General features: G+C 46.2%; 1 long non-coding RNA gene across 1 annotated transcript; it reads right to left on the bottom strand.

Annotated features, from left to right (window-relative positions):
• Positions 1-72,011: 72,011 nt before the first annotated feature.
• Positions 72,012-139,768, bottom strand: LOC132684821 (uncharacterized). The gene is made up of 3 exons (XR_009612809.3): positions 139,240-139,768; positions 136,849-137,177; positions 72,012-72,283 (listed from the first exon to the last, which is right to left on the bottom strand). It is a non-coding gene; the product is annotated as an uncharacterized LOC132684821 (long non-coding RNA).
• Positions 139,769-144,179: the final 4,411 nt, after the last annotated feature.

Here is a 144,179-nt window from a genome sequence, read left to right as displayed (position 1 = left end):
GAGCGACAGGGCCAGTGAGATGTGGCCAGCACTCAGGATGACAAGCCCGGTGATGCCCACAGAATATTCTGCTGCCCCTACACTCAGTGGTCTCAGACACTTTTTTTTTTTAAGTTTATTTATTTTGAGAGAGAGAGAGAGAGAGCAGGGGAGGGGCAGAGAAAGAGAGAGAGAGAGAGAGAATCTCATCCCGGACCCATGAACCGTGAGATCATGACACGAGCTGAAATCAAGAGTCGGACGCTCAACCGCCTGAGCCACCCAGGCGCCCCTGCCACTTGCTTTTCCCCATCCGGTTTTCCTGGTCCCTCTAACCCCATATTTCCGTTTTGCCTGTTGTGAATGTGAATCTCAACCAACAGCCCGGGAAGGAGACAACCAATCCCAGTGACTCAGTGCTCTGTTTTACACGTACTTCCCAGTCAATACGCCCTGTGTTTGGGGGCTACACACGTTTTTGCTATGAATCAGTATTTACCCAGGGATCGTGGATGTGTCGATGGGGTGGCGGTGGGGTCAGCTGCGCTGGGCCTACCCGCCCCTTTTGCTGTAGCATTCCTGTATTTACACCTACACGCCTCCTTCTCTCAAACCACAGCTAAGCAGTGGAACTCAGGACCCAAGCCAGGCCATTCAGCTCCTTCCCTGCCCCTGTCCCACGGCTTTCTTAGCGGGAGGGTGGGGGCGGTTGATTTAGGCTGGTCCACTCAGAATCACCAGAATAGTTTTTCTGGGCATCCGGGGGCAAGGACACTTGCTGTCCTCTGCTGGGGGAGGGGCTGCTGGCAGACAGGGGTGGAGGATGAAGCCCCACAGAGGAAGTGAGGCCAGGAGATGGAACCCTGAATCCAGCTACGATTAAGCCAGATGTGACCCCCTGAACTTTCAGCTTCAAAATAAGCAAATTCTCTTCCGGCTTAAGACATTGGGACCTGGTCTTTCTAACACTCGCATCTTCCAAAAGAGTCCCAACCCGTGGGCTTTGTAACAGCCATTCTCCTTGCCTTTCAGAGGATTTTCTGTCGACCTCAGAGATGACAGATGCTTCCCAATGCTCAGCTTTGCTAGTGGTAGGTGGGGCCATCTGTGCGGTGGCCGGGGGTGGTGGGGCCCTGCTTGTCTCCTTCCCAGCTTCCCTCGACCTTTGCTCCGAGTCTCTGTGCAAGCCAGAAACCTGGGGGCATCCCTGATCCCCCTCCTCTCTTGCCCCTCGAATCCAATCAACCATCCTGTGCGGCTAATTCCACCTCTGGAGAGTTGGCCAACCCATCCACTATTTCTCCTCTTCTCTGCCATCCCCCAAGTCTGAGCTCCCACCGTCTTTTGTGAGGGCCGCTCAAACAGCCTCTAACTCGTCTCCCCGACACCTGCCCTCTAACCCTCTAACGCCTTCTCCACCCAACACGCAAGTGAAGTCGCCACATGCGCAGTCACACTGCTGTGTCCGCCCTCCCCTGCGTAAATCACCTAAATGGTCTGTGTGTGTGTCTCACATACACGGTCTGGCCACACCAGCCCCTATTGGTCTCTGCAGCGGACCAAGCTCACTCCTGCTCCTGGCCTGCATGGGGTTTCCTATAAGGGAAGCTAGAAACAACACAGACGTGGGGCACCTGGCTGGCTCGGTCCGTTAAGCATCCGACTCTTGATTTCGGCTCAGGCCATGACCTCACGGTTTGTAGGATCGAGCCCCACGTCCGGCTCCACACCGACAGTGCCTGCTTGGCATTCTCCCTCTCTCTGCCCACTCACACTTGCTGTCTCTCAAAATCAATAAATAAACTAAAAAAAAAAAAAACCCGCAAATGTATCACCACAGAGTTCTGGGGGTCAGAAGCCCCACACGGGTCTCACAGGGCTAAAGTCCACGTTCGGCAGGACTGTGGCTTTCTGGAGGTTCTGGGAAGAATCTGTTTCCTTGCCCCTCAAACTTCTAGAGGCTACCGGCATTCCTCAGGTTATGGCCCCTCCTCCATCTCCAAACACCGCATCTCCTTGACCTTTCTTCTACTGTCAAACCTTTCTCTGTGGCTGCGAACATTTCTCTGCCTTGAAGGATTATGATTAAATTGAGGTGACCTGGATCTTCAGCCTATTTCCCCCACATCAAGGTCTGTAGCCTAAATCTTCAAAGTTCCTTTTGACATGTTAGGTAAGACAGTCACAGGTTCTGGAAATTAGGGTGTGAACATCTGTGGGGGAGGGGGATCATCATTGTGCAGACCACAGGCCCTTTGCATGTGTTGTGTGCCCAGAATGCTCATCTGTGCACTCTACCCCAGGCCAGTTGCTCCAGGCAAATGTCAAATCCTCTGAGAGACCTCCCTAGAAGGCACCTTAAGTTGGCTAGACCTCTTGGTTACTCTACCAGGCTCCTGTTTCTTTCCCTGGTGGCACTTCCAGCAGTCGATAATCAGATAAATCGGTCTAAATTACGAGTTGCTTGTTTCTTCGTTAGACTACAAGCTCTGTGAGAGCAGGAACTGCGCTGATTTTGCTGGGGAACTGTAGCAGTCTCAGTCATGTGATAGATGCACCATAAACATCTGATGGACGAGCAAATGAATGAATGTGGCCTGAACTTTAAGGTCAGCCCTGTCTCCCTCAGCATCAATCCCGACTCGAGGAGGGATGCATTTAAGGAGCTCCAGCCTGGATTTCTGGGTTCAAGACTCAATCTCCTTTGCAACTTCATCCCTGCCTTGCCCCCACTCCTGACCCACCCGTGCCCCCCGATACGCTGAGCCAAAGCCCTGGCCTGAACCTCCTGCCCCGTCTGCTCCTATTCCCAGGACCCCTGCATTAGGGTCCACTCGACTCCAGCTGGGGCAGGGGGAGGTGCGTTTCCTTCCTAGCACTTCTCAGAATTATTAATTTTACATATTATCGTCTGTCTTCCTCAGTGGGCAGTATGTACCAGGAGGACAGTGTCTGCTTCTCTTTTGTTCCTTCTTGGATCCACAGGACCCCACCCAGTGTCTGGGCCTCTGGCCCAGATAGTCCTTGTGTGCTGGAATGAATGATGCCAGACAATTCCACCCGGTCTGGGTCTCCCAGGACTGCCCACGGATCACCACTCTGCTCCACACCGGAGCTCCCCGGGGCTGACCGCTCTGTTGCCTGACCCCAGACCCTCCAAAGGCTATATCTAGATTTCAGCTTCCCGTTCCCAGCCCGGTCCTTTTGTAGGAATTTTATCCTTAATGCCAATTCCGGGATTAATACCAATCTCAGAAATAGGCACAAGTCCAGAGAGAAGATAGGATTCGTTCAAACGATGTTTCCCGAGCACCTGCTCTGTGCCAGATCTTCTGTTTTGGGAGTTGCTCAAAACTGAGCAACCACAGAAACTCCTCTCGAGAAGCCACCTCACAAAATGGCAAAGAAACAAATAACTACCCTAAGATGACAAGTGCCCCGCTTCCACCACTAGAGCTGCGGGAAGGGGGGTGCAGGGGAAAGAGAAGACGGGGGGTGCTCCAGGTGCCTCCCCACCAGACCATCCTACTAAGGGGGCTCCTCGACAGGCTGCCCTACCCTTGGCTCGGGTGGAGGGGCGGCAGGGATCCCGTGCAAGAAGCGTCAGCAAGATTTCACTTCTAACTGAAACGTAATTGATGTCTGATTCCAGCAAAGCCGAGCCTCAGGCGCAGAGGTTGGAAAGACCCGAGAAACTGGAAGGTCTGTTCTCCAAACAGGCACTCGTGTCTCGAGTGAGGATCCGCTTGGCCACGGAAGGGCCGGATGGAAGAGTGGAAGCAGCAGGGCTGGAGCAGGGACAGAGCTACCCGGCCAGCAGGGAGGATACAGTCCCCCTGGGCCCTACTTCTCAGAGACGCGTCTCAGACGCCAAAATGGCCAGTTGGGAAATTCGCAAAACGGTAGTAAAACAATTTTCCAGTTGGAACGATTGTAGCCCCGACGTTAATTGATAGGCACCAGCCAGGTCATGAAGCTCCGTGATTTGTCAGCGGAGACGGCCGAGATCCTGGGGCGGCCGGAGGACCAGCAGGCAGGTGACACATGGAGGGAGGGTGCCGTCCGTCCCGCTGGTCTTGCTCGCCCCCGGAATCCCAAAAGAAGGCCGCCGGGAAGCCGGTTGTAAGGTTCAGTACGTTTCTCCAACTTGCAAGCTGACATTAGTCCTTTACTCTGGACCTCAGTTGTGGCTGACACAGAGTTTTACTAATGCAAAGTGACCTGCCAAACCATTCTGGCTGTGTTTTGCTGGAAGCCAGAGAGAAGACAAAGAACACTATAAAAAATAACAAGCGAAGCAGAATGCGTTCTCTCCCTGAGGTGACACCAGCTATTTTCCCATGAAAATAAAGACAGCAAGGAATGATTAAGAGAGGGGGGAGAGGAGAATCAGATACCCCTCCGTAAAAACAGGCGGGTTTTCAGTGACTTTTCAGCAGCAAAAGAACACATTGCAGTATTCTGAGGGGCTTCAAAACTCTTGAAAACTGGGGGAGCTTGAAAGTGAGCTGGTATTATTGTTGTTGTTGTTTGTTTGTTTGTTTTTTAACCAGCATTTTGAGATGTTGTGAGAGCCTCAAAATGAGTTTTAAGAACGGCCACTCTGTGCTGTGATGCGAAGGGGGTTCCGTGGGGCTTCTAGCCGAAATCCGGGTAAGTAAAGAGTGGATTAAGGCAGTCATTTTCAGTAGCTAAACCTGAACTACGAAGGCAGGAGTGCTACCAATTACATCTCAACGCAAAACAGTGCCTCCTTAAGCCCGACGCAGGGAAGGCAAACAATTTCATTGTCAACCAGGGTGTTCTCTGGAAAGCCTGGGAACATGCTGGGAGCATTAAAGGGGGAGATATCTCGCATGTGCAATTACTCAACACATCTTTAAAACTGTAAACACTTGTTCACATGTGGAGAAGTTTAGAGCCGCGCGGGCTTGGAAAGCCCACCTGGCAGGCGGGCTCCCTCCATGTCTCTCTAGCTGAGTAACAGTCTCGGCTCCCGCTGTTCCTCCAGGAGCCAAACACTAGTCAGCGGAGAGAGAGATCGTTACGGAGTGGGGGGCAGGAGTTCATGTGCGTGCTATTTTTATCCAGAGGACTCCCTCCCCCGCCCCCCCAACCCCACCCCTGCATCCCGGATTGATCTGCTCCCATAAACCTTGCTTCCATGTCTCCCCGCCCCTTCTCGCTGCATCTGTGTGCGGGCGAGGATGCCACCTGGCTTGGGCTAGCTGCTTTCTCCGTCTTTGATTCGGTAAGTGGCACCGAGGATGCCGACATTTCCAGCTAAACCCGGCAGAGGCACGCTGCCCAGCGTTGGTTTCTGAAACGGCAGACTGTGTGGCCTCAAAGGGAATACCCACCACGCATGGAAAAATAATCTCTCCCCACATGCCACCAAAGAATGTTTAGAACCCAAGGACCCCCAGCCTAGAAAGACAGGAGTGAAACAGAGATAAGGCGAGGCCGGTCCTCCCCGGGTAGCCCCTGGCCCGGCTCACTGGAGAGCCACCCTCTTCTTTATAGGACGAATCACGCGCCAAACGTGGAAAAGACCCATGAGAGCCCCCTGCTCAGCTGGCCGCCCAACGAAAGGGCACCGGCTGTTTCTCCTTGACTGGGGCTGATGTCCCATGTCTCCAGCAAGGAACTGACTGTTTTGTTTTTCTGATTTCATTTGCCACTGTGAAGCTGCCTGGGTGGGGGCAAAGCCTGTTCCCTGCTTTCTCCGATCCACACACACGTATCCCAGGTGCCGGAGGCAAGTTCAAAGGGACGGAGTGCTCTCAGTGCAGAGGGGAATACACGCAGCAGTGGAAAGATGGCCAGCAACGCCTGCGAAACTAACATGTCACTTGAAGCGGAAATTTCACCATCACCAAAATCTGCCAGAGTTTGGATTTGGGGATTGGGAAAGAGGTTTCCAAAATGAGATGGTGTCTAGGGGTTGTTTTGTTTTAAGGGACATAATGTATAGTAAAAATGAAATAATCACCCCCCCCGCCCCGACCCCCGCGCCGAAGTCAGAGTTACTTCTCTCCCAGCAGACCTTTTCCAGGTTCTAGTAATTCCACTGCTAATGGGCAGAGGGAAAGCAGTCGGCGGGGGAACGGCACCACGAGCCCGGAAGTCATTTCATCAGCGCCAGTAAATGAGAGCCAGCCAGGTGCTCTGTGCATTTAGCTGCAACCCAAGCATCTCCGACGTCGGCCAGCAATTAGAGCCTCAGGCAGGGGGCGAGGCGCCCTTGGAGAAGAATCCACCCCAGCTGAGGCCAGAGGTCCAGCTCTTCAGCAAGCCGAGCAAGGCCAGAGTCCCTGAATCCCCGGGAAGGCATCACGCTTGAGGGAGAGGCAAAGATACGATGTATGGAATCATGGGATGAAGTGTCACCTTCTACTGGTTTCCAAGTAATGACAGACGTTATCTGGGTTCTGAAGCCATATCCTCTAGGCTTCCATTCTAGCCGATGCTTTGAGCTAGTCACTGAGATCTTTGCGTCTCCGTTTTTTTTTTTTTTTAATCTGCAAAATGGGGATGATGATGATAAAATGTGCCTGAGGCTCAAGTGAATGAATCCGCAGAATGTGCTCAGGGGAGCAGCACCTGGGAAGCCTCTCTAAAGTCTTGTTTTTTTCCTATATTGTGTATTCTTGGTATCATATAGGTGTCTTGCTGGATTCAAGCAATTCAACCAAGGCCCTGTGGTTGCCCTACGGTCATCCCGCCACCCTGGCGGAATGAGCAGAGTAGCAACAGGGTTGATAATAATAACAGCTTCTACTTACTATCTACCATGTGCTACATTTTGATACAGACGCTCTAGACCAGCGGCACAACCCACACACCAAATCCAGCCTGCCGCCTGCTTTTGTAAATAAAGTTTTTTTTTGTTTTTTTTTTTTTTTTAAATTTTTTTAATGTTTATTTTTGAGACAGAGAGAGACAGAGCATGAACAGGGGAGGGGCAGAGAGAGAGGGAGACACAGAATCCGAAACAGGCTCCAGGCTCTGAGCTGTCAGCACAGAGCCCGACGCGGGGCTCGAACTCACGGACCGTGAGATCATGACCTGAGCCGAAGTCAGGCGCTTAACCGACCAAGCCACCCAGGTGCCCCTGTAAATAAAGTTTTATTGGAACGCAACCGTTTGTTTCCACAGCATCTGTGGTCCCTAGAGACCACACAGATTCCAGAGCCTAAAATAGTACCCTCTGGCCTTCCGATTGGCATCTATTGATTCTCACGATAACCGGCCACGTAGGTTTTGTTTCCTCTTTTCAGGTAAGGAGGTCAGGACTCAGAGAGGGTCAAGAAGATGCCTCGAGTCTCTCCTCCGGGGGCTCGACCCCCGCTGACTCCAACACCCACCCCTTCTGGCCATACTGTGCCGGCTGTAGGAGGAGAGCGCTCTCCCGAGGTTGTGTCTGTCACCACCCACTGAGGCAGCAGACCTGAGGCCGATGCAGCCCGCTCACCTCCAGGGAGGGAACGGCCACCTGCAGAGACAAGTCTTTCAGGGCAGTGGCACTCCGAGTCAGACTCTGCCCCGCCTACGCTCCAGCGGCGTATCCATAGTCCCCACTGTGGCTGCTTGGTGGCAGGCGTGATGGTGGCAGAAGCAGGTGTCCCAAGAGGTCTGTCCCTAGCTCAGCTGCGGAGGGCGTCAGGGCCCTGACGAGGAGCCGGCGTTGAGTTACTCCTCCGAGACTGGTTGGAAATACTCGTTTACCAAATGATGTGGTAATTATCCAGAGATCTGTCAAATTTTTAAATGTGCTCAGAAAGTGGAGGTTATTGCTACCACATGTGGTGGGTGTTAAGAAGCATTTTCCTCGTTGGAAAAACGCCCCAGGTTTTTGTCTTTGAAGTCTTTGAAGATAAGAGGATCATCACAACGTACCCTAGGCTGTCGCCCATTTAAGGAATACCCAGCAGTCATGGGTTACAGGTGCAGCGGGAAGGCTCACAGCGCTGGGCTTGGAAGGGGGGACTTTGCCCTTTGTTAGCTGTCCCTGCATGAGCGGAGCTGCCCTGCTTGGGCTCCCGTCACCCTGGACTCCCGTCCTCCTAGAAACCCTCAGCTTTCTGGTACTGCATTCCTTGTTAGACCCTAAGCATCCTGAGGACACGACCATATCTTACTCCCCACTTTACCCCCAGAGCACATAGTAAGTGCTCAGTAAATATTTCCTAAAAATAAATGAAAGGATCGAATAAATGTAGAGGTACCACTTCCCTTTATAGAGCAGCCTCCTCACCACCACCCCCCCCCCCCCCCCAGGAAGAGCTGCATGTGACAATCGGCTGGACCACCAGCCAATCAAGGAGAAAACTGGGACAGGGGAAGGAGCTTGGCCAGATCCAATGCCCCTCTGTAGGGATCCTCCTGGCGTTTTGAATGAAATCACTCTTCTTACAAACTTGGTGTTCTAGACCCCAGTCAGGCCTGACTCATGCCCTGGGCCCTGTGAGGACTAAACACCACCGGTGGAGAGCCAAGGTTCCAGCCTCTTGTTACAGTGGCCACCCCCATTTCTCCTGAAAGTGTCCTGCAGACTGAGAAAGGCAGTCATCAGTAACCAAGCCATGGGTTGGTTACACCCGTGGTTATAACACAAATGTTACACACATCCTGTGGATTTTACTGATCAAAGTTTTTAGAAAGAGTAACATGGTCCATGACAAGGTGACCAGCTGTCCACAGTCACCCAGTACTTTCCAGGTGTGACCAGCCCAGAAAATCCCTCAGTCCCAGGCAGACCCAGATGGTTGGTCACCCCGGGCACCTGAATCCGAACCTCATGCCTCTTCCCAAAAGCTGATCTCCAGTCCCAGCGTGCACGGACCCTCCGAGTTGTAGATTAGAGGATCAAATCTCAGAGAGGCATGTGCCTCTACCAAGGTCGCCCAGCAAGGGTTTTTCTCTGAGAGCTCTCGCCCACTGGCAGCACAGATACCCAGAGTAAAATACAAATTCAAGATAACCTACGATATCCTTCTGTCTCCTGAAGAGATTCGTGAACTCGTTTAGCCCTGATTCTAGGAGTCGATAGAGCATGGCAGAGGGCAGGGACGGCACAATGAGATGATAGCCAGGAATCCTGTGATCTGCACCCCACGACTTATCAGATCGACGGTGAACCCATAGGTGGGTATGATAAGATGAATCAAATGATATTTCAGGAGTTTTCGTTTCTTGCTTACAAAATAAATGTAGCTTCTTGCTAAATGGCACACTGAGATACTTAAGAAAGCAGGGGAAATTAGCCATGGCAGCGATTTTCATTTAGAAAGTAAGGATAAATGAATATAGGCCCGAGTCCAGGCTCCGGGCGTATCTGCCTATCAAGTTACCTTTAACTCGGCTATTAAAATGCAGCCGGGGGCGCCTGGATGCGGCCACATGAAAAGCATCCTGGGGGCTATCTCACAGTTGGCCGCACACCCCAGAACAAGAAGGGCCTTTCATGCAGGGGTGCGGGTGCCCGGGAGCGCGGCGAGGCTCGGGGCGTCTCAGTGTTCCGAATCAGGGCTTCATATCACAGCCGCTCAGGTGGAAAGGGGGCAGCTGGCCTGTCCCTCCCCTGCTCCCGCCTAAGGTCACAGATGAATAGAGCCCGATTGAGGAGCGGGGCTGGCATCACCAACAGCCCGATGATGTGCAGGGGAGGGTGTCCTGTTCGGAGATAAGGCTGGAGTCAGGGAGGCTACAGGGTTCCCGGGCGGTCAGCTGATAACGACAGACAACACAGCTTTGTCGAGAAGGGCCAGCTTGCCGCTGGGCAAGATGAGGCAGGAAGGACAGCATGGCTCGTGTGGATGCTGGCGGGAACGACACCTCGGACTCCTTCCAGAAGGTTTAACTTCCAAGAATAAAAGGCTGGCTTGGAGTGACGCTCACACACTCGCCTTGTGCCCTCAAGTCATTTTTCGTTCCACACAACCTCAAAAATACAAACCACCATTTGCTGAGTGCCGGGGCCAGGCAGGGGTAGGGCAGTACGCACATTGGTTGGGAGCCCAGGCTCGGCGGGGGGGGGGGACTCCAGCTCCCACACATAGTAGGTGCCCAATTAACAGAAGCTAGTCTTTGCAGATGAATCTGTAAGAGGAATACGCAAATCCGTAGAGTCCGGGAGTGGGGCTAAGCTGGCTCGAAGTGTCAGCACGGGTGACTCGTACGTCTTTGCCTGCAACACTGGACATCCCTGGGGGAGGGAGCCCCACACAGGGAGAACTGCGGACCCTAAATCACGGCCCTGCAGCAAACCGACCTGCTGTGTGATTTCAGCAGGCTGCCTAACTTCCTTGGACGGACTTCCGTTTCCTTGTCTATAAAATAAGAACATTGGAGTTCGTTTCGTATGTTTCTACCAGATCCAGAGGTCTGTGGCTTCTGGGTTGTATACTACTCAGCTGCTTAAAAGCCAAATTGTTCATTTTCAGCTTTGCATAAGTACATAAGACATACCTATATAAATATATTAGAAGTGTATGTCCCTGCATAGAAGACAACATTAATAAAAGGCAGCTTCCCATTTTCTTAATGAGCTATGAAATATGCCTCTATGCATCTCTCGAGAAACTTAACAGAGGACCATGGGGGAGGGGAAGGGGAAAAAAAAAGTTACAGAGAGGGAGTGAGGCAAACCATAAGAGACTCTTAAATACTGAGAGCAGACAGGGTTGATGGGGGTGGAGGAGAGGGGAGAGTGAGTGATGGGCAGGTAACAGGGCACCTGTTGGGATGAGCACTGGGTGTTGTATGGAAACCAATTTGACAATAAATTATATTTAAAAAAATGAGCTATGAAATAAATGCATAATCTATATTATATGTCACAATATATCTTGTAATGTAGTGATCGAGTGAGTATATATTAAAGAGGTAGATGATATACTCAAATGTATACTTTTAATATTTAATTCATAAATGTAGTCACATGTATACATCTAAGATCTCATACAAACAATAGATTATTTTTTAAATAATTTCACTCAAGCTCTCCAGGGGCATCTTTGGCAATGGGCTCTTTGTTATCACCAGAGCCAGGTTTTTGAGTCATGGGACAGACTTCTCCAGAGCGGTCACGGTGACTTTGTCTCAGGTCATTTGAGATATCACCTTCCATGAGTCCCAAGTTATTAGCATGGCCTCAAAGCCCCCACGTGATCAGTTCTACCTGCCTTCATCCCTCACCGTCCTCCCCGCCATCGCCCACCCTACCCCAGTCACATGGCCTCCTTGACACTTCCCTGTCCCTGAGAGCCCGCTCCTCCTACTCCCCGTCCTCTCTTCACCACGTCAGAAGAGTCCCCACGTCATCCGAGTCTCTGCTCAGATGTCACCTCACCAAAGAGAGGAAACCCTATCCATTTCCTCAGTAGCTGCTGTTTGATTGATAAGCAAGCATTGATTCTAACATCACCCCGATGGCACAGCAATTTCTCGAAGGGAGCAGTGCTAGACGCTGCAGCGGAAATCTCAGCCAACTAACACAATAAAAGTCTGTACCTCTAGGATGCGAAGCTGAGTGAGGCGTGGGAAGCTCCCCAGTTATCTCCCCTCCGTGTGGTGACTCCATGATCCCAGCTGCCCCATCTTGGTTTTGCAGCTCGTCATGTCACAGCAGAAGGTGGAAACAGGACTGGAAGTTGCCTGGGTTGCTTCAAAGACCATCCCTGAAGGCAGCTTACGTGACTGCACGCACATTTCTTTGGCCAGAACTCAGTCACTGGGACAGATGCTGGGAAATGTAAGCTTCTGCCGTAACTAGTGAGAGGAGACCCCGGAGCAAATGCAGAGCAGGAGCATTTCTGCCACGAGATCGACATCGGCATTGGAGCCCTGTCTTGGCCCACGGGCTCAGAGCTCTTTGCATCTGTTTCTTCATTTATAACTTGGACCTAACAGTGCCTACCGACACGATTGGTAGAATGTCATAGGTCTGGTAAGTGATCGGTAAATGTTTGCTTCTTAATAAACTCAGGTTAGTCGGGAAAACTGTAGAGGTCTAAATGCTTGGGTTAGATTTCTATGATTCCTAAACATGAAAACATGAAGCAGATTATCCTTGAAACTGTAGAAAAAAATTTTATACCGGTAGGACAGTTGAATAAAATGGCGCCATTAAACATAAGCAACCCACCAACAACTGAATGTCCACGTAATCCGCTTTTCTACTCCATTTGCACACATGGCCCTTCTCCTCTGCCTCCAGCAAGTTACTCCCCTCCTTGTGAGACCAGAAAAATGCTAAGAATAATTTGCATTTTTTTTCTCATTCTAATTAACATCGTTTCCTATTAGCGGAAGACACAAATTAGGCAATATATTATGGACAAAATCTCTTTATGACCCCAAAAGATTTAGAGTAGATAATTAAGAATTGATGAATCACCTATAAAAATTCCCACAGGGATTAACTATACCAGAGAAATACAACAGATAAAACTTAGGAGTCCATCAATTACAAAAAAACTTTTCTATCCCCCCAGGGGGCGGGACAGTAGAAGGTGAAACCATGAAGGAAACTGGAAAGAAACCCACGGACACATGGGGGACACCCCTGGGGAACAGTCTCACATGAGCCAGGGGAGTGTTCCAGAAGACAGCGGTTGGTAGTATCCAAGGACTCACAATTCTCACCCAGGGTAAGGACGGAGAAGAGAAATTTGGCATCTAGAAGCCTATGGCGGCCCTTACCCAGGGCGTCCTCCGTGAAGTGGCGAGGATGACAGGCAAGATACAGCACGTTTCACGCACATGGAGCCTACTTTTTCAGAGCACTTTGTAGTAAAGAGAATGAGACAGTAAGAGCTACACCTTGACAGCACAGCAAGGTCAAGGGAAATTTTTTGTTTGTTTGTTCTGTGTGTTTGCTGTTCGGTTGTTTAATGGAAAGAGAGAAGGAGCTTTGCAGACAGGATGAGAGGAAGAAGCAGGCAGAGGTGTAACAATGAAATCCATAGGGAGGGGAGGGCGGAAGAAGGTATTTGGGTGACCTGGGGAGATTGAATCCAGTCGTGACTGGAGAGGATGGTCCAGGGACAGAGAAAGAGAGGAGGGACGGGGGAACACCTAAATAAGTTTGGAGGTGATAGAGAAGAAAGGGAATAGACTTCATAGCCAATCTTTGCATTTTCTCTAATATTAAGATCAGCTTAATATTAGAGAATTAAGTTAATATTAATATAATTTATAACATAATAAATTATATTATATGTTAATGTTTATTTATTAATTTATTATAATTAATATATTAATATTAATATCAGCTAAGCAAGGGCATGAAGTAGGGAATGAGGACAAGGTATCAAAGGTTGAAAACATCTCTTGCAAATGACAAAGGGATCAAAGACAGTATATACTCTTCTACCATTATATAACAAATTATCATAAACTTAGCAACTTAAAACCATATACAGTTATTGCCTGAAGTTCTGGGGGTTAGGTGTGGAGCATGGCTTATTTGGGTCCTCTGCCCAGGGTCTCACAGGGCTACAGTTGAGGTGCTGCCTGGGCTGTGTTCTCATCTGGAAATCCGACTGGGGAAGAATCTGCTTCCAAGTTCATTCAAGTTGTTGACTCATTTCCTTGCAGCTGTAGGACCGAAGGCCTCACATTTTTGCTGGATGTCTGCTAGAGGCCACCCTCAGGTCCCCAGATTTCCTTCAGACATAGCCTTTCAAAAAAGTCACTTACATCATGTAAGTCACAGTGAGTGACTCACTCCAGTACCCTAAGATAGATCCTTACACAATGGGACACACTCATGGGAGTGACATCCCATCAGTTTTTCTTTCTTTTTTTTTTTTTAATTTTTTTAACGTTTATTAGTTTTTGAGAGACAGAGAGAGATAGAGCATGAATGGGGGAGGAGCAGAGAGAGAGAGGGAGACACAGAACCCGAAGCAGGCTCCAGGCTCCGAGCTGTCAGCACAGAGCCCGACGCGAGGCTGGAACCCACGGACCGCGAGATCACGACCTGAGCCGAAGTCAGATGCTTAACTGACTGAGCCACCCAGGCGCCCCTCCCATCATTTTTTCTATCTTATTGGTAGAATAGGTCACAAATCCTGCCCATGCTCAAGGCACTAACACCAGCAGTAGGATATCCGGGAGTCATCTAGGTGTCTGCCCACCATAGAAGAAGACAAAGATAGCAGATGAGTAGCAAGGCCCAGCTGAACCCAGAACCACATCAACCAGACCTGGAAGTTGCTCTATCCATATTGAGAGAACTTAGGGGCGCCTGGGTGGCTCGGTTCATTGGGCATCTGGCTTCGGCTCAGGTCACCATCTCACAGTTCGTGGGTTCGAGCCTCTCTTCGGGTTCTGTGCTGACAGTGCGGATCCAGGAGCCTGCTTTGGATTCTGTGTTTCCCCCCATTCTGTGTCCCTCCCCTACTTGCACTCTGTCTCTCTCTCTCTGTCTCTCTCTCAAAAATAAATAAAACATTAAAAAAATTTAATAAAAAAAATATTGAGAGATCGTAGCTTAGGAAGAACAGGGCTAGTGGAGTATTTGATCCACCCAGGGCTGGAGATTCGTGTTTGCATGCGGTCAGAGATGTCACTGACCCTGAGTCTCTGCCTGGTGAGAAAGGAAGGGAGATGGGGGAGGGGTCCGCTGCATGGGTAGATGGGGGTGGGGTACAGAGAGTGGGGCTTGCAGAGGTCAAGAGAATGGTTATTGGAAGCCAAGGGCAGTATGAAGCCAATAGGAGCTTGCAAGCAGAGGGTAAGGTGTCCCAAGTTGTATTTACAGAAACGGGGGTGGCAAGGACTTGCCTTTACCCATGGGTTTGAAGTCCAAAGACAGAATTGGGGAAAGTGAGAGCCTCCGGTCTTGGAGGGCTTATCCTTATGGACATTAAGATCTGGTAAGACCATCTATCTTCGAAAACTTTGAGAAGACTACGGGCCAGACATCAAAGACGTAAAACGCATGCATCTCCAGATGCCATCAGAGTGTCCCCGAGGCAGTGTCCTTATGAATTCCACTGAAGTTAAATTGGAGGATTGGTAGCGTTGCTCTGGCCACAATGCCCAGGCTCAGTAAATGGCCCCACCAGACAGTAGCTCACAGATTGGAAGTCCCGGTGCCATCATCTATGGCTCCTCTCTCACACTCTAAAAAGGTCAGTTACGTCTCCAAGAACAATCCTGAATCATCCCACTGCCCTCGGTCTATGCTACCATCGCCTCTCTCCGGAGGAGATTTGAAATTGCCTCCCTACTTCCATTATCTCCCTTAAGACCATTCTCAATTCAGCAGCCGGGTGGTTCCTATGGAATGCAAATCACATCATATCACACGCCTGCTCATAATTCTCCCGGGGCTCATCACCTCATTCAGAGAAGGACCAAGCTCATTTCCACGGACTCTAAGATCTGGCATGGCTGGTCCCCTCCACTTCTGGCACCTCTCTGCCCTGTTGTATATGGGTCTCTTTGCTGTTCTTTCAATGTGTCAAGCCTACTTCAGGGCCTTTGTATTAATCGTGCCATCTGCCTGAACACACTCACCCAGAATAGTCACCTGGGTCACTTCCTTATCCCATTTTGCTAAACTTCTTAAAGAGTCTTCTCTGACCGCTCTTCCAAAGCACCAGCCCCCATGACCTGCCCCTTACTCTGCCGTACCTGTCATCAGAGCTCTCCTTACCAATGCACATTTCATCAAATTATGACTGACTCCTTCATTAGAATGGAAGGATCATGAGGACAGAGAACACACCTGTATTGTTGACCATCATATATCCCTGGCTCCTGGAAAAATCTCTGACAGTGGTGGAGACTCAACCATTATTTGCTGATGGACTGGCTGAATGAACGGAAGGAAGGAACTGTAACCCTTAGTTCGTTCATTCCCCATTTCACAGGGAAGTTAGGAGCGCAGTGACTTTGGGTATCCGGAGTCAGGATGTAGTGTGGAGACGGGAGCCAATCCCCATTGCATTGACGCCTCCAGGGTCAGACAAGACTAGGGGACCCATAGCTTCTCCACTTAATGTCTGCTTGCTAACTTGTTGGTTTGCTTATTTGTTTAGAGGTTTTGCACTACTGTTTTGCAGTGCGGGAAGAAAATGGCAGCAGAGACAGTAATATTTACTTTCTGAAAGAGAAACTTCTCGTCACTTAAAGGATAAAATGTGTGTGTGTGTGTGTGTGTGTGTGTGTGTGTGTGTGTCCTCCAAGTTTTTAAGGACTTGAGTACCAAGTACCCAAGTACCTTCGTGTGCTGACAGAATTACTTCTCCTGCCCAAATTTCTCAACAACCATGAAGGACAACTTGGGTGACTGAGACAATAGTATCCCTACCCTTGACCTTCAGTTTCAAAGCTCAGTCTTCACTGACAGAGGCACGCCTTTAGCCTGTACAACTGTACTCAGTGAAATCACCAGAGCTCTGCCTTTGAGCCCAGCCCAACTGTCTTCGTGGTTGAAAACGATGTCCAGTTGTTGAGTTGGAGGCTGTGGGTGAAGCAGGAGGGCCGAATCAGCAGGCTTGGTCCCGTGTGCATACACCGACCCTGGAGAGGTGACAAACAGACCCCGGGAACAATGGGCTACAGGCACATGATTCTGGAAGCGTATGGATATTTAATTTTGACTTACACTCTTGGTAATGAAAGTGAGGCAGAGAAATGCCAAGAACATACAAAGCACTTACTGTCAATGCATTTGCACTGCCATTGTTTGGGTACTCTTTTAATCAAGCCATAATTGCTGTTGGGAAATTCACACATGGGCACCTCTCTACAATCGCACAAGCTCTAATTATACACACAATCTCAAAAGAGCACCATGTGGTACTGGGAAGAAAAAAAAAACCTTCAAAATTGAAAATTTGCTTCCCCGATGAGGTTTTTCTGCTGCTATGTTACATTATTTCATTAAGAAAGTCCCATGTTGAAATACAAGTGCCACAGAATCTGAGGGCAGCCTCCCATGAATTGTTTGAATCCCCGTTTTCAAACACTTCATGAAATGAGCATTAGCCTCAGCTTGTATGCCTGTGGGGACAGTGAACTTACTCCCAATCAGGAAGTCTCTAATAAACGGAACTCTTCCTCCTGATAAATCCCATCTAAGATCTAAGATCTATCCTTTGGAGCTATACCTTGTAAGTGTAATTTTTCTCCCACTTAACTGGCTTTCAGGTGCTTGAAATGAGATGCCTGGAAGAAAGACTTCAGGCATGGATGCCATATTGAAAATGGGATGTCTTAAAGCAAGTTCCTGGAAAAGCCCCTAATAGGGAGGAAAGTGACACAGTTAAGTTTTGCGGGGGAGACTGGTAAGGAAGTTCAGGACAAGGAAGGAGGGAGGAAGCCAAACAATTGGGAAATTTTGGAGAAAGCTCCACCAAACCCTAAGCCTAAACCTAAGTCAAGCTTCACAGCTGCCCCCATCCTCAGCCAAGACTACTATGCTTCCGTGCTCCCTCCTTGAGAGCCGTTGTCCAGGGACCATCCTGGGGTTGGGGAGAGTTGACGTGAATTTCCAGGCACGTGCCACTCTGAACATATCATCAAAGTGTTCCAGTGTCCTATGGAAAATTCTCCAGAGAAAAGCGACAGGTGCTCACTATCAGAGGCAAAAGCATCTGATATCTAGAGAGGGGTACATAGAAATGGGAAAAAGAGATCTGGGGTGGGGTTTCGGGTGGGGGGGGGGAGTAGTAGCATTATTGGCTACAAAAAACAATACTTGGAAGTCACATAGTAAGACCATGAAAACTCCAGCTGTTTTCTATCACTCAACAATGAGAAAATCTGACAGAAAGGCTCATACCTCCCAGGCAGCCAATGGAAAGGCACCTCTCTAGAAAACTGACCACCCCAACAGAAACACCCAGAAGTGCTGAAGGTTTAGTTTCCCCCCAAAGAAGCTGAATCAACTCACAGTGAGTGAACATATAAATAACACACACACACACACACACACACACACACACACACTCTTAAACATAAACAATCAAGGAGTACCATTAACTTATAGAAAGCCTGTAAGCCAGAGATCAAAGCAAACAAAATTAAAAAAATAAACATGTGGGAAATCAAAGCGATGTTAAAGAAAAAAAAAAGGGGCATTATAATTACTATCCTCAGAAAGTGAACAGAAATTATTTCACCTATGAAATAAGAATCAGAGGTTATAAAAAAGGAGTCGTCATAAAAGAGGAACAATAAAAAAAATCTCAAAGTTAAAAGGCAGTGGGCAGAAATGAAAGGTTCAATAACAATGTTGGAAGATAAAGTTAAGAAAGAAGAAGAAAAGACTGGAGAGGTAGAAAATTAAGAGAAAGAAAAAAATTAAAGCCTAATTCCAGAAGGTCCAACACATTTAAAACCAGCATCGAGAAACTCTCACCTCAGAAACTGTACCTAAGCTCATCTCTGCAGTCACATCTGCCTAGATGCAGACCAGAGACCCCTGGGGAAGGGGCCGAGCTGTCCTTACGACCAGGTACAGGCAAGCATGTGCTAAGCCCTTGTAAATAGCGATCTACAGCTTGTAACTATGAAGTCACCCCTTTCAGGTATCCCCAGAGTTCCCATGACTGCCATGGTACCAGCAGAGCATTTTTTTGTTCTCTTGGTAATTACCTTCTAAATATTTCAATTTAACATTAATGCAAACTTCAGTAGCAAGACAGGGAAAATCTTACCTGAAGAGTTAATGGTCCATGGAAACAACTTTCACCGGCATTTTACATGATTGTATCATAAAGATAATGGGCAGTGATTCATTCAACAAAGAAGGAAAGAGTTCAAAGTTAAAATTCTTTTAGTTCAATTCCCAGCAGCGTGTGTGCGTGTGTGTGTGTGTGTGTCCAGGTGCACATGTTAAAACAGCCCATAGAAATAGGAGACGTGCCTGTGTTGGATGTTACAGTAACAGCTAACACAGGCGAGTGCTCGATTATTCGTGAGGTTGACAGGACAATCTCGAAGTACATGGAATTATCACCCTTGTTTTATACATGAAGAAACGGAGGTTCAGAAAGATTACAGAACTCGTGAAGGACAATGATCTATTTACGTGAGCAAGCTGGGGGTTCGAACCAATATCTCTGTGACCCTCAAACTTGTAGTCTCTGTGTCGTGCTGTCTGTGGGGCAAGGAGGTTCGAATCCTTCCACGTGGCAGGGTTTCAGAAACACCAGTCAGAGCAGAGGCCAGCTGACAAGTCAGGGGCAAAACTACTAGCAGAAAACCCAGCGCCATTGTGTGGATGTCACGAAAACCACTGTCATGAGCAGCACATCCACAAGAGCACAAGACATCTTCGAATGATGAGCCACTCCACAGAGCTCCATTTTCCGTTTTCCTGCTACCAATTCCTCTGAGCGCTCCCTGCCAGAGGATCGATGCCAAGTGTCACGGGCTTAAAAGAAATTTGAGAGAGACTTATAACTGATTTCTTAGAATCCAGTGCGATCTATGGGAAGGGTGGCCATTTGCACATCTTAGTGACCAAATGCCTTGGTCCAGCTCAAGGCCCTTCAGAATGGATACAAGAATTCCCCGGCAGGGCTTAGTGGCGTTATTAGTGATGTGTTTACGGATGCCACCTCCAGTATCTTCTAAAACTGTGATAATGAATTGGGGTTATGTGGGTAATATTATTCAGTCAACTTTCTGCAGACAAAATGCCCCAAGGGTAGGAGTTGGTTGACTTTTCCTATAAAGGACCAGATAGGAAATATTTTAGGCTTTGCAAGCCATCCAGTCTCTGTCAGAACTATTTAACGCTGTCATTATACCATGAGAGCAGGCATAGACGATACCTACATGAAAGAATAGGGCTGTATTCTGATAAAACTTTATGGACATGGAAAATGAACTTCCATGCAATTTTCTTTTCTTTTTTCTTTTTAAGATTTTATCTTGACGTAATCTCTACACCCATCGTGGGGCTTGAACTCACGACCCCGAGATCAAGAGCTGCATACTCTACCGACTGAGCCAGCCAGGCGCCCCAAACCTCCATAGAGTTTTTAATTATTCTTTGTCTTTCCCCATCCATTTAAAAATGTACACACCATTCTTTACCCACAGGCCATACAGAAACAGGCAGCGGGCTGGATTTGGCCCTCAGGCCACCGTTGACCGGCCCCTGCCCTTGATATTCCAGGTTCATGACAGACATAGCCCTCTCTCATTTTTCTTGGATGATAGCATGGTCTTGAGAAGCTTCAAGCCACTTGTAAGCTTTTACCCTCCATGCTTCTCGCTTCTTTGATCAAGTCATAAGGGTAAGGGCAGCCCTACTGCCGTCAAGGACAAGAGCCCATCTGGGGAAACAATGTGGCGGGAGAAAAGAGTATATCCCTTACTTATCATCCCAGCCTGGAGGAGAGGAAGGAGGGAAGAAGGGTGAACACGCAGATGAGGAAATACACAAGTAAAGACAGTCTATGGCGGGTTAGACTGTCTGCCCAATAGAGCGACAGTGAGGCTATCGGGGGGCACGCTTCCATAGCTCTGTTCCCTTTGTACATTTCCGCTGTGCCATTTTCCTGGTGGGGTTTTCCTCCCAGAAATTGTATTACTTTTAATAAAAATCTCTATTCTAGGTACATGCATGAGGTTAATCTCAGAAGATGGCCACAGACATCTGCTCCTGTGTGCACATGCTTCTCCCTCCGTCGAGAGGTAGAGCTTAGATTCCCTCCTTTTGAATTAGGCTGGATCTGTGACTGCTTTGACCAACAGGATGCAGGAGAGGTGACATTCTTGGACTTCCATGCCTAGGCATTAAGAAATCCACTTTCTCTCTTGTACCCCAACTTTGTGATAAGAGGAAGCCCAAGTAGTCTTGTGAAGAGGCTCAATTGGAGAATCAAGATTCCTGCCAATAGCCTTCCCTAAGCTCCCAGGTGACAGCCAGCACCAACTTGCTAGCCATGTAAGTAAGGCATCTTGGAAGCGGATTTTCTAACCCCCGATGAGCTACCCCTGGGCAACTTTTGCTGTAGGAAGCCAAGGGCAGCGGCGTCTGCTAAGCTCTGCCCAAATAGAAAAATCATAACCGGATAAATGATTGGTGTTTTAGTCAACTTGTTATCTCCAAACCTTTCCTTCTTTTTCTTAAACTCATTCCAATTAGATTTCCCCATTTCTCCAATAACTTCTCTTGTCAAGGTTAACTCCACACTGCTAAATCCAATGGTTCCATTCTCAGTCTTCACCTTTCTTGACCCATGAAAAGTATTTGAACCAGTTGATTAGTCTGCCATGGCACATGTTTTCGTTTGGCATCCAGGTACCACGATCTCTTAATTTTCCTCCTTCCCCGTTGTTCCCTCATCTCAACTTCTTTTTCTGGTTCCTCCTTTCTCCCACCCTTTAGTGTTTGTATGAGTCAGGGTTCTCCAGGGGAACAGAACCAACGACAATTGGCTCATGTGCCTACAGGGGCTGAGAAGTTCCATGACCTGCTATATGTGACTATAGGGGCTGAGAAGTTCTATGATCTGCTATCTGCAAGCCAGAGACCCAGGAAAGCTGGTGGAATAACTCGGACTGAGTCCAAAGGCCTGAGAACCCAGGGGGCTGATTGTGCGAGCCCCAGTCTGAGGCCCAAAGAAGAGGAGATCAGATATTCCAGCTCAAGCGTGAGGCAGAAAACAAGAACTGAGTTCCTTCCTCCTCTACCTTTTGTTGTACTCAGGCCCTCAGTGGACTGGATAATACCCATCAACATTGGAAAGGACAATCTACTTTACTGAATCCACCAATTCAAATGTTAATCTCATCCAGAAACACCTGTGCAGACACGCTGAGAAATAATATTGAATCTGGGCACCTGTGGCCTGGTCAAGTTGACATATAACATTAACCATGATGACAACGTCAGAGGGTCCCTGGGCTCAGTCACTAGCCCGCTTTTCTACTCTATCTATAGCTATTCTATCAGTGATCTCATCTAGCCTCATGGTTTGAAACACCATATATTATGACTATTTCCATAATATACTCCCAAGACTCATCTTCCAAACCACGGACTGCATTTTCCCCACTGCCTTCTGAACATCTTCACTTGCGTGTCTGGTAGACAATCTCAAACACGCCACGTCCAAAACTGAATCTTCAATCTCTTTCCCCAACCAGCCCCACGCACAGCTTTTCTCATTTCGGGTGATGGCAATTCCACTTTTCTATTTGCTCAGGCCGGAGGCCTTGACTCGTCCCTTCCTCTCCTATGCCATATCTGATCTGTCATGAAAGCTTATCGACTCAACCTTCAAAAACACATCCAGAACCTGACCACTTCTGACTACCTGCACTGCTGTTGGTCTGGGCCAACACAGACTCTAGAGCATCGCCTTGATGATCGTGATGGCGCCTAAGTGGTCCTTCTACTTCCACTTTTGCTCCCAAGTTCTCATCAAAACAGCCAGAGTTGTCTTTTTTAAGTGTCAGATGATGGTACTCACCCACTCAAACCCTGAACTGGTTTCCTATTTCTGTCAGAGTAAAAGCTAAAATCCTAGTAGTCGTATACAATTGTCCCCTTCCCTTATATCTCTGTCCTCTACCTTCTCTCTCCCCCTTCTCATTCCATCCAGCTACACTATTTGTTTTTTCTCCAATAAGCCAGGCAAACACCCTCCTTAGGGCATCTGAGCTATTTTCTCTCCCTGCCAAGATATCTACCTACCCAACTCCCCTCACCTCTTTCAAATGTTTGTGTAAATATCATTGCCCCACTGAGGGCTGTCCAGACCACCCCATATAAAACTGCATCTTCTTAAAGACTCCGCAGCTCCCTTCCCACTGCTAAACTGGACTCACCGTAAGGGAGGGACCTTTGTGTTATTTACGGATATACCCCATGTATATAGCTGGCATTTTATAGGTTCTTTAAAAAAACATTTGTTAAATGAATGAATGGCAGAAAGATTTAAGAGGAAGCCCAAAGTCAAAGCCACACAGGTGATTAGCAGCAGGGCCTCATACAGCTCGCTGCTCCTTTCAGAGTCCCATTCTCCACATTGTAAATTGTGGACACTGGAATAAGCCTCTTCCCATCCCCCAACACTCCGGCTAAGATTTGACAGGTCTGTTCTCCATGACAGTCATTTCTCTCTCTCTAGAAACAATCCCCAATCTTCACTGAGCGTATACTCCCCATTTGCTCAGACCACGTCGTCTGGAGGGAGTCCACATCCACCTCCGGGGTGGATATATCCAGGCCCAAGCCTGGATACATAGCGAGATACAGCATCACTTCTAATGAAAATACAGGGGTAGTAGCAGGGTTTTCCGTGTCAACACCAAAAGGAGGTTAGGTCTGGAGTTGGCACCTTCAGGGGCGAACCCAAAATAGTGAGAACAACCAGATGGAATGAAGTCAATACCATGGGAGGGGCGGAGCCAAGAAATGGGGGAAACCAAGTCCTCACAGCATCAACTATCCTTGGAATTTAGCTGGCACCTTGAACTTTTCAGGGATGTAAATTAAAAACAAAGCAAAGCAAAACAAAACAAAAACCTCCCTGGATGGCTTAAGCCAGTTTGAATTGGGTTTTCTGTCATTTTCAACCAGAAGAATCCTGAATCCAGAGCTGGGAATGTTCATGAGACTGTCTTTACTGGTAGCTAAGCTAAAACTTGAGACTGCCCCTCCCAACCGATAGACAATATAAGTTAGAGTGTTATTCTCGCCCCACCCTCCACCTCAGCACAAAGACTCGGAGTGTGTTACACAACTGGAACACCGTGTAGTAACCTCTACCCGCCCTCATTCTTTCTTCCATCTCTACGTGGAGATGGAAAAGAAATTAGTCATTAAAAAAAGGATTCTTCAAGACTTTGCTATTTACCCAGTGCACACAGATCATTACACATACAGCAGGCACTCAATAAATACCTGTTGAATGATTGATGAAGAGAAGAACATTGCTTGTACAGACTAATCAGTGATTCCTTTTCTTTTCTTTCATGTTGCCAATAAAACAAACAGCAGACAACAGTGTAAGAAAGGAGATGATTGATTTTATTGAGTTATACATGGTACAGGACGCATCTGTTGGAGTCAGTGCTGGCCCTTCCTGATGCAAGAGGGGCACAGGGAACTTGGAGGTACAGAGATTGAACCAATGAGGGATTGGAAACCACAACACGTTGGCCAGGGGAAGAGAGTTCATAGCAGTGAAAGAAAACTGAAGAGACTCTTACTAGCTAACAGATGTACACAATCCAAGAGTTTAGAGACTATCTGATCTCATAACCTCCTCATTTCACAGAAAGGGAAACTGAGGCTTCCAGAGCGGAGGTGGTGGGGGAAATGCCAAGACTTTCAAAGATTCAAGAATCTTGAAATTCAAAGAATTTCAAGACTTTCAAATGCTAAGACTGCCGCTTTTCCATAGCTATTGTGAAATTAAGAAGTTAATTAATTCATAAGTTTTGGTCAACGTTTTCATGAGCAAATGAGGATAGACCCAAATGGAAAAAAAATCCAAATATATTTTCTATAATAAGAATAGGTATTATTACCTAACATTTTTGTTTCAGTTTTTACACACACACACACACACACACACACACACACACCCCATACCAACCCACATATACACACATACATTTTGTGTACTAGTCAGGATATAAAATGTGTGTCACACTATGAGTCAACTGTGTAAACCACAGCTCTAGGAAGATGACACCAGTGACTGGTCACCCATTGTGTTAAAAGCTCCACAGAAAAGGCCCACCTAGTGCTGAGACATGTTCAGAACAGCAAAGCGCGAACCTAGCCAATCATCAGAACCACCTGGGGAGATTTTTTTGTTTAAAAAACATACAGATCCCTGGGTTCCACTTCTAGAGATTCTTAAGGTCTAGAATGATTTTTTTTTTTTTTTTTTGTATTTTATAAAAGTTTCCCAGGGAGCACTTGCGTTCCTCAGTTGGTTAAGTGTCCGACTCTTGATTTGGGCTCAGGTCATCATCTCAGGGTCATGGGATCAAGCCCCGGGGTGGGCTCGACGCTCAGGGGGGAGCCTGCTTCAGATTCTCTGTCTCCCTCTTTCTTTGCCCCGCCCCCCCAAATAAAAATTTAAAATTTCCCCCAAGAAATTCTCATGCACAGATTAGTTATGGGACCAGATATCCCTTTGAAGGAGACAAACGCGTGAAAAGATGCCCAGCACCATGAGTGATTAGCGAAATGCAAATCAAAACCACAGTGAGATACAGTTCCATATCTACTAGAGTGACTATAATCTAAAAGACAGATAATAACAAGTGCTGGTGAGGATGTGGGAGAATCAGAACCCTCATACACAGTTGGCAAGAGTGCAAAATGGTGCAGCCCCTTTAGAGAACAGTCTGGCAGTTTCTCAAATGGTTAAACAAAAAATTACCACGTGACTCAGCAACGTCAGTTGCAGGTACACACCCAAGGGAAATGAAAACCACACGCCTACACAAAAACTTGTAAATTAATGTTTACACCTGCATTATTCATAATAGCCAAAACGTGGCAACAACTCAAATGTCCATCGAATGATGAACGGAAAAACAGGATGCGGTATGTCCATACAAAAGAATAGTATTCATCCATAAAAAGGAACATCCATAAAAAGGAACCGATACATGGTATAATAAAGATGAACCCTGAAAATAGCAGGCCACGTGAAAGAAGTAATTCACAAGAGGCCACTGTATGATTCCGTTTGTATGACATCTCTTGAACAAGCAAATCTAGAGACAGGAAGCAGGTTAGTGGTTTCTAGGCACCAGAGGCGTTGGAGGAAACGAGAACTGACAGTTTCTTTTGAGGTGATAAAAATGTTTTCAAATGGATCCCAGTGAGAGTTGCATGTATCTGTGAATACACTAAAAACCCCTGAATTGTATACTTTACATGGTATGTGAATTGTATCTCAACAGAGCTATTAAAACAAATGAAAAGGAATTCTCCGGCACAGGGAACAGAAGACCATTCCAAGGGAAACTGTCTCACAAATAACTTCATGGTAACACAGGGCTGTACAGGTATCAGGTGTAGGAACACAGGAAGTGAGTCAGAAAGACAATAGGCAGGTGCAGGGAGGAAGGCTGTGGAAGCCGCTGAGCCCCTCTTACAAAACAGTCAGGTATCTGAATGACACAGTTAGGGTTTCACAGATGCTGTTTGAGATGTGGTTTCCATGCAAGACGATCTGGCGTTTTTGATCCATTTAATACTAGAGTTACTTATGCACGTTTCATATTCTTTCAGAAGGAAAATACTTGAAGTCGGGGAACTTGCTGCCTCCTGAGGACCCCTGTATCTCCAGCGGCACATATTAGGTGCTCGATAAAGACTTGTGGAATGATTGAGCCTCCTGAAGGATGACAACTATGTCTGACTCAGTTAGGTAGCATTCGTGTCACCTAACGTGCTCGGCCATCACCTGCCTCGTCTACGGGATGGATATTGGGCTAACGCTATGCAGATTAAATGAAATAACGCACGTCTAACGTTTTAGCCATCTGCCTGAAATATTTGAAAACACTGAAGATCAAGACACCCTTGTGCTATTATGATCATTGTTGTTGGTACTATTTTTCCTGTGGCATACATTAAGTACTCAGTAAATGTTGATTGGTTCCATAAACACGTGTTAGGTGAAATACAAAAAGAAATCACTGTCAGCGAAGATTATTAGGTTCTGTGCCTACAGAGCAGGAAACCTTCTCTGCGGGTCTCAAATGTCATTAAATAGTGATTTGTCCGCCCTACAAACACGGCCTTGACTTGAATCAGGGGAAAGACAAAGGGACATCCAAGAATCCTGCCTGCACAGAAATTGCACATGGCTTCTACACGCAACACGAGTGAAAATAATTCAGAGTGGCGTCAGGAAGGCCCACAGAACACTTCCCCGGGAACTTTCCCAAGGGAAAACTGGTAGTTCACACGAAATTGCCTTTTTGGTTTCCAGAGCACTGACCAAATGCATTGCTCGCGAACGACTCTGGAATATTTGACTCCCCCGGGGAGTTTTTCTAATCCAGGGAGAAGGCTGGGTCGTGCCCTTTTGTACGCTAGACGCTCCCTTTTGTTTTGATTCCATGCTGGCGAGTAGAGGCTCTGGAAGTCGACATGAGGGTTTGAGGAACCAACCCTTCCCGAATTGCACCTACACGGTTTCTGGATCCAAAGCTTGCACATTTGGAATCAACCCTGGTAATGACAGTGGAAAGTGCCGTGTTGCTTATCAGGCTTCTCCCAGTGCCTGTGAGGCCCCTCCCTCCACCCCTCCCAGGCCATCACACACTCTGTGGAATTGGAATGATAAACACAGAGCTTGAATGACCCAGCCTTGAACTGTGCCTGTGCCTTCTCACAGGTAACTGGTCACAAGTGTGATGTCTGCCTTAATGGAGGCAGCACATTATTTGACATTTATTTGTATTTTCACTGCTGACGGGGGTGAGAGGTAGGATGTGAAGTTTTTTTTGTTTTTTTTTTTTGTTTTGTTTTAGAAACCCAGAATGGTTCCCCTCTGACAATGTAGTGCTGGTTTTTTGAAACAGAAATCTAAGCCATTATAGGAAATACGCTTGTTGGATTCTTGTAGGTGAAATTAGGAACTTGTCAACACACAGGGTTGGCACGTGCTAATTCTGAGAGGCGCTTAAGAGGAGCTTTGGTGGCAATTTTCTCCTGTTTCATACAAACCAACAAAAGGAATCAAAATCAATGTGTAAGCCTGTGTTACCCTTCTTTCTTTAAATAACCGTTTGAGCAAATTTCACACGAGGAACCCAGCAGAACAAGAAGAATGGTTAGCCATCCACCATCACGTGAACCTGAAAACGTCTTGGGGTATTGAGTACAAGAAACTCAGCGTGGCTGAGGACATCCCATAAGAGACCTTCTGCCTCTTTCTGAATGTCCAACTGCAGCCTTCCTTATGTTACAGAAGTACGAGGGATCTTCTGAATTCTGCCTTTGACATTTTCATAAAAGTCACAAACACCTCTGGCCAGCATATTCTAACCCACATTTGTACTAAAGAGAACCCCAGGAATATATGCAAAGACAAAAAGATCCAGGCGTGATGTCAAGGTTCTCTGGGAGTGAGCCCTAGTTCTGCCCCGAAACAAACAAGAGTTGAAGGGTGCTTCTCAATCTCTTTGAGCTTCAAATCCCTCATCATAAAATGAGGCTCTCTTTGTTTTAAATCCCTGTGGCAGGATATCTGTGAGGATGAAGTGAGGGCAGGGAGAGGAGACATGACTTCCAGCAGCGGCATCCAAACCACTGCCCTGGAATTTGCAATATTTTCTTTCGAAGTTTGCAATCTTACTGAATATTTCATGTGTTTTCTGTATTTATTTCATAACTGTAGTAAAATGCAATTATCTTGGCTTAGCACCAACCAACACAAGGAGATTATAATCATGGTCCAAGGTAAGAGTTCCTTCTTCATTTATTGGACCTTCGTAAGTTCTGCATTTAGAGGCTCAGCATTAATGGTGAGAGACCGAACACCTAGATTGTATCTGTCAGAGTCTTTATAGCCTCAGTAGTCCCAACAGAGGACCCTTCACCCAAAGAAAGGCAGAGGGTCAATGGGTGCACGGTGACAGTGTCTTCCATTAGTGTCAAGTGTCCTTCAGGCCACTCCCTGGGGTCTGGACCTCAGTTCAAGATGTCAAGAACTCTTACTGTGTTCCTCCAGGAAGTCAGTTTCAGCAGATTTGGCAAACCCTGGACAATGAACTCTTACTAACTAAGCTCACAAAAGACTGGTCTACAACCAGAAGGCCAATGTGTGAGTTTGTAATGAGAAACCAGCAAACTCTTCGCAGACTGGAATGATCACATTGGCAGGTTAATGCAGTCCCTCCTCAAAATAAGGAAAATCATATTCTAATCAGACGACTATTGAGTCGGGACAGAAGAATACAGGCGTTCTTAATGCATCTTCTTTACAAAAGATATTTTGAGGTAGTCTTCCTCGTTCTTTTTAATCTTTTTTTTTTAATGTTTTATTTATTCTTGAGAGAGAGAGAAAGAGACAGAACATGAACGGGAGAAGGGCAGAGCGAGAGACGGACACAGAATCCGAAGCAGGCTCCAGGCTCTGAGCTGTCAGCACAGAATCCGACATGGGGCTCGAACTCACAATCCGTGAGATCATGACTTGAGCTGAAGTCGAACGCTCAACCGACTGAGCCACCCAGAAGCCCCTTCTTCCTCGTTCTTAATGCTAGGGAACTCCACGGAATGCCGTTGCTCGAACTGTTTGGCTAAGTCTTCTGGACGACGTTGGGTACACAGTGAACATGTCTTTTATCTGTCCCCCAAGTATGTGTTTGGCCTCTACCCCACGCCAGGCACTGCGCCAAGAGTTTTAGTGACATTTCAGGGATGGTATGAGGAAAGGTGTGTTGTTACCACCATGTCACATAAACTGAAGTTTAGGAGCAGACACTTGTCCAAGGACCAGGCTAGCAAGTGGCAAAACCAGGACTCAGACTCAGGCAGTGTGACCCATGTACTCAACTATGAAATTATACCACCCATACTGGACTAAACCACTACAGCCAACCTCTGACCACAGTGACCCCTGAATCCTTGTTGGTCATTTTGGTGTTTCTGAAACTCCCCAGGGTCCCGCCAACTAACCATTTATAAAGTTACTGATTAAAAGGATGCCTTAGCTGCCTGATCTCATTTAAGATATGCTGATTTAATTAACTCTGCTTAATTAAATCTCTCTCTCTCTCCTCGGTGTGCCTTCCTACAAAGAGAATCAGAGCCACAGACCATTGGAGAAGGGACGGACGTTCAAAATCATGTGATCCACATTTACTCTTTTATGGGTACCAAAAATGAAATCTAGAAAGATTAAGTACCTAGCCCAAGGCTTTTCTTAATTTAATCCTCATCGAGAATCTACTAAGTGCCTCCTAGGCACCAGACACAAAACACAAGTCATTGTCGAAGTCAAGACCAGCTTTGACTTCTAATTCCAGCAGCTGTTCTCCACTCTGTGCTGCAGGAGTTCCAAGAAAACGGGCAGTTTTTGTTGTCGTTGTTGCTTTAACCGAGACGTAACCCTTCGCCCCGATAACGCAATGTAAATCACGCCTTGGGTCCAATTGCTTGTCACCCCTTGTCATCAAGTCAGGATCTCTATCCCTCAAGATATCTTGGGCTGTAACTGGATCACTCTTGCCCAATGCTCTCCGCCACATGGACGTCCCAAAGGTCAGACCCTGGTGGATTGAACTGATGCCACGTGCTGGTGAGGCCTAGGAGGATCCTGATGTTACAAATAATCCCTTCATATAATTTTCCTCTGTCAAAATGGCTGCGGAATCGGTTCAGAAAATTTAAAAACAGAGAACAGATATACCATGCCATGACTGCTGGGGGGATCCCAGTTTAAAAGCCGTCTAGACTAAGACGCGGATATGGGCACCAATTTCGAAGCAGGAGGACAGTAGACGGTCCCGCCATTCAGCCCGACTGCATGACGGAGCCGGTGCAGTGGTCCAGCAGACGTCATCAGTGAGCTGAGTCTCAGCTGTGCAGCTCAGCGCCAAGGCCCACATCCACCAGCCTTTGTGCCCTAATTCAGAGTAGGGTGGTGGGTTAGTGACAGAAGAATAAGCTGGAAAAGCTAGGAAGGGACGCCTGGGTGGCTCAGTCAGTTAAGCGTCCAACTCTTGGTTTCAGCTCAGGTCATGATCTCACAGTTCGTGGGTTCGAAAGCCCACATCGGGCTTTGCGCTGACAGCACGGAGCCTGCTTGGGATTCTGTCTCCCTCTCTCTCTTCTCCTCCCCTGCTCATACTCTATCTCTCTCTCTCAAAAATAAATTAAAAAAAAAAAAACATTAAAAAAAAAACAGCTAGGGTAGCCCACTTGCCACGAAAACAAATAAAACCCTTGCTGTCGTACCGGAAGTTGGTTTTCAAGTGTTCCACCACAGAGTGGAATTTTACCTTGTTGGAGAGTCTATCTTGAGCCACCCACTCCCCTGATAAGGTTTCATTAAGATGCGCCCAAAGATACAAAGGAGTCCCGAAGCAGCTTTCAAGGTCAGCGCAAACGCATTGCCAAAATCAAGGAAAAGAAATTCAGGGGCGCCTGGGTGGCTCGGTCGGTTGAGCGCCCCACTTCGGCCCAGGTCATGATTTCAGTTAGTGAGTTCGAGCCCCGTGTCAGGCTCTGTACTGCCAGCACAGAGCCCACTTCAGATCTTCTGGTCCCCTCTCTCTCTGTACCTCCCCGACTCCCGCTCACGCTCTCTCTCTCAAAAACAAATACAACATTAACAAGTTTTTTTAATTAAAATAGTCGAAATGAAATAAAAGTAAAATCCAACCCTACCAGAAGTGAAAAGCATAACTGGCCCATGATCAAAAACGCAACCACCTCTTTCCTCGCTGGCACCTTCCCTTCTCCTGTCCTTCCTGGCCGTGTTGAGGGGCGACGACAGCCTCTTGCTCGTGGCCAAGCCCGTGGCCATTTGGGCACCACACCCCTACATTTCATTTTCCCTTCTTCTCTTCTTCCATAGGCTGGGGAACGCGTGGAAACATGGCGGCTGTTTTGACACAGGAGAGCTCTCCAGAACTATTTGGGGCCTGGGGCACAGACGCTGAGCTCTGCCATCCAGTCGGCGGATCGCTCCCACAACACGGGCCAGGGCAGCTTCAGGACAAGGATGATTGATGTTCGTGGGCAAGTCCAGAGTTGAGCACGCTTGAAAGATTTATTGAGCTCCTCCCCCGTGTCAGAGTCGGTTCCTGGGCTGGCAATCGACAGTCTCTGCCCTCACATCCGAGTGAGGGAGACCAACAGTGAGCAGACAGGTGTCCGAGTTGGAGTCACGACTCAAGGGCTCTACAGTCTCTGTTTTCAGCAAACAAGGGACATTTTAGTATTAAATGGATTTTCATTTTTCTCTATTCAAATTCTCAGAAAATGAGCCATCTTTTTAGGGCAAGTGTTGTTTAGCCACAATGTTGGCCTCCTCACACTGCTGGACGAACCCTAAAGCCAGAGGGCACAAGAGAACACAGAAAACCAAACAACAAGAAAAAAAAAATTGCACCACACGTGACATCAAGTTGAGAGCACCAGGTCTGTCTACATTGCCCGTGACACCTCCCGGTCCCGGCTTTTTGTCTCACAACTGTAGAGTCCTTAGAGTACTAGACTGGTTATCTCCCAACTAGTCGCCCTACCCCTCGCCAACCCATTCTGCCATCTCACTAAGATGTCCCCCTGATCACGCCCCTCCCTTGCTTAAAATTCTTCAGTGGGTCCCCTTTGCTCTTAATCTAAGAACAAGAAGCTTAAACGAGGCCACCAGCAAGGCGGTTTTCCAAGCGTCTAACACCCCAGCCACTTACCAATCAGAACGTAAGCCAGCCAGAACAACCTCTGTGAACACACAACCCGAATTTGCGTATGCTTGCTTTAAAATTATCGCTCTGTACCTCTGTCCACCTACATGTTAAGCATCAGGAAGAGTCTTTCTCATAAAAACACACGCAAACGTAAGTTCTAATATTTTAGGGATCTGGAACGTTGGCTCCTGGACGCCACACGTGAGGACCACCTGTTCGAGCCAGGAACCCAGCCCTTCCCTTGCAAGTGCCTGACATAAAAACTAACTGATGGAGACAAACCGGTGTTGTTCTTCTCCATGTTGCATTACAGCGTGCCTCATACCACATGCTTGGACCTCGAAATTTGATGTAAGCCAAACTGTAGCAAAAGAAACTACATTGCAAACACTGCGAGGGGACCTGGCATCCCTTTTGTCAAGTAGATAAATATTTTGCAGCGAAGTTCGTTCAATACGAATTCAGCAGGTTTTGCAGCTCTTGCGGTGAATTTTCTTAAAACGATCTATCTCCTCTAAAATGAAGCCGACAACCAAGAGACTCAGAAAACAAATCCTGTTTCTCGGTCACTCGTAATCAAATCATTTCATTGTCACTGTAGAAGTGGAGTTGAAAGACTTATCCTCATAAGCCCTCGGAAAGAATTTTTCCATTACAACAGAGAGAGTTGAGGCGGTCTTTGGAAGAAACGTTGCAGACACAGGCAGGCCTGGGAGGCAAGGACGGTGATCCAAAAATCCAAAGGGTGGATGGAGAAAGTCAGGTGTAAACAAATGTGTCCCTGTTCTTCAGACACTGCCCTACTTTCCTGCCTTCTGGCCTTCTCTGTATGCCGTTTCTCTCATCAGAAATGCTCTCCCCAGGGGCCTGGGGGGCTCGGTCGGTTGAGCATCTGACTCTCGATTTCGGCTCAGGTCATGGTCTTGCCATGTGTGGGAACGAGCCCCGCGTGGGGCTCTGTGCTGGCAGCTCGGAGCCTGCTTGGGATTCTCTCGCTCTCTCTGCCCCCACCCCCGGCCCCAGCCCCCACCACTTGCACTCTCTCTCTTTCAAAATAAATAAATAAGCATTTTTTTAAAAAAAGAAACGCTCTCCCCAGACTCATCCCCGTTCCCCCAGACAGCTGAACACCTGCAGGGGCCCCTGTGTGAGCGTGTACATGCACCACTGCCTATGTCCTCCCAACCTTCAAAGCCCAGCTCAAGTACAACCTTTTCTAGGAATCCTCCCTTGAACTGTCCCCCCGGAGACCAGAAATTATGAAAACCAACTCGTCTGAAATCTCAGATCCTTTTCTCTCAGCCACATTTAATTAGAATACAAACTTTGGGGTGCTGTTCTGTCGAACTCCTCGTGCTAAGTGCCGACCGTGTTGAGAGGCCAGACTTCACTTGAGACGTTTCCCACGGCGCCTGGTGCAGTTTTTGAAAAACGATTCATGCTTCCTCAATCTTGGTCCGCTCAATGAATGCAGAGATGCCTCGCCCTCAAATAACCCTCCATCGCCGGTATCAGCCCCGGTGGTTTACTTGGTTTCCCAAACTGTTATTTATTTATTTATTTTTAACGTTTATTTATTTTTGAGACAGAGAGAGAGACAGAGCATGAACGGGGGAGGGTCAGAGAGAGGGAGACACAGAATCCGAAACAGGCTCCAGGTTCTGAGCTGTTAGCACAGAGCCCGACACGGGGCTCGAACTCACGGACCGCGAGATCATGACCCGAGCCGAAGTCGGACGCTTAACCGACTGAGCCACCCAGGCGCCCCCCCAAACTGTTATCTTTAAAATGCAAAACAGGTCACCAGATCACAGGTCAGAATTCATCACAAGTTTCTGAGGTGTCATGACAAAGACACGGACCGTTGCAGACGAGTCCCAACGTTCACTTCTCATTCTTTGGTCATCACGACGCCTTCCTGAGAGAAATTGTGGTTATTATTAATCATAAAATTAATCACAGCTCTCACCCAAATGCAAGTGGCCAGTGGTCCACCTGGGAACTCAAGGATGGCAGCAGACGAGGCAGGTGGGGCTGTAATCCATCTTCCCCCCACTCAGTGAGGCCCCCTCTCCCCCAATGCCATTTGGAGGTTGCTCTTCAAAGCAACCAGACCCTGTGTTCAAACTTCAAAACAACCAGCTTGCAAAAGTCAAAGTTCGAGGCATTTTGCCATGAATAATGCACTTCGACTTATAAGAGAATAGAATCTCCGTGTGAACCTGAATTTTAAAATGAGTTCAACCTCGGGGCACCTGGGTGGCTCAGTCAATTAAGCATCCGACTTCGACTTCGGCTCAGGCTGTGATCTCGGGGCTGGTGAGTTCGAGCCCCGCGTCGGGCTCTGTGCCGACAGCTCGGAGCCTGGAGCCTGCTTCGGATTCTGTGTCTCCCTCTCTCTCTGCTCCTCCCCCGCTCACCTTCTATCTCCCTCTCTCTCTCAAAAATAAATAAAACGTTTAAAAAATTTTTAAATGAGTTCAACCTAAGGAACAGGTAAATCCATTACTATTTTATGCATGCCTCAAAACTCTGATTCTGACAATTATTACAGTCTTATCAATGGCGATTTGTAAATTTAAAAAAAGATAGTACTTCAAAAAAAGAAACAGATGGGAAAGAGAGAGGGGAAGAAGGAAGAGTTCTAATTATCTGGGATAGATCGTTTTGTGGTGGTTGGTTAAAGCTGCCTCTTTTTAGCACTGACATTTCCAAGTCTTTTGTGAAAAGGAAATTTTAAGAATGTGTTGAAACCATTTCCCAGATAGCTTGTGTTTTATTTGGCTCCTTTTTTTTTTTTTTTTTTTTTTTTTTAATTATTGTGATGGCAATAAACTTGAAGTGAACTGAAACAAAGATCCCTGGATGTTTTTTGTTTTACATTTAAAGTTAGCGGTCCATTTGGGAAATTTGAAAGTCCAGATTCATTTTCTGTGTGGACTGCGAATTAGACCTGGAGAAAGGTATTCTGAGATGAGGGAAAGGCCATTTTATCCTTTTCTTATCCTCTACCTTTGATTCAAATTTTTATTACCGAAATTTCAGATGTCTATAAAAGGAGAGAGACTAATTTAATGAACAGGAAGTACCATTGCCAGCTTCAAAAATTATCAATTTACAGCCAGTCTTATTTTATCTATAACCCATATATATCTCTCCTCAAATCACAATTTGTTTTAAAGCAATATATCATATCGATTCATCTATAAATGTTTCACCACATATCTGTAAAAGATAAAGACATTTAAAAACACCTCAATAACTGTACCACATCCAAAAAGAAGTATAGTAATAACTCATCACCACCTAGTTATGTAGTCAATATCCCAGTGTTGATATTTTTTGAATGATCTTAGACATTTTAAAATTATTTGTTTGCAGAAGTATTCTCATTAGGTCCTCGCAATGTGATGGGTTATTAGTCTCTAAAGTCTTTTTAAATCTATTGGTTCCCCCTTATTTCTCTGTTTTATATCCTTGAGATGTTTTGTGGAAGAAACTGGGTCATTTGTCCCATGGAGTCCCCTATGCTCTGCACTTTGATGACTGCGTCCCCATGGAATTCACATGTTCCTCTGTCTGGCCTCTGTACCTCCTGTAGTTGTAGTTGGATCTAGAGTCTCCAGGTTTTATCCTAGTCTCTCGATTCAAGTTCAGATTTTGGCAAGACTCCTTCGTGGATCAGCAGCGTGTTCTTCCATCAGTTGGGTTGTCTCTCTTTTTGTGACACTTGCAGCCATTGAGGGAGGACCACGGCCCAGATCCATTAAGTCATTAAGGTTTTCAAAAGGCCCTCCCTTCTACAGTCTAGGTCCCCAGGAAGGAACATCAGAAGCTGAGGTTCTCTCCTCACTGGCTTAATTCCTTGTTACCCCCCTCCATTATCTGTAACACGTCTATGAAGAGCCATTTCCTCTTACCAACTCTAGTTTCCTGAGGTACTGTTTACATAAAAAGTAATAATAATAATAACAAACAGGATACATGCTTTATTCTCTACCTGCCAGTTTTCAAAATAATGAGTGATTTCCTTGTATTCTCCAAATCCAATGCTCAAGTGATTTTTCTAGCACCATTTTGAACTCATGGATTCAAACGTATTTGATGGGTCTCAATCCTATTAGTTATCATCGCTATTTGATGTTAAAATATTTGCCCTGTGGGAGTTTTTGCAGGTTGGCTCCTGAGTTCTTTTGACATGTCCCTTCTAGTCTTTGATAGCTTCCTTACTCTCAGTCATGACAAGTTGCCCCGGGCTGGCCTTGTTTATTTCCTCCCAAACCAGGAATCAACCACCTTGCCAAGAAGCTTTGGCAGGTAGAGCTTTTTAGCAAAATGAAAATCGGGGTCTAGGTGCGTTCTTTGCTGCTGGTTTGGTCATTGGTTCTAGGTCGTTGGGTTTTGGGTTTTTGTTCGGTTGGTTGGTTGGTTGGCTGGTTGGCTCTAGGTCTTTTGAGTGGACAGAGCTTGAAAAAAAAACTATCTATCTATTTGATTTCATACGCCTAATTCACAATCAAAATCAAAAGATTTTACTTAAATTCCTCAGTCTTACAATTGTATCTACACTCTCGTCAAAATCCCATTTTTCAACGACACCGACATGATTATTCATTTGCTTTATGCCATACCGTGACTGCAACAGTCTCAGAACAATATTAGAAGCACTGACACCAACAACATGATTACTGAAAACGATTTAAGATTTCTTTTTGCAAGTTCTTTTTGCCTTTAGAGTGTATACTCACCAGGGACACACAGTCAGATTACCATATTTAAAATCGCCTGGTGGAGTCCCTCTCTGTTTATGCTGCCGGCGCAATACACACTTAGTTTTATTTTGTTTCATTCTCTTCTCACCTTTTAGAGATTGTTTTTTTTTAAATTCTGTTGTGAAATTCAGTTTCATGATGATGTAAAACATTTGCGTGGTTCCAAAGTCAAATCTATAAAACATATTTAATGAGGCTAGCTTTCGTCTCTGTCCTCTCCGCACTAGACCTCCCCTCTCCCCCAAAGTAATCATTTTTAAATGGTTTATTCTTTGTTTTTTTTTTTTTTAATACAAGGAACCTAAAAATAGTGTGGATATGTGTGTGTGTGAGCATGTGTGTGGAAAGTCTCTATAATCCAAACCTGTTTCTACCATGTTTTGATGTCTGGTTGGGCTTACCCCCCTCATTCTTCCTCTTTTTCAGGATTGTCTTGGCAATTGTGACTTATCTGTTTTTCCTAAGACATTTATCTGGCTTCCAATTGGAAAAGAACCAAATATATAAATATATATAATGTACATATTCATTTTTTTTCCACACTCATTTCTTTTCATGGTGGTGCAGTACTCCCTTAAGTGGATGTCCCACAGTTTATTCAATCGGTTCTCTTTGATGGACGTTTGCTCTTATAAATAGCGCTCCGGGGTTGCCTGGGTGGCCCAGTCAATTAAGTTTCTAACTCTTGGTTTCGGTGCAGGTCATGATCTCCTGGCTCTGTGAGTTCGAGTCCTGCATCGGGCTCTGCGCTGGCAGTGTGGAGCCTGCTTGGGATTCCCCCTCCCTCTGTCTCTCTCTCTCCCCGTCCCCCACTGTGCTGTCTCTGTCTCTCTCAAAATAAATAAACTTAAGAAAAAAACAAAAATAAATAAAATAAATAGTGCTTCAGTGAGCAACCTCGTGCTTATGTCTTTTCATATTTTCGCCAGGATATTCTGGAGATTCCTAGAAACGGAATTGCTGGGGCATACGGTAAAGGCGTGCCTCACTTTGCTGAAGGATGCCAAAGCCTCTGCCATGGGGATGGTACCATTTCACATTCCCACCAGCACCATCTGAGGCTGACTTTGTCCCTACAGCTTTGCCAATAGAGCCTGCTGTCAGCCTCTTGGATTTTGGCATCTAACCGATGAGAAGTGGTATCTGGATGTGGCTTTCAGTTGACATTGATCTTATTTCAAACACAGTTGAGCCTTTTTTCATACAATGAAGAGAGACTTGTACTTCTTTTCCTGTTAATTGTCTGCTTGTCTCTCTAGCCTCTTTCTATAAAATTTGTCCTTGACAGAAGTTGCCAATACTTCCCCTAGTTTGTCACTTGTGTTTTTATCTCACTCATGGAGTCTTTCATTTTGGTTCTTTGATTTTTTTTTTTTTAACACAAAGTCGTTTTGTATTTTTCTTTTAATGTCAATTCAACCAAATTCATCGTGTTTTTTCCCTTATTGTATCTAGACTTGAGTTAATAGTTCAAAAATTTCACTCGTTCCAAAGTTAGGTCGTGATTTGCCAATATTTTTCCTAACAGTTTTATAGCTTCAGTTTTTATATTTAAATATTTTACCTTCTTGGAATTTACCTTGGCATACGGTATGAGGAATGGATCCAATTTTGTTTTTTTCCAATGGCTATCTACTCACCCACCCCAACACCACTCGCAAAACTGGCCATTCCTCCACCGATGTGAAATGCCACCTTTTTCACATACTGTTTCTATACGCCAATGGATCTCTTTCTGGATTTTTCTACCCTGCTCCTTTAGTCTGCCTATTCATGTATCAATGCCAACCTATTTCCATTACAGACGGTTTCTACCATGTTTTGATGTCTGGTGGGGCTTATCTCTCTCACTGCTCTTCTTTTTCAGGGTGACTGTTATTTGTCTATTTTTCCTAATTAACTTGTCTAGTTTCCAGTTGGAACTTTTGACCATCAGCCAGTTTTCTAAACTAACCGACAGGTGTTTGACCTGATCGGCAACATGAGTTGGCTGCTTTGACACAGAGCCCCAAAAAGAGTAGATACTTAATAAATGTGAACAGAAGTGAAATGTCTCTGCTAGAGGTTAGCATACAACCTCAACACACCTAGATGGGGGTTGGGGGGAGTCTATGATGATTTCAATCCCAATTATTTTAGTATAACTCAGAGGAAGACTGGGTTAATAACATTTGAGGAAGGAAGGAAAGGAAGGAAGGAAGGAACGAACGAACGAACGAATGAACGAACAAATGAACATTGGTCCCATCAGTGTACCTCTAACAAAGAGAATTGAGTAGACTTTTGGATGGTGTGAAAGGGAGAGCCTTTCCGGTAGGTGTCCTTTTGAATGTTTTGAATTGGTACCACATGTAAAACTGTGTGTTTACATAATTAATTATTCACCAAATTTCGTATCACCCATTAATCAAAGCCACTGCGTTTCCATTAATTCAAATGGGGGTTTTCTTTCTCATGCACTGTATGCAGATACAAGGCAAGTGTGATGTTTAGTACCTGTGCGAGAGAACCTCTAGGGTATCCTGTGGGCGATGTGGCTTTGGGTGTCAACATTTGGCTTTTGCACTGTTTTCTATTTTTGCAGAACATAACGTCCTAGAGAAAGCAAGGAAAAGAAGGACTCCTTTTTTTAATAAATGATCCAAATGTTGGAAATGGGGAAAAGAAAACATGGCACAAAGGAGCACACTTTCCAAGCTGTTGCTTCTACTGAAAAAGGTCATGTTAACCGACCCAACCCTGATTTAGTATAACCTGCCCTGATTCTACCCACCCGAACTGGCATGCACGTGACCTGTGTCAAAGGAAGCCATGGAAATCTGGGCTCCACGTAAAAAGCCACTGGAAATGAAAAGGCTCAGAAGTTTCCCTTGTCCAGGTGTGTGTCTTACAGATAGATGGACTTCTAGGTTTTACCCTTAACGATCCTCCTGATGAAAAAAAAATGATTCAAAGATCAGCAGACATGTCAAAGTTCCACCAATGGTCTGGGGATGCTTAGAACTCGTTTCTTTAGTGAACACTCAGACCCAGCAAAATGCTTTTGGTGGAGGCCTGGATTTGAATCCTGACTCAATTTACTAGCTGCGTAAACTGGGGGCCCGAGACTCCATCTGGGTAATAACATTAAAAGGAGTAAATAGGGGGTGCCTGGGTGGCTCAGTTGGCTAAGCGCCTGATTCTTGATTTCAGCTCAGGTTGTGATCTCATGGTTTGTGGGTTCAAGCCACACATCGGGCTCTCTACACTGACAGCGGGAGCCTGCTTAGGATTCTCTGTCTCCCTTTCTCTCTGCCCCTCCCCTGCTCATTCTCATTTGCTCCCTCTCTCTCTATCTCAAAATAAATAAACCCTAAAAATTTTTTTAAAAAAAGGAATAAGGAGTATGAGGCATGTTGGGGCGCCTGAGTAGCTCAATTGATTGAACGTCCGGCTTCGGCTCGGGTCATGATCTCACGATTTGTGGGTTCAAACTCCACATCAGGCTCTGTGCTGACAGCTCAGAGCCTAGAGTCTGCTTCGGATTCTGTGCCTCCCTCTCTCTGCCCCTCCGCCACTCACACTGTGTCTCTCTCTGTCTCTCAAAAATGAATGAACGTTAAAAAAAATTTTAAAGAGAGAGTATGAGGATGTAAATACTTAGGGTGGGAGCCAACGTTAACTGTAATTAGTCGAACAACTTTCAGAACTCTGCCAAAAGGGCCCTTTAACACAAGGGAAAATGGGCCCCTATCTCTCCTACGTTAAGCAGCATTTGGTCTCACTTCAAGCTATGAAGAAACTCGTAGGATACCCTCTCCATTTTTCCTCCATGGTTGCAATTGCTAATATTTTCGATTGTGAAGACGTGTGTCTGCCTGAGCGCGAGTGCAGAAAGCCCAGTCCAAGGTGCAATTACGCATCACACGACTGGGTCCCTTTATTCCCGGGGACCGAAAGTTTTTCTTCCCCACACATGGCTCAGTGCCCGGATACCTGCTCAAGGAGCCACACTGGAAGGCTGGCTGACGTTCATGTGCAGAGATGTGACAGGAGGGGTCAGGGGAACGTGCCCTTCATACCACACTCACCCTCCCAGGCCTGGCGTCCCCTACGCTGCGGTGTGCTGAATATTTGCCACCGCTTCTTCTAAAACCACTTCTCAATTACTCGTAACTGAGTTGCAGAGAGATTATTATTCTTCGTTGAAACTTGACTTCTCATCGTGAAAGCAGATTTCCCTCATTGGCGGCGGGGGTGGTGGTGGGGGGGGGAGGGTTGGAATTGCATTAAAATCTGTTGGAAAATTTGGGTTGGAACAAGGCACAAAAATGTTCCTTGCAGTTGCAGACGCCTCCGTTGTCATTCTTTAACAAAATCAGGGCTCACTTTGTAAAAACAAACATGAGCCAGGCATGTTCGCTCTTTTCTTTGGAATGTGTCCGTTGTGCTAAATTAGATTGTGCGAAAACCCTCACCAACAGCCCCAAGGTTGTGCGTGGCCATTGCTGACTCTGCAGCCGAGGAATTAAGGGCTAAATTTGTTCTGCTGAGTGCCCGGGTCTCTGCTTATTCAAAGGGCATTGGGATTCATTTTGGAAAATCCTAGAGATTACACACAGCCATCGCTCTAGAGGTAAGTTAAAGAACTGAGGATACACCCAGGCACATGTCTTAACTCACTGGAAAAAAAACAAAAACCAAAAAACATCTGATGTGTTAGAGGGTGCCCTAGTGATCTGAAATAGGTAAAATGCCTCCGAAGGCAGCACTTTTCCCTAAAAGCTATTTTAACCCACGTGCCTCTATAGCCTCAGAACCGCACAAGAAGTACCACCTGGGGGCGCCTGGGTGGTTCAGTCGGTTGACCATTGGACTCTTGATTTTGGCAAAGGTCATGATCCCTGGGTCGTAGGATTGAGCCCCACGCTGGGCTCCATGTCTGACTCCCCTCTGACCCTGCCCTGCTTGCTCTCTCACCCTCTCTCTCTCTCTAAAAAAAACCAAAACAGTACCCTCTGATGCTCTACCATGGACTGGCATCGTTAACACAGTGAACACCATAATGGCAACTCCCAGAAACACTGGAGGGGTTTGTGTCTTCCACCTGATTGTTGTTGACTCTTACTTTCTCGTTCCATCATGATTCCAAGGGAGAGGAGGAACTTGGATGCTTAACACAGGGAAAGCCTTGAGTTTAAAACCTTTCCTGAACCTACTCAGATGGGGAGGGCTTCTGCTCATGAGCAACTGGGGGCACTTCTCATTCCCACCCCCTCCTGGACACACAGGTTACTGGGAGCCCTGCTCTTTCCATAGCAGCCTGAGCCTGAGCCTGACTCTAGATCTTGGAACCCTTTTCTCTGAGAGGTAAGGAGGGAAGACACACCCAAAGTGTGCGTGATCTATCCGTAGAATGGAGGGATGGATGCTTCTAAGGCTGCCCTATAAAGCCTACACCTCCGTCTCCCTTTACCTGCCTATCCCTGATTCCTTCTATCCCTCTTATTTCCAAAATCCATGGCCATAACCTAATTTTGCCTGATTCCTTAACCTATAAACTTAGAAAATCAGAAGTCCGCAGCTCTAACATTCCTGAATTGTGCCTGATGATGCTTTCGTTTGTTATTGTCGTTGTGTTGGTCTCTGTTCCTCCTATGGCTCCAGTGGGTCATGTCTATACGCCAGTATGGGAAAGGCAGATGTAGATTTCATTGCATTATCACAAAATGCGGTGTAAGGTCACAACTAAGAGATCTGCTATAACTCTCATTCTATTGGTTGGACCATACCGACATCTGAGGACAACGAGCAAGTGTGCGAAGACATATACCCAAGTAAACATATCTCTCTCACACGCACGGAACAGACAGGACGGGCCTGAGGAGAGGGTGGTACAGGTCCTTGGACCGATCCAGTTACCGAAGAGTACAAAACATGGCTAGAGTCAAGCTCTGGTTCCTATTTCATGAGCAAGCTGGCGGCGAGGGGTGGGGGGGCAGGGGAGAAATAATTTTCTATGGCAACACAAGCTAAAACATATTTTTTAGAACAGGGTCTTAAAATTTTTAGAACACTGGGGACCCTTTGAAGAAATCTGGTATATAACAGTGAGAATCATTTTGAAAACCAAAACCCAAACAAACCAACAAACAAACCAAACAAAAAAATGCTCTGAGACAAATGACAAGGAAAGTGTGGAAGGGTCAAGCAGTTGACAGGTCTGCTGATGGCTGTGTGCCTGTATGGACCAGGGAGGGGCCTGAGGAAATTTATCTCATGCTTTCCTTTTCTTTTTTTTTAACGTTTATTTATTTTTGAGAGAGAGAGACAGAATGCAAGCAGGGGAGGGGCAGAGAAAGAGAGGGAGACACCGAATCCGAAGCAGATTGCAGGCTCTGAGCTGTCAGCACAGAGCCCGACGAGGGGCTTGAACTCACGAACCATGAGATCATGACCTGAGCCGAAGTTGGCCGCTCAACCAACTGAGCCACCCGGGACAGTCCCGAGCCTCCGCCCCACTACGGTGATTCTCAGTGACAAGCTCTCCCTACCAGCCCTTGCTGCCTTGCCTGGCCCAAAGCTCCGTCTCAAAAGGTGCCAAACTCGCATGCAAGTAAAACCAAAACCAAATATCTACGCACACTGTCCACAGTGACATGATGCATCAAGATGTTAGGAAACGTTCCTAGAGACACGTTGGTTGTTCACTCCTTGTTCAACTGTTTGGAGACAAAAGCAAAATTAGGCCATCTGTGTATAAAGTGAGTCCCTGTCACCAGCATACAAATGAACCACTTGACTCTGTTTTGTCCGTATTTGTATTTTTCTGACAATTTCACGTTTTGAAATGTATTCATTCACGAGTCCCCGGGGGAAGGCTGAACTGCATAGGATCGAGCTCGTCACGGATGTGGTCACACGGGGCCTCATCTTCACTGGAGATTTGTAAATCTGGTTTGTAGTTTGAGGTCTTGGAACACCATCTCGTTTCATGTCTTTATGTGAACAGGTCTGCCCTAAGCCAAGGACTATTTTGCTCGATTTAAAAGGGGAAAAATAATCTCGAGGAGGGCAAAAAACAAGGGCGGCACATATGATTTGAATTACAGGCAGATAATCACCATTCATGACCAGTCCAAGCTGGAAGCAGAGCTTGAATTTCTCCTCAGAGACGTTTCCCGGCTTAACTTTTAACAAGGGCTACAATTGAGTATGGCCTTTAAGTGAAAAATAAAGAAGTTCAACTTATTTAAGGCCTTTATTGACTTCTCCAGCCTCCTATGAAATTAGCTCTTTTGGAAGAAGATCATTTATGAGTTCCATTGGAAGTGGTAAAAATAGCCCTCCGACTCCCCCCACCCCTCAGCAAATGTTCCAAAGAAAGATTTTTTTTTTTTTTTCAAACAAATTTTCCAAGCGGCATCACGGAGCACTGCTCGGTAATTTGAAGAGCTTAAATCAAAATCTAACAGTTACTCTCTCTAAAGGCTTTCTTTCCCATTGCCCTCCAAGATGACTGGAGAGTCATCTTACCCCATGAGCATTTAGGAATCATTTTGGCACACAGAAAGATACGAAGTGAGGATGTATGCTGTGGCTCAAAATCCTGATGACATATATGCTTCTTCTGGCTATAGTTTCTTTTCAGATGCCCGTTCACCTTTCAGAGACAAAAAGGAATGAAATCCAAAGATCCGTCTCTGACAAATAGCATCAAACAAGGTGTGATGGATCCGTATGGTGTTTGTGTATCTATGGGGTACATAGTTTACGGTCATTTTTCCCAATCCTGGTTGAACAGAATCACTTGGGAACCTTAACCAAAAATCCTGATGCCCGGGCTGCTTCCTGAGCACTCATATCAGAATCACTAGGGATTCCTCTCTTTTACGTTTGTTTTAAATGTTTTTATTTATTTTTGAGAGAGAGAGAGAGACAGAGAGACGGAGCGCAAGCAGGAGAGGCCAGGGAGGGGCAGAGACAGGGGAGACACAGAATCTGAAGCAGGCTCCAGGCTCTGATCTGTCAGCGCAGAGCCCGACGTGGGGCTTGAACCCACAAGCCGTGAGCTCATGACCTGAGCCGAAGTCGGACACTTAACCGACGGAGCTACCTGGGCGCCCTGGGATTCTATTTTAGAGCACAGATTCTGGGCTCTGGAATCAGCAAAACCTGGTTCACCTTTTTCCGCTGACTGGATTTTGGATGAGTTACTTAACCTCTCTGAGTTTAGATTTCCAAATACACACACACACACACGCTTAACATGCACATGCATATACACGTATTTTTATAGCTAACGATGTCTGCTTTATAAGTGGTGAAAATGGAAGAAAATATTTGCACATGACATAGTGCCTGGCTTACCGGCGATCCGTAAATGTGCAATAGCTTAATGTTTTGAAATCTTTAGCAACGTTTTTCTTCAGAATGTCCTTCTCAAACCGTCAGTTTGCCTTTCCCTTCAAAATCTCAGATAACGTGAGGAAGATAAGTGATGGTATGGACAGAGATGAAGGAAGGGAACTTGTGAGTGACAACACAATGCCCCCCAAGAACAGAAGAATAGAAAAGCGTTTCCTGGAGGCCGACAGAGTCCAATTAGGAGGCAAAAATCTGAAGGCCTCAGAATAAAGACCCCGACTGCCCCCTGAGCCATCCCCCAATCTAGTCCTGGGAAGGAATCAATCCCCAGTTAAGTTTGTGGGATCCAGGAGCAGGGGACACCTATGATCTGTTTGCTGGTAATGTCCCCAGAAGGAAAGAAATGACAGCATGAAATTTCTAGGCGGATGGGGACTTAGCCTCACAAGTATTCTATTTCCCAAGTGCTTTTGAAGCCACAAAATGACTCCTATGCAGTATGAAAACAGTGAAGAGAGCCACAGGACATGGGGTGGCCTTGTAAATGGGAAGATAAGTAAAGGAGAGAGAGCCACTGACTGGTGGCCAAGAGCTAGCCCTAATTAGGAAGGACTCGGCAGGTGCCAACGTGGAGAGATGGCGGCCGTAACTGGGCGCGCCCACACATACCCCTTTGACACTATATCAGCCTCCCGTCACTTCCTTAGACAAAACCCAGGGTAAAAAGATGAACCCAGAATAAGAAAAATAACGAAGCTGTATCTCTCACGCCAGATTTTGTGACCGAGCTTCATACCTGCTGTCAACACTAGTTACCGTGGTATTTATTTTCTTAACCAATTTTTAGGGTTCGGTGCCCACATCATGCAACAGGCCCGAGAGGAGGAGGAGACTTTCATAATATTCATGTAAGAGCCCTGGAAAATAAGACTGGAAAGATCAACTTTTGCCACCACACGAGGGCCCCCCGGAGAAATTGAAGTGAGTCAGGTTAGCAGTAGCTGACCCTTTTACGGTCTCTGGGAGAACAAAACTCCGAGACACCATGCTAGACCCGAGCTATAACAAGCTAACACAACAGAATAGTAAACAGACAACAGGTAGTTTGGGTCGCAAAACACCAACCAGGTCTTCTGATTCTTTCCCCTCAATTGATGTATCTGACTCGGGGAAGTAGTTCTAATCCATAACCCAAGGCTCTACGACTGGTCCTGCTCAGGACGTATCTCACCGCCATGTATAAAATAAAGTTAACAACTTTTGAAATACTGCTATCGCAATTGTGCTATTGTATGTTATCCTGGATTACCATGTGGCCCACGATCCTTCGATACTACAAAACTCAGCTGGGCCGTGAGATCTAACAACATTCATTTAAAAAGAGTTATTTGGTAATGTTACATATCAGTTCGTTGTTCAAAACATTTATTGGGATTTAACACTATGATGTAGATAAACAAGTGTTCCCCAGCTGCTAAATCTCACTTCATATATTTTAAACAATCCACTGTGCTGGCGATTTCTGAAATGTGAAAAGACGTCATATCCAATGCACGTTTTTAAATGTTTCTTCTGAAGCTACATCTGCTTCACATCGCTTGTTCAAAGTGTTCCATTTTCCTCCGGGGTTACTTAATGATCATATTAGAATGGGCAAAAGTCAAGGACTACATCCATTTTCTGAAATGCAGGGGCCTTGGTATTGCACTCTTACCTAAGAAAAGAGAGGGAGAGATCTGAAACACTAGCAAAAGTGTCAACCAGCCAATGAAACTGTAAGATTAACAAAGTCAAATTTATACAGTGCAATAAGGTTCTCACATAAAAGAGGGAGGCATGGAGGAATTTTTTTTTTAGGCTATATTATTACCCTTCACGTGACTGGGTCATCCACTGAACTTTGTGCAATTTTTCAAGCTGTTCCGAACTGACTAATCGTGGCATGTAGTGTATAATATGTTGAAATGTGTTGAAACTTTGGGTAACATTCCCAGTTTGATATTTAAAACACTTGGTCAGCTAGAAAACGTTACGGAGCCATTCCGCCGCTCTGTGTGCATCATGCCTTCGCAATTTTCATCTCATTTCAGCCCATGAGTTTGGAAATGCTGTCTCCCTCCCCGCGTTTCAAGCAGGCCTGTGTCTCGCCAGCAAATTTTACAAGCAAGAAAATGAAGGCAAACTATCACGTTTCCGACAGAAACAAAGGGAATGGTGTTGTACCCGACATCCTTGTTGGTCTCCTAGAATTTGTTCTGTGTTTTGGTTAGCAGAACCTACTCTCGATGCCCCAGGAGTCTGGCAACATGATTACTATCATGGGGGGGTGGGTACCTAAGGCTTGTATCTATGGCTCTTTCTGAGAAAAAGGAATGGATTACGTAAGCGGATGCTTGAGATACTTCGTGTTCTTTTGCAATTATACAGCACGTGTGTCCTGAGAAGCCTAGGGCTTCCTAGAAGCAAGAGAATGAAGGTGTTTTCAGCATTTCAGGAGGGAAGGGGGCCACTGGCAAGTGGCCATCTAATTTGACCAATGTAAATAACGTGCTGGCGTAGCTTGTGCTCTAAAAATAGCCCAGAGTAACTGCAGACTGTGGCCAACCTCCCATATACATGGAACGCGGGCAGAATTTCTGGAACCTGAATTTGAAATATGGCAGCTTGAAGAAAGGTTTGAGACCCCCTCAGGCGATCGGTGGGTTTTCATTTGAGGGACCGGCGTGGAAACGTTGCTCTGAAGCAGTGGGTAACATTAGCTAAGAGGCAAAGTGTTGTTCATTGGAGAACAGTAAGAGGTAGTAACTGAAGAGAAATGACTCGCCTGGGGAAGAGGTTCAATAAGCAGTGATTGAGAGAAAGAACTATTTTTTTTTTTAAATATAAGTTCTTCAGAAGCAGTTAATGATCCCCAGGGGGGAAATTGGTGTTTATATATTTTTACCTAAAATGTCATTACCCAGGCTAATGACCCCCTCATCCACCCAGTTTGACTCTTTGTGATTTCTGGTGGCTCCCTTCCACTCCAACGCATCACCGGAGAGCTGTGCCGTACTCCCCCGTGAGGATAATGTTAGTGGCACGGATCCTGAAGGCACCTCATAGAAAGAACTGGCAGTATCTTTGGAATAAATGAGGCCTTGCCAAAGGTTACAATTTTGAGGAGGTCAAAACCCTTTGGTATATATGGTTCCATACGGTCACGTCCTGCTAATTTAGCAGTAAATAAAGCCGTCAGGTGGTGGTGATCTCCTTTTAAGGGTAAATGCTTCCTCTTTCTTTGCTCGAGGCTTGGCACTTCTTGTTAGCAAAGTACAGTCTGTACATAGAGCCTATTTTCCTGCTGATCCAATGACCAGGGTCCGTGGGCTTCAGCCTCCTCCAGTCTGATCTCAGCAACGCTTCCCCAGCCACAAGAACTGGCTAAAAGGACTGGGTATTACAGAAAGTGACAATGGGTGGGAGCATATTTAATTGCATATTTTCAAAATGAGCGTATGTCCTTGAGAAGAGAAACAAGGTGATGCAAAAATTGGGGGAGGACAGAAGCAATACTCTATAGACAACTGTTCTACTAAACATTTTTAAGTAGAGCCCCTTTTAAAGTTAGGTTTTATGGGTGCCTGGGTGACTCGGTTGGTTAAGCGTCCGACTCTTGCTCTCGGCTCAGGTCATGATCTCATGGTTCGTGGGATGGAGCCCCATGTTGAGCTCTACGCTGATAGCATGCCTGCTTGAGTTCTCTCTCCCTCTCTCTGCCTCTCCCCTTTCATTCTCTCTCTCTCTCTCTCTCAATAAATAAATAAACATTTAAAAAAATAAAGTGAAGTCTTAAATGGAACTCCAGTATTTAATACATACCAAAGTAGAATTTCTCTAGTTGACTCTGGACAGCGCGGTGCCCCATACATTCTCCAAACACTTGGTTTTACTGAAGATTTGTTTCCCTGGTGAATAGAGTGGCCTCTGAACTTGCTTTATGGTTGACCCAAGGATGTCTAATCAGCCTTGGTAATAATTAATGCTCACAAATGTTCTACCTCATAAAGTGCTGTAGCATTTAAATGCGTGCACAGTACTTTTAACTTCCCCTCGGAGCAACAGCATTGGAAAGACTCACCATGATTTTTCCCCCTTATATAAACAAAAAGTTTCACACCCAATCATCTCTAGGCAGGGGGAAGAAGAGAATCAATTAGAACCTAAGACGGAAACATCCCCCTTGGAATTCAGCTTCTGACTTTATGTATGAATTGGACCATTCACCAAATATGAAATGCTCACAGCAGAGAGAAGCTTTTCATCTGTTCCAACAGGAGCTGCAAATCCCCAGTGCCAAACATTTTGCTGGTGTCAGTTAAGGCCGACTTCTCAAATTGCCACAGGGAAATCTCACAAATCTCACCATATCTTCAGAAATAGCGTTTAGGGTTTTTTTGTTGTTGTTGTTAGGGAAACAATCAAATAAATCCCTGACAAAATTGCCGCCAGCAGAAAACACACTTGTGGCAATCAAGAGATGCTCCTCACGTGAGATCAGGAGGTACGGTGGAGATCACAGCTTTGACCCCCTCGCGAGTGACCCGAACTAGCCAGAATCTTTCGCGATTAACTAAGGGGTGACTACAGATACTTCCTTTGGGAGCTAAGACCCAGTGTTCCTGGGACATGCTTTGGCCTCTAATTTTGGAAGGCTTTCTATAGAATGATAGAGATGATTCCCTCTCTCTATACTGCAATGCCATAAACACCTTCAGTAAGTTCCCGGTTCAATTCATCACAACTATGGAAACGTCGAGTGCCCATGGAGAGCTGGCCAGGAATCAGGATGGGCCGTGCTTTGTGGCAGCACAGTTTTGCCTTAGATCCATCACCTAGAGGGGGCTGTGCCTGGAAAATGCCCTTCTCGTTGCAGCCCAGGGGTGGAGACGTTGGTTGGTGTATCCCAGTGGGGTTTCACGCTGGGCTGCTTTCCAAATGGCACAGAAAGAAGAAACATGACCTGCAGTTAATCTGACCACGAGATTCCACGCAGAACAGTGCAACCTGTGAATTGGTTTCTCCCTTCAGCAACGAAGTTTCTTTCGCAGATTAGCGGGAGTCAACACTTCTTTAATAGCTTCATGATAGGCATTCTTCGATGGCTGACCAAGTAAGCTTTGCCTCACCACCCCCGCCCCAGGTAAGCTGTGAGGTGGGTGGGTTCATAAAGTCCATCCACATCTTTCTGTCTGGTCCACCGTGACATGTTAAATGTCGACAGAGCCAGAATATAGGTTGCCCAGGTGAGGAGCCGGCATCAGTCCAGAAATCCATCAGCCACGGACGGGAGACCTAGAAATGACTCTAACATACAGGAAGCCCACCGGGCCCGCTACTACGTTTGCATGCATCCCCCAGGATGACGGTAGCGATCTCGTTGGCTAAAGAATTTGAAAACAGGAAAGAGACGGGTGCCTGCCTGGATGGGACACAGATCTGGGAAGCATTTACCACATGGCACTGGACTTATTTACGTATCTGTCCTTCTTCCACGGACAATACAGCCCTAAGAAAAGAGCCACAGTTGCCACATCGAGCACAATTCCTGGCACATGGTACGATTCAGTAAATGTTTGTCCAAAAAGTAATGATTTCTGTTTAGACTAAAGAACCATGGACAACATCACTACTCAAAATTCCTCTCTATCCACCAAATTCAATAACGAAAGGGCTAAGAAAAAAGGGTAGATCTTATTTTTACTAACTACATCTCTCTGGTAAGACAAGGCTACATCAATAGCAACAGGTCTCCTTGGATGCAACTGAGTTTGACCTGGGCCACACTCTGGTTACCGGCATGACCGTGTCAAGGCTTGAAAGGAACATTTTATACTCCACTGGGTTTTGATGGTGGCCTTTGGGGATGGCAACAGGCGTTGTTTTTAAGTTTATTTATTTTGAGAGAGAGAGAAAGAGCAGGAGAGGGGGGCAGAGAGAGAATCCCAAGCAGGCTCCACACTGATGTTTCAGAGAAGCTCGAACTCACCAGCTGTGAGATCATGACCTGAGCCAAAGTCAGGAGTTGGACACTTAACTGACTGAGCCACCCACGTGTCCCCACAATAGGCATTTTTAAGGGCAGCTTCCTCCATTTTCCCTGGGACCATCCATCCGCTGGGTGACAGTCCTTCTAACTGGAGCCCAGACATCAGAAAACATGAAATCATTCGCTTCCCAGAATCTCTGATGGGCCATGCCTGAAAAGCTGTTCCAGACCCCAGAGGCATCAGGGCCACATTCCTTGACTAAGGACTACTCCAGAATGTTAGGACTTGGACAGATAGGTCCCGGCAGTGCTCCTGCTCTGGGCAACTCATCGGCAACAGTTTCCCGCTTGGCTTCCTCCAGGCTGCGCAAAAGACCATTTTGTCTTTGTCAGTTATTTGCCTCCCTCATAGCTCTGCTTTTTCTCAACATGGTTTTGGCTCACAAGCGGCAGAGCCCTCAAATTCATCACATCTCGGTGGTCTGTCCAAAGTGGGTTGGGTTATTTGCTTTGGGGGCAGGGTTGTGGGTTTTTCTGGCATATTGAGAAAGACAAGGCTTTGCCCTCGTGCTCCCCACCACTGCCCATGGCTGACACTGTCCACGGAGAAGAAAACCCCTGGCCATCAGGAGGCCCGTGTGGCACACTGCCCCTGCCCCAAGCTGATAAAGAAAAAGGCTCAGCATGGCTGCCTGGTCCGGGCAAGGGTCGTGGTCTCCCGAAGGAGGCCTGGGTGGCAAGCACAGGCCTGTCACAGGTTCCTTCCCAGGACACTGAGATCAGCCTGGGGGCGCGGAGGGTGAGCCCTGGCAGCCTGGGAGACCAGAGAAATGAGTGATGGTGGTCAGCAGATTGTAAGACCAGCCGTGGAGGAGACGAGGTCCCGCTCAGCATTCCGAAGGCAAGTAGAGAGGAGGGGGCTCCAGGATTTTGCTGGAAGTTCCAGAATCCAGAAGCTTTTAAGGGATGTTCATGGAAATCATTACAGGCTTGAGCATGCCCGGTTTTTCTTTTTTGTTTTCTTTTTTTCTCCCAGTCCAGGTCCTTGAAAGGGAAGGAACACAGGAGTATCTGTGCTGGAGAGGACCTGTGCTCAAGGCCCCCTTGGAGGCACCTGGAGGGGCAGGAGCCGGCCGCCCCAGACAGCCGTGTGTTCCCCACTGCCCCAGTCTTAAAAGTCTTAGGGCTTTTAATAAAAGTGGCAATAAAATAAACTTTTATTCAAAATGCATTGGATCGACTTCAAGCATTGTCCCCCAGACTCCCCACCACATCCCTTGGATCAATACATCAGAGTAATCCAGCTGGATTCATTTAAATATATCAACAGTGGCTTCCTGCAGCCTGTTCCCTGGGTCAAAAGTGATTTTCAAGACGTTTGGGGCAGGTTGTCATTGGAATACCGTTTTACAGGCCCAAATTACTAGCTACTAGAGTCTATGGAAAAGTGTTCCCCTTTAAGTAAACTTTCTTTCTTCCTTTAAAGCCTCGGGGAAAAATAACAATTCAAAAGATTTTTTTTTTTCTAAGCTCTTTTTACACTGACGGTCGGTTTTTATTGCCAAAAACCATTTGCTGTGTATGAAGCACTGCGAAAGGGCCTGGGTGCCTTATCTAGATGCTATCTGGCAGGCTGGTTGCTGCAGGATAAAAACGAGCATTTTCCATTTAACTTCAAGAGTTTGCCTGGCCTATGTTACCGGAGATAAGGGCTGGGGACAATGGAACTCACCACAGTTGGGGAGGTAAAGATAAAGCCCTGCCTGAGCCGCCAGCCCAGATTCTTCCATGAAATACTAAAAGCCCCGTCGTTTGACATACAAAGTTCAAAACTCCTTTTACACATTCCGTATCTGCTATTTTGTTTGAATTTTTCATCATTCAGTGCGTCCTGCCTTATTTCCACCTGAGGCCCCTCACCTGGAACCCCTCGCTTTTCTCTGCTTATCCAGGCTCCTTTCGGCCTTCCAGGCTCTCTCGACGCTCTTAAAATTAAGGGGCCTCTTTGGAAGCTCAGCGCTGGCCTCGACCTGCATGTCGATTTTCCCCTCCGAGGCTCATCTGTATAATGGGCTTGTCATCTCTGACCCTGCAGGGAATTGTGAGGCCAATACTGGCAAGGAACGGCGTGATGCTCTGAAGACTGTAGCACGACGCAAACATGCTCACATCTCCTCGAGCCCGCAGCGCAAACATCTAGATCATTTCTGTAACAATTAGCTCAAGCCTCTACCTCTGCTCATCCCTTTTGCGGGGAAGACATTTGGTATTTCGTTTGTCTCTCTTTTCTTTTTAAACCTTGTTGATTTTCTTTTCTTTTTCTTTTTTAAGTTTATTTATTTTTGAGAGAGAGAGCAGGGGAGGGGCAGAGAGAGAGGGGGACAGAGGATCTGAAGCGGGCTCTGTACTGACAGCAGACAGCCCGATGCGGGGCTCGAACTCGCGAACCGCAAGATCACGACCTGAGCCAAAGTCAAGACGCTTGACCGACTGAGCCACCCAGGCGCCCCCAGTTTCTCTCTGTTGTGAGGGTTCGTGGATAAGGACAGGTTACCAGTGCAGGAAAACAGTCATGAACAAACTGACAAAATGGACCATACGATTAGAAGACGTATCCTCGCACTATCATTTTTATATAAAGCTAAGGTGTGATTAAATTAGAACAGCTCAGATCCGAGCCCTCAATCGCTGATAACTGGTGGAGCAGGGCCGGTTAACAAATGAAGAAAAGGAAAGAAAGTCATCCAGAACGACGACACAAGGAGCAAAGTGGGAGCAGGAGATATAAATAGCCAAAGATGAAGAGGGGCTCAGGAGGAAATAGAAATGGCCTCTTACATTTGTGCCAGAATGACCTTCTTTGTGATCTAGATGACGAAGGTCAGCGATAAAGGGGTTGTTACTCCGAGACAATTTTGTCAGAAAAAAATTATGCCTCGCGTGCCCCAACGCTCTCTTAATTCTTTGTTCATACTAAGAAATCAGCACATTGCCTCCCGATAACCTACATTCTGCTTACTCTAAGGTACAGTAAACCTACTTTCCTGGCTTTTCGTGCCCTTGTCTTTCAGTATATATTATAGCAATTCTGGGCTTGGTTTTAAATGGTTTCGCTTTTTCTAGAACCAAGTATCTTCGGATAATGAAGGTCTGTACACACCTGCCCCTCTTGCTTGGTGTCCCTTCCGGACAGGAGCCCTGGCACGGCTGTCCCCGGAGCCCCCCCGAGAAGGAGGGAACGATCCGCTGTGGCCTGAGGACACGAAACCCCACAGTTGTACCTGGTAAGTATTCCACAAATGATCATTTCTGATCATCTCTAGAAAAGAGCATGTCACCACGTGAGAATAAAGACTGCAAGCGTGGCACTAGGCTGTTCGCTTGTTACAAAGAGAAAATAGATTTATTTCCATGAGAGAAGAATCCTGGTCACAAACGGTAGCACAGGCTGGGGCTCTGTACGGAAGGAGGACCTTGGGAACCTGGGGCGGGCGGCCCCTGAGGACGTCTCTCTTCAGCCCGGGGTCTCTGGCAGCCTGCCTCAGCATCCCGGCTTCTGGAACCCCGCCGCAGCCATCAGGACATATGGGGTGATGAGAAGCTAACATCAGCGGCTCCGAAGATGTACATCACGTGGGGGTCGGGAGAAGAAAATTTCACACCTAAGGTGCGATTCACTGTGGGGCTGGACTGGACCATAGAATGTATCCAGAAGCACAGCCGTGAAGACAGAGAGACAGTGATATTCAGCATTGGAGCTTCTCGGGATGGTGTCAAACTTCTCCTCGAGTTCATCATGTTAAGGCGCTGTGAGTCCACCGCGCGTGAGGAACCGGCTTCGCTGTCAGGCCTGTCGCCAGGAGCTCCTAGACCCTCCGTCATCGCCAGGAGCGCTCCAGTGACTCGGGGGTCTTTCCCCACCGCGGGCGGGAACAGCGATGCGAGGACCTGCAGGACCCTGCAGTCGTGGCTCAGAGCAGGGATCGTTCTCAACCCGGTGTAGACCTCCCGAGGGGCAGGGGCAATCGGCCAAAGGGGGTCTTGCCCCAACACTCGACCCCCCGTCCGCGCTGAATCATGGCCGCAGGTGGGGAAGGGGGCCAACCATCCAAGGGGGTCTTCGAAAATACAGGCCGGGCTGCCCCCCTTCCCCCCCCTATTTTCTTGCAGGTGAAAACCATATATTCATTTTCAAGGTCTCTTCACAAATGATGATTTAAGGGTAGAGGACGCAGAAGAACGAAGTCACGTGATATGCTTTAATTAAAAAACAAGCCACGGCCTCTTTGACGTTTTGCCGTTTCCCACCAGCTGCCGTGGTGTTTACTTTAAATACATATAAATGTAAATGGCAACTTAAGATTATAAATCTTTAAAAGAAAAAAAAAAAAGAAGCATGTGAGCCAAATCTTTCTTTATCTTGGATACAGAATCCTACTGAATCCATTCTTACACAGTCAACGCCGGAAGGAGGAGAGAAATTATTGAATTCCGTCAATTTCCATAAGGAGTCTGCTGTCTAGAGACGAGGCATCATCTGCCTGAGTTTATCTACCAATCTGGCTCTCAAACAAGAAAATGACGCTTATGTATTCAATTTTTATGGAAGGGGCTGCCAAAAACATGCCCGACAAAATTGAATAGGCCAATATCTGAGCTCTTGACGTGTTTGCTCGTCCAGGAGGGATGTGCCCGCAGTCAGGCCAGCCTGGGTAACGAGCTCCCGTTCTCAGGACACTGCGGGGAAGGAAGGGGCCCTTGGTAGTGTCGCTGAAAACATGTTCCAAGCTCAGGGAGCCGCTGTTCAAAGACATCGTGGTGAGCCTACCTGCGTGCCGTGACCTGAGGGGCTGCAGTGTGAGTGGGGCGGACCTGTGGGTCCTGAGTGGGAGCTGCAGGGCCAGGTATGACGCTGGCGGGGAAGCGGGGCTGTGCTCCTGAAGGCGCCCAGAGCCAGTGTAGCCAGAGGGCGGGAAGGGCCCGGTGCTCGTGGAGGAAGGCTCAGGTAAAGGCAAGAGAAGCACTTCAGAGGCCACCACCGTAATCCAGGCCAGGATGGAGAAACCAAGATCAGGGGTTTGGGGAAGGCTGGAAACGAGATAGCACAGGCAGAGCTAACACAGAGCTAACAGACCATGATAGTCCACTGGCTCGGCTGTGGGTCCAGAGGAGGGAGGCGTCAGGAGCAACCACAGGTTTCTGGCTCCAGCTCTTAGGTAACTGGCAACCGGTTCACCATGCAAAGACCAATGGGAAGGTTCAGATTTGCAAGGGGAATGAGTTCTGCCCGCAGGAAGACATCCAGGTGGAGAGGTCAAGACGCGGTTGTTGAAAGGGGCCTGACATCAGGCACGAGAGACCCTTGGCGTTGGGAGTCACTCCTATGTGGACAGATACAGGAGTGGGGAGAGAAGGCAGAGAAAGAACAGGAAATGGGAAAAGAAATAGATCAAGGATGGAACAGCAACATTGAAGGAAGGGAGGAAGGAAGGAAGGAAGGAAGAAGGGAAAAGAGTGGTCAAAATGGAGGTTGAGGGGACCAGAGGTTTGGGCAAAATGAAAGAACAAGAATTTTGCGAACAGGAGCGCAAGATCTACTTGGTTAGTGGGGTGGTTCAGAAGGGGGGATGAGCGCGTTTAAGCCAACAAGCTACCAAGGGACAGAGGTTCTAAACCCCGCTGACCAGCTCCCAGGGCTCTGAGAGCTCCGCCTCCAACTTTCGAGCTTGACATCTATTCCCAGGGCAACAGAAGACCCCAAGAGGGGCTGCCCCCTGCTCACGGCAAGGATCTTGCTCCTGTGACCTACAGGCCATGGGGCTCCAGACTCAGGCCATGGACCACTCCGTGATGATGGCTCCTCCAGGGGCCCGACGGGTGGGGAGAAGACCCTCGGAACCTCAGGTCTCTGAACTTCCTGATGCCTCTACTGGTAAGTCGTCTGCTCCGCGTCTGGACTCTATGGCTTTCCTTTGCTCAGAATCACTCAGGACAGGGAAATGGGTCCTGTGTCCACAAGATCATGTCACACCACCCTTATTGTCACACCTGGAACACAGCATGCCGCTTTGAGCCTTCTTGTTTCCATTTTTTGTGCCATTAACCTTCAATGGCCTAGAGAGGAAACTTCAAACTCCTTACCTTGCTCACAAGGCCCTTCACATTCTGACTTTGCCTCCCACCATACCCTCCGGCCATGTCCCTCATGGCTATTAACCCCCCCCCCCACCTCCCAGCTTCTCTGTGCTTCTGTCTATCCTCTGAAACTGCCTATCCTTTCTCTCTGTTTTTTTAATATTTATTTATTTATTTTGAGAGGGACAGAGAGAGAGAGAAAGAGAGAGAGTGGTGGATGGCCAGAGAGGGGGAGAGAGAATCCCAAGCAGGCTCTGCGCTGTCAGTGCAGAGCGCAATGTGGGGCTTGATCCCATGAACCATGAGATCATGACCTGAGCCAAAATCAAGAGTCAGACACTTAACCGACTGAGCCACCCAGGCACCCCTGCCTAGTCCTTTCACAGGGCCACCGCATTGCACATAGACTACAATATAAATGTCCCTCCTCCCCACCCTCTCCCTGCCACACATGTGGAGTTGTGCAGTGTACAACCTGCACTGCCATGAAGGGCCATCCTGCCCTTTTAATGATGCCCTGCCTTTGTATATTCTTTCCTTGTTTGGAATGTCTTCAGTTCTCCTCTTTATCCCCTCTCTAAAACTTTTCCCAACTCCTCTGGGTAAGTTATTTGCTTCCCTTCCCAGACTCCCTTAGCAGCTTGAACAAGCCAATCATCTCACATACTACTCTAATGATCTGCTGACTTGTCTGTCCCTCCCATAGTCTGGGGGCAGAGTCATGTTCCATTCACTATTTTGTTTTGGTTTTGTTTTCCTTTTAAATCCCAGGTGCCCAGCCACATAAAGAGTGCTCGTAAAAAAACATTTTTCTAAGTAGGATTGACAAGCCTGGGCAAATGCTCTCACATCATCATATCCAGAGAAGAATCATTCCTAATTAAGTCTTTTTGAATAAATAGTCTTTAAGGCAGATTCCATCACCTACAACAGTCAGAAGATTCTAGGAGTTGCTCACACTCATTTATTTATTCAACAAATATATACTAGGCGCCTGCCACGCCCCAGGCACTGTGCTAGGGGTGGGCATTCCACAGAGAACACAGCAAAGCCCAGCCTTGTTGAGCCTGCCTTCTGGAAAAGGGGAGTGGGGAAGAGTTAGACGATCCACAAGTAGACCAAAAGCCTTCTAGAATGGTAGATGGTAAGAGGTGCTAAGGAGAAAAATTATCCTGGGGGCGGGGGGAGACCTGGATGTCAGTGGCAGAAGGGAAGGACTGTGCTAGTTTAGATCTGATGGTCAAAGAAGGCGTCTGATAGGAACATCAGTGGGGTATCTGCACAAAGTCTTTACTTAAAAACTATTTTTGAGCACCATATCTGCGCTTAGTGTGGCCAAATACTTTCTCTGCTCCCTTGAAAGAGCTTTTATTTCACCTGTCTTGCCATATCCTCAGGTGTCTACAGGCAGCCATTGGTGCTGCACCTACTGATGTCTGAGGACTCCGAGGAGGAAGGACCAAGGGCACTTTCCCCAAGAGGAAAGGACAGATGCTATGGCAGCCCAGCCCCAGGACTCCGCTTCCTGCTTTCTGATGTTAAGGAGGAGGACAGAGCACCCAGGATGGACCCGCTCTGCTTCCTTTCCTGCCTTGAAACATTTTATGGATGGCATGAGCACTGGGGCGTTGGCGGTCCCCTCAGGCACTCTGAGGATGTTTCCTCATTTGTCAAACGGAGATTTTAACACCAGTCCTGCCTCTCAACCCTGTCCCAGGGCCAAAGGTAAAATACACATTAAAGGTAGGTTATGAAACAAGGCACGTGGTCAGCCCTGTTGCTTTTCCTCACAAGAGGTATATAAGGGTTTCTTCTCCCCTTGTGGCCACCATACTTCTTGCCAACTCGCACCCCCCCCCCCCACCATTTCCCTTTTTCTTTGTACTTGAAAGGTGCTTTCCTTTCTACTGCCTCACCTAATTCTTGCACCATCCCAGGGGGGGCAGACCTATTTAAGAGACTGGGAGTCTGAGACCCAGACAAGGGGAATGACAGGGTCATCAGTTAACCCGTGGCCAAGCAGAAATTGAATTCAGGTTTCTCCTTTCTTCTTTCCCTCCATAACCACCTTTACAGCTTCCATCACTGCGCTGGGTGAGCACACACACAGACACGTACACGCTCACACTATAGATGAGGGTCCGTAGTGGCCCAGGGTTTGGGTCTGCAAATAAAGCTATAAAAATATCGCTTTCCAGCTACCTTTGATAATGCTACTCTCATCAATGAGTTCGATTTAGCGAACCTATATTTGGGTACAACTTGAAGTCTGGGCTTAACTTATCGATTTGGGAAAAGGGCATTCTCAAAGCGCAAAGACTTGCTCAATATAAAGCTACATGCTGGTGAGTTCAAAAAATTTTTCAGAATTCCAACTTTCCCGAAAATGCTAAAATTCTAAATGAGGCAGTGACTTGGACAGACAGGAGGCTGGCTTCTTCCCCTAAGTGATTCTGCTGCTAAGCGCTAGGGAATGATGCAAATGTGGTGAGTGGCTAATAATTAAAGGATTTAATTAAGCATCGTCTGGGAACATGTCTAGCTGAGCAGCGTGTGTATTGGCAGCCCCAAGCAATCGGGTGGTTACGGCAGGGAGGCAAGCATTGTTAAAGGCAAACGAACTGATTATTTGGGGAAGATTTTCTACTCCAAGGGTCAAAAGAAACACATGTTAACTGTTGATAATACACATTTGGGGCAAGCGTTTCAATGAACATGGTAAAAAAAAAAAGGGGGGGGTTTAATTACTATCCCATTATTCGCTGTTTGTGAACCCAACATCTAGCACCTGGGAAAATGGAGGTCAAGAACAATCGCCTGTTCGTCACTCTGTTTCTGGACCTGGACACATTGTAGGTGGTCAACCAATGCTCAAGGTTGAAGTAGCAAACGAATAAACAGACACCGAAAGCAATCACACTATCATGTAATGTTTACTCAAAATAAAAAAGGAGGAGGAGGAGGAAGAGGAGGAAAACCTATACAGGATACAAAATCTGTACATACCGTGATCCCATGATGTAAGCAAAGATATGGAAAAAGAATCAAAGGAAATGTTAGTGGCTATTTGTGATAGATGAGATCATGATGGGTGTTTTTCTCTTTCCTGCTTCTTGATTCCCTATAATTTTAAATTTTAACTATATATCTATATATATATGTATATATATGTATATATATATATATATATACACACACACACACATAAAACACTATATTTTGTTATTTATGTATCGATTTATATACTTATACATTTATAATTTCTGTTATATATCATATAATTACAAATTATTATATATAACATGCATATGATATATATCAAAACCCATGAAAATAGAAAAAATAAAAATGTGTATATCAAAACCCAAAAAAGAAAATGCTACTTTTTTAATTTTTTTAAATATCGGTTTATTTTTGAGAGAGAGGGAGAGAGAGAGCGGGGGAGGGGAAGAGAGTGAGGGAGGCACAGAATCAGAAGCAGGCTCCAGGCTCTGAGCTGTCAGCACAGAGCCCGACATGGGGCTGGAACTCAGGAACCACGAGATCATGACCTGAGCCAAAGTTGGAAGCTTAACCGACTGAGCCACCCAGGTGCTCCAAAAATACTATTTTTGATGAAGCACCAGAATCACAGGTGGATGAGACATTAGGAATGATCCATTTATTTCATTTGTTCACTCAGTCAGTCAACAAACAAGTTTTTAGGCAACTGTACCTATTATGCTTGGCAATCTGTTAGGTGTGGTCTTTGCGCTTACCATAGCCCAGAGTCTTACAAACTTTCCCATCCATGGTTAAGCCCCGTAACCATTCCTATGTGGTGGGTACTATCATTGTTCTAATTTCCAAATGAGAAATCTGTCAAGGTCACACATCTATTAAGCAGGAGCCTCACCAAGGCGCCTAACCCCAGAACGGCAGCCCTTAACTGCTCTGCCCGCCAAGTCTCCTGGTGGCCAGGTCAGGCCAACCCCTCAAACTCTGACCGTCCCCAGACACTTATACCCTGTCTTCCTTCACCTACCACTCACTGGCTTGGTTCAGCCTTCAGAACCACACAGAACGAGCAGATGACCACATATTCTCTTCAAGCCCTGTGTGTTCCAGACTAAACATTCCTGGATCCTTTGACTATCTGTCGGGGTTTCCTATGACCCGGTATCCCACCACTCTCCTCCAGACTGTTCTAATTTATCAAAGTCCTTAGAATTTGGCTCCATTGCAGAGTTTCTTGCAGCAATTTGGCCATGCAGCTGAGCACACCCCACACTGCTCTGTGTGGTCTGACTAGCACAGAGGATCATCTCTCTGGACCCAGACACTGGGCTTCTATGATCATAACTCAGAAGCATCCTCATTTTGGCTTTTCTGCATAGGACTCTTTTTAACATTGAACTTGCATTTTGTAGTACATAGCATACATATATTAAGTCCTCTGTGATAACAGACGCTGAACTAGAGAGGCAAGTAATTCCCCCAAGGCTGTATACTAAAGATTCAATTATTTGAAAGCAAAACTTTAACAAAAACACTAAAATACGTGACAAGTGTAGTCACAGGTCAAATCACCAAGCCTACTGTAGCCCTCCCATAGGTGAAATACATCCTTTTGAAATAATGTACAAAACATTAGTAAGGACTCAGACTTTTTAGCATGAAAAAGCCACTGGAACAGAAAATACCCAATACTGTCTCAGTAGATGTAGGGTCATTGTCTGGCATATACTTATACTGTTAATTATTAGAGCAAAAATATCGGACATGGCATGTCTTATTTTTCTTAACTTCCAGGGTTTGAGGTAAAGAAAATTTCACTAAAGCTGGTATAAGAGGAGCTTAAAGATGTTAAGGACTCTGGGAAGATTCTGGAAAGGTCCGAGAAGAGCATGAGAAATGCATGGTGCTGGTACGTTGTGTCTAAAGCAACTTTTAAACATCCCTGCCCTTTTTCCCGGTACAGGCTGCGGTTGTATTACTCTTGATCTGAAATCTTCCCTTTTGCTCTTCAGAATGTCTTACTTTTGGCTCCAGAATCATTGTGGGATGAAGGTCAAGAATGAGGGCTTAACCACGGGCATGCATGTCCAGAAGTCTTAGCCCAAACTGAATCGAGGGACCCCACAAAGTTGTCAGGACTCTCTCCGTTCCCTGGACTCCCCTTTACGTGACGGCTTCATTTCAGGCAGTTTCCTGATTTTTAGAGACAAAGAAGCCTCCAGCATCTCTCGGCTTACATTTCACCATTAATCACACCAAGGCAAAAAAAAAAAAAAAAAAAAGTGGGCGGGAGGTAGGGCTTCTCTTTCCCATAGTTCCCACACAATTTCCAGGTTTGACTCTCACTGGACCAACCTGAGTCACATGCCCATCTCTCAGCCAATCATAAGAACTGGAGGGATGGCAAACATTGTCCCAGTCCAAGTCATATACTCACTCCTAAAGCAGGTGCAAGGGTGGGTAGAAAGGAACCAAAGCAGTGATCAGGCTTATCCAAACCAAACGGACACATGGTTGTGGAATGAAAAAGGGATGTTTGCCATCGCAAACGGAGCTTGACCCATAGAAGAATGAATGGATAATAGATGGACAAAACCACCAAGTATCTAGTATAGGGAAGAGAGGAACTTACAGAGGCCCTACTATGTGACAAATGCTAGATACCCTATAAGACATGAATCATCTCAGATGAAAAGGTGGGTAACCACTTAATAGTGAATCAGCCCACAGCTAAGAGTTAAGCAAAACCCGAGGCAAGTAGATGAGGGCCTCCTGGTGACTGGTTTAAGAAGGAAGGGAGGCAAGGAGAGTCTTTAGGGGAGACCATGGTACTGGAAGAGAAAATGACATGCGAAAGGGAGGCTCCTAGACCTGCCTTCTGTCAAGTCTGCCTGTAATAATGACACCAGAGAGAATATTGACATAAAAGCCCAACCTGGACACCATCTGGAGTGAATGGCCTTTTATCAACATGGTTTTATCACCTGCTGTACCCTTCCAAGGATTGGGAAACCACAATTCCCAGAATCCCTCCCTTGTGTGGCTCCAAGTCAGGGTTTGCCAATGAGACCTGCATGGTGCGCTGGGAACACAGGCCATTCTTCTCTTCACAGCAGACATGTGAGCAGACGTGAGATCCACAGTTGCTTCTCAGCCAGTACTTGTGAATCACCTGTTCTGCTACTGCAGACTAAGCCAATTGGCAGAAACTTCTTCTGCAGAATTCTTAACAACTACAGCAACTTCCTTAGAAGCTTTTGAGAAGCCTGAGGTCTTCAGTATCTACTTCCCTAAACTTCTGGTGCAGCTTTCCTGATTTTTTGTAGCAACTTTTCTGACCTTTGTGACCCAACCTCTTCCATTACTCATATAAACCCTAATTCCTAGCTTAAAGCCCTTTATTCCTAGAATAGTTAGAGTTGTTCCATTTCCCTGTGCAAATCCAGACTGATAGAGAACTCCAGCATAAAAAGGATCCTGTCCTGAGATGAGGCTCTGCAGTCCGAGCATGCCAACAAATGTGCCTTGCAGACTTGGAGAAGTTTTAATATACTTTTATTTCCCCTGCCCCTTTCCTACTATGTCATTGAATTTGGAGGAGGGATCAGTAAATAACTTCATTTAGAAAGTTGACTTTTTACGTCACAAATGATGTAGCCATACTCAATCAGCATGAATGACGTTCACTCCAATTACCAACAGTAGTGGGATTCTCTCTCTCTCTCTCTCTCTCTCTCTCTCACACACACACACACACACACACACACACACACACACACACACACACACACAGAAGTCTCCCAGAACATTTCAGCCTCTTGAGTCAAATATATCTACTTAAAATCCCCAGGAACTAAGACCCTAAGTCTAGAGGACCCTGTGTGTGGGCAAAAATAACTAACAACAATTAAGGGCATACTACTTGTATGTTATGTTTATTGACATTTTTAACTATTTCCCAGGCTAAGATGCCAAGAGAAGCAGGATAAATAAGGAAATATAGGAGTAGGGCTTTTCTGTTGGGCCTTTATCACCCAACTCTAGTCATCTGGATGGGTCACGATGTTCTGGGCCACTTAATTAAGATGCTATGGTCTGAAAACAACAAAAGCAGAAAGTTCTTAATAAATTGATTACATTACAGCCCTGCCATCTTTAAATCCATGAATTCTTTTTTTTTTTATTAATTGTTTAATGTTTATTTTTTAGACCAAGACAGATCATGAGCAGGGGAGGGGCAGAGAGAGAGGGAGATGCAGAATCCAAAGCAGGCTCCAGACTCTAAGCCACCAGCAGAGAGCCCAACATGGGGCTTGAACCCATGAACTGTGAGATCATGACCTGAGTCAAAGTTGGACATTTAACTGGCTGAGCCACCCAGGCACGTCTCCATGAATTCTTATAGAGCCTACAGGTGATGGCAAGAGGTGCCTGGCTTTTGTAAGTAGCTAGGCCTAGGTTAATATCCTCGTTTTGATCCTTAATAGATGTTTACACTGTATTTAAATCGTTAAGCCCAAGTTTTACACACCTGTAAAATAAGTATAATAAAAGTATCACTAATGAAATAGGTATAATTACTTTTACACATGAGGAAACTTCCCAAGAGCAATAATGGTCCCAGGGATAGTTAGAGGGAAGAGTACTTTATTATTTTTTTAATTTTATTTATTTATTCTGAGGAGGGAGGGGCCGAGTGAGAGAATCCCAAGCAGGCACCATGCTGTCAGCACAGAGCAGGATGCAGGGCTGGAACTCACAAACCATGAGATCATGACCCGAGCCAAAATCAAGAGTCAGATGCTTAGCCGACTGAGCCACCCAGGCGCTGAGGTGAGGGTCCTTTATACTCTTCCATAATCTCCATTAGCACCTTCCCACCCAAAAGCTTAATCTAAGTAAAAGTGATGCTCTTGCTGTAGAAATGCAATTCAACGTTGCAATTTAATGTTGAAATAAAATTCAGAAGAAACTCTTAGTCTCTTCCTAGAAGAATGCCGTTCCTCCCTCCCCCAGTTCCTGCTTTATAAGCTGCCACTTCCAAAATAAGATCCATTTGAAATGAGAGTAATCTCTCCAAAATATTTCTTCTGATGACAATGTTCCACCCAAATTCTACTTTGATGCTTCCTATGAATACAATCACTAGGTTAATGATTTTAGATATCTGGGTTAACTCTCCAGTTTGAACCATCCCATGAGACAAATGTGAGAATGACTAGGTATAAAATGAATTCACTTGTTGGGAGTTAAAACATGGTGAGTAGTTGAAAAGATCAATAAAATTGAAAGCCTAAGGCCAGGCTAAGAAAAATAGAGAAAACACAACTTACTGATATTAGAAATGAAAGGGGGGGATACACTGCAGTCCTCGTAGAAACTAAAAGTATTATAAAGGAATACTATGAATAACTATGCCCACGAATTTGATACGTTAGATGAAAGTACCAATTCCTTAAAAAACATAATCTGTCAAAATTCACGTAAGAAAAAATAGTGTGAATAGGCCTACATCCATTAAATAAATTAAATTAGTGATTAATAATATTCCAAAACAGAAAACACCAGGCCCAGATAGGTTCCCTGGTCACTTCTACAAAACACTGAAGGAAGAAATTATACCAATTCTCTATAATCTCTTTCAGAGGATAAAAGCCAGAGGAATACTCAGTAACTTATTCTCTGAGGTAAATATTACCCTAATACCAAAACCAAAGATGTTATAAGAAAACTATAGACCAACATCTCTCTTGAACATAGATGCAAAATCTTCAATAAAATATTAGCAAATCAAATCCAAAAAAAGGATGAGGAAAAGAATTATGCACCACAACCGAGTGGAATTTATCTCAGATATGTAAGGCTGGTTCAATATTTGAAAATCAATTAATGTAATCCATCACATCAAAAGACTAAAAAAAAAACCACATAATCATCAATAGATGAAAAAAAAAAGCATTTGACAAAATCCAACAGCCATTCATGACAAAAACCCTCAGTAAAGTAGGAATAACAGGGAACTTTCTCTACTTGATAAAAGCTACGTACAAAAAAACCTACAGATAACATTATACTTAACAATAAGAAACTTGAAGCTTTGCAACTAAGGTATAAAGCATGGATATCTTTTCTCACCACTCCTTTTCAATATGATACTGGAAGTCCTTGCTAATATAATCAGGAAGAAAAAGAAATGAAAAGCGTACAGATTGGGAAGGAAGAAATTAAACTTTTTTTACTCACAGATGACATGGCTGTCTATGTATAAAATCTGAAATAACCAACAAAACTCCTGGCAATAATAAAGGATTGTAGCAAGGCTGCAAGATACAAGATTAATATGCAAAAGTCAATTGTTTTCCTACATACCAACAATGAACAAGTGGCATCTGAAATTTAAAACATACTATTGACAGTAGCACCAAAAAAAAAATAAAAAAAATACATAAACCTAAAAACATGTACAAGACCTGTATGAGGAAAACTATAAACCTCTGATGAAAGAAATAAAAGAACTAAATAAATGGGGAGATATTCCATGTTCATGGATAGGAAGACTCAATATTGTCAAGATGTCAGTTCTTTCCAACTTGACCTACAGATTCAATGCAATCTCAGTCAAAATCCCAGCTAGTTATTTTACAGAGAGACAAAAGACCCAGGGTAACCAACATAATATTGAAGGAGAAGAACAATGTTGGAGGATGGAGCTACCCAGCTTCACGATTTACTATAAATCTACAGTAATAAAAATGGTGTGGTATTAGTGAAAGAATAGAAAGACAGATCAATAGAACAGAGTAGAAAGCCCAGAAATAAATCCCCATCAATCAAGTCAATTAAACTTTGACCAAGGAACAAAGGCAATATGAAGGAGCAAAGACAGTCTAACAAATGGTTCTGGAACAATCGAATGGTCATATGAAAAGAATGAATCCTACACCCTTCACAAAAATGAACTCAAAATATATCTTAGACCTACATGTAAAACACAAAAGTATAAAATTCCTAGAAGATAATGTAGGAGAAAACCTAGAAGACCTTGGGGGTGGTGATGCCTTTTTGGATATGAAAGACACAATCCGCCACAGAAATAGTTAAGCTAGACTTCAATGAAATTAAAGTCTGCTTCACACACACAAAAACCAGTATCAACAGAATTAGAAGACAAGCTACAGACTGGTTGAACATTTTTGCAAAAGACACATCTGGTAAAGAATTGTTATCCTAAATACACTTAGAACTCTTAAAACTCAACAATAAGAAAATAACCTGACTAAAGCATGGGCCAAAGACTTTAACAGACACCTCATCAAAGAAGGTATATGATGGTAAACAAGCATATAAAAAGATGTCCCACGGCAGAGGTCTTCAGGGAAATGGCAAATTAAAACAATGAGATACCACCACATGCCCATTGGAATGGCCAAAATCTAGAACACGGATGAGAGCAAATTCTGGCAAGGGTGTACAGCAAAAGGAACTCTCATTCACCTGCTGGTGGGAATATAAAATGGTACATCTACTTTGCAGGACTGTTTGACAGTCTCTTACAGATTTAAACATATTCTTACTGTACAATCTAGCAGTTATGCTTCTTGGGCATTTTACCCAAATGCACTGAAAACCTATGCCCACACAAACCCTGCATACAGGTGTTTATAGCTTATAACTGCCAAAACTTGGAAGCAACCAAGATAGCCTTTGCTAGGGGAAGGGATAAATGAATTGTGGTATGCCCAAACAATGAAATATTACCCAGCACTAAAAAAATGACCATATGATTTCATTAATATGTGGAATTTAAGAAAAAAAAAAAAAACAAAGAAAAAAAGGAGACAAACCGAAAAACAGACTATTAAATATAGAGAACACAGTGGTGGTTGCCAGAGGGATGTAGGTGGGAAGAAGGGTGAGATAGGTAAAGGGGATTAAGAGTACACTTAGAGCGACAAGCACTGAGAAATGTATACAATTGTTGAATCATTATACACCTAAAAGTGACATAACACTGCATGTTGACTATATCTTAATGAAAAACAAAAACCAACAATTAAGAAATGAGCTATCACCCATGAAAAGATGTGGAGGAACCTTAAATACGTAACCTAAGTGAAAGAAGCCAATCTGAAAAGGCTACATACTATATGATGCCAACTATATGACATTCCGGAAAAAGAAAAACGACGGAGACAATGAAAAAGTCAGCAGTTGCCAAAGGTTTAGAGAGTTGGGGGATACGTAGGAATAAATAGGCAAAATATAGGAAAATTTCAGGGCAATGAAAACACCCTGTATGATATTATAATGATGGATATGTTATTATATATTTGCCCAGATGCACAGAATGCACAACACCAAGCGTGAACCCTAATTTAATCTATGGACTTTGATTATGTGTCACTGTAGAGTTCATAAGTTGTAACAAATGTACCACTCTGGTGACTAATGCTGATAATGGGGGGGGGGGGAGGCTATGCATGTATGAGGGCAGAGGGCATACAGCTAATATCTGTCCTTTCTTCTCAATTTTGTTATGAACCTTAAACTGCTCTAAAAATACCTTCAAAAAAATTTTAAAAATAGATATGGAAAGAAAAATTGGTGGTGGGCATTTGATCAGATTGGCTACTCCAGTGTAGAACCTATCCATATACAGCAAGTTTTTCGAAAATCTCCCCAACTCTGTCATTCATCCACTCCATAAAGATCGATTAATAAATTAATTACTCAGTAAAGGCTAATTAATAAGATTACGGACTCTTTGACATATGCTGTGCCAGCTTCCCAGGGGACATTCTCGTGCACAAGACAGACACGGTCCCTGTACCACAGTCCCATCCAACCCCCAGGGTTGTGTCATTCAACTTCTTTTTTTCTCCTTATTGCCCCACCACCCCACTCTACCTCCCTACCAGGAACTTTTTAAGATTTTTTTCTGGAACCACTTCCTACAGAATTTTAATACCACAGATATATGGTATCTCTGTGCTTTATACATGAAATGAATAAGGTTTTTTTCACCTTCCAAGGACTGACTTTTGCTCCTTTCAGGACAATATCGCCCCCATTGAGAATGTATAAAGATATACCAGAATAGAACAAATCCCAGAAGCTGAAAGACCCTTAGAGCCTAACAGTCTATGTCAGGGTGGGGGTCAGGATGGAGGGAAAATATGTAACAAAGTTGACAAGTTAATTAATTAAAATCAATCAAAAGCTATTGACTGCATGTCTACTAGATGTCCCCAACTGGTAGATGTGTGGGATACGAAAGAAGCAGACACCATCCCGACTTTAAGGAATAGACTTGCAATGCCTCTATTTGGAGACCCAAGAAGAGAACACGTGGTCTGTTAGAGTAATGAAGTCCCCGCTATGGTGAGCGTTGCAGGTGCACTGGGGTCCAAGGCAGAGCGGTCAGCATGGGGGGCAGGGGAGCAAAGCAGGGCCCTCTGGAGGAGCCAGGGCCACAAAGACCTCAGCAACTAGATATTTGAACTTATTCACAATTATTTAGCACCTGCTGTATAGGGCACTGAGCTAGGAACTGGGCTTCCAGAGATGACCAAGACCCTATAAGCCATGGAAGCTGATAGAAGAACAGATAAACACAGGAAGAACTCTCCACAAGGAACAAGTGCCACGGGAGGACAAGGCCTCACGGTAGGGTGGAAAGATCAGATAGAGGAGCCAGAAATCCCTGGTTTCAAAACCCAGCTACACCATCCCTCTGAGCCTCGGTTTCCTCATCAGGGCAGTAGGGAGAAACGTGCCCTCCTGGTAGAGTTGCTGGGAGGCTGTTGGTTTGGGCCCTTGAGAAACAGACACCAAGAAAGGATTAGCTGTGCGAGGGAGTTACTGGGGGCCAGGGAGCTGCAGGAGGCAGGCAGAGCCACCAGACCACCACGTAGCTGCCCCTGCAGAAGGAAGAAGGAAAAAGAAAGAAGAAGCAGAAGAAAGAAAGAAAGAAAGAAAGAAAGAAAGAAAGAAAGAAAGAAAGAAAGAAAGAAAACGCAAGCAGGAAGGAGGGAAGGAGGGAGGGAGGGAGGGAAGGAAGGAAGGAAGGAAGCAAGCAAGCAAGCAGAGAGAGAAAGGAAGGAAAGAAGGAAGGAAAGAAGAAAGAAGAGAGAGAGAAAGAAAGAAAAAAGGAAGGAAGGAAGGAAGGAAGGAAGGAAGGAAGGAAGGAAGAAGAGAGAGAGAAAGAAAGAAAAAAGGAAGGAAGGAAGGAAGGAAGGAAGGAAGGAAGGAAGGGGGAAGGGGAGGAAAAGAAGGCAAGAAGGCAGGCAGGGTAGGCAGGAAGAGTCTTAGCCTGCTACGCAGGTTCTAAGAAAACGTCAGTAAGCCAACAGGACACCCTGGAGCCGACGTTGCACATAAAGGGTGGCCCACATCTCTGTCTGCATCCCCGCCAAACTCGGCCAGCACTGGCTGAGAGCAGCAGGTGTAAACGTGGAGAGGGACGCAGAGTGTGGCCGCTGAGCCCGTCTCAATCCTGCCACCTGCAGCGGCGGCCCTGAGAGCTTTATGCTCACGGCCTTTACAGGCAGATTATACGAGAAGATGTGCATCCTCACTATAGTGACGTCAAGCACAAAGTCCGAGCAGCCTTGTCCATGGGAAGGGATGGTGATGATGATGATGAAGAACAGAATACCAAGAGAACACCAATTATGGGGTGTGCTTATTCATTTCTCCCAGAGGCTTTTAGAGGGATCCACAGAGGGTACACGGGGTGGCGAGGAGAGCCCTGCAGAACAGCTAAGGTTTCTTCAAGGAAGCGGACGCTTCTGGCCAGATTGAATTGACTGCCTGGGAGATGGGGTCAAGGACAGGCCTGACCCCCACAGGCTCGGTGAGCAGACAAAGGCCTTGAGCAGCATCTTCACTGGTGGAGGATTATAAGGTCCCGCCCCCCCCCCCCCCGCCCCCCAACCAAGGCTGCTGCTTTCTGGAGTCAGTGCTCCCACTGGGGTGGAATGTCGTGGGAGGCTCGCATCTGGCTTGCCCACCAACCTCCCCTTGGAAACAACCAGAAGCCAACTGAGAAAGACCGATCACGGCACATATTTTAAACCCGTTCAATGCTATACGCGGACTTCAGAGAGTGAGGAGTGGAACACGCCCAGCCTGGGGACTAGCCCGGCCTCCTCTTTACAACCAGTTCTAAGATGAAGTTGGATCAGTAGGAAACGCTGCAGGAAGCAATTTCCATGGCCGTCCCCTGCTTTCGTGACCCGCCAGTCTGGGCACAGGAGTCATACAGCCCTCAGCTTGCCGTTCCCGCCTTCTGTCTGCTCACTTACCTTCGGGATGGAATGCCTCACCCTCCTGACAAGCCCACTGATGACTCCCACTTACCCCTGCGTCTTCGGGGAAGGCTTCCCGGGGGCCCCCGCTGGGACGAGTACAGATCTTCCCGGACGCCTTCGTCCTCGGCCTCAGCATGTTGTGCCTTGACGTCTGGCCTGTAGGTCCAGTTCTTTGAAGAAAGCGTCCGTGGGGAAGTCACCCTTGCGCGGCCCGCACCTCATCCTCGCGGGCCTGGCTCCTGCGCGCCCCGGGGAGAAGTTTCCAGAATAAATGATGAATAATAGGCTGGTGGCAGGGGCGGGGAGACGGCAGATGGGGCGTCACCACCCTGGGAATGAGAAAAAAAACAACAACACTCAAGCGAGGAAAAGAGCATCACTATCCAGAGGGGGACACAGAGAGAAGGGTGGGGGACCTGGGTGGCCCTTATGAGCCCAGGTCACGCTTTCAGGTCTGACTTCCTTGCTGGCCACTCTGGAGAGGCCAAGCCCCAGGTCCCAGAACACCTGTGAGCTGCCTGACCCTTGCTTGTCTTTCTGAAATCAGGGGGTTTTCTCTGAGCCCTCCCTGCTCCGGGGGACGTGCGGATATCTGAGTGCCAGCCCAGGGAACGTTGTGCCCTGGATGCCCGGGGATAAAATTCCACGCGTGGGTCTGAGGGCGGAGCATTTGACGGCTTTCGGTGTCAGCCTCCCTCACCAACCACTGCCCAGTTTGGGAGTGAAATAATTGAAAGATCTTGAGGGTCACATTTACAATTTGGGTCCCTCCCGGGTTGCTATTTCTCCCTACCCCGACGAGGTGCCCTCAGAACGCACACAGCAGCATCCCGAACAAGAATGTACAACAGAGAACACGACAGGAGATCGGCTAGTTTGGTGTTCTCATTTCACGGAGAAGGAAACCCCGCGACCTGCCGAAGCTGCACAGGTGGCAAGAGGAGGCCGGGGCTGGATGTACGAGTAGACACAGTAGACTGAACGTGTCCTCCCGGAAGATGGGTGCAGGCCCCAGCCCCAGCACCCATGAATGGACCTTATTTGGAAATGGGGTCTTTGCCGATGAGGTCGACTGGTGGGCTCTAATTCAGTGACTGGCATCCTTAGAAGAAGAAATTTGGACACAGGCACATGGGGAAAAAGCCATGTGAAGAGGGAGGCAGAGGCCGGAATTGTGCCTCTGTGAGCCAAGGCCACTAGGGAGGTGCGAAACAGATGCTCCCTCTGTTGAGAGCCCCCAAGAAGGAACCAGCCCTGCTGACATCCTGAGTTTGGATTTCTAGCTCCTGAACCGTGAGAGAATAAGTTTCTGTCGGTTTGCAGCACTTTGTTATGGCAGCTGTGGGACACCAATACAAAGCCCAAGTCTGGGTTTTTTTTGCCCTCACAAGTTTCCAGAACCAAAACCTAAGGGTAGAAAACAGACTTTTAACCCAATGCTCCTACTGCCACCTCAAGAAGGAGGAAAAAGTGACCCGCTTTTGACCCTGGGTTCTGATGAGCACACAGATCTGAGACAGGGGAGATGTCCCTTCTTCGGGAGAAAGCCTGAGGGACAAGGTTAAGTTGGATGAGTGCTCAGGACTCGAGGATTGCTGTCAAGGGATGCACGTTCTGGAAGCCAAGATACGATGGTCATCCTAGAAAATAACTTGGAAAGATATGCGCCTGCCCAATTTCCCAACCCAAATGATAAGTAGTCCCAGGGGGTGCTTTAATTCTAGCGTTTCCAGTGTTACTTTGGGGTCACGTGACTTGCTACACATACACCCTTGGAATTGGTGAAAAACACAGTATTCCAAAAACATCAGCACCCAGGCTGCCAAGATGCTTCTCAATGGAGCCTGCGGTCACTGAGGTTTGAGTTAATTGTCTTCCCCTAATCAGAAAATCACAGCCACCCAAGCAGTTCCAACACCCAGGGCAGAGGAGAGGCTGGGAGGGAACCAGAACAATATTCTCCAGCCCCCTGTCGGGGTTTCCCTGGATGTGAGGAGTCAGAAGCTTGGTGGTGTTTCACATTTGCAAAGTTTTGGTCCGAATCCATTTTTCATCTCACAACCGTTCTGGATGATCCAACATGAGTAAGGGTTTGTCCGGGCTGTTTGGGGTTCTTTTGTGAGACTGTCAAAACAATGACCTCATCTGGAGCCATCTGCTGGCAGGAGGGATTGGCAGGGAGCTCGCTTCTGACTTGTGTCACTGGGGCAATCAATTCAAGATGGCCACTCTGGGCACGAAGCTTGCGAAGCGATATCGAAGCAGATAACGGATTGGTCCGTCTCTTTCTCAAGTTACCAAACATGTCAGTGTTAAGGCAGCCTCCACCAAAGGCTGCCTGCCAGGCATGGCAGAGGGAAGACATCATCCCCTGACCCAGAAACACAAACTCCTACATTGCCTGGATTGGGGTGGGGGGGTGGGTCGTGTTTCCCCACCACATCCCCGCCTGGACGTGAACTGGCAGAGCAAAAGGAACATGACCTAATCAGAGAAAGCGATCATCTTCGGAGCAGAAAGCATGTGGGTACCATCAACACGCTCATGCCAACAACACGGAATGACCTTGAGCTGACGCCGTGCAGTTGAACCAAGGCTCTCCCGATAACGGCAGAGTCCGTGGGAAAGAATCACTCTGGGCATGATTCTGATTCAGTTGGTGATTATCTGGAGAGAATGAACGGGGACATTCGACAAAGGCACAGAGCCCGTAGGTGTTTGGGGAATTGTGGCCGGGGTTGCTGAGCGCAGCGTTTTTCATGGTCTGTGCAATTAGAGAGCAGGTGTGGTTTTAGGTGCTCAGGAAAAGAAGATTTCTCTCTCTTTTTTTTAATTGCAGGTCCCCCACTACCTTCATTTCTCTGGGAGAGAAAGAAGGAAGCTTAAGAAAACTATTTTTGACCCGATTCGTCGTGATTGCCAATTTGCTTCCTGAAGTGGCTAATCGGGTAAGCCCGGCAGAACATTCCGGTTTCTGCTGGGGAGCCAGCTTCAGAGCAATTCTGTGTGTTCTCTCTGCTGAGAGATGAGACGATGCCACTTCCCTCAGATGTCCTGTTATTTGTGATATCATAACCACGACCTGCGCTGGGGCCGGGCGTGGGCTGGGCCGCCTCTCACGTGGTAAAACCAGCAACTAGACATTTCTCGCAAATCTGAGCTGTCACAGGCTGCCCGGGCATGTGTTAAGTCTGGTGGGAGCCCCTAATTGTAGCCAAATGAGGTATAATTACTTGAAACTTGGCTCCAGCGTGTAGGGGCAATATGCAAGAAGGTCACCGTGACATTATCCACACCGAGCAAAGTAAAAGGAGGGTAGCATTGAATGCATAGGATGCGCTAAGGCAAAAGTGGTGAGAGCTCGAGAGGGGCTCAGATGAGACGGGGAGGGCGGAGAAATAAGACTGTTACCTGCCTGGGGGTCTCACTCCTAAATTGGCCGGCGTCACCGATAGCAGGTGCCCAGACACCTTCACCCCGGGGTGAGTTTCGCATAAGCTCCTTTCAGCAGGGACCAGACTCCCACGTGCAAAGCAGACCTTCTAAAAATAAGACTAACGTACTTGGCAGGGGCGGGAGGAGACTGTATACGAAAGTACCTTAGCAATATTATTTCTTGACGTCCAGGCCCCCCTGGCCCCCCGGATGGGCACATGTTGAGAGGACCCGTCTGCGCTACGATGTCAAGAAATGCGCGTTCCTAAAGGGAGGCCACCGAGCCAACCCCCATAAAACACAATTGCACACGGACACCTATCTTTACAAAGTCCAAACTGGACCACGCATTTGCTGCCGCGTTTGACATCTTATAAAGGACGTTTTAGTTCATACCCACCCGAGAATGATGCCAGAAAAGACAAAGTGCCCACTGCCAGATGAGTCGCGTGTACGTCTAGGGCTCCGTTCTCCACGTCAGAAGTCAGAAGGGGCTGCTCTTGGGGCGCCTGGGTGGTCCAGCAGGTTAAGCGTCCCATTCTTCATTTCAGCTCAGGCCATGATCTCCTGGTTCAGGAGTTCGAGCCCTGCATCGGGCTCTGGGCTGACAGTGTGGAGCCTGCTTAGGATTCTCTCTCTCCCTCTCTCTCTCTGCCCCTCCCCTGCTTATGCTCTCTCTCTCTCTCTCAAGATAAATACATACACATTTAAAAAAAGAAGAAGAAGCGACTGCTCTTTGGGCTGCTGTCATTAAGGTGCACTGGAACTTAAAATACCAAATATTTTATGAACCTGTCAAAAATAGTAATTTTTACATCCAGGAATCCACTCCGGCTTTATGATATGGAGATGTTTTATGACATGCTCTAAAAATCCCACTGAAATTTTTTTTTAATTTTGAGAGAGAGCACAGCAAGGCAAGTGGGGGAAGGGCAGAGAGAGAGGGAGAGAGAGAGAATCGCAAGCAGGCACCACGCTGTCAGCACCGAGCCCAGCGTGGGGCTCAGTCTCACAAACATTGGGATCGTGACCTGAGCTGAGATCAAGAGTCGGCTGCTGAACCGACTGAGCCACCCAGGTGCCCCCAAAATCGCATTTTACTCGTGCTTTTGTTTACGAAATCTGACAGCCGAAAGCAAGAAAGCAATGCCATGACCCAGCAGCTAATGATGACACACTGAAATCAGTGATTTAAAACAAGCACAAATGCACATCTTAGTGCATTTGGCTAAATCACAAGTACACATTGAAGGTCCAGGTTGTCTGATTCTCTTGCGTGACGATCGCTAGTATTCACTGCTTAAGTGACTGCATCTTCTGCCCACACACCCATAATAATTCTTATTGGTAGTTGTGACTGGTTTTAAAATCCAGCCAGAGTGATTTCAGGCAAGGCGGCGAACGCAACGATTGTGTTTCTTCTGCAGGACTTAGAGCAAGATGGAGCTCTGGCAATTCTTTTGGTGAAATTAGGCAACAGGGTCCCACTTGTTAGCAGCCCAGCTGAGCGGCCCCGTCCGCCCGGTGACTGGGGCAGGGCTTTCCGAGGACGCGGTTCAAGTGGCAGGGGGTCCACTCCTTTATGAGGGCTGCTGGCCCGAGCATCTCACGGGCTGCTCGTGGGGCCAGGCTGACCTCCCGCCATTCTGCTGGAGCCGGGCTCCGAGCGGCAGACCTCTCTGCCCACCGCCGCCCCACGTTAAACTGTAACCGTCCACTAGGCTTCACGGGTCCGTGCGAAACAGACTGCCCCGGGGAATTAAAAAGGAAAAAGAAGAAGACGGGACAACATGATGCACATTTGCAACGAGTATTTCCGCAGCCGGGGGGGTCTCGGTTACTCTTTTCCCATGACCGTCTAACACAAGTTCCTCCGACGGCCTCTGGCTCCAGGGAGGCCAGAGGAGAGCCCTCCGTTGTGCCGGCTCTGGAGCCAATTTAATTCTCAGTCTCCCCCTAACAGGGGACGTTGGCGAATTTCTTTACCTCCCCACGTCTCTGTTCGTTTCCTCATCGGTGATGTGAGCTTCGGGGAGGATCAGCGCAAAGCGGCCCCAGGGACTTTTCCACTCACCCTTGTACCTGCGAGGAACCTGCTCACGCTGGTCTCCCCCACGGCTGGATTCCTCATGTCCCAGCCGCACCGAGACTCCTGGGAGGGAGGAGTCCCTGCTCACTCCATCTCCGACGTGCGGTGTGTTCCTTCCATCGGGATTAGCACATCCTAAATTATCCCATTGTTGGTGAACGTACTTACTGTCAACTCCCGCTGTCCCCCCCCCCCCACTCTGTCACACACACACATAAACTCAATGAAAGCCGGGATCTCGCCAGCTTTATTCATCGTCCTGTTCTTAGAGCCTCAAACCAGGCTTAGCACAGAGCAGGGGCTCGATGAATACCTGTTTTTGAATGAATAAAAATGCATAGGGAGCCCTTGCGCAATATTAGGCCTTCAAAAAACATCAGCCAGCTAAATGAATAAAAAGAACTTGAGAAGGGGCGCCTGGGTGGCTCAGTTGGTTGAGCGTCCAGCTTCGGCTCAGGTCATCATCTCACAGTTCGTGGGTTCAAGCCTTGAGTCAGGCTCTGTGCCGACAGCTCAGAGCCTGGAGCCTGTTTCGGATTCTGTGTCTCCCTCTCTCTCTGCCCCTCCCCCACTCATGCTCTGTCTCTCTCTCTCTGTCAAAAATGAATAAACATTTAAAAAAAAAAAAAAGAACTTGAGAAGTTTCTTGTCCAATTATACTTATTTGGAGGATCCTGGAATTCATGAACTTCATGCTTTCCATGTTATCCGCCTGATATTAAATGAAGGCCCTTGAATGCAGGACCCCTCTTATTACCTGGGTGTGAGCGGAGGAGGCAGAGGAAAGCCCAGAGGCTCTCACGCCAAACAGACGTGAGTCCAAATCCTGGCTCTGTAGTGTGACCACAGGCCGGTCATTTATCCAGGTCCTGTGTCTGGAAAGATGGGGTAAATGACGCAGTGTCCTCAGGCTGATACGAGGATTGATAGAAAACAAAGTTTTCCGCAGGACTGGCTACAGAAGTTGCAAGGCCTGTGAAAAATGAAATTGTGGGACTCGTTAGTCAGCATTACTAAGAACTTCAAGTTGGCCACGGCAGAGCATTAAGCCAAGCACAGCCCCTTTCTAAGCACAAGGCCCAGTGGGGCTGCTGAGGTCACGCCCATGAAGCCAGCCCTGTGTCTAGAAAGGAGTGGAACTCTAAGAAATGAGTGTCTTTTGTTGTGTTTTTTTTTTCCTCCCCTTCCCTTCTCATTAAAAATCTGATGTAATGAAATGAGACAGATTGTAGGAACTGGCTGGACAAAGAGCTCCTGAGCAGTGGAATTTCTGCTAAGGCTAACCATTCAGGCTAATTATCCAGTTTGTGAATTATTCAGATACCTTAGTTGTCTTTCTTCTGGTTCTTTGAGTTATGTCGCTGCTGATAATTCAAAAATAAACGGTTCCATTCCCCCAGTTTTCTCCTGTACCCTGATAAATGACCACTGAAGAAACAGGTTAAAACCACAGGCTCACATATTTGGACTAAAAAACCCGGCTCTATTTATCCCTGATGTACTCACTTATTCAACATACATTTATTGATTGCCTTCAATAGGCAGGTAAAACGGACGGTTCCTAAGACAAGGACCTGGAATTAGTCTGGACTCTGGTGGTTTCAAGAGACAGAAACTCAATCAATTAGCTTAAGCAAAGAAGGGATTTATTGGTTTGCTTGACTATGAAGTCCTGGGGTCCAGCTCTGATATAGTGAGATCCAGAAACACAAATATCATGATCAGTCCTTCACAATGATCATGGGCAAAGATGAGACGCCAAGGTTAGCAAGACCTGGTCCTGTATCCATATCTGTAGTCAGAGGAGAGGCAGGATATCACAACTGTCCAGATTTACACAGGATGGGAAAGCAGTCACCTAATGGAAAGAAGGGTACTGAACACCAAAGGACAACAGGCACCCACTGTTGGTTTTAATGGAAAAATTTTTTAAAGTTTACTTATTTATGTATTTTGAGAGAGAGAGAGCAGAGGAAGGGTAGAGGGGGAGACAGAGAATCCCAAGCAGGCTCGCCAAAATCAAGTCAGACGCTCAACTGACTGAGCCACACAGGCGCCCCTTAATGGAAAGTGTTTGAAATTGGGATCCAATGAAGCAAACATTTCTAAAGTTCCAAGTTCCTTCTCAACAAACATTTCAGGAGAGGAAAAAAAAAAAAAGAAAAAGCCTTATTCTGAGATACCCTGAAAATGCATACCATTTTTAAAATAAAACCTTTCCTTCCCTAATATTCTAGACAGAGACTTTGTCTTCATGATTCCAAACATCTGGAAGAGAAATAGAAAACACGTAGGCAATCACCTCCCTGTTCCTAAATATCCAGATGTCTGGTGTCACTTAGCCAATGCCACAGAGTGCGGGAGCCCCCTCACAGCAGAACTGGAACCAGGTTCAGATAGTTTTCTGAGAACAGAGATAACCTATCTTGTCTTGTTTTTTTTTTTTCAGAGATGAATTAGCTCAGCCCTACTGGGAGAGCCAAGGATAAGGAGTAAAAACGAATACAGGAAAATTTTAAAGTGACATTTCCAAAGCTGACAGTGGTGATGTATTTCCTTAGTCTACCTGAATTCTGTTGTGGAAGGACGTATTTAAAAGAAAAACTCGTGGTAGCTCCTCCCAGGTTTGGCGATGAAAAATCTGCTTGAAAAGTAGATATTGTGGGGGTGCCTGGGTGGCTCAGCGGATTAAGCATCCGACTTCGGCTCAGGTCATAATCTCGTGGTTTGTGGGCTCGAGCCCCGCATCAGGCTCTGTCCTGACAGCTCAGAGCCCGGAGCCTGCTTCGGATTCTGTGTCTCCTTCTCTCTCTGCCTCTCCCCCACTCGTGCTCTGTCTCAAAAATAAACAAACGTTAAAAAAAGCAGATGTGGCGACGGGGAGAAGACATGATGAGGTGTTAAGTTCTTGCCTCCGTTTTACCCTGGAACCTTGGGTAAGTCACCTAACCCATCTGGCTTCTGCTTCTCTTCCTGTAAAGCACAGGTATTAGATGGAATGACCTTTCAGGCTTATTCTAACTCCACCATGATTATAATGAATAACTGGTTATAGGAGCGATAATAGCAACCCCTCACATTTTTACAACACTTTACAGTTTATAAAGCATTTTCATGCATGGCTCATTTGATCCCCACAGTAAGCCTGCGAGCAGTACATTCAGTCCGACTCGGTCCCTCTGTGGAGTGGCCGTGTGGCGTGTGGTAGAAATGCCCCTGGACCAGGTCTTCCCGTGCTGTGAAATAGATCTCCAAACTTCAAAAGTGGGGTTAAGTGTTCGTGCATTATTAAAATCATCTTTTGGCCCAAGCCTGACAGATTTCAGGCCATCAGGTCTCCTAGTGGTTCGCTGACTTCTGAACAAAGCAGATCTGAATTCAAGGCTTACATGAGTCATGACTTGGGGCTCCATAGTTACTCCCATTTAAAAGCCACCCAGAGAATGCAGGGTTGGGGCAGAGAAAGTACAAGAGGAGCCCGGAATGTCTTGTGGTGCCAGAAAATAAGGGAGAGCTCAAAAAATGATAAGGGCTTGTTGATGGAACAGAAGAGCCAAGCCAGAGGAGCTCCTAATGGCTCAAGCTGGAACATCTCGAGCCACGAAACAAATTAGGATAACGCTGGATTATAACTCACTGAACGGAATGAATATCCCAAGTCCATGCTGACTTATATTAATTAAGGAGAAAAGACTGCTTTTCCTTAGAGTAAAATCCCAATTAGTAAGCGTAGAAGGACAAAAAGAAATAGAAAAAGTTGTGGTAACAATAGGCAAACTTCGTAATAATCATTATTGCAGCTACGACAGCTACGGATGCTAACGTTAGCGGATGGGAGTTTCAGAAACAGAATCCGCTTAGTCTCATGGGAGCTCCCTCAAGATATTTATTAACTGGGGAAGAAAAGGTAGGGGAGAAAGCCGGCAGACCACACCTTCACCAAGAGATCAAGGTAAATATCACCAGTAACAAGGTGCGTCAACAAAGGATAAAACATCATTTCTCACCAAATTCTGCACAGCCTCATTCCCATCGTGGGAAAACTTCAGATACACCCCAGTTAAGGGTTAAGCTACAGAAGACGTGGTGAGTGATCTTCAGAAGGGTCAAGGTTGTGAAGACAAAAGACTGAGGAACTATTTCAGCTTGGAGAAGCCTGGGCAGAAAGAATAAGTAAGTGCGACGTGGGATCCTGGGCATAAGTGGGAAATTCCGCAAGATTCAAATATGGTCTTTGGCTTAGTTAATAGTATGGGATCAATGTCAATCTCCTGGTTCCGATCATTATACTATAGTTATACTATATACTGTCCTATACATTATACTATAATTATATAACATGCTAATGTTCTATTAGGAGAAACTGGGTGACGGATATATTGAAACACACTGTGCTGTGTTTACAACTTTTCTGAGTGTCTCGAATTAGTTCAAATACATTTTTGGATATCCCAGGAGCCATTTTTTTTTTTAATTTTTTTTTAACGTTTATTTATTTTTGAGACAGAGAGAGACAGAGCATGAACGGGGGAGGGTCAGAGAGAGAGGGAGACACAGAATCTGAAACGGGCTCCAGGCTCCGAGCTGTCAGCACAGAGCCTGACACGGGGCTCGAACTCACGAACTGTGAGATCATGACCTGGGCCGAAGTCAGACGCTTAACCGGCTGAGCCACTCAGGCACCCCCCCGCCCCCGCCCCCACCAAAGATCAATAACAGAAGTATATTCCTAATTTTGATCACATCTATCTTGATTCTTTTCGCACAATTTCAAGAGTACGGCAACCAGAATTCTGCTAGGCTAAAACCAGTCCTTCGTTCCCATCTCTAACCCAGCAATTTCTTTGCCGTCAGTGTCTGTTCTCATCCTTAATGGGTGGAGAGCACATGTTATGGCTTCATGTTTTCCACATCTTTTTTGGTTGTTGGTGTCCTCAAAAACACACAAATCTAAATCCGTTATGCATTTCCTGAGGGTGTGAACTGGCAGCAAATTTCGGTTCGAAGCCACATACACCACTGACAATTTTATGACACTGCTCGGTCGCGCACAAAGCCACATAGCTCCAGAGCTGAGGGCCACCGCCTAGAAATGAATCAACCTCCTGAAGCCGGTGAGTTTTGTTTTGGAAACTAGACTTACATTCTCCACATGAGCCACTGATGTCTGCTGTTCCTGGGGATTTGATGGGTAGAAAGAGGGCCCTCCCTCCCTGAATTTCTACCTGCCTTACACCCTGAGCTGCTGACCAGCTAGTATCTGATGGACTCCCTTTATCCGAGTTTGGGGGGTTGGCTTAAGGGGAGGTATAAGACGTGATCCCTAGACATGAGGAGCTTACAGTTTGGTACCAATATTAGTTGATGATTTAAACAGTTAAGCCCTAAACGAGAGGAACTTACTATGTAATATTTAGGGCAGCTGGAATCCAGAAAAGGAGAGCTGAACAGTCAGGAAAACTTCGATCAGGAGAGGGATTTCATCCATTCACACAATAAATATTTAAGTTAGCTCATGTTGTGTGCCAGGCACTCCTCTAAGGGCTAGTGTCTCAGTAGAAAACAGACAAAAACAAAAACTAATGGATAAACAAGCTCATTTCATATGGAAGGAAATAAATTAAGGAAAATTAAATTTAAAAATCAAGACTGGTGGAATGTATTCAGTTGATCTGCAGACTTAAGCATGGAATGTCCAGCCAGACAAACCCAATGTCGCAGCAATTTATGTTCAGGCTTTTGGAGCTCATTCTTAGGACCCCAAATCTCAAATTGATGTAAAGCGTTTGCACCTCTGCAGGCATCATGTTTCCACCTTAGACAGAAATAGGACTTGTGCCTAATAAGATTCAAACAGATCTCATCTCTGGCAGTTTTCTTGTAAATTCCCAGAATCAAGGGCTAAGGTGATTTTTTTTTTTTTTTTGCCATCATTTCTAGAAAGAAGAAACTATGCCAGAGAGAAAAAATGCCATTTTTTCATGGATCGTAGCCCTATCATCACTTCTTTGGCTAAGTACATCTAAGTCCATTCATTCGACAGTCAACAATAGTGATTAAACATCTAGGACAGTGCCTGGGACACAGTAGGTATTCAATAAATGTTTGTCAAATGAAGTTATCACCTAGAATTTTGGTCTTTACCTTAAAATAATACAGGGTATGGAATGTGATGGGCATGCTTCTTTTACATAGCGTTTATACATTTATGGATCAATCCATTAATGTGACAAAGAGCTTTAAAAATAGAAAGTATAACCTAGAGGCAAGTAGTCACATTATTATTATTCATGGAAATTGTAAGACAATGTGCCTGGCGGCCAAGAGAGCTAATGAAAGTGTCCGATGAAGGGAAAATGATCTAAGGACACCCAATGAAAGCCATGGTATAGTTTACAGTATCAGTCAATGTCCTCAACAATAATCATTAAAGCAAGCCTTATGAGTATAAAGAAATTGCTACAGCCTTTATGGTTTCGTTAGAAAGGCCTCCCTCACTAACCGTACTTTCTTAGCCAGCCTGCAATGGTGTTAGACATTTCTCACTAGGGAATCCATCTTTGAAGCAAAGGTTCTGTATCCTTCAGGGATGATGGTAGTTAGCAAAGTGGGCCTGATGAGCCCTGTCCATGGAAATGACAAACTCGATTTCACTCTTTGCCCAAAGCTCCCTTCCTCAGGCTTCCCACCTTAGAAAATGGTACTTCTATCCTCTTGGTGATTCATGCCCAAAACCTTCTTTTATTCCTCCTGGTTTGTATAAAATATATCTCATCCATTAATTTCTTTCCAGCTCACTGTTGCAATCCTACTCCAGGCCACCATAATGTCTAGTCTCAGCCGATCATGCTGGTCATTTCCCTGCCAGGAATCGATTAGCCATGAATGTGTGATGCAATTATTATCAATGATATATGAGGGAAAATCTGCTGAGAGCTTCTGGGAAAGGCTCCCACACTCCTAAGAAGAGATATTTAGGAAGATATGGACTTTAATTCAATGGGACTTTGTCATTTCTAGATGTGACAAATCGCAATAGCTATCTGGTCCCCATGGAAGAAGTTAGCCTGGGGACAAAGCCAACATACCAAGACAGGCAGAACAGGGACATAAAGAGTTAGGGGCCTGATGATACTGATGAGCCTCTGGATTAACTAACCTGAGAGCCACCCTAAACCTGAGCTACTTAAAAGATGAGATAATAAATGTCCTTAGTGTTTAAGTAAGTTTGGGCTGGGAATTTCAGACACTTGTAGCCAAAGGCATTTTGACTGATTCAGCCTCACAAGCCTCATTTCTTCTACCTTAGGCCAACTCCAAACCATTCTTCATGCAACAACCAGAGTGAGCCTTTCAAAAGATAACTCTGGGTATGTAATTACCCTGCTCAAAACTCTTCGATGACTTTTCTTTCCACTTACAAAAATTTACGTCCCTTCACATAGTCCACCAAGCTCTTTCAGTTATCTGTTGCTGCAGAACAACAAACACTTAGTAGCTCATCATTTCTGTGGGACAAGAGCTCAGGAGTGGCTTAGCTAGGAGGTTTGGCTCAGTCTCCATAAGGTTGCAGTCAAGGTATTGGCTGAAAGAGAATCAGCTTTCAAAATGGCGCACTCACATGTGCCACTGGGAGATCTCAGCCATGTGTGTCTTCTTAGCTGGGCTGCTGGAGTATCTCCAGATTACAGCAGTTGGCTTCTGCCAGAGCAAGCGATCCAAGAGCAAGCAAGGAGGAAGCCACAGTGTGTTTTTCTGTCCTAATTTTGAACATCACACATCGTCACTTCCGGCACATTCTAGTCATTAAGGATAGACTGCACTTAAGGGGAAGGGAATTAGAATCTGCCTTTTGAAGGGATGAGTACCAAAGAATTTGCATGGACAAATTTTAAAATTTCCCCCACAGGTTTTGCATGATCTGACCCATGCCTACCTTACTTACCTCACCTGACGTTGCTTTTGCCTTGGAGAAATCATGCTCCAGGCCCACTGGCTCCCCTGGAGTTCAACACATCCAGCATTTTCCCTTCTCCAGCTGTGGGTACATTCTGTTCCCACTGCTTGCAATGCTCTCTTCAATCCCTCACCTGTCTGGAGACTTCTCCATCTCTCCATCTCAGTTTCGACGTCACTTGTTCAGAAAGGCCTGTTCCAACCGCCCCCGCTTAAGTAAGTCCCCCTGTTATCGTCTTTCTCAGCTTCCTGCCTTGTCCCACCTGCCATCTGTCACAGCTGCAATTGTCTGAGTCTTTTATTTTTTCACTTGGTGAAGATGGCAAGGGTAGAGGCAATGATTTTAGTCGCCACAGTATCTCCAGAGTCTAGAAAAGTACTCACTACAAAACAGAATCTCCACAAATCCTGGTCGAGTGAGCGAACCAGTAAACAAATGCATCATCCTTGAACACACACAAGAAGGGGCCAGTCGCAAACCGGGGAGAAACATTGGATGTAATAGAACTGAGAAGTTAAAACTGCTGCCAGATGGTTGGATTCCGCAACAGAAAAGCAGAGCCAGGCTGGTATAAGGTAGGAAGTGGGTTTCACGACCCCTGGGTGTAGGTGCCCCGAACATAAGACACGGAGCCACCCAGTGGAGACGGTTTATTGGCACAGCTCGGGCATCCACCTGCCCCACTCTTCCTCTTATTCAGTCCTGTTTTTCTGCCTTCACCGACAGACCACGACTCCCAGAAACAGCGAAGTTGGGGACGGGGGGGATGGATGGACAAGTCGTGGCACTCTGCCATGCGGCTGTGAGGTCAAAGGTTAAAAGGGGCAGCATTAGGAGGGCCCGAGGGAGCAGCGTATTCTGGAGGGCAGCCTTTCACGAGGTAATTTTGGCAAGAGACGTTCTACAGACTTCTTCCAATGATCAAGGGCCCCATTATCCCCCGGCGTCAGAGGTGCCGAAATCCCTCCCCGTTCCCACGATGCTGCACAACGAGAAGGCCTCTGGCAGATGCGAGAATCTGGCAAGAAGCAGTGACGATCCTCGACCTCCTCAGCTTAAAACCTGAAGGGGGATCTTTCAGTCCTGAGGCCACCAAAGGACCAAGGGGAGTCACCCTCCTGGTACATCAACAATCAGGAGGCTGGGAAAGACTACTTCCGGTGACAAAGTAGTCGATAGTCAGCATGGAGTTCAGTCAAGATTTCTGTGTCACAGTGTGTAGAGGAGAGCCTACTGTTAAAAACATTTTTTTTTTTTTTTTTAAACAGGAGAAATGTTATGTTCTGGGTCACATCGAAGTCACCCGATCTCCAAGAGTTCTCCCTTAGGCTCTATGCCGGGCACTAAATGTGGGTCCAGATCTGAAGGTGTGTCAATGAGAAATACGATAAGCCCGGTGCACGAGGCAGGCCGTCCCTCACCCACAGGTCACCACTTAATAAATACACCCTCGGCACCTTCATCTCTGGAGCCCTCATTCCAAACCACTTCACCTCTTAGTACCATCCCCTCCACCTTCCCATGTTCCTAAACTCTGATTCGACACCAGTTGGAGCCTCACACTTGACCCCTGTTCCAACATCAAAGGTTGTTCCCCTACCACCACCCACAGCTCCCCTCATCTGATGGACTTGGGTCCAGCTGCCCTCGGTTATTTCCCGTTCTGGTCCGGCCTTTTCCCTGGGAGGTTCCATCAGCCCCCGGGGCAGCACTCCTTGCCAAGTGGTCGCCCACCTTGAGTTAAAGAAGAATAACCAGACAAAAGGCCCTAGTAGCCCACGTCTAAACTGTCTCTGAGGGTCTGAGAGGGTCAGTAATTCAAGTAGGTGTGGGAAGCAGGCAGGGAAACGATTCATCTGACTATTTCAGTTCAAAGGTAGGATGTTCAGACCCCTGTGAGCAAGGAACTCATAGGGAAATAAGGCAGCATCTGCTGGAGAAATGGGACCCTGAGACTAGAACCTGGGTTCGGTCTCCTTACCCACCCACTCACCCAAACACAGGGCCGGGGCTGGGTCTGAGGGCTTGATGTTGCACTGAACCTGCTGATCAAGGTCAAAAGCTCCCAGCCACAGGGGTGGATAATGGCAGGGACAGGATGTGCAGGAAGGAAATGGAAACACTCGAGGGATTGGCTCTCAGCTCCTCAGTCTCCCGCTGCTATGATGATTCTCCTCTGCTCAAAGCTACCAATGGCTACACTTTAGAGGACAGGTTCTTAGCCCAGTGCACACCATCTGGCCTGAGCCGCTTCTCTCCCTGGTCCATCTAACCTCCAGAGAGAGGAGAACAGAGCTTCATTCCAATCGAGGCCCAAGGGGATGACTGGGGAGCAGGGGACTCCTTTGATAGAACCATAACTCCTATTAGGGTTGGACTGGCCATCAGGATTGTGTCAAGGTTGCAGGGTTTTCAGAACTTGGCAGGGAGTTGAGTTTGTAGATGGCAGAAGGAGGAAGTGTTCGGGGGTGGGAAGCCAGACATGGGATGGAGACCAAAACATAAAGGCAGGTAATTCTTGAAGGGGGGTTGGAGATGGTTCTAGAACAGAGCAAATGGTTAGGTCTCAGATGTCCATGTTGAGGGCAGCTCTGAGTGGTCAGGGGGAGGTAGGGGGGACATGGATGTTGAATTGGGGGGCGTGGATTCTGCCTGGGCCTCATGCAGCTTCATGAAGAACTGACCACAGCCTCTATCATGACCTTATCACACTCATACTCCAAAGACCGGATTTCCCAAACTCAGTTCTTAGGGGATTAAAGTCAGAGTATCTTTCTGTGGTGAAGCATGAGCACTTTCCTGAAGCAACAGCATAATTTTAAAACCAAATATCATCCATGTTTGCAATCTAACATATCTTTTGTGGGACATCTACGTGGCTGTCAGGTAAGCCTCAGACTTCGGCTCAGGTCATGATCTCGCGGTTGATGAATTTGAGCCCTGCGTCAAGCTCTGTGCTGACAGCTTGGAGCCTGGAGCCGGCTTCGGATTCTGTGTCTCCCTCTCTCTCTGCCCCTCCCCTGCTTGTGCTCTGTCTCTCTCTCTCAAAAATAAAATAAACTAAAAATAAAATAAAATATATTCTGTCAGCCGCAGGATATATTCTTTCACTAACCTCAGAAGTATTTCATGTAAAGTCGAATCAATCTAGATCACTAATTTTTTATAGTCCTCATTCTTAAATGAAAGAGAATAATTTGTTATTTTTTAATGAACTGTTATTGGCTCCCTTTTGTCATTCAATGTATAAGACTGTGTTGTTACAGGGTCTGAGCTTCACAAAGTGCAACTCTAGTAAGAAATCTACTTCTAAAAAGTAGAAATGGCAAACAGCATCCGAAAATATTCTGGTGCACTGGCTATGTTGTACAATCTTTTACAAAAAGAAACACATGTTTGAGAATGTGTGTGGTTGAGCAATATGGGGAGTTTTCTTACCCAGCATCACGCCTAAGATTCAGGCACTTTCCACCAACGTTGCGTAATGGCCGCTGTCACCTTCTATTACAGTTTCTAAAACGTCAGGCTTCACAGAACCCATTTCCTTAGAGGTCCTTGCCTGTCATTAGAGCAAGTTCTACCCAGTGACAGTGGGTGGTAGCACTTTAGACAGGCCTTTTTAGAGATTGACATATCACCACTCACATCACCTTTTATGAAAAGGTAATGGTGTGCTTACGGGGAAAGTTTTGACTGAATTTGGTATGGCTATGATTAGAACCTTGGAAATAATTAGGTCTTACCCTACCCCAGTGGCTCCCCCCTTACTAGCCTCCCATCCCAACCATCACCCTCCAATTGCCTCCCTAACCATCTTCTCCAAAAGGCCCTGCCCGCTGCCCCATTGCCCTGCCCCATCAGACTCCCTGGTCATCTCTCTGGTCAAGCTCCCTCCATCTCTTTTCATCAGCGCCCCCACCAATGGACTTCCCCATTTCCTTCCTCATCAGCTGCCCTCCTTGAGGGGTTACTGAGTGACTTATCTGTAAAAGGAGCAATGGCAGAATGAAGGTGCAGAACCTCTTTGTTATATGCAGCAGCCCCCTACCCCGAAGAATCTGGATAAGATAGTCTGGAACAGGTAGCTGAATAGTTTGCCCAGGTGGGGCTTCTATTCCCCACACTCTCACTCCTGGGATGTCATCTTCTTGGGGAAATACCTAGAGATAAGATATTGGTTTAACTTCTCCATCCAGCTGCCCATATGAAGGAAATCTAAAGAAAGGAAACTGCACATCCCTTCTGCATCTTACACAGACATACCTGTGTATCTCCTTCAGCTTCAGGCATGAGCAGCAGCAGGCAGGGGCAAGAGAGGAAGCTGACAAGTCCCTATCCTCCTGGTAACCCTGAAGAATTGAGCACATAAACACTGAAGCAAGTTCTTACTTTTCCAAGTTGTCCATTTAGTTTTGCATGTAGGTTAAAATATTGTTTCTCAAACCTCCTGGATGGCATGAATGCCAGTGTGCTCCTGGGATGCCAACAGGAAGGGATGGAATCTGGGATTTAAACTGTATTTTTTTTAGCAAATACAGCAGGTAGCTTGCAGGAACCTTTGAAGACACAGACTGACCCTTGATCACAATTTGGTATCTACTTTCCTAATCCTTAACTGCTGTCCATCTGGACTATTTAAGCTAGTGACTGCTTCCTCTGACCCTAATTTTTAGGTCCAGGCCTGATGAAAACTCATCTAAAGCACCTGCTTTCTCCGATCCCTTCCTTTGATGGGAAGAAAAGCAGTCAGAAGATGGTTCGTTACTAATAAAATTATGCAGAGGTTCTGGGTTGCTTCCATTTTCACCTTTAATGAAACTCAAGTCAATAAACATTGGGTGCCTGGAACCACAGTGGCTCTCCACCTTACGGGCCTGTGAGCATTCACAGCGGGCAATTCTGCCCTTCCGGAGTCCCTGGCTCACTTGTCTTCCCATCTTGCCGGAAGCAAGAGCCTCGCACCAATCAGAACTGGTTCGGACCCATCCCATATCACACTGTATGGGAACAAGGCACTGGCCTTTGCCAAGTGTTGGCCTCCAGATGTATGAAACGGGATAGAAACACCTGCCATTTCTTTTCTCTGTGTGTGTCTATGCCCCTCCTGAAGGAAGTTGTTTCCAGTTACCCCAAAGATAAACTTTCAGGGCAAACTTCTAAAGGAGCTTGTATTCCGATCAGGACAGCTCTGAAACAATTCAAACAGCAAGTATACATGGCTGTAAAGGAGACTGGTGCGAGAAGGAAGTATAAAGGCCAAAGAAAAAAAATGAGCGACGCATGTGTGGATTGGAAGTTATGTTGTCAGCTCCTTACCACCTGAGTGCAAAAGGAACAAGATGTTCTTGGGTTCTCGTCCATCCCCTCCCCGCTTGAGTTTTCCGTCCGTGGAAGTATAACTAGGGTATCTACTCTCCAAATCATTCAAGTGACAGAACAAGAAAAAAAAAAAAAACAAAAAAAAACAAGCAAACATTTTTTAGTTCCCCTCAAGTTCCCCTAAGAAGGCAGGTCTTTTTTCAGACCAATGATCGCTAAGGCTCAGGAGAACAACAGAAATCTAAGAGGCTCTCAAGATATGATGCTCTGCCCGGTGACCCTTGCTCTGTGCCCAGCTGGCCCACAGAAGGAAGTCACAAATCTGGTAGTGGTTGGGGGCGGCAGCCAAGCTTCTTTTTGGCTGCCTTTTTCTCCTCCTGGCTCCCCTCTCTTTTCTCCCGGCTCACCCTAACTCCCCGGATCTAAGGGTTCTGCTCTATAACTTATAATGCCATAATTTGGAGAATTTGGAGGTACCCTCTGACCCCTTGCATCTGGCAATCCATTTGAACCTCCCCCCACCAGACAGATGGGACCACGACCTTCCCCCCAGTGGTCAGGACTGCCATGGCTTTGAGCCCTCCTCGCCGTGGCTGTACTTGGAACCCGTCTGACCTCCCCCCAAGCACCACGACGGGAGGTCGGATGGGTTCAACACCCAGCAACACAGCTTTGGCTTCAGATTTCAGTTTTGCAAAGTTCCTTATTACAGATAAACCCCTCACCTTAATACCCTTCTGGGCCCCGCCCCCTCGGTACCTGCCACCTGTCACGGGAGAGTAGTTGTTCGTCTTCTATTTATCTTTTCACCCGGGTTTGGTGTGTGGCGTTTTCCTTGTTATTAAATAACCAGGGTATGTGTTGATTTTGCTCTGGCCGAAGAGCATTCTACACATAACAGAACAATAAAAGCACCAAAGAGCACCTGTCACTGTTCTGCTCAACTGTGCTTAACTATATTGCCCACATAGTTCAAGGAAGGATAATCTCGCCCAGAGACAGCAGCATCTGGCCCTTGAGGCACATCTCCCTATAGGGATCCTTCTCGGGAGCCCTCACGGAACCTAACCTCCTTTGTCACTGCCACGAAGCTGTCTATCCATCCTCCTCCATTCCGCACTTTACGCCGTCACCGATGTATCTTTAGAAGAAACGATAGTGCTCAAAAGCCTTATGGACTAGGTCAGGCAGAGATCCACGTCTCCATTTTGCAGAATAGAGAAAACTTAACTCATTCTCAGCTCTAACGGTTAGAAAATGGATCTCAGGGAAGACTGGTTGGCGCAGATCAAGGCACTTCCTGTCACACCATGCTGCCCTAGCGGTCAGACCCGTGGAAGAACTCTGCGGCAGGTACCTGTCTTGGCTCACGAGCTATAGCAGTAGAGAACCTGCATCGCGTGCCAGGAGGACTCTGGATGCGGCAGCCACTGCAGAAGAATGGGGAGGGAGGAGGGTGACAGTCAGGGTGCTCCAGGACCTGCCGTGGAGTCAGACATGCCAGGAGCAAGCAGTCTGACTTATAGGTGACGCGTTCCTGAGGTGGCACAGAGACCAGTCCCAGAACTAACGAACGACCTCACCAGTCCCAGTGAACTGCAGTGACTGCAAAACCATACTTAAAAAAAAAAAACAAACCACTTATTCGCTTTGAGTGAGACAGCATGAGTGGGGAAGGGGTAAAGAGAGAAGGGAACAGAGGATCCAAAGTGGGCTCCATGCTGACAGCAGCGAGCCCGATGCGGGGCTTGAACTCACAAACTGTGAGATCGTGACCTGAGCTGAAGTCAGAAGCTCAACTGACTGAGCCACCCAGGTGCCCCCAACACCATACTTTTAAAAGGGAGCCAGACAACACAGTGACACAGACCAGAGCTCCGACTCCAGCAGAAAAACTGGCTCAAGACCATGACACCCCTCTCCCCAAAAGAGAATTTGTCAGAAGGAAGGCAGGTAAGACCGTGCCGGAAAGATGCTGATACGGCCTTAAAATTTACATGACTTCAGTGAATGCACACCACTGATTGGATACACAGCTCCTTAAACAAAGAATAAACTTACAGGCTGTGGGATCTGGGGGACCGTCTTCTGTCAAAATTAAGTTTTAAATACTTCTCCCTATTCCCAATCCCATTTCTCTGGCTAAACGGATAGTAGCCATGGACCAAAGTTCTGCAGCATAATCCTTTTGGGGGTCAGAAAGTGACCTCTGGCTAGCCTCTGCTGTGAAGCACCCAAAAATGTAAATAGAAATATCCAAAAGGAGGGGCACCTGGGTGGCTCAGTCGGTTAAGTGTCCAACTCTTGATTTCGGCTCAGGTCACGATATCACGGTTCACAGGACCGAGACCTGCATTGGGCTCTGTGCTGACAGCCCGGAGCCTGCTTGGGATTCTCTCTCTGCCCCTCCCCTGTTCGCGTGCTCTCGCTCCCTCTCAAAGGTACATTACCATTTTTAAAAAACCCAAAAGGAATAAACGGGAGAATTCCACCAGGATTACCTCCCCACCCATCCCTCAGGTCACCAAGCCTCTGTCGGGAAGGAGGGGCCGGCTGCAAACTCATTCCAGTTGGTGCAGAAGCACCAAGCACCTGCTGTGGCAGCCAGAGAGGAACGACTGCCCCCTTCTCACGGGCCTTTGCTAGGTTTCGGCAGATGGTACTAGACTCCGCATTACTAGGAGGTGGGCCTGGAAAACACGCTTCTGATACCGGGGCGCTCCCCTCTCCAGCCATAAGCCACTTTTACTCTCCAGAGTACAAGCAGCCATAGACGATGTGCACATCGATGGCTGTGTTCCAATAAAACTTTATTTACAAAAATAGGCAGTAGGCCAGATCAGCCCATGGGCTGTGAATGGCCAGCCCCTGTACTAGATTATTACCGCCCTCTTTATCAAAGCCTGCCTGCCCCATGTCCCAGTTGCTATGATTTGCTTTGTAAGCCCCATGATAACATGAGGATCTTCTTACTTTCCTGGATGGGGGCACCTCAAGCTGTCTCCCCTTCCAAGTGCCACAGGTACATTTATTAAGTTCTTTGGATTATGTGGTCCATGTCAAAGGAAGAACTCTCACACGGGTAGTTCCGGGCGTGTTTAGAGACCTAAGGGGGGCTGAGAGCAGAGACACTCAGTCACATCTTACCGTGCCCGTCCTCCGTTGTAAGACCCGGTCTCAGCCGTAGGTCACGGTCCACGTGAGTGCGTTACATCCCCTCTTGCCGTCCCCCCACCCCGTGCCTCCATTTGACAAATGAAAATGCCACATTCTCTTAATGCTATTTGAAATTAAAACTACGTCAAACATCTTCCCAACAGGGGTAATTGCTGCAATGTTTTCAATCAACACACACCCTTCCATTCCTACTGCTACCCCCCGACTACTCCAGACCCTGAAAGGACGGACCCTCTAGGAAGAAAGAGCCCCTTAATACCTCCCTGGGATCACCGTTCCAGGTAGTTGAGATGCTATTCACAGCATTCCAGAGTCTTAAATACGCACAGAATTTTAGGGTGGGAAGGAATCCAGAATACACAGAGTACAACACCCTCTCCCCGCCCCCCATTCAATTAAGAAGTTTTCAAGACCTTCTTGTTTTGAGACCTGTGGGTCAAAAATGGGGGGCCATGATGGTCTAGAACGACGCAACGTCCACTTGCACTTGGGGCAAATTTCGGCACTAACACGATGTCTTTGCACGCCAAAGTGGAAAATGGCAGTAAGTTCTGGGTAATTCGAACAACAGCTGTCCCTGTGGTTTCAGGGCTGTGGTTCACTTCTTAATCAAAAGGCATTCGGCCTACAGGAAAGGGGTCCTATAAATCACAGGAAGTTTCAAGAAGTCAACAAAAGGATTCCAGGCGGGAGGCGGCCAGAGAGAGAGAAATCTGATCTTAGTCTGTTTTATTAAGTTAACATTTTTCTGCCGACATTTGTCTTCTCCCCTCTAAAATTCCTCAACTGACTTTAAGGATAAAGACGCAAATCTATCGTTGAGCAAACCCTAGAGTGGGTGGGCCGTGATTCTACTCTCCCCTCAAATATCAGCTTCAAGACAAAATATAATAACTCCAAATTAGCTCTTCGTCATGAGCAATAAATTTTACATAAGTTGAAGTTCACAGCCAGAGAAGTTGAGACAGCCCTGATAACAGGCTAAAAAGATCACGTCTCAGGTAACAGTATAAAGGCCTCATCTGGCTTTTTACTCAATATTATGGTTGGTTTAATGGCAGGAGGTGTTCAGATTCTACCTGCTAGTGTTTTAGGAAACATTTCGCACTACCCTAATGGACAGCTCGGTCACACAGAAGCTTCCTTCCTTCCATTGGAAGAAAGCAGGCTGACTGGGATTTTAATACCAACCTTTGGGCTTCTTGCATCCATGCGAATACACGAACGCCGTTGCTCCCGAGCATCCTTTCCGATATTCCACGAGCAAGAGAATCCCCTGCACCCACTCACATTTTGGCAGACACATGGGAGAATCCCTTTCCTTTGAGGAACACTCTACCCGACAGCTACGAGGGGGCTTGAGGTGATCAGATATGAGAGACTGCTTCTGGAACTCTCCTGTTCAACTTGCTTCCCTTCGTACTTTCAAAGGAGCCACGTTTGGGAAAATAGGATTTGACTACTGAGAACTGGGGGATTTCGCCCTGAGAAGACAGTAGGACTAGTTTCATGGCATTTTTCTTTTCACGCCACTTTCTGGCTCATTACCTGGCTGGAGGCTGGAACCAGCGATGGTCCGGCCAACGCTCGTGTCAACACGGGCAAGGCTCCTTGGAGTCACTCTGTGAACAGACTTGGCCTGTGGGTAAATAATGTAACGATGCGGTTGCTCAAGGTCGGTGGATGGGTCCCCCGAGGCTTTGCAGCCTGGGAGATGTCCCATCTGACCCACCAGGAGAGCCACAGGCAGGGAACCACTCCTCTGTGCTCGAGGCTGGCATGGAGTGCTGCCAGTGAGCCAGTGTGGACCCAAACACTAACCCTAAAGGACTCAGTGGGAAAGAATAATACAATTGATTTATAACTACCCACCTCTTCCTAAAAAAAGGTTTGGAACCCCCTAAGTATCAAATTGTATACGCTAGAGCAGGAGTTTGCAAGGAAGGCCCCAAAAGCCTAATCCTCTTTTACAAATAAAGTTTTATTGAAACCCAGCCATGCTCATTCATTTGCATATTGGCCATGGCTGCTTTCACTCTGCAAGAGAGGCGTTGAGTAGTTGTAAGAGACCATACGGCCCGAAGATCCTGAAATATTTACGATGCGGACCTTTACCAAAAAGTTCGCAAGCTCCTGCACTAGGAAAAGATAAGAGAGAGAAAACATTGATAGCGATTTGTTCCTAGAGGTGGTTGTTATAAATGAATTCACACACCGGAGTAAAAATTAGATTCACCTTAAACAGCCAACAGGGTAGAACAATGGTTGGGGAAACGTGATCGACACGTGATGAAATAGCACATGACCATCAAAAAGTGCATTTGTAAAAAAAAAAAAAAAAAAAAAAGTGCATTTGTAAACGTTTTTAATGGCATATGGAAGGACTTACAGTATTTGTTACGTGAAAAGTACAGAATACAAAATACATTACCAATGAACCTCAACGGAGCAAAAAGGGTTTTCTGCAAAGAAGAATTACCAGAGGGAAACAATACACCAACCCTTCAGCATTTGAGAACTGGAAATGTGAATGATTTTTAATGTTTGCATTCCACTTTTAGGGTTTTTAAGTCATCTCTGCAGCAAATATTATTTCAGTTTTACAATAAGAATTAAATAAAGAGTTTAAAATGATCTTATTGCGGAGCTGCTGGCTGCCAAGTTAGAGAGAGACGGGGAGACAGAGACAGAGTGTAGAAGAAGGAGGGAGAGGAATTAGAATTAGAAGGAGGAGAAGGGAGGGGAGGGGCGGAAAGGCAGAAAGAGAGAGAGACGGCGGTGGCGGGGGGGAAGGTGTTTGCTAAAAAGCATTTTCAGTTTCTAGTGAAGCCAAAATATTCTCCTGGCAGAAAGTGTTCAGGGTCTTCAGTGATGAAAGTAAAGATCTGTGGGCTGATTTCTACCTGCTTCTCAGGTTGGAGATATTTTCAGGAAGGTTCTTGAGAAAGGTGAACAAGAGTGGTCTATGGTTTTTGGAAAACAAAAAATTAGGAGCCCCCAAAACGTCTTGTAGGTATTGACCCAAACATTCATGCAAAGACTTACCTGGAATGCTTAGTAAAACTTATAATATCCCCTGGGGGGAGAAAAGCCCCCAATATCAAAAATGATGCTAGTGTCTCTGCTTGAATTCATGGCGTTTTTTCGCTGTGGTTGTGATTGTGGAGAGCTGCCTAATCGCAAAATTGGAGCTAGAAAAGCTGACAGACCGAAGTGTTAAAAATACAGACTCGGCTGTTTTTCCCTAACTAGACATTGAAGCTACACGGCAGAGTGATAGATGGTTGCAGACTGTGTGGCCAGCAGAATGGACAAAGCTTTTATTCCCTATTTACTCCTACACAAAGCTTTTGACCAAAGATGCAGAAAAGAAAGTGTATGTTTATTAAATTATACCAAATCACTTCAAACGTAAAGAAAAGACAAAGACAAAGAACATAATTTCATCTATAAAAGCCTGTCAACTTCTTTATTCCCTCCATTGTGAAGGCAAAGAAACAGAGTTGTGTCTTCCTGACGTCGCGAGAAATCCCCTTAGAATTATAATCCAAGCCCATTTAGCCACATTAAATTGGGGAGTGAGGCTTGATTACTGTGAAACGCAGAAAGTAGGACAAATGGAGAGACAGTCATATATCAACGAGTTTCTAGAGCCTTGGAAGACAGTCTTTGAACCCTGAAAAGAACTACCCAGAATGAAAAACAGAAGGAAGATGTGTCGAAAGCATTTAAATCGCTAGTCACACCATCCACACTGCTCACCCCCAGAGATCTGACACGAGGAGTGAGGTCTCCCTTACCTCTAGCCCAAGTGCAGAATAATCTTTTTACCACCAAATTCAAACACATCAGTGAGTCTCCTGGTCCTGATTTAGATGAAAAGAGAGCTGGCAACTCATATCCAGAGGGCCCATGAGTTAGCAATTGACCAAAAAATACCTTTCTCTAAAATAAAAATATTACTGGTGTCCCACCTCTTTTATGCATTGCAAGGAAGTATGCTGACGAAGAAAAAGACTCAGAGGCTGTTTGGGTCAAAAATGCAAAGACATGTTTGAAACCAAATTGGCTCTCTTTTAGAGTGGTGCCATTGACCTCCTAACAGGGGAAGCACCTTGGGTCAGCACTCTGGCTTTAGCGGGGACAGAAAATTAAGGCTGGGTGCACAGCAGACATAGTGGTTCTGGAGGTTTCTTTAGTCAGAATTTTTGTTAAAAAGACATAAAAATGAAGATGCTTTTATTCTGGTCTTTCGTAAGATTGAGAAAACATCAATTTTCCATGTTCATATTTTCGCAACATAAAGTAACTTTGGGAAGAGCATGATGGCCACCAAATCTCATCCCCTACGATGTCACCACAAGTTACTACCATTAAGAGTAGAATAGCATATTTTAAAAATACTGTACTTCATTCAGGTAAAATGCTGTTCATTGAAAGACGCACTTTCACGCGATGAGAAAGTCAAAAGAGAGAGAAAAGGAAGGAAAGGAAAAGAAAGAAGCAAGACAATTATGGAAGCAAGACACCAACGATTGTCAGATGCATCGCGATTTCAAAAATGATAAGAGTTGGGGGAAAGAATGTATATTAGAGTTGATGAAAATGTCAAGTTTTTCAAATGACTGAATGACCTACCCTTCACCAATTCCTTCAGAAAATACATGAGTTGGAAATGTGCCTTCGAGCTTTCAGGGCAAGCAATGGCTACTTACTTAGTTACTAGTAACTCCTGTACAAAAGGAGAATGGCAACCTGTTACCTAGGTTGGTTGGATAACCAGATGGGTACTTGGGTCAACATTCTGGTTAATGAAGAGTTATATGTATCATAACAAGGGTACATTTTTTAAACAATTGAAACATAGCATCATTTATTTAGTATTAAGATGATATTAAACACTATTTACTCTTTGATGACATACTTACTGCCTCAGGGTCATAATTAAGAACATATTGTCCCATGCACAATGGAAAGGGGAGTAAATAATTATTAAATAATACATAATTATATATTGCTAAATATATCATTATATCAAATATATAATGATATAAAATAATAATTATATATTATTAAATATATAATATTAAATAATAAGTCATTTCATCGGCAGATAATTTAAGGCCCTCTCTACTCCTAAAATGGTCTCATCAGAAGATAGAAATTGCCGGGGCGCCTGGGTGGCTCAGTTGGTTAAGCGACTGACTCTTGGTTTTGGCTCAGGTCATGATCTCACAGTTTGTGGATTTGAGCCCTGCTTCGGGCTCTGCCCAGTAGTGCACAGCCTACTTGGGGTTCTCTCTCTCTCTCCCCACCCCTCCCCCACTCACTCTGTGTCTCTTTCAAAATAAATAAACTTAAAATAAAGAAAGAAATAAAATAGAAATTGCCACAATTCATGGAACCAGGACCCATTCAGCTCGATATTCTGTTGCCAAGAACAGCCCTGAGTTACTCGTGGTAATGACTCTGTCCTTATATCAGCCTCCATCACAGAGGCACGGCATGGCATAGGTACTCTTATTAACTATGTCATTTCATAACCCACATTCTTTTCTAGACCCCTGTGGATTCCTGTTTTCTCCTAGCTATACCACAGCACCGTGAATAAAGGGAAGATCTTCCCCAGTCCTCTAGCCCAGCCTCACCCACTAGAGCATCCCTGGATTGCTCAGTCTCATGTCTGGCATGAAGAAAGCCCTCGATAAACAGCTGTCGAACGAGGGATCACATCACTCCGTGTCAATATCAAAGCAGGGTCTGACCAGCCCAGAGGAGACACGGAGGAACACATCTTGACTTCAAAAACTTTATTTCCGTGAACACAGCTTATGATCATGTTACCTTTAATTCAGCTACAACGCACTATTGGTACCTACGGAGTCAACTGAGACCCCAGAGGAGATGTAGCCCTCGTTCTGTATTTGTGGATTTGGTTCTCTATCTGTGTCTCTTGAGGCAAGAGGTGTTTAGCCCCGGGGGGTCCAGGCTGAGCTTCAACGACCAGTTGTCCTCAGGGCACAAAACAACAAGCTCCCGAGGGTGGGATTTACTATCATATCATCAGTGATGAGAAGACGGCCTGACACACAGTAGATATTCAAGGAATATTAACTGAATGAATAAGTCCCCTCACATTTTTATTTTATTAGATTCGGTCCATCCTTCAAGTTGCTCAAGGTTCCTGGGGACCTTGAATCTATCATCAGCGACCGTAGGAATCCCTCTCGGCATCCAGCTGTGTATACCCATGAATAGCAAACTACGGACCACAGGCCAAGTCCAACCGATCGCCTTCTTTTGTACAGCCCATGAGCTAAGAGAGCTTTCACATTTTTAGGTGGTTGGGGAGGGAAATTTCAAAGAAGAACAGTATTTCATGACAAGTGAAAATGATACGAAATTCAAATTTCAGCATTCAAAGCAGTTTTATCGGAACACAGCCATGCTCCTTTGGGTACGTGTTATCTGTGGCTGCTTCTAAACTACGACAACACGGTTGAGCAGTTGCACCCAAGACCCACAGAGCCTGAAAACTTAACTTTTTTAGTGTATCGCCCTTTACAGAGTAAGTTCGAGTGCCCCTAGTCTACACATGCCATTAATAGCCTCTTCTTGACCATTATCTAACGTATGACACAGGATAAAGGCAAGGACTGAAGTCTGAACTGTGTGCATACTCTTGAGACCTCCCTCCAGCAGGGTTCAACCCACTCATATCATCCTTCGGGTATTCGCCAACTCGATATGGCTTGAGCACTCTGCTCCCATTTTTCCATCATGTCCCCCAAAGGCTCCATGGGAAGCAGGTTGCTGAAACCTAGAAGCTAGCGATGATGATGGATTTGGAAATTTCCTGAGAGTTGCAGCCCTCATTCTAACCACTCCCCAACGTAGGGCACAGGGACGGAAGCCATTCACTCACGGGCCGGTGAAGTATATGAGAGCATATGACGGTCATATGCAAGGTTACGAATCAATTCCGATAGTCAGTTCACCTGGGCAGTTGAGAATTCCTGCCGTGGACTCAGGGGTGTGCCAGACCTTGGAAAACGGGGTCCGCAATGAGGGGACTAGTCCCTGCCTCCCTCGTATTCTGCCTGCTGTTCTCTCTTTACGCACGGGATGCCTCCTGAGTCTTAACCTCTTAAAAGAACGATTTCTGAGGTTCCATGACTTGACAAATTAACATCGGCCTTGAATAACAAACCCCCTTTGGATTTCAAGGACGAGGAGGGGAGGACCCTCTCTGCTGAACTAGAGAGAGGAGATAAATGGAGATTCTGAATCAATTATCTCTTCTTTCTCTCAAATAACACATCATTTGGTTTTCATAAAGTCCTGGCCGTTGCCTTCTGGAAAAATTCACGGAGCCAACAAGAAAAAGAGAGGAAATGATTAAAAAGAATTTGCTCTCAACACTGCTAATTCGTTGAAACCCCTTCAAAGTTCTGCGCAACGGCGCCCCAGAAGCTCAGGCAATCTGATGCTCTCTGATCGCCTCGGCCGCTACATTCATCTTCTGGCAGCCGCTGGCTGCCAGGAGAAGTCGCGGCACGATGCCAGAGCTGTCTGCAGGTGAGTGTTCCTTCTGGACGGCAAAGGTCCAAAGGAGAAGAAAGGCTGGGAACACACCCCAGAACGCCCATCCAAGCTGCCGCTAGATTTGCCCGGGGAACAAACCGCAGAATGCTAAAGTGGCACTCGGTGTTAAGTCTTGTTCAGACCGCAGAACCGAAGGAGGAAGGAAGAGCCGGTGGAAATGATGAAGCAGAGGCGGGCAGAGTGCACTGCGGGAGAAGTGGGTAAGAACCGCCCAACATCGGCATCAACACGAGACCCGCCTCTCCCAGGAAGCCCTCCCAGGTACCTCCACGTCTCACGGATCGCCCCCCTGGCACACCTCCCATTGCACGGACCTTCTGCAACAATCCTTTTCACCCTTAACAGAGGGCTGCTCTGACTTGTGAGCTCAGGCTTGGCTACTCCCGAGAGCGCTCCGTGGCTAGGGTTCCTAGGAATAATGTTTTAGCTTCCTCATGTATCACTCAGAGCCACACATCGTAAGTACGTAGTATTTATCGAAACAACGGGAACAAAGAGAAAACGGCTACTTTTCGCCTTTGATAAATCTGAAGTGGGCGTCTTCTAAAAGGAGGTGCCCTCTGAAGAAGATAGACTTACCTCCTGCCCTTCTGGCTCCTATTTGACAGCTTTAAAAATGCTGTCAGTTTAAAATGGAGCTTGTCTTTCTGATGACTGCAGAAGTGACTGGCAGCTAGAGACCCCTCGGGTCACGGAGATATTCACCTCGCAGAGGAAAGGGCAATGCTGATTCCAAGCAACGGAGCTCGCCTCTGCCTATAAATGATGTCAGTACCTAAACCACAGCCCCTTTGCATATGGCAGAACCGAGACAGACGTGGGTTCTTCCTCCACGGCGTTATCTCTCCTGCAACCAGTGACCTCATTGTGGTAACAGCAGCATTTCTAGATGCCAGGGGGCTCTCACTCAAATGAATATTTAAGTAACGCTTTAATCTTCCTTTTTCTGCCTTAACAGAGACAGTAGTAAGACCATAATTTAACATTAAGACATTCCAGAAGTTATTCTGCATCAGATACTGAAAAAATTATAAAGAGAGTCCTATCGTGCTCTATTCTAATAGATATTGCTTTATTCCTCTTGCTTCGGGTTGCTTGGAGACTATGTTTATCAAAATGGTAAAAGCTTTCCAGCCATGCTGGAATAGCTAATGGTAGATCGCAGCAAGAGAAAAGTTGGATAAAACACAAGACCCATCTGTCTAAAGGCATCAGAGAACGGCCAACGCATCCAGGACTTGAGAAGGCACATCCCAGAGAGAAGGGGAGTTCGTTGAGATGTGCCCAAATTTCTGCACACCTCCTTTCTCCTTGGAGCATTTGCCAGAGGAGCCAGAGGCGGACAAGCAGAGAGGAAAGAGGCCGATTAGGAATCAGAGGAGCCAGTCGAGTTTAGGCAATCTCCCAACCTGGTGAGACAGGAGTTCGGGGTCACCGAGGCAACCAGGTTTGGGGCGGACAAGATCCTAGGATACAGCAAGGTGCAGAGGGCTCAGCCCAGCGTTTGGTTTTTTTCTTCTAGAGGCACTTTCTGGTCGAGTTGCACAGAAAAGAAACGAAGAAGCCAAGTAGAAAGGCGCTTAAAAGCAGAACAGAATTTTGGGCTATCTCAAATGGACGGAGAGGTGAAAAATGTCTAGATGAACCAAAGAGGAAGGGCTCTAGGAAACACTTCAGATATTCGGTTGGAAACCCCAGAGATTAATATCCTGGGAACAGGAGCAAACCAGGAGGGGTTGAAAGAGTTGAAGACTCCAAACCAAGCTTGGGTCAGCCTCTTCCCTAACTGAAATGAAGTAATCTGTCTCCCTGTTGCACACCCGAGAATAAGGTGTATTCTCCCTGGAGGGAGACAGCATAATGCAATGCTTCTGAAAAATCCATACAGAAACAGAACTTCTCTGCATACAATTAAATTAACTGATTACACCAAAAAACAAATTAAAAAACCCACAAAAAAATTCACAATAGAAACAGGCTATAGTTAACCAAGATATTAAAGTTCTCAGACACGGACTTGACGATAACTGTAATTACTATGTTCACGACAACAGATGAGAACTGAAATATATGAAAAGATAGAAACTCTAGGATGGAAATTCTAGAACAATAAAATAGCCGAAACTAATAACTTAGTAGAGGGCTGTAGCAGAAGAGTAGACGTAACTGAAGAGAGAATCAGAAGACTCAGAAATACAGTAGAAAATGGCCAGGACTGAAGAAGAGAGAGAAAGTGTATTGAAAAGTACAGAAAACAATATAAAAGCCATATAGGACATAGTGAAAGGTCTAAAATATGTGCATTTGGTGCCCCAGAAGAGAAGAAAGGGAACGAGGCAGAAGCAATATTTGAAGAGAAAATGGCTGGGCATTTTCCAAAACTAAAAAATAATACCAAGCCACAGATTCAAAAGAGACTATGAATGAACCCAAGTAGAATAGATGCAAAGAAAAATCACACCTGCAATAAAATACAATAAACACATTACAACAAAATAGCTAACACCAAAGACTAACACAAAATCTTAAAGCAGACGGGGCGGGGGGGGGGGCGGTGGGGAAAGGCACATTCTCTATGTTGCTAAATACACAGATACCAAATGCCCCAGCATTCTCATTTCCAGGTATATACACAAAAGAATTGCACTACTCTCTCCAAAGACTTAGGTAAGAATACCGAGGGAAGCACTCCCTGCAGCAGCCAAAAACAGCAAGCGACCCAAACGACCCATCAGCTATAGAACAAATTATGGTAATGTCCTCTAACGGAATACTATACAGCGATAACAGTGAAAACTGCCCCACTTACAATATAGATGAAACTCACAGATACAACATTAAGTAAAGGAAAGAAGAAACAAAGAGTACCTAATATATGATTCCGTTTTTATTACAGTTTTTTCAATAGGTAAAACTAATCTGATTTACTAATCTAGAGATCGGAGTTGTGGTTAACTCCGGGCAGCCATGTTTTTGTCTTAGAATGGCACAAAAATTGTGCTAGAATGCCACAGATGGGCTATATCTGGAGCTCTGTGGTAGTTACATACGTGTGTATGTATATAAAAATGAATTAAGTCAGAAGCTTAAGATCTGGGCTCTTTACTGTATGTAATGTATACCTGAGTAAAAAAAAAAATGTAAAAACTGAAAACAAAACTGAAGACAAAATAAGGATGTTTCTAGAATAACAAAAATTAAGAAAACTAATCGCTCACAGACCTGTATTAAAGAAAATACTAAAAAGAATTGTTTTTGTTCTGCTTTGTTTTGGGGCGGAAGAAAAATGACCCCAGATGGAAACTCAGTAATGAAGGAAGAAATGAAGAAAAATAGAAAGGACCATTTACGTTACACGGATAAATATAAATATAATGATAATAATAAATACTTTTGAAAAGTAATGTGTAGAATTTAAATGAATGACAATAGTAAAAATGAGGAAAGGGGGTAGATTTTTAATATTTATTTGAGAGAGCGAGGAAGACACAGCATCTGAAACAGGCTTCAGGCTCTGAGCTGTCAGCACAGAGCCCGACGTGGGGCTTGAACTCATGAGCCACAAGATCATGACCTGAGCTGAAGTCAGATGCTCACCCGACTGAGTCTCCCAGGCACCCCAAGGATGGATTTTTTAAAAATTTTTAATGTTTATTTATTTTTGAGAGAGGGCAGAGCATGAGCATGGGAGGGGCAGAAAGAGAGGGAGACACAGAATCCGAAGCAGGTTCCAGGCTCTGAGCTGTCAGCACAGAGCCCGATGCAGGGCTCAAACTCATGAGCTGTGAGATCACGACCTGAGCTGAAGTCGGATGCTTAACCTACTGAGCCACCCAGGCGCCGCCCCGCCTCTGCCCCCGACAGATAGATTTTTAAGTGTTCAAAGATCTTAGCATTATCTGGAGGGGAGAAAGTATTAATTTATATTAGACTCTAGTTTACAAGAATGCATGCTGTAATATCTGTATTAGCCACTAAAAGAATACACAAGTTATGGCTAACAAAGAAGGAAACATGGTATGATTTTTTTTTAACTTTAAAAAAACACTTAAAACAAATGGGAAAGTACAAAGTAAAGATAGGTAGCGATCAAAACACATCAATAATCACATTTATTGAAAATGTTCTACATATTTTCATTAAAAACATATATCTTTACATATAATACATAATATATATTATTATAATATATATGCATTATCTTATAAGAGACAAACATTAAATACAAGGACATAGAAAAGTTTATAGTAAATGCTGGGAAAAAAATACTAAATGTACTACGTAAAAGTCAGTCAAAGAAAGTAGTATGTTAATATTATATAAGATAGACTTTGGGGCGCCTGGGTGGCTCAGTTGGTTGAGCGTCTGACTTCAGCTCAGGTCATGATCTCACAGTTTGTGAGTTCGAGCCCCACGTCAGGCTCTGTGCTGTCAGCTAGGAGCCTGGAGCCTGCTTCGGATTCTGTGCCTCCTTCTCTCTCTGCCCCTCCCCCACTTGTGCTCTGTCTCTGTCCCTCAAAAATAAATGTTACCAAAAAAAAATTTAAAAAAAAAAGACAGACTTTAAGAAACATCATTAAAGAGGGCTATTCCATAATGATAAAAGCACCAAACCAAAAGACAGATACAACAATTATAAATGTGTACTCATCTAATTATATGGCTTCAAATAAATAAAGCAAAAGTCAATAGACCTAAAGGGAGACTAATTCAAATTCATAATTAGAGTTGATTCTAATAGAGACTATAATTGAGACTCTATCAAATCTTTCTCCATAACAGACAGAACTCTGAGACAAAATAGCAGTAGGAACATAAGAGACCTTAACAAAATAATGAACTGACTATTCAGATGCAGATATAAATATAGAGATAGAGAACACATATATATTAATGGATATATAGAACACTGAACCCCAAAATGGAATATTTTACTGCAATGAAAAGATATTGCTACATTCACATAATGAAAACATTTCACCACCGGCATGAAGTTATACACTAAAGGAAGATCTACTATACGAACCCCAATAATACAGAACGTGCAGAAGCAGGCAAAATCCATTGATGGCGATAACGGTCAGGATAATTGAACTTTGGAGGATATGCCTGGGATGATGCCAAAGGCAGCCTTCTGAGGGGTCATTAATATTCCAGTTCTTGAGCTAGGTAATAATTATAGTCGTGCTAATTACCTGGATGTAAAAGTTGATCAAACTCTGCATGTAGGATTTATCCACTTCTCTTCAGATACCCCACTTCAGCAAAAAGTGTGCTAGAACTACCTTACGGTCCAGTAATTGCACAATTAGGTATTTATCCAAAGAATACAAAAACACAGATTCGAAAGGGTACACGCACCCCAATGTTTATAGCGGCATTATTAATAACAGTCGGACTATAGAGAAAGCCCAAATTTCCACCAGCTGATGAATGGATAAAGAAGATGTGCCATGTGTGATGGGTGATGGGTATTAAAAAGGGCACTTGTGATGAGCCCTGGATGAATGGGCTGAACCACTGATGAGAAGTGTTTGTCCGAGGTCTCAAGATACCTCTGTTTTAGAGAGAGCTTCACGAAGGAAATCCAGTTGAAAAACTAATTATCTTGGGACACTTGAAGTTTCAATTCACAGTAAGTTGTTTCTCCTCCAAGGGAATTTTCACTTAAAACAAAAATTAGCAGAGGGGAGAAACACTTCACCCGAAGGCTCTCATAACTAATATTGAATTTCTAGTTAGAATGTGAAAGAATAATCTCACCCATTTGAGGTGAAAGTCTGGCCCGTACCAGACTTTACCGGAAAGTATACAACACGTGAAAACAGGCATACACATATCATCATCGCATTTTTGTAATGTTCAAGTAATTTTTAACAATTCCCCTACACACATACCCCCACTAAAATGGCCACACAAACCAAAGACCACTAAAGTATAACGACTGAAAGACATGGCTTTTGGAGCCAGTCTTCCTGGGTTTTCCAATCCCAACATCTCCACTTAGAAAGAGATACTTGGGGCGCCTGGGTGGCTCAGTCGGTTGAGCGTCCGACTTAGGCTCGGTCATGATCTCGCGGTTTGTGAGTTCGAGTCCCGCGTCAGGCTCTGTGCTGACAGCTCAAAACCTGGAGCCTGCTTCAGATTCTGTGTCCCCCCTCTCTCTCCGCCTACCCCTACTTGTGCTCTGTCTTTCAAAAATGAATAAACATAAAGAAAATGTTTTAAAAGAGAGAGATACTTTATGCAAGTTACTTCTCTGGACCTCCATTTCATCGTGTGTAAATGGAGCTAATACTGCTCCTTCTTTTTAAGAGCTGCTGTGATGATTTAACGAGAGTCAGCCTGTAGAGACTTAAATCAGGGCTTGGCCCATGAAAAGCTCTAAGTGGCAACTATTCTATCACTATGAACTCTACATCCAGTCTGGGAAGAACAGATTTGTCCAATGCCTCAACTGGAATCAGCTTTTCACTAGTTCTCCGTCATCAGAATGATTACTGGTGTTCAGGATGGTAAATATAAAACATTATAACCACATCGTATAATTTTCAAGTTAAAAATGAAATTCTGTGCAGCCGAGTTTTAACGTCCTGTGAATTTTATTGGGTCCGACTCTGAGTATTCAGAATCTCGACGGGGTACGTACGGTAATTCCGTTAACCAGACCCCGTAATTCAACAGAACACCAACAGCCAACCATATTGACTACCAGCGTGTTAATGGCGGAAAAAGAACATGAGACCCTCCTTATTATCTGACACTGTGATGATGTCCGCGCCATTTAGGAATCCCAAATGTGGATTATTGAAAATGCTCTCATGAGGGAACAAAGGAAGTTCTAGACTGTTGGTAAAAGCACTAGAAATACGTCATGTCATTCCCATGACCACAGCCACCATATCATCACATGCTAACCACGTGAATGAATATCTGACTCAACTAAGTGACTCCCCACCGCAAGATTCGCCTTTTAAAAATACTCTAAACATACGCCTTCTCTCATCAAATATTACCTACCGCCAACAGCGCTTTACATTTCGTTTTCAATGCTTCCTATTTTTTTTTTTAAAAGTCATTGTTTTCTTGGGTTTGAAGCTACTCATTATATTTCCCATTACAGTGTACAATAATTCACTTGGGCCATTAACACCTGCTGTATTGTAGACGTGTTAACTACCTGGTCTCCTCTCATTATGTTGAACTTGCAAATGATTAAATCCTAGAAATGGCCAACTTTTCAAGATTAAGTTGAACCATCTGAACTCAGTTGCTTTACGCATGTGAGAGCACTGACCATGTAAATCTCAGGCTACGCTTTGTAAGCTTGGAAGGCAGTTGTCTTCTCCTAATTTGGAACTATGTTGGTCTGTTTCACAGGCAAGCAAAATCTCCTCATATTTCATGGTTGTTAATTTCTCCATTTAATAAAGATGTGTATTTTAATCATCATAGTCTAAAAATACGTGTTTTTGAGTTAAGGCATCCTGGGCACGAATTCAGTGTGCCTCTGTCCAGTGCTATGTTAGAGTTTCATTAAGCCATGATTCAAAGTAAAAGAGAAATGTGGGACCATGAACTAAAAGATTTAATTAAACCGACTTTAAAAGAAAGTTTTTATTGTTTATTGGTTATTGTTGCCATTTCCATTTTACAGATTCAGAAACTGAGGCATCGAGATGGAGACACAGAACCAGGGAGCAGCAGAGGCAAGATGTGAACCCAGGTAGTCTGACCTTAGAGCTCACGCTTTTTTTTCTTTTTTAAATTTTTTAATGTTTGTTTATTTATTTTTGAGAGAGAGAGAGAGAGAGAGAGCGCACAAGCAGGGGAGGGGCAGAGAGAGCACAGAATCCCAAGCGAGCTCCAGGCTCTGAGCCATCAGCACAGAGCCCGACGCGGGGCTCGAACCCAGGAACCGTGAGATCATGACCTGAGCCAAAGTCGGACGCTCCGCCGGCTGAGCCACCAGATGCCCCTCAGAGCTCACGCTTTTAAGCCAACATGCCCTACTGGGCAAACAATTCCAATTTGTGGCAAAAGCTATAAAGAAAAGTTAAGATGTAATCGTTTCTATTACTGTGGCTGTCTATTGGGCCACTGGCGGGGGCGGAATCTATTCCAGAAACAGTGGTCAGGAAAGGCACCTGTAACCTAAAAAATGGTGCGGGGAAGAGCAAAAGGAGGAACATTCTAAGAGGGGCAGCACGTGCGACGGCCCTCAGGCCAGTGTGACTGCAGCACAGAAGGGTGGAGTCATGCAAAGAGGTCGAAGAGGCAGGCCAAAGCCCAACGAGGCACATGGCCTTGAAGCCCTTGTTAAGGAGACGCCTGCCTCGTATGTGTCCCCAGTACCTGACACACAGAAGGTGCTCAAAGATGGATGAATCCTTACGTTCAGCTACAGTTAAACCGTTTAAAGGCTGAATCACTTACGGTGGAGGCTGGGAACTACGCAAGAGGACCAGACCCATTTAAGACCAGACAGCCAGTTGGCTTTGATTAGCCCACACATCTGCAAGGAGCCCATCCTCATGTGAACCGGGATCAACGCTGACAGTCAGTCGCATACTCAACATCTGGTTTCCTTCCAGCTCAAAACAGGAACTTTCCATTGCCGCTGGTCACTAGCATCCTTTCTAGTCCCCAAAGGACCTCAGCAAACCCGGCACACTAATTGGATCAAGTCAGGAATCAAGGTTCCAATTAGACCAGGTCGCTCTTCTTCGTGACAGCTCCCAACAGGCACGTCCAAGAAGTGGTTCAGCCCTAGGCCCAGGACCCATGGGACAAGATTTCCTTATTGTGCCAAAGTCAGTCCAGGGTCCGGTTGGATTTTCATCCAGATACACGCGGGGATTGCTATCCCGAAAGCCTCCGGGGCCTGATGATATAATTCATGGTATATATCCCCACACTCAGGCCAAAACCAAACTGCCTGGGCCCTTCAGATATTGCTCCGCTGACAGTGACCATGAGCCAGCCTTTGGCCAAGTCAGACTACACATTCTTGACCTTGAATGTGCACAGCCCTCTTGCTCTTGAAGCCTTCGTCACGGTTTTGAGCCTTCCTTTTGGATCCTTCTTCCTCCTACCTCCAAGTGCCTGAAACATTCCAGATCTGGGCAAACAAGGGCCTTGTGGCCCCAGCACAGTCCGGCATTATGCGCCCCCCACACAGAATGACCCCAACTCTCTGTGACCATCACCCCACTCGTCACCTGTCTTCAACATCTCGTTTGCAACGCGTGGGTGGCAAGTCTGGGGTGCCCCGGACGGCTCTGCGAGAGTAACACAACACCTTCTTCTGGGGCCCTGTTCTCTCCTAGTTACCGGAGAGGAGGGAGTGGGGAGTTTTGAGGCCATCGTCCTGATTTATGAGCCTTGTCTCTGAAGCCGATGGTTAACTGCTGTAGCACTGGCAGAGTAAAGCCAAACTTAAATAAGCAATCACGGAGCACGTGGATGGTCTTCACGCACACCCTGGAAGGGGGCTCCCGGAGGCGTTGTTGAAAGGGCCCAAGAGAACTGGGGGCCCGGCCAGGTGCCGGGGGCCGTTCCCAGGGTGACGTCAGGCGCCCTCGGCACAGTACAAAGCACCACGGTCACAGGTGGGTTTGGCCTGGCCTCCGGAAAGCAGGCTTAGAAGGATTCACGTTCAGATCCTCTCAACCTATTTAAATACACGCTGGTGCCATTAGAATTCTTTTTGTTTGTTAGCAACTTGTTGCACGTAGATTCTCATTCAGCCCCTGCCTTCCTCCCACCGCCTCACGTGTTTGTTCACAGGACGGAGGGGTGATATCTATACGTTATTTTAAACTGGTTCAGCGGGGAAAACCCTTCATTGTGCCTTTATTGTTCTCAGGAACTAGGTGAATTGGTCTCAGAAACAGGCGTCAGCACCAAAAAGAGATTTTAGAGCTTCTTTAAAAATGCAGCTCTGACACGGAGAATTTATTGCTTTGATTAAGCAAGCACAGTCTTGTTGGCTCTGCTGTGGTCTTTCCTTCTATCAAGAAAGGGCCAAGAAAGCTCAGTGTATGTTGTAGCATTCTTTATTGATTTCCATAATTGATGTCTGAGAATCTCATTTCATCGCTAGGTACTTTAACTCCTGCGTTTTAAAACACGGATCACTGGCTTCTTTGTGTTGAGAAAATGTTGCCCTCTTCACTACAATGAAGGCACATTCCTGGCTCCCTAAAAACCCTTAATGACTTAATAGCATTTAAAACACACCCTACTGAGTCTTTAATTATATCAAGCTACTGTAGTGGCGAAATTAACTAAATTGTAACTCCTGCAGGAATGACCTAGGTGACAAGTGGGGTGAGTTTCCAACATCTGGCCAGCTTTTCCAGCAATTTATGATGGATGGGGGTTTATTAATAAAAAACAGCTGAATGGTGGGGGACTTGCTTTTGGTGTTTACTTTGTGTCCTAGATGTATGACAACACCTGAACCCTTCTCATCATGATTAACTAAGGGAAGTTTTATTTTTTTTTCCCCCTTGGTAAAGTTCAGATTTGCAAATAAAACTTATCTGGCCTCCTTTAATAATTTACCTACCCAAGGCTTTAACTGGCTAATAAGCCCCATGCTGGTGTAACTAGTCTGCAGTTCGAAGGCTCTCTTCCACAAAATGTGGCAAGACGATTTTTAATTCAGGGTTCCCTCCCTCGTGTGTTGCTGTCAGTGACGGAAGCACACAAAAGAGCAGTAAGTTATTAAGAATATATTTTAGAGGAAAACAATCGTGCTGGGCATTTGAATGTGAAAACATAATAATTCGGCAAGGCGAATCTTTATATCAAACACGTTCGTGTACGGGAAGTAAAATAGCATAAACTGCTTGGAATATAATAAACTTAACACACATAGAACATACTCATCAAAGGAATCATAAAGTACAAGATTACCTATGTCGTTCGGATTTTTTTCAAAGAGGCCAAGATGATAGGTCTGGTGATATTTGGGTTTTCTTTTTCTTTCTTCTCATCGTCAGAGAGAGAATAGTTCTCACGTACTTAAATACCCCAAAGCCAAATTGCTCACGCAATGGCATTTTGTTTCAGATGTTTAATTTTTTTTTAATGTTTATTTTTGAAAGAGAGAGAGAGCGAGAGAGAGAGGGAGGGAGGGAGGGGCAGCGAGAGAGAGAGAGAGAGAGAGAGAGAGAGAGAGAGAGAGGGAGACACAGAATCTGAAGCAGGCTCCAGGCTCTGAGCGGTCAGCACAGAGCCTGACTCGGGGCTTGAACCCATGAACCGTGAGATCATGACCTGGGCCGAAGTTGTCCCCTTAACGGACTGAGCCACCCAAGCGCCCCTCGTTTAAAATGTCTTAAGAGCCACTCCCATGAGCATGTCTACAACCAATAACTTCATGCATCAGATAAGAAGAATGGGGAGGAAAAACGGACGCCTATCGCAGGCAAGCTTGTGGTCGCCAACGAGGCCCAGATGTTTCAATGATCTCAGGACGATTTCAGTGACAGGCCTTCTTGTGGATGCACCTAAACCCAAACGGCAGAAACAAGTGCAAACTGCTTGAGCTCACTGCCGGCCGTATAAGGTCAAGTCCAGATACCTCCGCTCTTGCCAACACGTCAACAGAACATTTAGTCTGGCTCCTTGCATGCAAGCTACAGAGGGCCATTAAAGTAATTAATTATACAGATAATCCAGCTTTTTAAAAACTCCACTTGCCCCAATTATTTGGCTAGAACAAGAAAATTTAGGTGGAATTGCGGGGCGGGGGTGGATTATTTTGTTATTTTATTCCCTTGGCGCCCTGAATGCTGCTCACAAGGGCTTGAAGAGCCGGGAACACGCAGGCCCCAGGAATGCCCGTGGCTGGCTCTCTTATCTGGAATTTATTTTCTTAAGTACTCTACCAAGGGTAGCAAGTGTGAACATCTGTCTCAACATAGAGTCACAGACTTTATTTTCACTAGGAAACATTTGCCTTCCAAATACTAATGGGTTGAACTCGCTATTTAGTTTCTGTCGGCCCATCACGCTGCACCACGAGGAGACAGGATTTGCTGGGCTTGGGGAACATGAAGGAGCCACTTGGCTTATTTTGGTGAGGTGACTGTTGTGGGGCCGCGCAGGTCGGCCTGGGAATGGACCGTGACGGAGGTAGAGGAGGGCCATGCCCGCTGACGTATCGCTCCGCTCCTGCTGCGAGGGGATGGCAGGCGGCCTCTGCTTCATCCCTCAGGATAAGGAAGACATTGCTGAAGTCAGTTGAGGACGATGGTCCTGGGGGTGCGTTTCTCTGGAGGAAGCCAGCAGCACTGCGCCTGGGTCGGTGGTAAATTTTGCCAAGTCCCCTCGCAGGACTAAAGGCTGAAATCATGACTTTTTGTAACAAACAGAACCAGTGGCTTTAAAAAATAATAATAATAACAGAATTGAAAAAGAGTCAAGGGGTGCCTGGGTGGCTCAGTTGGTTGAGCGTCCGACTTCGGCTCAGGTCATGATCTCGCGGTCTGTGGGTTCCAGCCCCGCGTCAGGCTCTCCATAAACACATACATTTAAAAAAAAAAAAAAAAGCAAAAAAAAAACAAAAACAAAAAAACAACAGTCAATGAACACTTTCTGCCCAGTCATCTATCAGGGCTGTGCATGCACCAGACCGGATGGCAGGCACTAGGACAGTGATGCTCAGACTTCAATGTGCAGAATCATCTAGAAGCCTTCTTTAAGGGCAACCTCTCCAGGCTCAGAAATCAGGATCTGCAGGGTGAGGCTCCAGGTGATTCTCAGATAGGTGGTCTCCAGACCACACATTGACTTCTACAAGGCTTTGGAGATGAAAGATGAGTTTGCTTTTATTTGTTTACGTCTGTCTCCTCTAGACTGTAAGATCCTCTAGACCAGGGGTTGGCACATTTTTTCTATAAAGGGCCAGATAGTAAATATTTTAGGCTTTGTGGGCCAAGAGGCCACATGCTCTGCCGTTGGAGTGTGAAAGCAGCCACAGACAATAATACATAAGCGAGTGAGTGTGGCGGCGGCATGGCCGTGGCCCGGAGAACAGGCAGCATGCTGGATCCGGCCCAAGGCCATAGTGTGCCAACCACGCCGTAGTGCAGGGCCCCGATTTCACTAGACTTGGTACCCCACACCCAGCACAGTGCTTGCCAGAAGGGACGGACATGGCTGACAAACATCGGGCGCGTGAGTTACTTGGCCGTGGTTCTTGACGCAGGAATATGTATTCTGGTCCGGAAGACACCTGGCAACATACTACGTCACCTCGGTAGCAGAAGAGCCGTAAGAGATTAGTGGGAATATTGAGGCGGAAGAACTTTCAGGAGTAGGGGTACCAGAAATGGCAAATAAAAATACAGGACGCACGGTTCATTTTGAGAGCCAAACAATCGCTATTTGGGCCATGTACTGAAAAATTATTTGTTGTGTTTCTGAAGTTCGGATTTAACTGGGCGTTCTACATTTTATCTGACAAGGAACCAGGGGACGTCTACAGCGGGGCTGATATCTGAGCAAAGTCGAACAAGGAGGTGGGAAAGAAGGGCAAGACGTTCAGACGACAGGTTGTAACGCGTAACACAGCACAAGGTTCTGGCCGCCATTCCTTGTCTAAAGAGGAAGTGTGGGGGCGCCTGGGCGGCTCAGTAGGTTAAGCCTCCGACTTCAGCTCAGGTCATGATCTCACAGATCGTGGGTTTGAGCCCCACGTCGGGCTCTGTGCCGACAGCTCGGAGCCTAGAGCCTGCTTCCGATTCTGTGTCTCCCTCTCTCTCTGCCCTGCCTCTGTCTCTCAAAAATGAATAAAAATGTTTTTTAAAAAAATTAAAGATGAAGTGTGGCTGCAGAGGGTGAAATTTCTGGAGGTGCCCAGCATCCCACATTAGAGGCTTTGATCCCAGGACAAGGGGTCAGACTCAGTCTTATAGATGACAGGGAGGGAACTGAGATTTTTAAGCACAGGGGTGACTGTTTTCAGTGGCTCCTATTTAAAGGTACAAGTGTGCTCCCTGGGTTTTGCTACTAGATTAAATCCCAGGCTTCCTTGGACCTGGTCTCTCTCTTCTAGGCCATGTTGGTTACATTTTGCTCATTATGAATTTGATGATTAACACACACACACACACGGACACTCACACTCCTACACACTAACTTACACTTACTCAAACACACATAACAAACAGTGGCAATATAGTGGGGGGGTTTTTTAAGTTTATTTATTTGAGAGAGAAAGCGTGTGCATTTGTGGGAGGGGCAGAGAGAGAGAATTCCAAGCAGGCTCCACACTGTTAGCGCAGAGCCCAACGCAGGGCTCAAACTCATGAACTGTGAGATCAGGACCTGAGCTGAAATTAAGAGTCGGATGCTTAATGGACTGAGCTCCCCAGGCACCCTGGCAATATAGTGCTTTTAATCAAAGAGAAAAAAAATGTGACATCAGCGAGACCATTGTCACCAATCAGAGATAAGGGCTCAGGTTCCATGCAGCAGACTGTGGGCCTCGCTGGAACCCTCTTCTGTCTACATTGCTTATTGGACATGGCCTGAGGACCACGCCATGGACTGGAGGCCAGAGGCCAGCTCCGGAATGCCAACCTGCTTCTGGGTCTGTCTGTTTTATGGTTTCTGCCCAATTGGAAGCCTGGCTCAGCCCCCATCTTCACGGGGCAGTCAGAACACGTGGTGCAAGAGATCCTCTGATCACTAACATGACTGGGAGAGAAACAAAGTCAACCATTGTCCACCTTTAGTCGAGAGAAGTCTGAAAACAGGCCCACTCTGGTCCCATGATGCTCCTGCCTGACAACCTGTCAGCATGAGCTTGGCTGAGAAGAGAATGAGGGGCAGAATCCAAGGTGATGAAGGGGTGCCTTTGGGGGATGTTTCTGAGATAGACTCTCTAGGGTTTCGTGACTAACTAGACAGTGACAGGAGAGCAGAGAAGGAGAGAGAGGCGTGCTGAGCAAGTATGAAGTTTCTAGATTCAATTTAGTGATAGCACTGGCACAACCTAGAAAATACAAAAGGAGGCTCAAGTTTGAGGGTGGGGAAATTGCACAAGTTGATTTTGGAAATGTTCCTCCCGCAGAGCTTTTCTAATCCAGAGAAGACATTCAGAATATACATAGTTGGACATATGCTTCCAAAACTTGGAAGAGAGAGAGATTTGGGAGCTGTCACTCTAGTTGTGGCCCCAGACATCATGCAGGTGGGTCAGAGCCCACAGTGGGGCGAGAACAGGGAGAGAAGAGAAGGGGCCCACAGCGATGCTGGGAAGAACCTTGGCCCTTATGAGATAATCAGAGAAGGAGGAGAGCAAAAGTCATGGAGACATACAAGACAGACAAAACAAGACAGATAAGACGAGGCAGAGTGATTTAAAAATGTTTCCAAGGTGACAGTTTTGTCCTGGGCCATAACTAAGGAGAAAGGGTCGAGGTAAAGAGAAAGAGCCAGGTTTAGGAGCAAAGCAACCACCAGTGACCGTAGCAAAGCTCCTATGTGGACGTGGCGGGGACCCAAGGGGACCTCAGCCCTGTGCTGCTCAGCATTTTGATTAATGCCACAAATGAGCACATTGCTTCATTTATTCCAATACTCATCAAGCACATGCTCTGTGCCGGGCACGTCCTAGACGAAAGCTTAGTAAATCAGTGAATGAGATCAAGCTGGAAGGGGCCTAGGTTAATTCTGATGGGGGGAAGCTACAACCATCAGCCTCTCTGATAAATTGAGCCAGGACTACGTTAGCCTACTGGCAAGCCAAACTGGGTGCTTTCGTGGCCCGATGAATTAGCAAATGATAATAAATGCTAACGCAGTCTACTTCCAGGAAGCTGCCGGTCTGAATTAGAAGGAAGTCGGAGAAGTAATTATTTTAACGACAAGTCGTTTCGTAACTCTCAAGTACTAAAATAATTCATACTTTGCTGGCATCCCTGCCACACAGGACTCCTTTAGGAAACTCTTTATGGAAAACGCAATCTGATTTCTAACTAATATATCAATTGGATAGCAATAAATTTTGTCTCAGTGCTGCCGAAGCATTTGCTTTTTCGCGGATTAAGTATTCTCTCCGAAATGTCGGTTACAGTGTTCATGTGCTTTGTAGTCGAGTATCCAGAAAAAAAACAACAAGATCTTTAGAGCCAGGCTGACAGGGTTCAAATCCCAGCTTGGCTGCTGTACCAGGGATGCGATTCAAGCGAGACTGCCCAATATTGGAGCTTCAGGTTCCCGCATGGTAAAGTGGGTACAGGAATATCGGTCTCAGACGGTTCTTAAAATTAATTATATGGTAACCGGCAAATAATCCACACTGAATGTTCTCATCACGAATGTCAGCTGTTGTTAGTCTCAGACACTAAGGCAAGCGGCCTCAGCCCCGGGTACCAGATGAGGTCTTTCTAAAATTCGAAAGATATTCAGTACAGGACTCCAGGCGCTAAAAGAAAAATGACCCGGACACGGAAGGATGTTTCATTGCCATAAAACTCAGCCGCAGATAGCAGCCAAAGAGAATTTGCATCAGTTACTAGAGCCTTGGCTGGATTGGCCTGTGTCCCTCCCTCGCCTATGGGGAGCCACCTGGTGCACGAACAGCCCGTGGAAGACACAGGTGTAGTAAGTCTTGCCAGGAGTCACAGCCAAAGTCACAGGGAGACCTCTCCACGGGGATATACTGAGCACTGCCCAAGGAGATGAGGTCAACCCTGCCTCCTTCTGCAGCCAAAGCTCTTCTCCCTTTGAAGGAGCTAGGGGAGGTTCCAACAGCCAGGTCCCCCAAGAGCGATGAGGTAGCCTTGGCCCAGGATCCAAAGTCAAAGCGGCAAGAGAGCCACCACCCACGGGCATCACAAGGCCGAACCTGTCTCACCAAAGACATGTTGCATCCTTCCCTGGCTAAGGAAATAGGAAGATTGGGAAGAAGAACATACAATTTACTTTTGGTTTTAAAGAAAGGCAGCCAAAATTCTATTGAGCAGGATCTTGGGGCATTCTGGCACCAATTTTTAAATTTTGATCTTTCTAATCATCTTAACGTATGCACGGGGCATCCAAAATGTGCAGGGGATGGTGTTGGGCTCGGTGAGTAAAAGAGGGAGAGAAAGATAAGAAGGTCACAACCTCTTATGGGAAGGGGCTTCCCATCTGGTTGGGAGATGGGATAAACACATGAAGAGAGCATAACGAACCCACAGGCAGTGGCTAGACATGGGACCAGCATTCCGAGTTTTTATGTTAATCCAGTCCCTGAGGAGGGAAAGGCAGGCTCTAAAACAAAGTGGTCCTGACTCAACCACGGCCCCATGCCTGCCATACTCGGGGAAGAGGCGTGGTCACCTTGGCCACGACCGTTCCCGGTAGTTCTGGTTGCCATGGAGAAGACGACACAAATCCAGGGTGCCACACTCAGGAACTTCCCACATTTGGGGGAGTCTGCGGGAAGCCTGAGGTAGGAGCAGAAGGCTGCTAATCCAAAGCTGGGAGCACAGTCGAAAATTATCCTTGCTTTGAGGTGCCTGGGTGGTTCAGTTGGTTAAGCATCTGACTCGGTTTCGGCTCAGGTCGTGATCGGCTCAAGTTTCATGGGTGGGAGCCCCACGTCGGGTTCCTCCACACTGACGGTGCAGAGCCTGCTTGGGGTTCTTGGTCTCCTTCTCTCTCTGCCCTCTGCCCCCTCCCCCACTCGCACTGTCTCTGTCTCTCTCAAAATAAATAGACTTAAAAATAATTAAAGTTATCGTTGTTTTGATTTGCTTTTAGTGACAACGGGTGTGTTTGTTTTTTATCTCAACCAATGACAAAAGAGGACACGAGGGGTTTGTTTTTTGTTTTTTACTTCGCGGAGGTGGCACGGTTTTAAAAAGGCAGGGGAATGGCTGTATTCACTTAAGAACCCTCTGAGGCAGAAAGCAAGTCATGGGGCACCTGGGTGTCTCAGTCAGTTAAGCATCGGACTCTTGATTTCAGCTCAGGTCATGATCTCACGGTCATGGGATTGAGCCCCACATCAGTGGAGCCCACTTGAAGTTCTCTCTCTCCCTCTGCCCCTCCCGCACATGTGTGCACTCTCTCTAACAAGGAAGGAAGGAAGGAAGGAAGGAAGGAAGGGAGAGAAAGAGAGAGAGAGGAAGGAAGGAAGGAAGAAAGGAAGGAAGGAAAGAAAGAAAGAAAGAAAGAAAGAAAGAAAGAAAGAAAGAAAGAAAGAAAGAAAGAAAGACGGACTGTAGGAAAACCTGGGCCTTCAATGAATATCAACTGACTGAAGGTATAAACAAGTGAGGAAATTTGACGCACAGATTTCAGGTGTCCCGTCTGTTCTATCCAGAGGAAAGGGCACATGAGGAAAGAGGGTCCTATCTGTGGGTTTGCCTCTGAAAATGCAACATACAAGGAGGAGACAGGAGAACAGGGCCCCCCCCCGACAAGCCAATCACAGCTTTCCCCAGATTCCCACCTGCGCCCAGGTTCCGAGAGTGTCTTAGAGCTGCGTCATGAAGCCCATGCCATGACAGGTGACAACAGAGGCACAGGAAAGGCCGTGGGGAAGGAACAGGGAGTCGGAGTCATGTGTGAGTCCTCCAGGGGTGGAGAGATCGCCAGGAGCACCGAGCAGAGGTAAGTCCAGCAGGATAAGGTGAGTCCAGAAGGGGCAGAGTGCAGTGCGGGACGGAACAGAGAGGAAGTCTGCTCCTCGGAGATTCGGAGCCTACGAACACCACACGCCTCGACTTTGCGGTAACCAAATTGAAAACAAACTCTTTCTTCCACTTAGGGAGTTGGGACCCTGAGCAAAAACAACACGGACTGTGATCAAAACCAATGTCTAAACACCACTTGAGAAGGGGGTTGTGCTCAGCACACGCGTTCCCAGGACCTAGAGAGCTGCCAGACATCATGCAGTCCCACTGGAGAGGCAGCCCCCACGCTCACTCACAAGGTCTCCTTGGAAACTCCCGAGCTCGGCAAAGGCCCCCCGTTGGCTGGACGACGCAGACCGTGGACAGTCTCCTCGTACGTCCCCCCCCAGGTTCGTGATCTGCAGCAGCTGGAGGACGAGGTGCACGTGGAGGAGGAGCTGGAATGACCTTGGAAACGCTGCCCGGCACGAGGCGTTGGCCTTGAGCACGCCAGCAGAGCAGTGTGCTAACCACACGGCCGCAGAAAGCCAAGGAGGGTGTTGGTGCAGGGCCGAAAGGGCCTGATGGGACAGTAAACAAGAAGCGATCCCCAAACCAAGCAGCCTATCAAACTACCCGAGGAGCTCGCTAAAAACACAGACTCCGGGTTTCATCGGGGGATTCCGCTGCTGCGTGGCCCGTGGGGCACAGGACGTATTTGCATCGGCCCTAGGGGGCTGGTCCTCACGAGGCCAGGTCTGCGCCGAGAATGGGAAGGATTGGGGTGAAGGGAGGGGGGCGCTGGCAGGTCGGACAGGAGGATCTTGCAGGTTTGGGGGCAACAGCTCTCCATTGGGAAGGGAGAGGCTGAGCCTGGGTGCCACTGTGAGCCCCTCCCCCTTAATGCTTTATGACCTGAAGCTGTAACCAGCACCTGAGCTCCACGCCGGCGGCGGTGACAGAAAGAAACAGAAGGAATTGGAAAACCCTTAGAGGGCAACATCTACGAGACTTGGCAATGTTTCCGGTACATGAAGGTGGCAGGTGCTTTACCCCCAGTCTTCCACCGCTCCCTAGCGAGGAGAGTGACAAAACTGTTCGGAAATATGGGACAGTAAGAGGAGGGGCTGGTTGAGGATGAGGACAGCTATTCAGTTGGAAGCCAATACGTCTGAGGGGTTTGCAGAGTGGGGAGCCCAGTGTAGCGGTTACAGCAAAGACTCTAAAGCCTGCATTCATGATCCTGGCTTTGACACCTACTTCACTGGGCCACTCTGGGCAGCCTCCTTCGTTGCTCTATGCCTCAGTTTCCCTATGTAGAAAATGGGGATAACGGGAGTGACTGCTTCACGGGTTATTGTAAAAATTAAAGGAGCAAGATCTGGCACGTATTAGGTTTTGTCACCAGACCTTCAGACAGGAACGTCCAGTGATTGAAGATGTTAGTCTGGGGCCGAGGAGGTTGGGCAGGACTGGAAACACAGACCTTATTTTATTCGCTTTTTCAATCCTGTCCTCTGTCCCATTAGGTGGCAACTTGCAGCTAAGTGACCCATGGCAGAGGGACGAGATGCCTTTCGTCGAATGGACGCAGACACGGACGCAAAGGTGATGGCCGTTATGCCCACGGTTCAGCCCCAGCCTGAAGCCAGCCAACCCAGCACCACCCACTTGAGAAACGGGGCAGACTCTGGCAGCGTAGACAGCAGGAGACTGGGTCACGTCCCATGTCGGCCACCAGCTGCCTCCGCAGCTTTCTGTCATCTGTTACACCAAGGTGGGCACTACTTGTGATCAAACACGTTCTCCAGCCTCTCAATTTGTATTGTTCCAAAATCAAAACTGTGCATATTGTGAAGGAAGAAGGCCCCTGGCTTGACTTCCCCAATGCTGGCACGACTTGGATGGGGAACACGATTCTCAGCCTGAGCAGCAAATCATCATAAAATAGATTAAGCATGAAAGGAGGGACTGATAGGTGGGGATCTTCTGACTGGCAGTCAAGATACGAATCCAAAACACGATAGGACAAAAAGCTAGTTTCTATTCACATTTGGCCAGAGATGTGAAAAATTAAAAGGGCCACCCACTTGGTCTATAGCACAGAAAGTGAAGAGCTGACACATCTCAGCTGTGCTCCGAGGCACGTAGGTGCACACTTGAGGCAAGCTGCAGCATGGGGACTGTGACGAAGTCAGCTAAAAACCCCTCTTACCTACTAACCTCCCGTGGACCAAAAAGGATGCAGAGTCCCCCAAAGAGTCCTCTCTGATGATGAATCAAGAACATGGGGTGGGGGGTACATGGGTGCCTCAGTCAGTCGAGAATCTGACTTCAGCTTAGGTGATGATCTCACAGTTTGTGAGTTTGAGCCCTGAGCCAGGCTCACTGCTGTCAGTGCAGAGCCCGCTTCAGATCCTCTGTCCCCCTCTCTGTCTGCCCCTCGCTTGCTTGCACTCTCCCCAAAATAAATAAACAATTTTAAAAAAAGAATACAGGGAGACAAACTACAGATGTAAATTCCTTCTACAATTTACCAAGTCGTAACGTACATGTAATGTACAGCATAGTGACTGTGGCTAACAATACTGTATTGTCTATGAGGGTAACTAAAGAGAGTAGTTCTTGAAAGTCTCATCACAAGGAAAAAAATGTGTAACTATGTGAGGTGGTAGATGTTTACTAACCACGGTGATCATTTCACAATATACATCATGTTGTACATTTCAAACTAATACAATGTTGGATGTCAGTTTTATCTCAATAAAATGGGAGAAAAAGTGGTCGTCTTGCAAATTGCTATTTCTTTTATGTTCTCTACTTTAAAAAAAAATTTTTTAATGTTTATTTATTTATTTATAATGTTTATTTATTTTTGAGGCAGAGAGAGACAGAGCATGAATGGGGGAGGGTCAGAGAGAGGGAGACACAGAATCTGAAACAGGCTCCAGGCTCTGAGCTGTCAGCACAGAGCCCGACGCGGGGCTCAAACTCACGGACCACGAGATCATGACCTGAGCCGAAGTCGGCCACTTAACCGACTGAGCCACCCAGGCACCCCATAATGTTTATTTATTTTTGAGAGAGACAGAGACAGAATGCGAGTCGGTTAGGGGCAGAGAGAGAGGGAGACACAGAATCAGAAGCAGGCTCCAGGCTCTGAGCTGTCAGCACAGAGCCCGACGCGGGGCTTGAACCCGTAAACCATGAGATCGTGACCTGAGCCAAAGTCAGAGGCCCAACCAACTGAGCCTCCCAGGCGCCCCATTGTTTCCTATTTTTTATTTTTTAAATTTTTTTTTCAAAAAAATTTTGTTAATGTTTTTACTTATTTTTGAGACAGAGAGAGAGCACGAGCAGGGGAGGGGCAGAGAGAGGGGGAGACACAGAATCTGAAGTGGGCTCCAGGCTCTGAACTGTCAACACAGAGTCCGACGCAGGGCTCGAACTCACAGACCGTGAGATCATGACCTGAGCCGAAGTCGGACGCTCAACCGACTGAGCCACCCAGGCGCCCCATGTTCTCTACTTTTTACAAGAAACTTTCAAAATTGAAATATTCCATGAAACCTCGATTAACTGAAGAGCAACTAACAAGAACCCTCAATTTGCTGGAATTTGTACACTGTCTGCATCTAGGTAAGTAGCAATGGTAAGAAAATGCTCGTGAAATTTGCAGCCTCAGCATGTACTTGACTGAAAGGGTGGTCACATCTCCTTCTCTTCCGCTCTCTGGTTTTCTTTTCACAAACTACAAGGAAAAGAAACCAGGATTGAATTCAAATGGACACGAATTCAACTCCCAGGTACAAATCATCAATGGTTGTCAGAGTAATCTAATAATCTAACCCTGCCAGAACACTGTATTTTTCATTTGTAAAAATGTTAACGACACCTACTTCCTAGGATTATGTTGACAATTATAATGGAGTTGCATTTGCATTTGGGGTAGGGGGAATCAGGCCACAAAATTAGCACATTGAATTGTATTTTCCTTGAAAACTCACTGAATTGCCCACCAGTGTCCAATAGAGATACGATGACAGCTACATAAGTAATTTACAATTTTCTGTTTGCTGCATTCAGAATATAAAAAGAAAGAGGTGAAATTCATTTCTATAATACAGTTTGCTTAGTCTAACATGGAATCGATGTAAAAAAAATTGCTAGTGAGATATTTTACTTTTTTGTACTAAGTCCAAAATCCAGTGTGAATTTCACACCTATTGTACATCTTGACTCAGACGAGCCACTTTCTGAGGGCCCAGGAGCCGCCTAAAGTATCGGACGGTGCAGCTCTAGACCATCTGTGTGTCTCCTGCGGCTTAGGCCACGTCCCCATACGGCACCCTGACCAGGATTTTCTCCAGTGTTGAGACAGATCCCCATTTCTTCAACTGAGAACCATGACAAAGTAGATGGTCTGCATTGAGGGCCCCAGGGTCCAAGGAGGAAAGAAGGAGAGAGCACAAGAAGAAGAGGGGCAGAGGGAGAGAGACAGAAATCCCAAGCGGGCTCCACGCTCCGCACGGAGCCCAACGTAGGGCTCGATCCCACACCCCGGGCTCACGACCTGAGCCAAAATCAAGAGTCAGACGCTCAACCATCTGAACCACCCAGGCACCCCCAGGAAATGATCTTTAAGCATCAGAATTGCTGAGCAAGATGTGCTCACTTCCAAGCCACACGTCGGGACATGCCGGGAGGGACAGGCTCTCCTTGACCACCTCATACGTGCTATAGATCCCCGAGATTTGACTGTTGGTGTGCTTAGCACGTGGAGTCGAAACTATAAGTGATATGCATATATATGCCTTCACTTCCTATGTGGACAAAATTCCAGCTCAGGGACGTTTGTTGAGCTCCTACTGTGTGGCAGAATCCAGAAAACACAACGGCGTCCGCCTAAGTTCAGATTTTCACATAGTTACTTACTACTTTTGTAACCTGCAACAGATCATTTCATTTCTTACGCCTCAGTTTCCTCATCGGCAAAACGAAGATAACAAACGTTCTCCACTCCTAGGGTTGTTTTTGAATATTAACTAAGATACTCCTAACCAAGCACAGGGCAGAAAACACGCTTAGCTCAGTTTCCCATTCTTCAGGGTGATTAGTGCTGGGTAGTGCAATAAACGTTTGCTTACAGTGGGAAGGTGGGAAGGAGGGCCGGCTCACTTTGCGTGTGTTACGGAGGGAAAGAGCTCCGGATCCCAAGACTTCCACCCCACCCGACCATCACCACCCGCAATTTCTGAAACAACCATGGTGGGTATCACCCCTTCCACTCGTGTCATTCTCTCTCGAGTGAACAAGCAAAGGAGGAAAGTCAGCTAAAACATAAACGTCTCAGTACAAATGTCTTTTGTTCACTTTCCTCCTGCCTCGAGCTGCCCCAAGAATCAGCGGTGCTCACACAGTGGGAAGGGGCCTCAGAGGCCAGGGAGTGGACAACCTTGGCTTATACACCGTTTCGCAGGCCACGGTCAGCCCCCAGAATGCTTAGACATTTTGATTCTAGAGAGCCAATGGAAGTGGTTTTGTTTGACTGGAGATGTGGTTGAGCAAGAATACTCACATGTCAGCAAGGTTCCACGCAGACCAGCAGTTCTGGTGACTTTGGACAACTTTCTAATCTGTTTGTCAAAGTGTTTCCCTTCCGAGAAACCTTTTTTTTTTTTTTTTTTTTTTTTTCTTTTTAACAACAAAGAAGCGGAAAGTTAACCTGGGACAAAAGCATTTTATGAAACACTTGACAAAAAAAAAAAAGAAAGAAGGAAAGAAGGAAAATAAGTCCAGGCCTGCAGGATCTTGCCGATGGCTTACCGAGCAGTGTGGGAAGAAGCTGTGTGTTTGCACTGGCTCCATAGCCCTCCTACAGGTAGGGGTGCTTGCTTCCTGCTTCCTACAATTCCAACGCTGTCTTTAAGAGAGGCCCCAAGAAATGAGGTGCCAAATAAAGAGAACATTTTGTTGGAAGGAAGGCACTGGGTCTCCTTTCTGTTCTCCGCCCCCCGCTGTGAAGAGTGGAGTAGGAAACTTCACATCTGGTATGAAGAGCCACCCCTCCAGGGGCGCCTGGGTGGCTCTGTCAGTTGAGCGTCTCTTGATTTCGGCTCAGGCCATGATCTCAAGGTCCGTGGGATCGAGCCCCACATCGGGCTCTGCTAGACAGTGTGGAGCATGCTTGGGATTCTCTCTCTTCCTCTCTCTGTGCTCCTCACCCACTTGTACATGTGCTCTCGCTCTCTCTCTTTCAAAATAAATAAATTATATATATACATAAATCTACCTACCTACCTACCTACCTACGTACCTACCTACCTATTAGAAAGAGCGACCTTCCAGGTCAGCATTTCTCCACCGGGCACTATTGACTTGGGGCAGAATATTCCTTTGTCGTGGGGGCAGGGGGCTGTCCTGTGCAGTATAGAATGCATAGCAGCAACTCCTGGCCTCTATCCGCTAACTATAGTTGCCCACTCCCCACCAGTTACGACCACCAAAAGGTCTCCAGACATTGCCCACTGTCCCCTCGGGGACAAAACTGTCCCCGGTTGAGGCCCACTGGTCTAGGTCTGGAGCAAGCTGCCATCCAGCCCAACTTCTGGACCACAACGGTCGGAGACAACTTTCTACATTCTGAACCAGATGGAGAATCACTTAGCTGGACCCTTACTCTCCATGACATCTTTTTTCCCCTACTTCCAGCAAAAGGACAGTAGAGCAACAGAGAATATAAAATGCAGCCTGGCGATGGGGTTTCTGAGCCGGATTTGGCCTTCCTAGCTTCAAAGATCATGAAACCTCTCATTTGTACTCCACAAAGCAGCAATTTCTCACAAGGATACGTTCCTTTGACTCTCTTTTAAAAGTCAAGTACAACTTGGCAACCACAGAGTACAGAAAATATAGGCTTTCTGCAAGAAGCAATTATTCAAAACCCAAAGACTAAAAAAAAAAAAAAAAAAAAAAATGAGCATGTCAGGTCGTGTCAGTTACAACACGGAAGACAACTGGATTCCTTCATTTATGAGCAGCGGAATGGTCTGGGTTTGTTTTTTCTTGCTGACTTTGATTATTTCTTAGAGGTATAACCCAAGCTGTCTAAAACTGTTGACACTGGGTTGCTGACCTTTTCATGTAAAAACAAGAAGGTCCACGTTTAGCATTTAGGCTTTTGCTTTAAATGTTCACCAATCATTACGTCCGTAATTAGAACTTGTGGGGTAATATACCCAAATCTGCCCTCCTGGATCATTTACAGGGTCTGTAGAAGCCACAAAAAAAAAAAAAAAAAAAAAAAAATGAACACTTCAGCAATGTTAAGATTTTTCTGGGCTGGCACAGGAAAACTCAGCTCATGGAATATAAATCAGCAACCCTAGATCTAATTTCCACCCTCACATGTAGCGTGATTATACAAGTGAGCTGTGCGAGCGTCAAGTCAGAAACGGAGGTTTGTTTGCCAGAAGGAAGCCAAACCTTCAATTCTGTGGTTAATGCCACCTAGGGATATAATTACACAAGCTAATATCGTCTTTCTACTAACGAAGAGGAAAAGGAATCCTCATGGCCAACGTTCGTGTGAATTAACCATTTTAAGCTTAATACCAAGGCTAATCTCAAATTCCTAAGGTATTCATGTTCAGACATTTAAAAGTGAAAAAATGAAGCCTCCGACAGTAACATTAACACACTTATCGTAGATCTTCCCAATTTATCAAATGTCAATTTCAGCAATGTTCCCCAAACACTGCCTCCCATGTTGTTAAAGGGGCTTTGCATGAAACCAACCAACTTCATTATAACCTTCACATACGCGGCAGAATTCAGGCAGAGGTCAAACATGCGGTGAACTGACGGGTCCCCTCGTTGGGTCGCAGGGAAGCATCGCTGGTACCTTGAACTGAAGGCAGACGCCAAGATTATTTTTATCAGAAGGCCCAAACAGGATATTTATTTGGAAAGCTTGTGGGTGTGCGGGGTACGGTCTTTGCTTTCTGACGCAAAGACGCATTCCTAAAAACTCAATTAGGCATTTGGCATGATAGGAAGCTTTATAAATGGATCACACCAAACCTCGCAGATCCCTCCTACAACATCACTACCACACAAGTCAGTACGCTTCACAACTGAAGACTGTTCTGAATGGGCAAATTATTACGAAAAAGAAAAAACAAAAACATCCTCATTAAAACTTCCTTAGTCTGAGGCACTCCTCTCTTCCATTTTACTCTCTGACGCTCGATCAGGGTCACTCCCATCACCCACGCGGACACGGGCAGGCCTAAGCACAACCCTGCCCATCTCTAGGGTGAACTGCAAAGACATATGGCAGTTTCTTAAAAAGCTGGCCATGCAGTCCCCATATGACTCAGCGATTTCACCCCTAGGCACGTATCCAAGAGAAATGAACACAGACATCCACCCGAGGCTTGCACGTGAATACTTATGGACTCTCGTGAACACTCACGAATATTTACACTGCTCGTAACAGCCCCCAAAGTGAAAGCGGCCCAAATGTCCATCAACTGATGAATGGAGAAAGAAAATGCGGCATATCGATACAACGGACGATTATTCAGCTATAAAGAGGGGCAAAGGCTGGACGCGTGCTACGACGTGGGTTTAATGTCAGAGACCCACGGTAAGTGAAAGAAGGTCACCAAAGGCCACGTCGTGTAGGAGTCCATTTATGTGAGATGTTCAAAAGTTATTGGGTTCAGGTTTAAACACCTTTCCCCAAATAGAAGTAATTCACTCCTCATACTTAAGTCTAGCACCATGCCTAACACTGGTTTTTTAACTTACCTCTTTAAATGCATCACTTCTTGTACTGAGACAAGACCTGAAGCACCTCTATCAGACTCCACCAAGCGAAATACAGCAGGGATGCCCAATATGAAACTCCAAATATTGCAACAAAAAATAAAAAAACAAAAATAAGCCGCTTTTTAAAGAGATACTGGCACCCTTAACTTCCGCCTTCTCAAATGTTTGCTTCGAGTTCCACTGTTCCCTAAACTTCTCAACCTGGAGCTCCTTTTCAATTATGGTGAGAGGCAGCAAGATGTCAAGCATTTCAAAGTCTCCCTGAATTATCAAAGAACCAAAAATAAATCCCAAATTGCTTTTTAAGTGTGAAATGTGGGCTTTTTCCACTCTCGGCTGAAAAATGGCTGCAGAGATCGTACTCAGAGGCTCCAAGCTATAAATCTCCCTCAAGCTAGGACTGGGTATGGACATTTTTAGCCTTGAAGAATATTCTTGTCAGCAATAAGACTGCAGGAACTGAAGTTCTGATGGCCACCTCAGAGTCACCTTGGCTGCAGAGGTCGTTGCTGGAAACCGGGGTGGGGGTGTGGGGGTGCGGGGTGGGGGGGGGGGTGGGGTGGAGGGGTAATGGAAGGTCATTATCAAAGAAACACAAAAAGGAGAAAAGTACAAAGAATCCAATCAAATCCAACCAAAGCAGTGTATGCATCAAGTGCCATAAAATGTCCTTTGGCTCAATGACCCTGTTTTCAGGAATTTATACTAAAGAAAAACAAACCACTGCAAGATGATTTGTATCAGCAAAAGACCGGGACCAACCTCAACAAGCAACAATAGGGATTGGTTAATTAAATTATGCTACATCCTTTGATGGAACGTTATGTCTCCATAAAAACTGACCATAAAAGACATGGAAATGCACTTACGATACAATGTTAATGGGGAAAGGGTAAAAATACATGTACGTTATAATAAGCATGCAAGCAAATATATGTATATTAAAAAGCAGAAGGGTCCACATGAAAGCAGAAATCACTGTGCTCACCTGGTGGGCCTAATCATTTTTTCTTCCTCCGTGTTCCCAAGTTGTTGAGATATCATCACACAGTTCTTAGGAAAAAAACTTAAGTCAATCATACAAATTTTGTGCGAAACGACTCCATTCGTCAACTTACACGGAAACCACCAACTGCCCTATTGCCTGTCCCATTTATGCTAAAACGACAGCCGTCACAGACCCCCATCCCCCACGGTCAAGATGCAGAGAAAGGAGATAACAATGTTTTCGCAGAGTCAAAACGTGGTTCCGTTATAACCTTGGTGATGAGAATAATTTTCTGTGCCATCAAAACAACACAAGAGGATCGTTCTGCTTTCTGAACTCCACACGTGTACTGTTAATCTCCTCAGTAAATTTCTGTTCCACCTCTTGGAAGGAAATCGTATGTGAGGGAGGTCAGAAGCTCCTCCCCTTGACTATGGAGCCTCGCCTGGTAACCCCCACCTGACAAACTGGTTGGACCCCAAGCGCCCTCTGGGGACGACAGAGGGTGGGAGCCAACAAGCCCACCACTCAGAATCCTACTCACATCTCACACGCAAGGACTCTGTCTATGATGGTTAATTTGATTCGTCAACCTTTCTACACCTGTAATACCGAGATATTTGGTCAAGCATTATCCTAGGTGTTTCTGTGAAGGTATTTTGTAGATGAGATTAGCATTTAAATCGGTAGACTTTGAGGAAGGCTGATTAATGTGGTGGGCCTCACCCAATCAGTAGAAGACGTTAATAGAAAAAAGACCTAAGGAAGAGGGCTTCTGTCAGCAGGCGACCTTCAGACCGGAGCCACAGCATCAGCTCTTTCCTGGGTCTCCAGTCTGCGGCATCCCCCCGAGATTTTGGCCTCGTGCGACTCTACAATCACGCGAGCCCGTTCTTCTATGAGGGTATTTGTTAAGTGAGGGAGGGAGGAGAAGACTATTCTTAGGCCCTGGAATGGAGCCCCCTTAGGCCAACTGTTCAGATCCCTCTGGGAAAGTCATGTAGATGAAAACACGCACAAAATTATCAGCTGCTGACTCACAGAGCTCCTGCCTGTATACGAATGTTGTATACATATTTTACATGCTTTAAATGTCTGCTCAGAAGTTGTTTTGGCACTCCACCCCCCCACACCTGGTTTGCCCAAAGGTCCTTAACTGAGCACACCTGAGGACACCAGCGATGCCACGTGCACTGCTCTCCAGGGAGATCACAACCGGTAAGTTTGCACATGACTTACTGATTCAATTTCCACTTTCCATATAAACATCTAGAGCATAAAACAACATACCCATTGCTTCCCTGATGTGAGATTAATATTTAGTCTGCAACAGAGAAGACTGCCTTTTTTAGGGTCTTTTTTTGACGAGCCCTATTAACTCTGTAAGATGTTCAACACTTTTTCATTTTCAAGATATAGACTAGCTTATGTTTGAGCTACTATTTAATTTTCTGCCTCTAATTTTTGAGGATTCTAGTCCTGCGGTTCAACCCAAAGGGCACATTTTGGGTATTAAATTTTTTTACCCTTACGCAATTTTTCTTTGAATAGTAAAATCAAGATGGCTGATTTTAATTTTCTTTAACGTTTATTTATTTTTGAGAGAGAGGCAGAGAGAGAGGGAGACACAGAATCCGAAGCAGGCTCCAGGCTCTGAGCTGGCAGCCACAGAGCCCGACGGGGGGCTCGAACCCATAAACTGTGAGATCATGACCTGAGCCGAAGTTGGATGCTCAACAAACTAAGCCACCCAGGTGCCCTGAAGATGCCTTATTTTCACACAAATTCTTACACTAAAAATTGAGTTAAGTTAGCAAAGTGTATTCAAAACATACTGACTACTGATTTAACTGATTTTTCAACTAGGGGTTTAATACCTTTTTGCTGAAGTGCATAATTTCTGTCTTGAGTGATTAGACTACCTAACTGTTTTACTAACCTAAAACCTGCTTACCAACAGGTACTCACACCTTGGACCCCAGGAGGGCAGCCCTGACAAGAAAATAATAAAGCCCCATTTGAGGCTCAGGATTGAACAAAGAAGGTCCAGAATCATCTCCTTTGGAAGGCTTGCTCTTGGGTGGAGCCATTCAGAGCAGTCTGATTTAAGGTCACATTACATTTATGCTTTGAGGAAGTTGTCTCCGGATGAATGACATTAGAAGAACCAGGAGTGCATTAACTCCTCGGGAACATAAATCCTACCACACGGACCAATAAGACGGCATCACTGCAAAATGCCCAAAATCCATTTGTACCCTCACAGCTGGCCTTGTGTCACTTCCCTCTCAGGTAGCTGAAATTATGTCCATGAACCCACCCTCCTTAAGCATATCTGCTATTAGATCAGGGGTTCCTAATCCTAACTACAATCATCGCATCGCATTCCTCTGGGGCTGCTTCCAGAAGGCCAGGACTCCTGAGCCTCGCCCCAAAGTAAGTAAATCAGAATTGATAGGGACGGGACCTGATTCTAAGGTACAGTCAGGTGGAATCGTGCAAAGACCCACAAGATAGAGGGGTTTTCTAACAAAGACCTCGATAATCCGTTGAAGCAAAACTTCTCCTCGGAAGGCTGCCCCCAGATTATCCGGGACCACAGGCTTCACTGCCCAGCTGAGAGGCCCTGAGCTCCCAAGTTTCATCCACTGTACCCTAAAGGTTCTTTTCTAAAATGGCAAACCTTCCAAAGAATTCTCCAGAGTTTCACGTGTGCAACAGTTGAAACTATGTTGTGTTGGTTTTGTGTGTGTGTGTGTGTGTGTCTTTTCCTGAAAACACATGTGTCCTTTTGTTTCACGGTCTCACTTGGCACGAAGTACCCAGTTCACTTGCCCATCAGATTAGCTCAAATTACATGCTTTTACTGCTCCTACAAGCTAATGCAAGAGACCTACAATTAACTGTGGGCTGGTTTAAACCCTAAATGGAACTAATGTCTGCCCCGACCCAATGCCTCGGGACCTGCTTCCCCCCCCCCCGCTGTAAATTGCTATTTTTGTAGGCTGCCTTCCAGAAGTTGAGCCCCAAAACAAGTTGGAACTGTAAGCCTACTAGATTCTACTCACAATAATTATCGAATCTTTGCCACTCGCGCTCTCTTTGAAAGCTCAGCAAAATGCACGATGTTGTCCTTGCAAAGGAAGACAGAATTGTCACCCATAATGTAATCTCACTCGCACACCAGTAGAAGTGAGAGGAAACCACCAAACGCCTCTGCCTTCCCCCCGGTAGGTCCTTGCGTTTCAAGATATAGGCAGACCCAGCAGCGCCGGTCTCTGTATCTGCAACTCCAAGAGCTAATTCATTTCTAGGGAGAAAGAAATCTATTTGGCACTCAAGTTGAAAACACCAGGAATGTTAGAAAATTCCAGCACTACCAGTTCCAAAACGACAGAGAACACAAATGCGTTCCGGTTAAACTTTGCAAATTTCAGGAAGAGAAAAAGATGAATGGAAAACAAGCATGATTCTCACTTGTGGGCTTTCATGGAAAAGTAGCAAAATATCGGTATTACATTACCTTTCATTTCCATCAGCAATGAGTTACACTGTGTCAGTGCCCGAGAGGGACAATCAGATAAAATCCTACCGAGTGCCTGTGGAATTTGCTGCTCCCGGCATCAGGGCTGAGAGAGCAAGAGTGACTTAAGCAGAGCCAATTCTGCTTTTGGAGGTGGGAGCCTGGGGAGAAAGCATCTATGTAACTCATCAGTAGGGCTGCAAGCTTCGTTTCTCCCAAGATCACATTTCCCCCAACCGCCATCATAAAGGAAGCAGTGGAGGCTTTCAACGATGGGAACTGGAAGTGGAAAACAGGGTGCTGAGCTTATGCCTTTGCTCGCCTGACTCTGAAGCCACGTCTTCTGGAATGACTTTGATGGAACAAGTCATATCCATTACCTCACCTGAGAGACTCTTAGCCTGACGCTCTTAATGTTCAAGTTGGACTGCCATTTCCTGGAGCCCTCCTTTTGTCCTTGAATGAGTCATACTGGACGTATGGTATGATGTTGGATAACACAGAAAGTCAAGAGCTCCATTCGGTGTTCCTTGTGTTACTTGAAAAGCAACCATTCCTCTCTCGTTTTAGGATTGAAACATACCTTCGTAACCACGCTTGCCCAGGAAGCATGATCTGTGTCTTAAATAATCTTGTCTCCTTCACGTATATGTCACTGTTTTCAAATACACGCGTATGATATCATAACAGCAGCATATAAATTCATTTAGAAGTGTCCTAAATTTAGGACGTGCATATCGTCCACATTGGATACGCAATGTACTGGTCTGGGGGCACCTGCCAAATTCTCTATTCACAGTTTCACTATTGTTCACTATGGTGTGAACTCACTTTCAGAGCCCCATAAATACCTCTCTAAGAATATGAAAAACAAAATCCAAAATGCTACAACCTTATCACCCAATTCCACATATTGGTAACGATAAATCACAACGATTATGACGATACCAAGAAGAACATATCAGGGCGCCTGGGTGGCTCAGTCGGTTAAGCGGCCGACTTCAGCTCAGGTCATGATCTCGTGGTCCGTGAGTTCGAGCTGTGCTGACAGCTCAGAGCCTGGAGCCTGTTTCAGATTCTGTGTCTCCCTCTCTCTCTGACCCTCCCCCGTTCATGCCCTGTCTCTCTCTGTCTCAAAAAATAAATAAACGTTAAAAAAAAAAAGAACATATCAAAATAACCATGACTTGCCCAATGTTGGGGAGGTCCTTAGCTTCAGAAGCTGGGGTCTCTTACTGCAGTGCTCCCCCCACTTCACGTGGTCCCCCGTTTGTCATTTCAATAAGGTCAAGGTCACCTTTGCTTAAGTAATAGCTAAGAAGGCAGGTTAAGGAATCAGGCTAGGTAGGTTTAAATCCCAATCTTCCTCTATAGCCTCAGGCAATTTACTTTACCCTCTCTCAGCCTCAAAATGCTCATCTTAAAAATGGATCCACAAACAGTGCCTCCCGTGAGATGAACCATGGAGGTTCAAGGGCAAAGGCCCTTAGCCCCAGAGCCTGGCCACGTATTTGCTGTCTGTACCGGCTGGTTTTCTTCTTATAATTCCCTTCAAGCAGTTGGCCAATTGATCCTGCACTCCTTTACAATCTTTTCAGAAATGTCTCCTTCAAGCCAGGCACTGGCCCAGAGCACTGTTCTCAACCTACCTCTTCCAGAAGCTTCCCACATTTCAAATTCTGTTCCTCCTTGCCCCTCTGACATTTTCAAGTTCAGTTGCAGATTTGTTCACGGTACAATGTTTAAGCGTTCTGGATCTTTATTTATGAGCCCTTCCCCTTCTTGCCCAGGTATGGAATATGGAGTATGCCCCCAAGTTGCCTGTGAAGACATGGTTAACCAGAGCCTGCACGTGTGTGTGTGTGTGTGTGTGTGTGTGTGTGTGTGTGCGCGTGTGCACACGCACATCCAGGTACACATCAGAGACCTGTCAGCAGGTAATTATCTTCTATGCTGATGGCTCTGAATTGCTGGGTGCCTTCCAGCTATGTTCACTCTTCAAGCTTCACTTCCCATCCTCTCCTCGCAGCTGTTTCTGACTCTAGGAGCCCTGGGGCAGGAGACCTGCTCAGCCCTTTCAGTCTTGCCTCTTCTTGCCTCTCTACAGAATTGCTGCCCTAAGCTACACAATTTCCAGAGCAAACACGTAAGATACTTTACAACCCAGCCCAGTCCAGGAGCAGAAAGTTCTCTTTCTGTAAAGTCAGTCCAAGTGTTGTCTTATTGATTTGTATTTTATTGGCCAAACAGGGCTTGTCCAGACACGGCGAGGCTATTTTTATCCAGACTGTCACTTGGCGACCATGGCAGGCGATGTAACCTGGGCCTGTGTGGTCTCCAACATGGGCACTGGGACGCGGTGAGCTCCGTCACCTCTGGGCTCCTCCCCACCCCTCTCATCTACCCTGTGTTGTCCTGCTCAAATGGAGGAACACTCCTGGTGGGTGGGAAGACAGGTCATGTGGCCGGAATCCCTAGGAAGAGAGGACTGTTTCCATGTGTACTTCCTGAGTGACCGGTGGGAAAAGGGACAAGCTAGCAGAGGGGGTTAAGTGGTTCTGCAGAGCTGGTCTGACACCCAGGGGGCTCCCTGGGGTGGAAAGACCACTCTTCCCACAGCTGAGCAAATTGTGTCAAGGTTTGGGGCCCTCAGCGCTATTCTGCAGTCCCTCTGCATTTGCCTGATGGCTTAATGCCTCCAAAATTTGACCTTGTTATGGGAAAATTGTTCTCATTTGGCACTTTGGGGATAATGTGTAATTTCAAAACCAGGGTGTGAGCACATTGTAACTATTTTGAAATCCCATCTGCTAAAATTCATTCAAAAACTTTTTTTTTTTTTTTTTTGGTGACTCCTACTCTGTCTCTTCTCCTCCTACCCAGTCCCCAACTAAGGAACCAAATGAGTATCCCTCGTTCCTGCTTTCAGCAATCTTTGCTAAAAAGCTCAATGTGTCTTCAGGATAAATACTCCCCTGGGGCTACTTGCTAGAGAAACAAACCCCAGCCTGAAAATACCAAGGCTTTCCTCTTTTCTTATGTAAATAAATCTCCAGATGGCTCATTTGTAAGGCTGTGTTTACTAATTCTTGTTTTCTTTCTAGACAATTTGTCCCCAGTACCCATTTTAGCATTGAAACTGGAGGCAATGCTTACAACTTCATTTAGTGAAAAGTCTATCTCAAGACGTGGTCTACGGGGGCAGAGCGGTAACAATGCCCCCCCCCCCACACACACACACCCTCAGGAAGCACTAACATTCCTCGTGCTGTTCCTGCTGTTGTCACACAGCACATATTTTCCACGAGAGTCGGAAGAGAATAAGTAATTTCAGACTTACTAGAATATCAGAGCTGGAAGGGACCACAGGCTCATCTAGTCCAAGAATGGAAATTTGCACCACGCATACCCCTCTTTCTCTCTCTCATCTGTTCGTGGCAGACCTCGCCAATCACTCGTGGTATCCTTTCCAACCGATCTCAGGGGCGATCTCAGCAACGTCTTCGACACGCGTCACCAGGTCGCTCTGAATTGGTTACAGCGAACGCACAGGGGACTATGCACTTGCCATAGCTAAGCTCTTCCTGTCACAGATGAGGAGCCTGGGACCCGGGGACGGAATAGTATCACTCAGTGTCTCACAGCTAGTTGAGAGCATTGGTTCTCCGCCTGGAAAATTCAAACACGAGTCTGTGGTACTGGATGGGGAAGGGGAAAAGAAAAATGCCTCTTTATTTTCACTATCCCTAACTGTAATTTAGCATCTCATTCACTTAGGAAGGAAAGCAACAAACCATAGTAGTATTAGCATATCTGACTCTACCACTAACGGCAATCAGTGATATTTTCATGTAACGTTCACTCATTACAGATTTCCTAAAATATCACGTGTGCTCAACTGCTAACACTAAATTATAGGAGTTATTAGACCTTCTGCTAGATTTTGTACATTAATGCATTAATTAAGATGCACATATATTACCATCCCACAAATTTCGTTTTTTAATGTTTTGATGACTGTATTTTAATGTATTTGGCTTCCTTTGTAATTTGTATATATTTCATTTTCTATATTTAAAGCATTGGGCTGAGAAGGGGTCCAAAGACTTCATCAGACTGTCAAAAAGGTCCATGGCCCCAAAAAGAGGTAGGACGCCTGGTGAAAAGTCAGGTGTCCTGACCGCTTATCCTCACGTTCTTCCCACATACACAAAAAAGCTCTTACCATGAACTCCTGCCATCTTTGACTGACGGTATATTTACTGCCATATTAAAAAGAGATTTTTTTCCATTGAAACAAGCTGCTGATGCTCAAGAGAGAGAGGGAACAAAGATACATAAAGTAAAAATTACAAGTTCCTAAGCTCCCCTCCCCCAAGATAACTACCGTTAACAGTCTGGTATATGGCTTTCCAGACACATACACACTCATTATGTAATAAAAATGGAATCACACAATTCATGCAGTTCTACAGCTGGCTTTTTTCACCTAACAAAGTAAAAAAATAGGGAGCAATATCATAGCTATCTTTTCTTTCCATAGAGTTGTCCCATTCTTTTTAGCAACTACAAAGTCTTCTCCTGCACAAATGTACCCCAATTCGTTTCACAACCCCCCCCCCCATAAAGGAGATTCATTATCCAAAGTTTTCTTGGCAAAAGATAACAGAGGGAAGAGTTGTCATTTGAACCTGAGGAGATTAGAAATTTGGCTTTAATGGCCATTAAAGTGCTCCTTTGCAACGGGGTCGACAGTGACGAAGTCAGTGGCTAACACGGTCACTGCTCAAAAACCCACAGCCTCAGCTCTTTGGACTAAGGAAGGGTTCCTTCCTGGGACGGGCTGGTCTTCTATACAGAGGTGCCCCTTTCAGGAGGGTGAGTGCGGAGAGGGGTGGAACAGAGCAGGGGAGATCCCATTCTCCCTGCCTGGTGGCTCGCTGGGGAGAGAGGCTCAGTACAAGAGTAGAAACCAGGCTCCGGACCCGCCAAGGTCTCGGGAACACCGTTGTGGGGATATCTATAGTTCATGGGGCTGGTCTCAGCCAGATCCCAGGACACAGGTGGCTCAGACACCGACCCCTGGCAGTGCAATGATTCTTAACCCCTGCCCCCACTGTGGCCTCCATTCTGTTCCTCCCCTGGCCTTCTGTGACCCTCCCACAAACACACCGTGCACTTCATATTCACAGCTGACCTGGAGGCCAGCCATCTTGGCAGCTACAGCTCTGGAGAACAAGTGTCATCAATTCCCTTAGGGTGGATGATGGGGAAAAAAGAAGAAAAACACTTCAGTCATAATCGGTGAAAATATGACCTGGTTGATATCGCTATTCCAACACTATTGTTACAGTAAAAGCAGAAATCTCAGGTGAGGCTGGTTCAAGATCAGAGGCTCCAAACAGAAGGCGGAAAACTTGTTCTCAGAAAGCAAAACAAGGAGACGGCAAGGCAGCCTGGGGCACCCGGAGAGACCCAGGAGAAGCCGGCTCTCACCTCCTGTTAGAGCAACCAGGTGCAGGGAGCACGGGGCCAAGAGTCCCCACGGCCCAGATCCCCTGTGACTCCGGGAGGTGACTTCTGAGCTGGACCTTCGCTTCCCCAGCTACAAAATCAAGGGCTGGACAGGAGAACACTTTCAACTGGACCCCATTTCCTCTGTGCTTCTCAGTAGTCCCACCCACCTGTCTGATCCCATATCCAAGGTAAAGCGGGGAAGGGACAGACCCACCTCTGCCTGGTTTCTTTGCCTGGACCTGGACCACCTTTTCTTTTCTTTTCTTTTCTTCCCCCCACCCCCCCTCTTTGTGCTTCTCTAGTTCTCAGTATTAAGCTGCCACTTCTCATCCCTAACTCAAGGTAAGAATGTCTTTTTCCCCCGCATATAGGCTTTTCTCCATCACATCTTGCTGTCTCCATTCTGCCTGGGGTTTCAGCAATTTCAAATTCTCTGGCTTCGAGTCAGCGCCGCTATCGGAACCAATGCGGCTCCAGACTCTTCCACCCCCGTTCAGTGCAGGAAATGAAACAAAGCCGGGCTTGTTCCCAGTTCGATAGGCTGCGAGTCTAGGGAACGGGGGCTTCAAATCTTTTCACGATTTTGTTTTGGCACCACGGCGTCTGCGTTTAATTCTGCGTCTCCTGCCAGACTCTGGAAGCCGAAGCGATAACATCAAGAGACGAGGGCGCAGCACCGGCATCTTCTGCCTCGCAGCGGGGGGCCACCGGGGCATGCGCAGACCAGACACGGACACGCACACACACGCGCGCGCACGCTGCCACGTGTGTTCCCATCAATATGCCACCACGCGGGCATACATACGCACACGCGTGCACACACACACACTCATACACACACGTGCATGCGTGCACACTGCCAGGTACATTCCCACCACCGCGTGTGCACACACGCACACACACACACACACACACACTCATACACACAGACGCACACTGCCAGGTACATTCCCAACAAAGTTCCACCGTGTGTGTATACAGACACGACGTGCACACACAGAGAAGCACACTTCCACAAACACAGTCATGCACGCAAGCCATGAACACACAGGCACACGCTCACCTGTGCACACTCACCCACCCACAAATGCATATATTCACCCCCAACACGTATATGGACATACATGTGCACACACTCCCACAAACGTAGTTGCATGGGCACAGACAGACGGACACATATACTCACATACGGACACACACGTGCACACACTTATTTATACACTCATACACCTGCACGCACACAGGGGATAAGAAGGAAGGAGGCTGCAGGCTGCACAGCAGGGAGGCAGGGATATCAAAGGATGAGCTGTTGCAGCGACTCCCCCACCCACCAGGACCTGAGAGATAAGTTTCTGCACACAAGGCTCCAGAAGGGCCCATTATAAAGTTCAACCAATTAAGCAGGCCGTTTCCATGGCCACGTTTACTTTTCTCAGCTCTAAAGTTCAGCAGCTCCTCTGTCCTGCCAGATGTGAGTGCAGGTTGTGGCCAACGTGTGGCACACTGGAAGACTCACACATCTATAGATCACTCTCCGCAGATAACCCGCCAATGTCTTTTGTTTAAATGAGACACGGGAAGGAGATGGCATCAGCTGACCTTGAGCTTCCCACCAATCAGCAAGGGCCCCCACGCAAGGCTGTCCCAGGGACTGCAAACTCATCGCTCATGCAACCACTCAGGAGACCCCTCCTGATGGCCAGCCAGGACCAAAGACACACTGGGCCCTGGTGGCACCTTGGTGAACAGCTGTGGGAGGAGGAAGTAGACATGAACCAATAATCACGCCAAGGGATGCAAAATTACAGCTGTAAAAAGAGCTCTGGTCCCCTCGAGGGGGGAGATTGGGTAAGAGCACCTGGTCCCACCCAGCTGTGTGGGTCTGGGGCCAAGTGAGGCAGGTAACGGGCCCACAGAGGGGCCTCATTGCTGTTGCCATTGAACTCTCTAATACCCAGGACCCCAGAGAGCAGCACACTCAGACCATCGAAAGACTCACGATCAACACATTCACCCACTGCCGGGGATGTGCGTAGCTGCAGACGTTTTTGCATGGTTTTGGCAGGAGAAACTGATAGAGGAGAAATAGGTGTGAGGAACAAACCAGATAGTGAACCTGCCATGTGTACCTTGCACCCAGCACCTACTAACAAAAATAGCTGGCACTATTTCATATCACCCCTCAGAATCCTATTTATGCTTGGCTGTGGCTCTCCAGCAAAGAAGTTTGTATCCCTCCGAGAGAAAAGACCCTGCAGTAGGGGAGGAGAGGCCAGATGTCCCAGGGAGGGCTCAGGGGTGGGGCAGGGTGGCCTGGGTGAAAATTCAGCCCTGAGTGACCGGGGAAAGGAGAAGCCAGGATTGATTCAAATCTCCTCTTCTCTGTGACGTTTCAGACCCATTTTGAAAATGGGTTATACAGAAATATGGACAGGAGAGTATTAGAGTAAACATGTTGAATGGTGTTATGAAACAGGGCAGAGTCGGGACTCTCTTCTAAACACCGCCCTCTGAAAGCAGTTCATATCTCCCCTGCAGCTGGTAGCCCATGAGTACTGGGTAAGAGGGGCAACCACTGGCTCCGGGGCATTGGTGGCCAGTAATATAGCCTCTCCCACCCTCCACCGAGCTTGCCTAGCCGGATGCACAGGGCCCTGCTCTGATCCCTTGCCTGCCCTGTTTCCTTATGGAGGCAGAGACCTGTCCTGATCTCAGGTCACTGATGCTTACTGGCAGGAAAGCAGGGGGGTTGAAATTTTATCTGTTTGTCCATGAAAAACTGGATAATATACTGACCTCAAATTCTGAAAATCTTTGATTTAATCCCACTCTGTCACTTACTAGCAGAAGATCTTGGGCAAGTCATTAACCACTGTTAGCCTTTGGTTTCCTTATCCATAAAATGGGGAGAATAGTAAGACCTACCCCATGGAGTTTCTCTGAGAATTAAATGAGCCCATGCCTATGAATAGCACACCATCGGACACATGAGAAACTCTCTGTGAATGTTTGTTTATGTATACTCCACCTTTATCTAGAATACGAGCGTGTGTGTGTGTGTGTGTGTGTGTGTGTGCGCGCTGAGCAGGGTGGGTAGAAGGGAACAGGGATGGATAAATAAAGCTGATTCAGGCATCCCATAATGAATCCCACAATAACACAGGGCAGGCCACCAACAAAGTTCTTGCATGTTCTTCCTACGGCCACCCCCTAAGGACATACTAGTTGTTCAGCAGACGTGTTACATTTCTTACTGGTAAGATCAGACAGAAATTCCTCCTAGGGACACTTTTTTTTTTTTTAAATTATAAACATATTCCAATCAGTGTCTTACCATCAAAATGGAATTCAAACGATCTCTTATAATGGTCATTTAAAGCTTATTAATCACTGTAAGTTATGTTGACACCCAAGCGAAAAGTTTTCTGTGATGCTTTTAGAATCCCATTTTCATTTAACATTAATTAAAGGCCACTAACCGTGAAGTATTAATAAAATCAAATTCCCAAAAGGAGTTCCCGGCTCACGGGCTTCAGTTCTTGACAAGTTATGGGACCCTGAGGGAAACACAGGCCATAGTGAAATGTTGACCATGGAAATGTAATCAGCTCAACTGTGATAAAGAGAGGGCGTCTCTCAGGAAGATAACAGATACTTTCAGTAATAAATGTTATGATCGTCATTAACCTATCTCTAGCAGCTTATGGCTATTATGGTTATTTAGCAAAAGACTTTCAAATCAAACAGCCTTACTAACATGCTATATAGTTGTTTAGTGGCTTATTTGATTATCTTACGAATATCACACCCAGGATACATATTGCAGGGATAGGGGTGGGGAGGAGGGGGTTGGTCCTGGTGGTGTCACAGCATTGAAGTATGAGGGCTGAGACCAAAGCCAATCTCTGATGATCAGAAAACAGAGAGAAAGACCAAGGTCACCCTCACAGAGTGGATGTTCCTACAAAGTCAAGTGAAGTCAATTGCTCTGGTGTTTCTTTAATCTTGCCTTGTTTCATCTGGCTATACACACCTCCAGCCCAGCTGCGTGGTACCTCACTAATGGATAGAAGATGGAGCTCACCTTCTCTGGTAACTCCATATTCAAGACTGCCCCATGAAGCCACCACGGCCAAATTCATGGCCTGAAAGGCCCTGGGGGAGTGTGTAGGCACACAGTTAAGAGCATCTGTGCAAATCTTCCCTGTTCTCCTGAAAGAGCTTCAAGACATTTGCCAAGCTGCCTTTTCCCTTCTCCTTTTGGACAGTTGAGTTGAGCGAGGAAATTTAAAATGTCTATTTCCGGAACTAAAAGCTATGATTTTACACCTTAGAAGACTTTTGCTTTAGCCCGTTTTCATCAGAAATACTAATGACATTGAAACAGAGGCTATAATTTAAAAAGCTATCCGTCCAGATTCTAACCTCATCTTTGGCATCGCTAGACGGTGTTCTTTGGGCATAAGGAAAGGTCTTCCATTGTCTTTGTGGCATAAAGTTTCCTTGAAAACCTGTTCGCAAAATATTTTTGAGTGTCCATCCCAAATGAAAACATCTTTTGTGCTAGAGGTGCCCCAAAGACTAGGTCTCCCTCCAACAACTTGATGACCTCTTATTTCACTTGGCTCCAGCCCCATAAGAGTCCCTGGGAAATGTATCTTTAGGGCCATCTCTAGATCTGTGGAGGAGAGAAGGAGGGATTCAGATATCCCTCAGCCACATGTCTTTATATAGGATAAATCTGAGTAATGCATAGGGAGCATAGGGATTTTCGCTGGACAAGGATCAGACCCATCCACTACCTCCAGAAGAAGGAAGGATGCCCAGAGACACTAATTTCATCCATGAAAGCGTCCAGATGCATGAATACTACCTTCCTAATCACTGCAGTTACTTTTCGGTCAGGGACCACCCCCCAAAGCACATCTCCCCAAAACAGATCCCAAGACCCCCAAGAGAATACCGATGCCCTTCATCTTTAACAAACTGTTCTGTCCACTTAGATGGACAAGGAGATCTGTCTACCATTTTGACTGCGAGCTTGCAGGGTGAGCAAGCAACAACAAAAATGAAGAGCCAATGGGCAACCCCATCTGCCAACAGAAGTGGTGACAGGCCAGCCCCAGGCCCCCACCAAGTCACTTGAGATGGGAC

This window comes from Panthera onca, chromosome D2, assembly GCF_046562875.1.
Source record: "Panthera onca isolate mPanOnc1 chromosome D2, mPanOnc1 haplotype 2, whole genome shotgun sequence".
NCBI lineage: Eukaryota > Metazoa > Chordata > Mammalia > Carnivora > Felidae > Panthera > Panthera onca.
The sequence above is the reverse complement of the archived record's forward strand: the minus strand, read 5'-3'. Positions and strand labels throughout refer to the sequence as shown.